The sequence below is a fragment of the Chlamydotis macqueenii genome, chromosome 1, assembly GCF_036417535.1.
Source record: "Chlamydotis macqueenii isolate bChlMac1 chromosome 1, bChlMac1.mat, whole genome shotgun sequence".
NCBI lineage: Eukaryota > Metazoa > Chordata > Aves > Otidiformes > Otididae > Chlamydotis > Chlamydotis macqueenii.
Genome location: NC_141556.1, coordinates 76,998,274 through 77,119,579, shown reverse-complemented (window position 1 = coordinate 77,119,579; position 121,306 = coordinate 76,998,274). Strand labels below are relative to the sequence as shown.

The following is a 121,306-nucleotide window of genomic DNA, read 5'->3' as shown; positions in this document are numbered from 1 at the left end:
TTGGCCTTGTTAAACCTCACACAGTTGGCCTCGGTCCAGATACCTCTGTAGAACCTTCCTGTCATCAAGCAGATCAACACTCTGCCCAACTTGGTGGTGTCTGCAAACTTCCTGAGGGAGCACTCAATCCCCTCATCCAGATCATTGATGAAGATATTAAACAGAACTGGCTCCAGTACTGAGCCCCGGGGAACAGCACTTGTGGCAGGCCATCAACTGCCTTTAACTCCATTCACCACAACTCTTTGGGCTCGGTCTTCCAGCCATGCAAGCAGTACGATGGCTCTTTATTAAACCAAATGTATGTTGATTTAAGTGCAGGAAATCAGACTTATATACTGCAACTGTACAAATGTTGTGAAAGGATGAGGGATAATGGTTTTAAGACAGAAGGAGGTAGATTAAGATTAGACATCAGGAAAAAAACTTTTTACAGTGAGGGTGGTGGAACACTGGAACAGGTTGCCTGGAGAGGTGGTAGATGCCCCATCCCTGGAAACATTCGAGGCCAGGTTGGATGAGGCTCTGAGCAACATGATCTGGTTGGAGATATCCCTGCTTCTCGCAGGGGGGGTGGACTAGATGACCTTTAAAGGGGACCTTTAAAGAGCAATCCGAAATATTTAAACAAGAGTCTAGCCCTGGCTTGCATTTTTCAGTTACCACCTCCATTTTGCCACCAAAGAGACAGCCTCAGCTGCTACCACAGGTGGCTGAAGTGAGATGCTAGGATGGCCCAGCCCTGTAAGCACAGCGGAACAATGCAGTTGCTGCAAATGCTGTTACGTGCTGCCCATAGAAGATCTCCAAAGTTACGCTTCTCTCCTTGATAGCTTTATAGCCCAAACAGCATGGTGCTGCTCTGCAGGCTTTCCCTCACATATTTATTAAAGGATCCAGTCAAACTGCATTATGAACATGTATTTTAACATGGATTTTGCCAAGCCTAGAATATTGGTAGAAAATAGCAAATGGATGCTTTTGCACATCACTCTGGTAAAACAAATTAGGTAAAAAAAAATCCCAGCAAGCCATTAAGGGAAAGGGTCATAAGAGAACTGGTTTCATTATGGTGGCTGCAAAATTGAATGCTATCTCTAAAAAGATGCTTGGTAAAACAAGATAGTAGGAATTGAGTCATTTAGGGCCTGAGAGATAAGACTGCCCAGATGAAATTAACTGAGAGAGAAAAGTTAATTAGTGTAGAGCAACCTAAGGACGACTTACTTTTAAATTAGGTTTCTGACAGCTGTTACACCTTGGGAAGTCCTGCTCATAAGTCTTCTGTAATCGTCTGTGTAAGCCACAACTTACACAAGTATTGCAGCAAAGCTGAGTTAGTGTATTTCCTACTTCCTTTGACCATTTACACATCAGTGATGTGTTCTGCCTGCCGCATCCTTGGTCTCTGTTTGGCCAAGGAACTCAGACATCAGAAGCCACTCTTTAAAATTTGGAAGCCTGTAAGACAAGGCCTGAAATTAAGAATTTGCAATAGCATAAGTTAATATCCTCTAAGGCCTCAGTCCTGTGTGTCCTACGCAGTCACAATATTAGAATTGCTGTACTGGGTAAGACTAGCTTGCGTACTATTCAGTCCCTTGCAGCACCCAAAAGCAGAAGCTCAGGGAGAAAAATAAAAACATAAACAGAACAAGCGTATACAGTTTCTTCCCTAAAACACTTGAACAGCCTGCAGCTCAGCCTTCCTAAATCAAAACTGAGGTCTTGGTACTTAGAAGCTGTCAACACATTCACTTCCTGTGAACTTCCCATTCACCCCTTTAATACATGCATCTCCCACCGTTCCGCAGCGAGGAGCCAAAGAATGCAGCTTTACTTTGCGTGAAGCACCACCTCCTGTTTCTCGCTCTAACCTACCACCTGCCAGCTTCCCCTAAAGCTCCCACTACACACAGAGCAAAGGAGACCAACTGATTCGTGTTCTTCACATCACTGTGTTCCTACTCCATGTTACTACTGCATTACCATCCTACACCCTCAACAGTCATCTCTTTCTGAAACTGAGGAAGCACAGCCTACATCTGAGTCGTCCTTCACAAGGAAACCACTCCATAGTACCTTTGTTCATCCTGATTGCCCTTTTCTGAATTCTCTCCAGCGCTATCACAGCCTTTTTGAAGTGCTGGGAACCAGACCTGCCCAGATTTAGAAAGGTGCACTGCAGAGTCTGCGGTGTTGTTCTCCATTCCTCTCCTAATTTCTAATGCTGTTTGCTCATTTGATCACTGCTGAGTGCCCAGCTGACACCTTAATGGAACTATCTATTATATCCCCAAGATTTCATTCCTAAATAGCAACACATCACTCAGAGCCCATCATTTATCTGTAGAGCTAGTACTGTTTTTTCCCCTATGTGTTTCACTTCACACTTATCGACATTTATTTCCCACAGGCATTTCAGAGCCTTAAAATTGTGGTTCCTTAGCATTTAGTAGACTCATTGCTTATTACTAATAATTAGTATTAGGACTGCAAGCAGTCCTTCATGTGGCAAGCTGCATTTCTGTGAGGCTTGGTCCTAGACGGCAGCCTTTCAAAGAATAACATACTGCAGAAACAAAATAAAATGGAACGTGACTTGGCTTGCACACCTTGGGGTTAGCTGTGTAATGAGAAATAGGAAGGGATGGAAGACCTGGTTCTTACACGCAAGCTTCCATGTTTGCTGCAACCAGCCCATCATTCAAATTTGTTATTCAGAGCTGTGACTGGCATGCTGTATTTTCCAGCCTCCATCCTCCTGCACACGTTTATTTATCAGTACTTGGAGAACAGATCACTGGAGGAGACAACTGCTTGAATACTGATTGTAGAGGTATTTCATGATGAAATTTTTAAATAAAATTGAGGTTTAATTATTGAGTATTCAAATGAAATGGCATAATTCAAATGAAATGGCACAACATCCTTCGTTCTCCGAAAACGTCATAGATGTACCAGCTTGTCTGTTTTAAAGTCAGAAGGTGTTTTATTTCTCCTGTGCCACCTGCTGAGGCAGCCAACAAGTTAATTTTTCTTAGGCAAGAGCCAGACTATTGCACAATGCTGCAATACCACAACTACGGATAAAACAACTCATTCTCCTGTTGGGTCAGATCAGCTCACTTTTCCTCCACGAGTCTTTGCACAGACTGGCTGCCAGGTATCCCTGATAGACGACAGAAAGCATTAATGAGCTACCAGCGGTCTCGGGCATACAAACTAGCTGTAGAATACATACAAGGCACTTACCGATGTGACCAACCTGTTTAAACTGTTTTATTTCCTGTCTGAAAAGACAAAAGCCCTGCCCCACATGACCTCAAACACATTTCCTTAGGAACAGATTCTGATTCTAGGAACCTCAAACAAATTACACAAAGGAGGGAACTAAAACCAAGTGAGAACGTTAATGCTGATAGTAATATTTCTGCCTTCAGAAAGCCAGAATTAAAAAATAAATAAGAAAAAAAAAAGAGAATCTGCATTGTGTGCCCAGTTTAAAACTTACTTTTACTTCCTTGTTTAGTACCAGACCTTTCAAGAGCCATTTTTGCTCACTAGCATCAGAAGAGATGTTGTCTTAGCAAGAATAATCCATATGGACACAGAAAGTCTCTTAGTTAAAAATAATTTTTAAAAGAGTCCCTTTGCCCAGACTTACTATTATCTCCTTTGGTAATTCTCCAGAAGCTCTTCCAAGATCTGCTCACAGCAGGTGCAATGAAATTTATGGGAAGAGGGGACTGACCCCCAGGCTCAGAGCGTCCTGTGCCGAAGCTGCAGCCTCCCATGCGGGGCAGCCTGAAGGACGCAGAGCACACAAGAGGGAAGTTGTGTCGCGCGGTACTGCCTACTTTTAAAAACGAAACCACAGTCGTATCCGGAACTTAATTGTCTACGTGCTTGGTCCTTGCTGGAGACTAAAATAAACAGAAATACAAATGCAGGAAACATTGCAATCCCACAACTCTTGAAAGACCAGAAAGTATCAGAAAGATACAATCTTTCTTCCATTGTACTGCATGGCATGGCTGTTTGCTAGTCTGCGTCTGGGGCGACTCACAACGCACTTGTTCTTTACATATAATAATAAAACAGCCAACGACAGACAAAATCATCATGCTACATTACACCTTTTACTGATGGCCCTTTGAGCATTTTATAAAGCAGATCAGCACTACTGACCTGGTAGAAGAAGAAAACTAGGCAGAAGGAGATGAACTCATTTGCCATTAGACAGGCTAGGTAGCCACACCGGGGCCCAAAATGCTCATCTGAGATAAGAGAAGTGCTGCTGCTCTTCCATCCCTTTTTCATCACTGATTAAAGAGGGAGAACTCTCTACAGCAATCACTTTCCCTGGACGCTTCCTTCAGGTACCAGTTACATTTGTTAACTCTTCTGGAAAGCAGAATGAGCTCTACAGCCCTGCACGAAATCCCCAGCCCCACTTATTAAGCTGGTCTGGCTTAATGCTGTTAAGGGGCTGGCATGCTGCTCCATGCTCGTGCAGATAGTTCAGCATGAGCTAAATGGGATACAGGAAAGTGGATGGAAAACAGATTTCCAGCTGCCATTAATTCTTAGTAGCTGAGAACCCAAATTCCTAATCAAAGGACAAACTTATTTTCTAACTATTTTCTAAGCAGGTAAAAAGCACAACACATCAAATTAGCAAAATACTAGAGTATGTTCTTACCTGTGCAGAAGTGCATGCCACAGCCTAGAAATATAGTAAATAAAAAAACAAAAGGAAGGTATCATTGGAGGTACTATTGGGCACACATTACAAATCCAGTTTCATATCAGCAGGCAGAAGGCGCAGGAAGAAATAAATGTTGGGAAACCCATCTCTAATTACCAGGTCTCTCCCTACTTCAACTGGCAACTCAAAGGACTTTTCTTGGAAACCTTCTTCACAATACAGTGCATCAGTGCTAAAAGAATAAGTCTGAAACACATGTGATGGACAAGTGTATTTTTTCCTCCAAAAACTGATGTTGCCACCAGTGCATGAAGTATCCAGTCTTCTACAGAACACATCAGTACATTCTGTATCAGACTTGCATTTGATTTCTTGCTTATCTTACCCCACAGTCTTTCTGTACATTCCCAAAGGACACCTCACTTACATACATGCACCCCCCTACACACCTGGCCCTCACATAAAAATAACCACTGAAGAACAATTCAAGGAATCAAGAGCATTCCCACCAATAACAAGTTCTGACAATGCATTTTTCTGATGGCCTTACGTTATTGGAGAGCCACTCTATGCTCTCTCCGTGACAGAGCAACGGGAAGCACACGGGCATTTTCAGTGTCACTCCAGACCTACTTGGGCTTCTGGCTTCTCACATTCTCTGTAGACATGTATGGGACTGGCTTCAGTATGCCAGGCTTCCCTCCTGTGCCGCTGTGGGAGAACTGGCCCCTAAGTCTTCTAATGGTATTAGAGAGTGTAATTCAGTTACTTTTCTCTTATGGAAGGAAAAAGGTTAGCAACTTGATCAGGTTCAGTAGATGAAAAAAAGGCACTTGATGAAACCTACAGAAGAGCACATTTGTGTCTGCCCATGCAATGTCATCATTTGTACCAGGACCAGAAACCTGAGATCTCTGCTTTGCTAGGTCTGCACAGATCATCACATGAACCTTTCTGAAGTTCTTCACACAGACTTGTCCATTTAGAAAAAAAAAAAAAAAGATGTAGAAAGCCAAGTGATCATTATTTATTTATTTGAATAAATAGTACAACTGTCACAAACCATGCATAACACTCTTGCTGTGATTTTTAGCACACATCTAGCATTGCATTGTAACTTGCTTACAGTACACAAGTCTTGTCACAAAGCTGAAAGTCTCCAGAATATGACAAGTCCAGAATTTTATTTGCAAGATTGTTTTTTAGTAGTTAGAAATCCAAAGTAAACACTGTTAAAAACAGTAGAAAAGACTCTTAAAAAATACATTAATACTGAAAGCACTGAGGTGTGGGGGAGAGGGGTAAGAAATCCTGTAAGGTTTAAATTGATTTTAAAAAATCTGCCACTGGTGGTTTTTCATCTTGAAAAACAGGATGCAGCTCAGGAGTATCTGGGCTTCTTCTGTGGTAATACAGCTCACTGGAATCGAGTATGTCAAGCAAATGCACCTAAAAGCTAAGTTGTACGGGCTGGAAAAGACAGACATTCATTAAGTACTTACAAATGTGGAAGCTTTAATGCTGCAGAGCATTTAGCATTCCAGATGAACTCAACAGGATTCAGATCTACCTCACGGGCACCCAGGGAACATATCTAAAACTCCAGTAATACAAAGAGTTCACAAATAACATTTTTAGCATTGACTTATCTTTTTGAGAGAGACAAAAGTAAGCATCATGCGTATGTAACAGAGAGGCATGACAAAAGCAGGTGTTTAGAGAAGCTTTACCTACATTGCTCTTCCTGGAAACTGGACTGATTGGGATGAAGCTCCAGTTCCGTTAAATCCAACCTGCTCCCAATCCAGTTAACAATAAACACAGTGTCTACATGAAGAGTAACCTGGCTAGACAGCAAGGAGCTAAGGAACAAAAAATGTATTTTCCCTGTGCGACATTTACCAACAGACTTATAACAAACCAGGGTATGACACCTGCCCCCGACCTGTTCAGGGCATCAAGCCTCCAGTCTTGATTGACAGGGATATTAATGTAAGGAATGTTAAAATGGACCCATGCCTCAGGTTGTAGAGGAGGGACTTAGGTTTCTGCAGAGTGACTAAAAACACAAAATCGAACAAAACAGAGACTCTTTCAAAATTTGGTGGTACGTTCACATCTGCTTATATGCAGTGAAGATGCCAGCTGTATAATCCCATCTCAGAAAGAGCTGTTCCCCCTCCCAAAGCCAAACTGCTCTTATCAATCTCCTCCTGTTATTTTCTGTTTGCTTTTGAGATTAATATTGCTTGAAATTTCAAAAACTAGATTCTCTGGAGGTCTTTCCCAGTAACTCAGAGAATACAAACAGCATTGGCACCTCCACATCACCTGAAGGGAGACAGGTGGAATGACAGCTCTTTAACAGACTTGCTTCCGACAAATAACACTGCATTAAACTAAAAATCTGAGAGACCTTTCAGTTCAATTACCTTCCAGCTTCATGATACCCCCATTTCACAGTATGAAAGTTAGACCAATTTCATTAACTTGCCAGGAGAGCCGATCCACCAGGCCTTAGTGCCTCTGCAAGTCTCCTCTGTAATAATTGCAGGCGCTGTGGTAGAGTCTAGTGACCCCATCTGAAATTCAAGTCCAATTGTTCTAGGCTCTGTATAAACAACAAGAGGTCAGCTCCCTCCTGAAGTACAGGCAAGCAATGATTCCCCAAAGAACCTTACAGAGTAGATGAGATCTGACTTTTTCATGGAAAGAAAGGGCAACTTCCTTCCATATTTGTTTTGGAGGTCTGAGGGGAAGTAATCCAAATAATTCAAATACTAGAACTCAGAATCCAAAAATATGAAACAAAGAAGCAGAAGCCCATTTCTCTCCCTTTGAGATTAAAAAATGTCTAAGGAGAGAAGGAGAAAATCTCAATTGTAAAATTATACCATTCAAATAGCACGTTTCCTCTTGAACTCAGAAGGGCAAATAATGTTTGGCGTAAGAAATCCATTGTTAGGGAAAGAAGAGGCACTGCTGCACCTAGCACATCACCAGCCAGGAACAGCTGTACAGATTAAACCTGTAAAGTACTATGAGGTAACTAGAGTCTACTGGATTAACCTAGCAATTCTTTCTTAAAATAGTTTCGCACTAAAATCCATAACAGCTCAAAAGATTACAGGACTAGGCCAGAGCCTACCAGAGGCTTCAAATGGCACAGGGCAACTCAGTGAAATTAGTTTGAAGCTTAAGTGATCACTGAAGAGCTTCACACTGGAGTGCTAACCATTGGCTTGCACTATGTATACCACATGTCTTGCACAGCCCAGTGCAATCCATAAGCCCAGGCCAGCTCTTATTTAAATTTTGCTCTTTAGGAAAGAAAACACGTAAAACTGTTTATAAAAGCCTGACCTCCAGAACTGTACAGCTGCCAACAGCTCCAACAAGAATGAATCTGACCCTTTAAAACTCAGCTACGTGAAATGGAGAGTCAGCCTTTAAAATGCCAAGTTCATTATTCCCTGTGTTCATTTCAGAAATGATCAGGGGCAAAATGCAGCCTCTGCCTATTTGACCAGCTCCAGACTGACGTGACTGAAGCTGTATGCTTAACGGATGACAGTGGCTCTAGCAAGCAAATTTCTCCTAGAAAGCAGATGAAATAAAAAATAGACAACAAAAGATTAGCTGGTGATCCCATTGCAAGACTTATTCCGTGTAAACACTGAATGGAAGTAACACTGAGTAGCATGAGGTTAACACAAAAACTGAAGCTTTTGACATTAGCTTCAGATAGTGGCTGTAATTCCCCTCAGCCCCACCCACCCAACAGAACATACAAGACCTTATCTAACAGCTTCTAAATAAATTCCAATGCTGATTTTCTATCGCTAACACTTAAGACTGGAAAATCATCAAACGCCAGTTGCAACCAAGGAGTACGCAAAAGAAAGTCTATTGTAGAATCAAAGAGTCTCCAGCCATGAGGAACATCTCATGTTTTCCCTGCACATTAAAGTAGTTAGTGGTATATTTCCTTTATCATCAAAAGAACATTTGTTGATCATAGCAAACAACAGACCCAACAGTATCTTCTGGTAGAAGTGTGAAATATCTACAAAGTGACCTAGAGAATACACATGCATTATTTTTAGTGGGATTGTCATACAAACAGCTACAGAGAGACCACATCAACTGTAGAAAGAATTCATGAAGTATAGCATAAGGCACAACGGGAGCGTGCAGAGGGTGTGTTTATTGTAATTTCGGCATAAAGAGGTTGGAAGAGTGAAGACCTCAGCAGCTTCCAGGATCATTCGACGTTCTTGTACTTTGTGAACAGGTTGTATAGAACCCTGAGGGTAGACTTCAGATCCAAGTTGACAACATCTGTGGAAGAAAAGGAGAAATCCTGAATTTGCTTTTTGTTCTCCCTCCTTTGTCCTCAAACGAACAAAAGTCCCCACATCTCTGAGCCAGTAGGATTAGCAACAAAAAACCCCCCAGAGTTCTGATCTCCCCAAGACAAGCTTTTTTTTCCACATGATGTGCTTCAAAAAACCTTCATAATAATACAGTCACAGCTAACTCCTCTGAGAAATGAAAGGCAATTCTCTTCTTCATCTAAAATCAGTTACAGAGAAAGTCTAATTCTGTCTGAGACCTGGGATAAAAGCTTTGGGAAATACTACTGATGACCTCACTGGTCACAGAAGCAGCAAATAAGCAGCCACACACATGATATAAGATACTGAACCTCACATATCCACAAGTCTGCAATGATATAGTCCACAAATAAACAACGCCTGAATTCTCTCAGCAGACTCAAAGCTTTCCATTATCTAATATCCCTTCTTACCATGCTAGGCCAGGGAACAGGTCTGGAACAGTCCTCAACAAAAAGTTTTCCTGCTAGCATGTCCCAAGTTATTACTAAAATGAAATGCTAGGAAATACCACAGACATGTAATCCCGGGACTATGGGGGGAGGCATAGCACAGAGAAGGCTGAAGAGGTGGAAAGAAAGGTTGGATTTAATATGTGAGAAAGAAGGAGGAGGAGGAAGCAAAAAATACACAGTAAACAATATATACGGAAGCAGAAGTAAGGAAGAACAGATAATTTAAAAATCATTCAAAGAACTAATAAGACAACAAACAGTTAACAGACTACGTACAATCAACGTGAGGTCCAGGGGAAACACCTACTGCCTGTTTTGAAGAATCACTGCCAGGACCTCTCCACCCTTCCCTCCCACCCCACACTGGATAACACTTTAACTCCCATACTTCATCTGATATTTTCAGTAACCTCTCAAACTTTTCTTTCTACCCTTTTTCCTGTATTATTTTACATATTTCATTTATGATTTTGTATCTTCTCCTGCCCCAAAGAAAGGAAGGATCCTTACTGTTGTGAAGTAATACACCCTGAAAAAAAGGAGATGTCTTACTTGGATAACTGAAATATGAAACACGTTTCTGATTTTTCCAGGTACCCTAGAAAGATGCTTACTACCACAGCATTCTCAGTAAGGTAAAAGCCAAGACCCAGTTCCCTCAGAGGTGGATTTAAAATGTAAATTTTGCCATTGGAAATAACACTTTGCAACAGTCATATATTTCTAAAGCTGGGAAATCAAGGCAAATATCTGGAGAAGAGACCAGCAGATTTGACCCACTAATGCTGCCAGTCGGTTTGGTTTGCTAAACAATTAAACAAAATAGTGCTGGCAGTATGAAAATGCCAACAAATCTGTCCCAGTCAGCTCTGTAGTGGTCAGAGACTTGTAGGGTGTATTTGCCCCATTCCTCCCAAATGGTTTTCTTTTCCCCGTGCCACCCATTTTCAGCTTCCCACTGAAAGCAGGACGAGTCTTCCCTGAGCCACCGTAACCTCTATCTCAGTTGACACGGCAAGAAGCAGTGTGATCAGGACATTAGTTCAGAGGGAGGAACTGTCTATGCGATAAACTAAGATCAAGGTGCCGATGGAGAGAAATAGAAATCTGAAGGGTAGAGTAGGAACATGGCTGGAAGCTAGAAGCACAGCTAGGAAACCAGGGCACGTCCCAAGGAGAGAGCAGCTGGGAGTAAGAGGCAGCGAAGTGCCAGAGCAAGAGCTAAGGGCACCAGAAAGAGCACAAGCAGGAGCTGGAAGGGAGCCCAGACCTGCAGGGCAGGTACCGTCCATCTGCCCTCATGGAGGCATTTAAGGCTGACTCCTACTAATCTCCAACAGTAATTTCAGCCAGGTACTTGCTGCTAATCACCCCTGATGATTACCCTAAGGAATGAGAGGTATGGGAGGCCTCATCACTAAAAGAAGGAATTGATCTAGCTCTTATTTGGCAGTGTAATGACACGTACATTTAAGGTCAGAAGAAGCTACTGTGGTCACATAGTCTGATCTCATGTACAACACAGTCCTTAGAGAATTTTACCTTGGTAATCCTGTACTGAGCTTACAAACAAATCTGTGGCTGAATTAAAATGTAAGTTTAACACTGCATGGTTTTCTTTTTCTTTTTTTCTTTTTACATCTTCCAGTGGTGGAAATTCTACCTCCATCCCTTGACAATTCAGACTGATGGTTAATTATCTTCACTGCTGCAGAAGTTATACTGTAATTCTAGTTTGACATTTTCCTAACTTCCAGACCTTGTTATGCCTTTGCTGCATTAAAGAGTACGGTAGTGTGAGATGCATCCTCCCTATCTGGTGATTACAGTGTTCCTTATTGATCAGTGTCTAACAGGCATTCCCAGGAATAAGCATATTCTTAGCCTCCTGTTTCTTATTTTAAGATGAAGCATGCACAGTCATAGCATTACCAATAACAACTAATAAAATGTTAACTGAGAGTGGCCATAAATCATCAAAATAGTTTAAAATATTCCATGAATTAAAAACTTTAACACTCCATAACAACCCCATTAGAGGCTAATGAATTAATCCACTACAACATACTTTTGCTGCAATAACTCAGCATCAAGTTCTGCTGCTGGCTCAATCTACTGAATTGGGCTGGAAGATCAGAGAAGAGGAGCTGTCCTGTATGCTCCTAGTTTTGTTTATCACCTGTACAAAGACACACTAAAATATTAAACAAGACCTCTTTCTTGCAAGCACATGCAGAAAGCATGGGCTATAAAAATTAAAATTGTGATGTTCTGCTCTAGACAATGTTTTAGATAAAAATCCTACAACTAATTCAAGAGGCATTTACTACCCAATTCACGGTAAAGGACATAGATTCACCCAACAGGTTTTCCAGTCTATTTAAGAATGAACAATAGATCAGTATGGCATTAACAGAGTATACCATACACAAAATATTTTGCAGACCATCAGAGTCTCTGACAAAATGAATTCTTCTTCTAAGAAACATGTATTACATGACTGTACTGACTGTCAAGATCCAACAGAGGATTCAATGAAACTAGAGTGACAAGCAAAGCCCAAGACATTACTGTCCTCTCCACAGGAGCAGCTTTACAAGAGTAACAGTCATTTTTACAGGCAATTCCAGCCACAAAGACACCATACGAGCACGCTCACTCCAACAGCTGTGAAATACTGATCCCAGGAATGGATACCCACAGGGAAGAGGAAGGAATATGCACAAGAGACCGTACATCCTACAGCAGCAAAAGGCAAATATGAGTGTTCTATGAGCTAATTTTGTTCTCTAACTTCTATTAATAATTAAATTTTCAATTAGTAAAACACTTAAACATATTCTGGTGCTTACAGAATCTACAAACCTTGTCTGGACCAAACAAAAGATCTGCTATAGTGTTCTACCACTCATGATAGTATAAGAATATAAGACAGACTTATGGGAAGATAATCTCCTCTGTTAGATCAATTGATAAAAACAAAACAAAACAAAGGACAAGCTTTCAACTAGAGAAGTCTTCTCGTAGGTTTTTAACATTTGCTCTCTCTTGAAACACGCCTATCTAGCTTACCTGCTCTCCTACCGCAATCTCTTTAACACTTCCACTCAAAAAACTGCCATTCCTGATTGTGCATTCTTACTTCTCCAGTTTCCTTGTCTTCCTCATATACCCACTGACTCGGTTCCAATACTCAGAATGCTCCTTTACTTTCCCAAGTTAGTGTCTTGTTTCAACAAATTCTTCAGAGGTATTTTTCATCCCCAAATTTAAAAGAACAGCACTGACAGGATACATATGCATTTAATATGGTCTTTTGCCTTTTTTCCTCCCTATAACCAACTCCACTATTTGGTCATCTATTTACTATCACCACTTTGTCTCATTTTAAGTCAGATTGAACATTTCTTGGGGGCTCCTCATTTTTCTTTGTTCTGCAGAAGCCTCTAACACATATATAGTTTGTAACACCAGGAATAAAAATTGCTCATTTATCACTCATAAAGTTTTAATTCCTCTTTTTATTCCTAGTGCAAGCAACAATGCAGACCTCATCATTAATTAATTTCAAGGATCAGAGACTTTAAAGGAAAACCTCAGTTTTTACACTTTTCCTTTCTGACTCCCAAGTCCACATATACCAAGAAGAGTTTGCTACTGGTTCTCCTAAAAAAAAAAAAAAACAAAAACAAAACCAAAAACCAAACAAAACCCTTTCACTGAAACCCTGTCACTGAAATCTGATCACAAGAGTCCAAATTAGGGGTAACTGTAAGAATTACGAGAATCAGACCATGAAAAGCTTCCTGCTTGGATTGTTATGGAGAATCCCAGTCGAATTTATAATATAGCACTGAACAGCTCCTGGATCATTCACTAAAGCTAGACTTGCACACCTCAGTGAATCTACTCCCAACAAGAAACACACGAAGGATATACCCCAGACACAGACAATGGATCCTTTGGAAAACTGTCAAGAGGCACATTTACAGCTCCACTTTGTGGTACTACTGCTACCATCTTTGAATGGAGTTGCACTTGAAATGCACTTGCCATTATGTCTTTACGTGCAGTCTAAAGCCACACGCCATACCTTCAGGGCGAGCTTTTGGTTTCTTCAGTCCTCCATCTTGCATCAGCTCAAAAGCAAAGGAAACATTGTGGACCTGAAAAGGGTAAAGTGTTTAGAATCTCAAAGTTATACAGGCATTAAAAACCTTTGATCAAATTTTTAAAATGCTTTATTGTCTTTATACTTGACACAGAGAATGATAATTCTATTTAAATCAATATTAAACATTTACATGTTTAAACATGAAAGAAAGTACAGTTGAGAGACTAAGAAAAGAAAGCTTGTGCCATTATAGGGCAAATATTCACTTTTTTGATACAAAGGAAGTAATTTAAGATATAAAAATTTCAAGTGTAAAACTGTGACTGGGTATCACGTGAACCAGGAACCCCCATTAAGCCCCGATCTCAGCCTCTATGGCAGAGGCCAGAGAACTCCCAGTAACAACTACAACAGAGCTGCAACAGAAATGACATAACTGAACAGAGATGAGAAAATACATATGGGTGTGTAAGAAAGAAGAAATAAGGATACTAAATGGAATTATTTTCAAACAACATTAGTTTTTTCTGCTTTATTATCAGCTGCATATCAAGCAACATCAACATCACATCATCAAGGAGCCAGGCTGCTTGTTGCATGACCCTGTGCTAATCCCTTCGTCTCCTGGTACTTCCACTTGCTCTACTTGAAAACAGAGATAAAATCAAAGCAAGTTTCTCTAATGAAGCAAATGCTTCAAAAAATGCTTCGTGGTGGCAGCTCCTAAACAGACTGTGCAGTGAACTTGCAAAACAAGCTAAACACAACCATACAGAAAGCGCTTCCTGAACAAGCCACCAAGGATCACACGTGAACACAAAAATCAGAGGAAAGAAAATGGGCAAAAAGGAAAAATGCAAGAAAGTGGGTGTTTTCTTTTAATCTCTCCTTTGAGGAACGAGCATCATGGTTTAAAGAGATCTGCATAGCAGCTTTCTCATCCACGCTTATTGAAATTTAAGCAAGGTAATTTGGATTATGAATTCTGTGCATTTTTGCTACTGCAAATGACAGTTCTGGAGATACATAGCAAGAGGGAGAGGTTTAATTAAAGCTACTCATCTTGAAAATCAGGGAGTTACGCATAGAAAGTTCCCCTACAATAAGGAAGATAGTCCCCTTTCACTGTCACTTACTGCTCAGGACTTTATTAATCTCTTTTTACCTGCTACAGTTCCTCCTCATTCATTGTGACAAAACCAATCACTTATTATAATGAAAATACTTTTTCCTTTCCCAAAAACACAGGCTCTACCACTCCTTCTTTGATATACAAATCCCCTTTCCTCAAGGCAGAGCCTCCACACAAAACCATAACATTACTTTAGGAATACTGGATAATCTGTATGTATTTAAACCGTTAACAACAAAATCATAACTGACCAGGTGTTGGCTACAACTCAGCATCCTGCACTTCCACAAGGGCAAAAATTCAAGATACTAGGACAAAAAGCAAGAGAAAGCTATAAAGAAGAGCTTGTATAAGACATAATAGATAACCACTTTCCCACTGGCCTATGAAGTTCCTGCGCAGTATGTAACATTCAAAATGAACTAATCCACATCCTATCCACAAACTTAACACCTAAAGAAGCCCCTCTTACCGTAGCCCGATTTCCTGCCTTCAGGGAGCCCCTTTAAGTTCCCAAACAGCAAGCAGTCACCTCCTGAGGAAGCCAACAAGTTCTATACAACCTATAGAACCAGCAGGCTCAGCATGTTAGCCTGGGTCTTCCTCCTGCAATGCTGATATGATCTACTCATGCAAAGCTGGGTTATTCTATCGATGATGAAGTTCCATCCCTCAGAGAGCATGTACGACCCATGAGGGGTGCCTACCAGCAACAATCTGCACTGAAGTCATTACGAAAAACCCACCATTTTAAACAGCCATGGCCTTACAAAGAGTTCACTCTTTTAGCTGCTGCCAGTGTTTCCACTCCTGACCTAGCCATCTCCTGCTCCAGCTCAGCCAATACAGTATTTGCACCCTCTCAACTGCAGAACCTGGCAGAATAAAAAGCAGGGAGCAGATGCATTACTCCAGCACAACCAGGCCCAGAATATCCTGACACCAGACACTGAATATACACAGATGTGTGTGCACGTCCAGAACAACTGCAGAAAGAGGCAAACCTTTGGGTATGACACTAAGTTATGACAATAAAGTGTATTAAGCTCTCATCACACTAGGAAGGACACAGGACAATGGAGCAAGTGTCAGGCTAAGAGCAAGATGCTTATTTCATCTCCTCCCATCGCTAATACCCCAATTATGAGTAAGACAATCTAGCATTGCAAAGAATCCACTCTTCTTCATCAAAGTTTGTTTTGTCTGAGACATTGTTAGGCAGCAAATTATTCACTCCATACAAAATAGAAAGGAATATCCAAAAAAGACAAGCTAGCACATTCTCTCAAAAGCTGATGTCAGCAATGCTGGCAATGATCCTGCCTGGAACTGGACACAGAACCAGATGTCTGTACTCACAAACTGACTTCAGACAGGCAATTTTTTGCATGCTCCCTCCCTGGCAGGATCAGGGCATGCCTCTTGGCTTTAGATCAGCTCCAAAACATGTTACCTATGAGCACTCAAGATACAGTTTCTAACCCCAGGTCAAGATCATGGCCCAGGTACTCATTTATATATCAAGTAATATTTATCCCCTTGGTTTGTAGGAACATTAAATAAACTACAGAGAAAGAACTAATGGGTATTAGGCAACTTATACTAAAGAGATGAGGGGGCAGTTTTTAGGGATGACATTCTGTGACCTTGGGAAGAAGCTCTATCTCCTTGTCAATCACAGTGTACAGGATACAGCTAAAGCAGAGCTCCCCATTTCTCACCTTTTGTCTTTCTTGCCTGTTTACATAGTACATATTAGACAAAGCCAGGCATCAGCTCTGCTGTCTAGCACAATTAGGCATCCCTGTGCACAAAAGCACTTCAGGCAGTACTACAATTTAATAAATCACTTTGATTATGCAAAGTAATATACAGTACAAAGCACTTATTACTGATTTATTCATTCTGGATATTCATGAGCTTTATGTGTCATTTGATGCTAGTAACAGAATACCTTTCTTCTTCAACTATGAGGAATTCACTCTTTCATTTCACAAGCAACTTTTAGTGTTATTAACTACCAAGTGTCAGAGCCAGGGTGTCTTTGCTACAGCTCCTGAAGAGAAGAACATACCAGGTTCTGATTTACTGTGCCCAAAAAGAACGGATACAATGACTGGAAAATATCGTGTGGTAACAAAGCAAAAAGAATACAACCTGGAGTTTCTACCCACCTTTTGATCAAAACTTTCAGGTGTTAAGTAGAAGTTGTGAAGTGGAACAAAATAGTCTTCAAGGAGACCCATGAGCAAAACCAAATAAACACCATCTGCAAACTAAATAGAAATACTGATGACATTCCTAGGTGAAAGCATGTTTTCAAATAAGCATTCCCAAACAAGCAGAACAAAGAATGCCTGGCCCAAATTATGTACTTTGATTTCTACCACTGTCTCTTGCTAGCACAGAAGTGTAAGATGCTTCAGGAGTCACAAACTGCTCTTTTCAGGCATAGCAACGAATTGACAGCAAGAGTAACAAGCGTTTAGGGCTTTTTTTCATCTGCTCTCTGGATTCACCTATATACCCTTGCAATCACCAGTGCAGTTGAGCAAGCTAAATTAGTCTTCTCTTTAGAGACTGTTGATATAGCTGCTTTCTTGTCAGTTCTCTAAAGAAAAGAAAAAACCACAGGATATAAGGCTTTCTCCCTGCATCTGATAGCATTATTTCCCCTACTCTCATTTCCTGAACAAAACAAGGAAGCCCATCAGCTATCGCTACAGCGTTAACCCATGCAAGATCATGTGCCAACAACTATTTAAATTACTTACATATAGTAAATAGCTCTAAGCAGAAGAAATTAAAAGCAATTCACCTGGGAGTTATCTACAATTTGTACTCCTTAGTTGTGCAGAGTATTTGGTCTGAATAGGCAGGGTCTGAAAACAAAATCTTCTTTATCTCCAGCCAGTTATCTATTTACTAGGCTACTGAATACTTTGGAGTGAGGTTAGAGTATGTATGTCTGTTCTTGCTTTTTTTCGAGTTCATTTTATTTGGTTGAGGAATCTTGCCAACTTCACTACAGTATTTAACAAAGCTTTTTCAATTTAAAATTAAAAAAACTTCCTGGGAAACATGTTTGCACATAATATACTCCCAGTCCTACTACTACAGCAGCTGGTGATTTAAACCACAACCTCTCTTAAGTCATGTGCGTTGGACATTCAAATCTCTGCCCTTGATCAGAACTTGAAATTAAGTCTCCTCTGTCACAGGTAAGAAGTTTAACTTCACAATTTTTTTTCCCAAGCCAAAATAGATTGTTTACAGTTTCAGTAAGTACTAAATAATATACTAAATACTTTCAGCAATACTATTCAGTATTCCTACCACATAGGATGACTACTTACTGGCTAAGTTGGGGTAATGTTATGTATTTCTAAGAGACTTCTCACTTGTGATCCTGACATGGCATATGTGACATCCTCTAACCTTTTCAAAAAATAAATTGTTGGGTACTTCCAAGGCATTAAGCAACAATTTCTTGTGACAGATCAGATCCAGTCACCCATTTATTTCAGCAAAGCTATAAAATAGCAGTGAACAACTGGTATTAAACTAAGCCAGGCTCAAACCAATTACCCACACTCCTGGTATAATTCTCTAGAAGCTGTGCTTATTTTTTTGCTGAGACAATAAGATAACCATCTCTCCACAGTTCAGTGAACTCTGGAAAGACTATCTGCTTCTGCTTAGGCAATCCCATGTCTGAAAACTGCTTAATTTTATCTGTAAAGTGATAACTACCCCACTGACACTGAAATTCACACTTAAGGTTTCCAAGTATATTTGTTACCCAGTTCTGTGCTAGAAACAGAGAACTCCTCATGGTGCTGGTGGTGGCTGACAGTCACCTCTGCTAGCTTTAAACAAACTAACCTGGACACCACTGACAGTCAAGCCGTCACAGTACAGGAGCTCCGAGCCATTAACCCACCCCGCTGAGAAGCAAGCACAGTGCATGTGCTTGCAAGATAGCAGGGTACAGAGGAGGATATGAAGGCCTTTGCTGCAACAGCAAAATTGTTTCCAGTCCCACTTTGATGTGATCAAAGCTAGCACTGATACCTCTATGATGAACTGCACACTGCAGTCTGCACTCCTCCTGAGAGCCCCAGGCAGCCAGCTATTAAGAGCTTACACCAGTTCATCATGAACCCTCACAGCTAGAAAAGACACAACCCACCATCCACCCATAACTATAGCAACTGCTTTGCAGCGCTCCACTTTGATCTGAGAGACAAGCTGCCTGAAATCCAGCTGTATTCTACAGTCATTAATATAGCCCTATTAAACATCCAAGAATTTCACCTTATAATACAAATCAACAGCACCATGAAGTACATGTAAACATGAGTAAAGGAAGCAAGCATCAGTGAATGTCATTGTTACTTAAAAGACAGAGCCATGATGCCATAAATTACCGTGGTCAAAGATAAACAGTGCCACAAAAAGGTTTTATGGAGCGAGGGCCTAGATTTGCAATTTACACAGTTAGATTACATACAAAAAAAACCAAAGTCTCCTACCTGGGTTTCTAACTCGGTTACTTCCAAATTCAGTTTATTCAAGTGTTTGTTCACAAAGGTGATCAGAGACTATAAAAGAAAACACCAGAAACAGTGACATTAGACACTACAGTCAGCGCCTGTTGAAAGGGTTAACAATCTTTTGAGGCTTTTAAAAAAAGCCTAATAAATATGCATGTGTGCTATTTGCTTTTGCATAAATAAGTTCATAAAACTGAAAACAACTCAGTCGTATAGTCATTTTTGTTGCACCATATGCCAGAAGTCACCAGATGGTGCTATTACATACAGCTTACTCGTTATTCTTCCTAGCACATAAAGCATACTTTAGTGTTGTGGGAAAAAGATGTGATGACATTGGTTCTTTTGTAGGTTCTTTGTGAAGATGACACAAGCAGTAGGTGCATTTACTGTCCACGTCAATCTCTTCAGGTTCTTGGAGAACATCCACTGCCTGGGAGCAAGGCATCAGCAGCTCTGAGCTGTGACTCCCAAGAGAAGATGCCAACAGTACACTGTTCCTCACACACCTCTGTTCCTGGAGTGATGTGTGCGTATCAATCAGCAAATTACAGTCAGCATGTAACCCAAGTCTGGCATTTCTATTCCCACAGGACGCAGACATGCATGATTCCGCTACTATGAGCCAAATACGTGCTCATGTATTAAAGCACAGAGATCTGCCAGCCAGCTTACAACACTTCCAAAAGGAAAACAAGAAAAGCCTTGGCCAAGGCTGACTGAAGCCAACGAATCCAGGTATTACCTGGCTTGGAAACAGTGATCTTTGGGGGATAAACACTCTTTTCACTATTTCAGAATCCTCTTCTGCTATTTTCTAGATCTTCCTGGGTATCTTTCCAAAAGCATAAGATAAAAAAAAGTAATTTAGAAAATGAAACTTTAATTTCATTTTTTACCTTTTTGACTACGCTGAGTTTGTCTGGTGCATGATCAAAAAGTGTGTCAAAGGCATCACGCTCTGGTTTTAGTGGGGGAAAAAAAAAAGAAAAATCAATATACCTCCAACAGCCAAGTATGGGAACCAGATTAAGTGCCCCAAGCTTAAAGGTCTTTATCAGAAAGCGACGTAACAGAGGCTCAAGCTAAAAGTTATCATTGCATTTTGGTGTTTAACTAAATGCCAGAGCAAACTCCCCTGGGATTTTTAGAGATAACTGAAAATAAACATATAATTCACTGATTTCTCTTTTCTGCCATTTATAATTGGTACACAAAATATGTAGGTGGAAGAAAAATTAAAAAGAAATGAATAATTTTGACTATGCCCCAATCCCAACTTAAGCAATGAGCTGAAACATCACTTGGTTTTGATGCAGTACAGCTACAGTGGCAGCTATGGTTGCATCCACCACTCCGTGTCAAAATCAGATATTCATATTATTACTTTAAAATTACTGGTAGTACCCCTGACTTCAGTAAAGTTTAAAACCAAACACAAGTAAAATCAGATTCAGCAGTGTATGAAGAGCAAAGCTTACACACAGTAAATTTATGTTTAGATTTAAATTATGTTTAGACCTTCAAAGCATCGTGTAACAATATCTAATTCAATCTAAAATCTACTATATCGGTGCAACATGTCACACTGTGCCAGCTCTGGGCTGACTGAAATTTTCCAAACACTGAGTTTTTTGGATGACAACTGTCATCATCAGGTAAAATAAGAAAAAAAATTAGAAATCTAACCAATTGCAGTTGCATTTAAAAAAAAAAAAAAAAGAAGTGTAAAAAATGCTGGAAAAGTGTGCAGGTTTTAAGGTGTTAAAATTTTCAACATAGTTTTTAACAGTTTTTCCAAGTTCAAATTATTTTTATTTACGGAACACGTATCATTTTCCTACTTTTCTGTTGTTAAATAAACAAAACATTACCCAAATTCTTTTAGAGAATTTGGGTAATAGAGAAGATATTTACTATTCAAATTCCAAATTCCTCGTATCTGAAGACACATTACTTAGCCCCTATAGCCCCTTGACATTACTTATTTTCCAAGTACCTTATTTATTATTAATATAGATACTCTGCTGGAGTGGAAATGGTAGTGTTCATATATTATAAGTAGGGAACAGAGAAAATAGATGACTTGTTCTTCACACAGCCCACATCTCTTTGGTGAGAAGTGGTGACTTAATGCCACTAACAAAACGAAATGCAAAAAGAGAAGCCTCTTGGCAGCAACACCAAAAAAAAAAGAAGTTTTTTAGAAGACCAGATCTACGGTTGGTAAGATCTAAATACTAAAATCTAGTGAACATGGAGGAGGTAAGATACTCCATGCAAAGGAATTAGAGAGGGCTGACTGGTCTCTGAAAGTAGACAGATAAACAGAGCTTTCTTAGATCTCATACCATACACCGTTGCTTCAGTAATTTTCATGTATTCATTTATATATAAATTAAATGGTCACATTATGAAGAAGGTGTAACTCTTATTGCTGGGAGTGGCAAAGATTTTTACTTGAAAGCCTTAACAACAGTACTAGGAAACACTGCCCTGTGTACTTAGTGCCTTAAGTACTTAACAACAGTACTAGGAAATATTGCCCTGTGCAGCATTTTTGCTATTCATTACTCACAAATAAAAACAAATCAACAGAGACCAGTCTAAAGAGCACAAGTGGTATACTGGTTGATCTGGTTCTACCCATTATGCTCCACATCTGTGTGGAGTAACAAAACCTGCCCCTGCAACACATTCCAACCTGGTGGAATTGCTCAATCCATTCTCTTGATCTGCTGAAGAAAAACAGACAAGATTTCTGTGCCTGACATAAATTTAAAAACATTTCAGAGACAACAACTTTTTTACTTACCAAATCTTCCCATCATCATCCTGCAAGTCAGAGCATTCAAAAATATTGGGTTAGTTCATGAATAATCACTTTGAAAAGACAAGACCATGGGCTTAACGGGCCTTTTCCTGCAAGATGCCGAGGGCTAACCACTCCTACCAAGTCAGGAGGCTGAGCATGTCACAGACCAGACCCAACGTGCTGCAGGAATGTCCCGAGCAGACCACCAGTGATGTCAGGGAGATACATTTGAAATTAATGGAAATGCGTAATTATGTTTTACACATAATTATGATTTCTTATGCATAATTATTTTTATGACGAAGAGTGAAGAACAAATGTATTTCGGTGTACAGTTTCCACAAATATAGTCAGCACATGCTACATCACACAGCTCAGGAGGAGCAAGGCTGTCTATCTCATTTTAACCTGTTTTCTCTGAAGACAGAAAACATACATCAAATCTAGATATTATGTAAATAAAACTGCCACATATGAATTATATACACAGCCAGTGACATCATCAGACATATGCAGATGTTTATCAGCTGAGAATCAGGCTCTGATTTGCACAGAGGAATTTGAAATTATTCAGTCAATGTTGGATTCTGCTGATCATTGCATTTTCTGTAGCTATACTCACATCTGGCTATGCAACACGTTAAACAGTAAGCCTTTTAGTATTGTGTAATATTAAATAACTCAATAGAACACATGCATAAACACATGTATATCTGTAAATATCTTTCTTGGTCAAAAATGTCTAAACTCCACTCCGCAGATTACATCTTACAAACCACATCTGAAGGAGAGGAGAAGCTAACTACATTGTTCAAGAGCACATGAGTGAGGGGGGGAATTCTGGCCCACAAACCTGAGGCAGAGCTCTCTCATCCTACAAAAAACACTATGAGATCTTTAATGTCCACACAGAGATGTTATGATCTCATTTTTGAGCGTTTTCATCTGAAAGATCTTCCCCACTGAGCTAGCCACATGGTACTTCATTTATCTTCAAAGTCATGGAAAGCTGAGCCAACTCTACAGGGAGCCAACACACTGATAAACTGAAGGAGGGCTCATGTAAGTCCCTCTTAGAAGAGCTGCCTTCAGGCCACGCAAAGGAAAATTTTGGCCTTTATCTGCAGCCAAAGTGCATGTCTAGCCTTCTCCTTATAAAAAGGACTGTAAAAACATAAAGCAAAATAATCCATTGCAAAAAACTGGGGAGTGAAGAGGTTTATTTATTTAATTTATTTTTGCTGAGCTCTAGTCCTGAGGTACTACTGAAAACAGAGATCATCTCTCCTTACAATTTCAACAGGGTATCACTTCAGTTTTGAGAGGTATTTCAAAGAACTGCCTTTTGTCAAACTAATTCTTCCCAAAAAATATTTACATTGGCCTTTCACTTGAGAAAGGCAACAGCACTGGGCAAAAATTAGTTATATACAGCTACATCCAGATGGCAGGGGGAATAAAAAAAAAAAAGGCCCACAAAGTTCACTTTCAATTAACTATTAGTTAAAAGCTACTGGAACAAAAGAATGTCAAGAAGACACTTCTCCTTTGTAACATATTTCCAGAGACAAAGGTATTTCTAAAAAAAGCACTACATTAAGGGATTTTGTTAATTTAGCAAGGAGTGGGGCTAAGGGGAAGATTAAGTCTCTCTTGTCTTTGTAAATGGTCCCACATTATGCACACAGAAACTCTCAGAAGCTGAAGTGTTTTGTACTTACTCTGTCGTAGTGGTCAGCTCCTCTGTAACATGAGTGGTCTGAAGGAGGCCTTCGCGTTTCTGGAAAGGAAGATGGAGTTAGAAACTGAGACGTCATTAGTAAAGGAGAAGCTCATTAGGGGCTCTGCACTATTCAGCATCTTTCAGAATCCCAGAGGAGAAAACTGGATAAAGTGCTCTCGCTAAGTTTTGCAGAGGTAGAGATGAAACAGCTGACACAGGAGGGCTCACTCCCAGAACAGTGGCATTTATCAGGCTGACAGCCAAATGGGTGTTTGGGAAATGTATATATATATATATTTCCAGCCAACAAACTTGCTAACAATTCCCCTCCTGAGACCAGAGTCAACATCGTGCCTGGAACACAAATTAGAGAGAGTTTGTCAGCCCCATCTTAAATTCCCCAAGGGCACTCGTTCATGTGGTGTCAACCAACAACTTGACACAATTGGCAGCATGGCTTTCCAGAGAGGTCTGGGGCTGAAATAACACGGACGGCTGCCTCCAGGCCAGGGCTCCAGTGTGCCGGTAAAGGTCTCCCAGCATGAAGGCGGCTCTCCTAGAGAAGACATGTTACTGAGGCCGCCAGCCACACGCTTGTCAGGAACACATCCACCAAGGAAACACAGGGAGCATGAAAACCTCAACTAGTGATTTCACAATGAACAGTATTTCCCTGTTGCTGGGTTTTCTCTCCTTGGGATAGTTTTCTGCATGCATAAGGAGTCTTCTACCCAACAGAGAGCTAGCATGTGACGAGACTCAGTTTCAGAGCAGCTTTATAACAGCTTCCTCAGCTCTGTTAAGACACAGCCCTCTGACAAAGGTGGGGCCAAATGTTTCTGTGCCTCTCCAGAGCTTTAGAGACATGGCACATGCCTCTCAGAGGCTGGAAGCGCTTTTACTCGACTCAAAAACTTTCTTAATATCTCTATGTGTCCCTTCCAAAACTATGGGATATAGCCTTATGCCTCAACGGATGAATTTCTTTCCTCCCTTCTCTACATTTAAAAGGCTGACACAAAGAGCTTAAATCTCAGCAGCCATCTAGGAACCATGTCTGTCAGAATGACTTATAGCACTGTTAAGAAAGCTGCCAGCTCAGGTACGCAGGCAAAACACCCTCCCAGGCACACGCTCCGTACACATATGCCATCTCAACCATTTTCACCAGCCAACCCCCAAACAAGAACTTATTAGGGAGAGTAGCTTTGAAGAGAAACACATCACATCCTTCCTCAGAAGCAATCTAAGAAATAAAAATTAAAAGCTAAAAACCAGCAAGAACTCCTGCCCTTCTACTCCCTAGCCAACGAATGAAGGCAGCATTGCTTTCTCAAGCCACCACCCAGAGAGCCTGGCTGAAAGGACGGTGGGAGCCGTGGTCTCGCATCGCTGCGCTGTTAAAGCTCCGTGCCTGAGCTAGGCCCTGTGCTGGATGCTGCCAGCTGGCCAAATCTTCACGGCCCCTCACTTCCCTATCATGCATACAGATCATCCTGCTCCCCCGAGGGAGCCACGGGAACAGCGCCAAGAGGTTTGGTGAAACAAGCCAGGATGACAGCATGGATGGAAAAATGAGGAAGCATCTGACAGGGCAATGTTTTTTTGCATATAAAACAATGTTGTCTTTATTCCATCCCATCATGTCTCTGCTTTATTAGCACAGGTTTCTTCCAGGCACCACGAATCCCGGGGAGAAGACACTATAAACTGTGAACAAAAACTCAGTGAGTGGTGACTAGTAAATAATGCCAAGTACCTGATAAGAAAGAGGAATGGATGCCAACACTGACTCCCCAATAGGTGGAAATGGCAGCATTTCTGTGTAGCCCCCTCCGAGGCAGCTGAGCGTGCTGCTTGCACAGCAAGTCTAGGTCCCTTGGCCTTGCAAGCCAAAAGCAAATGTCATTGTTTGATAAAACTTTCATTCCTCACACCACTGCCATCAGACACATTTACTCTTCATCCTGCCTTGTCTCTGACCTTTCAGTCTGCAACTCAGACTACAAGGGAATTACTGTAAAAATACCTCAGATCTCCCAGCCGCACCAAGGTGGGACATGCTGCAATTTTAAAGAGAAGGATGAGGAAAGCTAGATGCAAAAAATGGCAATTCCTGAGCCTTGTAAAAATAACCAACACAGTGAGCCTTAAGAACAATTTTTACATTTATTTCTGACAATGTTTTGATTTTCCTGAATTAGGATATTTCTTCATCATGCAAGTTTACGTTTCAAATATAGAGTCAGCTGGAAGAAAAGTCTCAGGATTTTCAGTTCTCACTGGAAGCACGCACTGAAACCACAAAGTTTCTCTCCTCCCTGCCCCCACTTAGAAGAGCTGGAACAACAGGCACACGTTGAGTGACACCAATATTAAAACATCTATCATCTTAGACTCTTAACTCAGCACTTGGAGTAGCTATCAACAGGATCTTAACTAGCAGACCCACCTAAACCCTTGCTCTGCTAGGATACTTCACGTATAACTTGGACATATACTGCCATGGTTACAATATTTTCTATTTCACATGAAAAAAAAAAACCACCAAAAAAACCAATTCTGGAGGTTGATTTCAAAAAGGTTTGAAAATAACTAGGTTTCAGGAACTCTGCTGTTGAGAGGGGCTCATGGTGCCCATTATAAAATAATATAAACAAGAGTGTTTTTCTGCTGAGTTAGTCTTATAGTTGTTCTAGGTAATACTGATAAATAGATAGACAGGTAAAGGTTCTTCCCGTCAAGGAAGGTAAAGCAGAAAGTCCTCTCCACTTGTGGGTTTCTGTTCTGGTTTTGTTTAGTGATGGGGGGGCCTACGGTGGTGGCTTCTGTAGGAAACTGCTAGAAGTTGCTCCCCTTTGTTCAGTGGACTCGGCCGGGCCTAGGGCGGATCTGCTGCTGGCCAAGGCCAAGCCAACTGGTAGCAGAATGTTCTGTGATAACACCCCTGCGATAACGTATTTAAGAAGGGGCAAAAAAAAAAAAGGAAGAACAAGGAAGAACATGTGAAGCAGCTGAGCGGGGGCAGAGAGGGGGAGGCGTGAGTCTTGTGAGCCTTGCAGGCCTCACCCTCTGGCCTCCCACCGGGCGACCGACTGGGCCTGACTCGGCCCAGCCTGGCTACAAGAAGTGGAGAGGAGATGAGATGTGAATAAGATGTGAAAAGATCCTGAGAGATGTCTGCCTGCCTGTTGTGAAGATTTTTTCTTCTGAGAGGAACAGCTGCAGACACTAAGGTCAGTTCAGAAGGAGGGGGAGGAGTAATGTGGCTCCTGGCCAAGATTCCCCTGCAGCCTGTGGTGATGACCATGGTGGAGCAGGTTGTCCCCCTGCAGCCCATGGAGGTCCATGGAGAAGCAGAGATCCACCTGCAGCCCATGAAGGACCCCACGCTGGGTCAGGCAGATGCCTGAAGGAGGCTGTGGCCCGTGGAGGGCCCGCTGGGGCAGCTATTCTGGAGGGACTGCACCCCGTGGAAGAGATGACCCACGCCAGAGCAGTTTCACGAAGGACTGTGGCCCATGGGAGGGACCCCACGAAGGAGCAGGGGAGGAATACGAGGAGTTCTTCCCCCAACGATGAAGCAGCGGCATGAAACAACACGTGATGAACTGACTGCGACCTCATTCCCTCTTCCCCCGTGTGCCGCTCTGGGGGGAGGGGGAAGGTAGTAGAGATAATGTTAAGCCTGGGAAGAGGGATGGGTGGGGGGGAGGTTATCTTGTTCCCTGTCTCATTCTCCTGCTAGTTTTAGAAATAAATGAATAGTTTTCCCCAAGTTGAGTCTGTTTTGCCCGTAACGGTAACTTTAAGGATTTCTCCCTGTCCTTATCTCAAACCTCGAGCGTTTTTCTTATATCATCTCCCCCTATTCTCTCGGAGGGTGGGGGGAGCGAGAGAGAGACTGTGTCGTCTGGTCCTGATCGGGGCTGAACTACGAGAGTTTCTGAGCAAACTATACAGTGCAGGATCAAAAAAAGGATAGTGTATTGTTTGACAGATACAGGTCCAGCTACTGATCTTTCTCAGACTCTAAATTAACTACCTTTAATTAAAAAAAAAAATACAGCACCTTAGGAAAGTCTCAGTCTGTCACCTCAAGATGTTAAAGGAAGGGAAGGATTTAAGAAAAGGGCAGAATCACCACCAGTCTGTGGCAATCTTGATACTTTCCATGTAGCACAATGCTGTCATATCTCATTTTATGGGGCAGGGCACTGAAACTAGAGAAGAAAAAGCCCACAACACTTACAGAGGCTAATAAGGTATTCTGCATTTCCCTGGGATGGGCTATGGAAATGCACACAACTTGGTAAGCAGTAACTTGCTGAACCAGTATGACTCTCTTATTTTCATAGCATAAGCACAGCCCTTCTGGGCAAGAAGCACCTCATGCATCTGCACAGTGTGAGGATGGCTCAACAAAGTTGATAATGATAATCCTAAGTGTCAAAGCCACCCATGAAAGTGAGACTTAACTAGTTTTGAAAATTTCAGTGTGGGTGCGTTCTTGCACAATACTCCCACAACATCTTGCACGGTTTTCTTGCTGCGGGGTCAATTCTGCAAAGCATACGAAGATGTCACTTAACAAACTGTTGATTAATCCCCTTAAATGTATATTCAAGAAAGAAGAGGCATTTAAACTAAAATCTCTCAGAGCAGACATATTAATTGTGATCTAGTTTGACAGAACCCTAATCATTATTTGGATCGGCAATAAGAGATAATTTAAAAATGAATTTATAATAATAATAATAATCCTCTTAATAATAGTTGTCTTACTTGGATTAGGAACAATATTAACCTCATTACCATTCTTCTGTTTGTCATTAGTATAATAAAGGCTAAGTAAAATCCATTTAAAGAGATCTGTTACTGAACCAGCACGTATTTTAGACTAATTATGGATACTGAACTACAAAAAATAAATTTAACAAACTATAAGGCAAAAGTTAATGTTCCAGAAGAAACATGCTTCAGTTTATACTGTGTCTTGCTTTCCACTTACATAAACAAAGCTGAAGAGTTGAAGCTTTTCCTAGCAGTGGGATAAGGGGGCTGAAACAAGCCTCCTCTTGCACACGGCCAGCTGAGGTGGGCTCACAGCCAGCAGTTACCATGACCACCTCCAGCACTTCAGGCTCTAGGTCCAAGAGCAAGAGCTTACAGCCTCTCGAGCTTAAATCAACTATAATTGTACAGTGCTCTGACACCTTCAGGCACTCCCTTAGGGACACAGGAGTTTCTCTTTCTTTCTTTCGGTAGTTTCTGTCAGCCTTTATCTCATCCTGTCTTCACCTCTGCCTTGTCTAGTCTCAAGACGCAGGGACTCTGGCGAACCAGATGCTCTCAGTAGGTGTCTACTCTATATCCCTCCAACAGGAAAAGATGTGAGAACATCTCCACAGCCTTCCCTCTGCTACAGAGGTGGAGAGTCTTGAAGCCTGAACTAAGGATAAGGAAAGGGAGGCTTTACCTCTTTATCTAAAGTTTTTTTCTGACTTATCAGTTACAGAAGACACTTCACTGTACTGGGCAGGAGATTTCTAGCATCAGGGTGTAGGAGGACTATTGACTACCCCATATTTACATTTTCCTCCTTTCCTTTCCAAGACACTCAAAAGAAATTTTAAAATAAATTAGTCTCCTATTTATGTTCACGTTACTTTATACCTAACTCACCATTCTTAAAATGAAAGAACTACAGCAGCCTGAAAGCAGTTCAAAATCACCTCTTAAAGACAATACCTACATTTATTGTCAACCAGGGAGTATCCATCAATTACTCATTTACATCACACCCTGAGCATTCAGGCAGGTAGCCTGGAAAATGCCATTATTTAAATGTAAAGCAAAATGAGGCTTGCCTAATCAACCACCATGCAATCGCATCTGGTAAGGCGATCCACATTTGCAAAAGAGAGTCAGAGACCACTTTATCTTCTTTATCCTTGAAAGGAAACCTACTACAGCCTGACAGCTGTAACAGTAAATGGCACGTACAGAAAGCATTTCCACAGCCTGCTGCCAGCAGCTGAGCCTGCCTTGCAACAACAGCGCTGAGCACCACAGCAAACAGCCAACGGCACAATCAGATACCAACTGGAACGGCTCTGCCTGGTGTTTCAACAGCTGTTGAGAAAAGCTGGGTTTGCATGCTACAGACCGTACTGCCACAGGAGCTTCAGCTGGGACAGAACACGAGATAAAAAGCAAGAGTACCTATGCTCTGAAAGCAGAGTCTTTGTAGAGTGAAAGGAAATGGTCAACACCAAGCAGAGAAAGGAATAACTAGAGCAATATCTAGGGCAGGAGGGAAGAAGTCAGGGTTCCTCAGGTCAGATCTCTTCTCCGTATCTGAAAAGCTAACAAAAACACAAGGCTGTGAAAGGAATGATGAAAGTGTATTAGCATGCCAAGGAAAACAACATGTCTAAGTCTGCATAATAAGTCATTGGGGAAAAACAACATCAGTAACAGGCTTCCCAGACTAGGGAGATTCCACGTGCTGTTTGTGTTTCAATGGCTTCCATACAAAAAATGCATGGCAAAAACCTTTTACTGAAGTCCCAGAAATCATGGGCACAATTCTCTCTTATACAAAATCCTATCATGTGTTTTCAGCTTGATATTGCAGTAGCAAATGGTAGACCCAAACATATTAAAGATACAATGTTCTCAGGATCACATTTAAGCACACCAAAAATGCATTCCCAGGACTGAGACTCACTAAACAACCGGGATAAGAATTTTCTAAATGACAAGGGATCGGGGGGCAATGGATGGGAGCAGCCCAGTACTACAAAATCAGAGTGATAAAGAACCATGGTTCTGATCAATTTCTCTTATGAGGTCACACTCACCCGTACTACTACCACTTGTACAGACACATGTTCAGGCAGTCGAATGGGTGCCCGGAAATGCATCGCTAAAGCTACCAGAAGGTGAAGAATGGAAATCAGATTCTTGCCATGAATTGCTGCAGGGAACAAGGAAAAGAAGGTAAATAAAAGAATACTGAGGCCTTATCTTAAACAAACAGCTCTAGGAAAAAGGTAGTGAAAAATGCGTTTGGTGAACACAATCTTTTTTCTTGTTATCCTTCCTCTTTTTCCTAAGTTAACAAGGCCTCCAATATAATTTTACAGGTAGCAAAGCCTAGATTCAACCCTCCCTTTAAGTTACATGCCTAACTCAGGAGTCCAAACACTCCAGCTCCCTCTCTGGTCAATGAAGACAGGCAGACTCAATCACTTGCCTTTCAATGTAGTGGAAAGTACTGGATAATTCTTTTAGCAGACTTCCAAAGTGCTAACACAAGCTTTCCTGGCTGTAAGAGATGAACTCCATCCACTGCCTAGGTGAAGGGACTTCTCAAATTCCATTCTCACTTTTCGGATTGTAACAGGCCATGCTTGAACAGAGAGCACTTTCTGCTCAGTCTGTCAGAAGCTACATCCTCCAGCAGGATGCAGGAACCTTTTACTCTCACTGTGACGGCCTGAAGGATTAGACCATCCTCTAGTACTTGAATGACTAATACATTTCTCCTATCCGTAGGGATTCAAATTCAAGAAGCAAACAAGAAAGTTTCTACTGAAAGCATATCCTTAAAGGGACAAAATACTTCAATTATCCCATAGCCATGCACATCTGTCCTTAAACAAAGACCACTGAAGAAGGTACCAGTTACAATCCATACACAGATGTGGTAACACTCTCTACATAAATAAATAAATAACTTTTAAAAACACACTGCATCACAGAGAATATGATCCACCTATTGATTATCATGCCCTCCCTTGCCTGTGAAGCTGAGACAGAAAGCACAACAGAGTCCTTACAGTCAACGTTCCACTTGATTGTCCAGCCATGGGGTCGGAGCAAATCATGGACAGCTTCCAGGACCGTCTGCAACTTTTGTTTCTGACCAATTTCAGATTGCGTCACTTCTGCCACGTTCAGTTTCCGGTCAGCCAATTTTTCTGTATTTGAAAAAAAAGAACAAGAAGAACAAGCAAAATCAGATTAAACAGGGGGCTGGGTGGGAATAATGAGCACAGAGCACTGGGCAGAGCTGGACTCTGCTAGAAATTTTCCAAGAGAATGATTTTCCTCAGAAAGCAAAATAGCTGAAAGCAAACCTTTCATCAAAGTGTGACAATCCCAATAAAGCCTGTGATGGAAAACTGGTAAGGTCTGGCAGAACATTCTCATCAATCAGGTGTCAAAATATATAATAACTTTCAGATAGGCACCACGCTAGTAATAATATTTATTGTACCTCCCGTTTTCTTTCACTGCTGAAAAGGACTTGGCAGAACACAGCCTTCACCACACAAGGAACCTGGCACAGGTCTAATGGACTTTTCTAACAAGAAGTTTAATTTAGGACAAAAAAAGGTAAATATTGTGTGAACATTTACTTCAGCTTCATAAGCTGTATTTCAGGTTAGGTGAAGGTATGAATTTAAGCTAAAGCAAACTTTGCCTCCTCAAACCATCAAGCATCATAGACTTCTATAACCCACAGACTTGTACTGGCTTAGTGGAACTAATTTAAAGAAAGAAGTAAGTTGGTATAATCTTGTCATGTTGTTATGATAGTGTCACATCATGGTTGATTACTTCAAGAAATGAATCAATTCAGGAAATTTTGTAAAATGCCATTAATAAAATTTGAATTCTGTTTCTGTGATATAATTATTTCTTGCCAAAGTCACAGATAAGTCGTTCTTCTCTTCGTCTGCATTGTGACCCTTGCCAAAGACACAGGAGCTGAATTTCTCTAAAAAGAAAAAGAAAGTGAGCTAAGGAAGGTGAGGTAGAGTCCTGCAGCCACCAGGGCAGTGGGAACAGCTGATCTCTTTTCTCCCTCCACCCTGGGGAAAAAAAATTATCAAACTCTGCTGCTGGGACTATGAGGTGAGAACTGGTTGGACATATTCCAGTTACTTATTATTATCATTACAGTCTCTAAAACAAAATAAACATACTTTACCAAAACTGTTTCCACAAAACGGGATGGGCTTCAACTCTAAAGATTCTTTCAGAAACATTTCAGAGTTGTCAAAACCTATTATTCCAATAATGGAAATATTTCTGCTCTCAAGTTTAAAAGTATGTTTCTTCTGGACATTTTACCTAGCTGAAGATATATATATTTATTTTTTAAAAAGTGACAGAAATACAAAAGTACCTTAATAACCCAAACAGAAGAGACTTGCAGGTTATCAACTCATAAATACTTTGAATATTTTGACTGTTTCTATCAATCTACTGACTATCAAAACATGCAAATATTATTTTAAATTATTTTAGATGTTTTTTAAAAATACATACTACAAGATTCATTTTTTGGCCACATGTTATGGCTCCTGTCTATTCTCAGCCCAGGTTAGCTGCCAGTCAGCAAGCAGAAATTTATTTCCTTTCACCATGACATCATGTGTACCGAGCAACTTTAGCCTCTCTGACTGGCACTACTTGTACCTTGATAAAATTAACCAAACAAGGAGCTCCACCTCAATCAGTCAGACAGCCATGTGCTCATCTCTTACTCCAAACTGCTTCAAAATAAGCCCACTGACAAGCTGTTGTCTCTCATGGTTTTTTTGTGTCTGTCTATCAAGACAGATCTTCTTGAAACATCTCTCACACACAAGGAATGACAACTACTCCTTGAAGTTTAATGACCCTACTTTGTTAGCATTTCCTGCAGGCATCAGAAAATAAGACTTGCACAACAGAGGGCTGACTTAATTCTGAGGCCTTGAGCATCAGGAGCACCACCACAAGCATGACATGCTTTGCCTCTTGCATCAACGAGACAGCATGAAGATGGATAGATTCTGTAATATAAGTCTTGCTGAAGAAACCAAGACACCACTGAAGAACAATACAAGACTGAGGCTGAGTTGTGACAGTCTCAGTTCAGGGGAGAAGCATTTGCTCCCCAGTCAGAGGCCCAACAGGAAGAAAATGAGGAAAAAACAGTCCCATTGAAGTCTCAGGCTGCACGATGTACATGCGTACCTCTCCTCCTGTAAGATAGGCTAAGTCAAATTGAGCTATACATGTATGCATGTATGTACAACTGAGCACTTTCTAAACGTCTGCAGGCCAGAGGGTGGAACCATGGCCTCCACAGGGAGCATAAGAAAGCAGTGATACACAAATAGCTGACAAATAGCTGCAGTAAAATGCACAACCACCAGCTCAGACAACAGTGTCTGTATGTTAAGAAGTACAATTGTATTCACACAAATACTCCCCAGCTAAAATTAACTCTACACCCCTGCTCTCCACCATGTCTGGAGGGTCCCAGCTGCAGTCTAACCAAGCAGTGTTAAAAGTATTCTTGTTTTGTTCCTCAAGTTATTTTTGAGGAGTTTTAATTGCACACAAAGTTAATTGTTGTCAACCAATTTTAAAAGCTTGTGAATGTTCACCAAAACACTGCAGATCCGTTATTTAAGGGTTATATGCAGAAAATTCAGTACACAGCATCCGCTAGCACCAGCAGAATTAGCACCACTAGGTCCTCTTGCCCCACTCTGACACATACATCCCACATCCCAGCCCACTCTTGAAAACATGTCATAAGTAAACTGAGAGCAGTCTGACTATCTGTCCCCAAGAAACAGTGTGGATTTACAATGGCCCTTGAAGCTTCCAGTATCTTTGCTAAAAGCACCCCCATAAATCATAGCATCATCCTAAGGTTATCTCCATTGTGCTTCCTGCATGAATACACACATTGCAAAGATGTAACGGGGTTGCAAAATCGCAATTGCTTAACTGAGGATATCCTTTCATGAATCATTCACATACGAGCACACATTATGAGTATGTGCCTACTGCTACGCATTCTCTTTTTCTCATTTGTTTCCCCTAAAAGTAATTATATCAGGACCTCAGAAAACCTCTCGGCCCAAAAGCTTTAAGAAGAAAACTATACAGACAAAATTTTGGACCACACGGCTTCTGCTTGGTCTCCCACTGTAAACATTAATCTCTTCACCTTTTTTTACCACATATTTCAGCTGTCTGGACTATACTTAGTCCATGAAACAGAAACCTAGGAATCATCTGGATTTCCTCAGACAGCCTGAGAAGAACAGATGGAGAGGTGACACTGTAGCTATCAGTGAAACAAACTGTATCCCTGCTGAGATGGTGGGTTATTGCACAGACCTGCTGCTGTTTGCAGCTTTGAAAGAGATTAACGTTGGGCCCCTTCAGTCTTTGGGGCCACCTTCTCCTGTGTGAACTCACCTAACAGCTTTTGCAGCACCTGCCCATCATAAAGGTCCTCTTCAAGCTGTTTGACAATGATTCTCTCCTCCACAAGCACATCATTAATCCAGTCAATTAGAACCTAGAAGTACAGAAAAAGGAGGCAAATGTCTAAAAACCACTGAAATATGATCCTTCCATTCAAGGCAGTAATCAGGAATATAAAACAGAACAAGAGTAACCATATTTATATATTCCCAAGTCACAGAGAAGTAACAGACAAGGATATGCTTTTGCTCTACTGTTTTTAATTCAGTTCTCACAGCATGACAATTTTAGTGCCCTCTGTTTTTCCTCATTAAAATGTCTCTTACTGCAGCAATTCTAAAGCAAGTAGTAACTATCAGCTCTGCAACAATAACCTTTGCTAGTACCTATGTTCTCCAGATCCCAAAACTCATCTCTTACCTGTTTTATGTGAACAGCATACCTGCCAACAGATGCCAATAGTCCCACCTTCCCACTATGATCTCTACCCTGCACAGATGTGAGCACTGTGCCAGAAGGAAGAGCTTCTGAGGGGAAAGAGTGAATGATTCTACTAACAGGAGCTAAACAGACCCACCAGCTAGATCCCCACCATTAGCAACAGGACAATACATTTTATCTTAAGGTATTGCAGAATATTGAAGTCCGGAATTAAAATTTTGGTCAACTAGGCCTGATAACCATTCTACAACATATATAATAGTCCCTATATGCTGACTACCATAACTTTCAAAATCATTCAATCATCTGCAAAACAGGAATGAACATGAAGAATCTTTAAAAAGAAAAGGAACTGAGTTAAGTTTTCCAGATGCCAAAGATAATAATTTCCAAACAGTTACAGGAAAAAGAGCCTTGACTGTTTGAAGTTGGCAGTAGTATTTTCCTCCAACTTATTATTTGGAAAATTAAATGACTTTCACAAAAATAATATAGTCCTGTGGGAAGAGATGTAAAGTTAAATCCTGTTAAATCTTTGCATCTATAAGGGGAGAAGAGTATTGCCAATGATAGACATGCAAAATCCAGTAACTGGAGTTACCTAAAGCAAGGTAAATTCTGCATTTTTTAATTTGCTTCATATAAAATTGTCGGTTCTTTTAATTCACTTTCTGATTAGATCCCATACTTCATATCCTCTCCTTGGCAGTCACGGTGCCTAAGAAATTTTTTTGTTTTTAATATTCAAGAGATTGTGAAACAAAAAGCAAGTAAACAAAACATAGACAAGCTTGCACTGGAAGCCACACACTTTGGCAATCCAAACACAAACATCTGAATATGTTAAGTAATTCAGCCTGGCTACTGAGGTTCATTGAATCTACCAACCTCAAGGAAGTTTTGCTAGGCTTTGTGTCCATGAAGAAGCCTGCAATCCAAACGTGAAATACTAATGCGTCATGTACCTCTAATCTGTATCTTCAGTACTTCCAAAGCACACTGAAAATATGCAGGGCTGAAACTCAGCTCTAAAAATAGTGCAAGCAGCAAACTTTAGCTGGGCGATATGGCAACCAGACACTTCATGGAAAGCAAGGATCAGCATCAATGCTCACATATGTAAATCACTTTTGCCCTATAAGCTGCCTGGAGGGATGAAACATCTCAATAATAAAAACTACTCCTCTAAGAGCTTTCTTTCAAAAAAAAGCTTTTCTGATAAGTTATTCACTAGTCAATATTAGTAACTTGTATAAAAATGGTCTTCTCTAGAGCAGGTAAAGGAAAGATGTTTGAAAACAGATGTGGACATGACGATATGCTCTGACCAGTATTACTGCCCCTCTGCTTCCCTGTGACCTTGCAGGAACCTTATCTATCACTTGGGCCATTCCCTCTATCAGATGGCCTCCACTGTGCGGTCACAGCTACTACCACTGTTTCAATACTTGCAGCCAAGTTCCATGCTTCTACACCCACCTAATGCCATTTGCTGGGCAGGAGGAGCATCATTTCTCCCTCTCCTTCCCCTGCCTCGTGCTGCCCTGCTGCAGCACCTTCGTGGTTTGCACTGCCAATGAACTGATAACTGCACTTCTCCTGCCTGAGCAGCCCAGGCTGCTGGCACACCCGCTACCCCTGGCACCTGGGGTCCTGGATTGAAAGGGGTATTGCAACACCGAAGGTACGGTCATCCTCCCACTTTTGTAGTGGTCATGGGAGAAATGATGGGAAGCTTGTCTCCTGACACATGTTCCAACACACCCTGGAAACCATCTTGCTCCTATGTCACACAGCCTGATATCTATGTCATATATGAGCAGGAAAAAAAACGTCAAGACAATTGCTCTTCACCCTCTAGCAGTTCTCAGGATGCCTCTTCAGCAGCCTCTGGATCAAGTAAACTCTCTCTGCCCATTCTTTCACCTCTAGATTTAAAGCTGGGATTTTTGTCAGCTACCATCAGACACAGGGCATCAAATATTTGGATTTCCATTGAGAACCCCAATCAAAATTAGCTCATCAAAGATTACAGCTAGCAAAAGTTAAACTCGAGAAGATGCAGCTTAAATAAAACAGTTAGAGTTCTGCTCTGGAGGTGGGGAACCATGACTGCATTTGGAGAGAAAACTCTAATCAGCTATTCTTGTCTCTCAATCCTTTTGAGGGGATAGAAGGACATTTATGGTAAAAGACTGGACAGAGACATTAGACAAGTTAGCAAAGGATTACCACAGTTGGAAGACAATGAGAAGAGGGATACCATCTTTGGTCTCAAAACTTTTCACCTCTGGTACAGAAAAGTGACTCCTAAATTACAAAATACTTTCTTGTCCCAGATCATCTAGAAAGAGATTTTTGAAGCCTGTCAATAAGGTGATTGCCCAATTCCAAAATGATACAAGTTGAACATGCATAGACATCAACAGAAAAACAAATGAAGAAATCAAAGTCATAGAAGATTTGAGTTGTCCATGAGATTTACAGAGCAGACTTTCAAAAATCACCTGAAGTTCAGCTTAGATTATCATTTGGTAATCAGATCCCATTACATTCCCTACAGGAAGAGGCCAGATTTTCAGAAGTCCCCAGAAGGGACATTGTTAAAGGAAGACTCAGGATGCTGAACTATTTGAAACCTGTAATTAACATTTTATTTGTCTTTCCTGTGCTGAATTATATTGAACTTAGAATCTAGAAAAGGAATTAAAGGAATTAAAAAGAAAAGTTTGGAAGTACCTTCTAGTATAGGAGCAAACATACATTCCCAGTGTGTAGGTACAGAGGAACCACGAAGCAGCTTTGGGTACAGGATGTTCAAAAAGGGAAACATCGTATGAGCTACTTAAACCTTTCAGACAAATTTTGCACTAAGAAACTTTTGGAAAAAAAAAAAGTACATAAAAAAGATACAAATTAAACAAGGTCTAGTCATAGTTATTTTATTATTTTATTAGTTAGGCACCTGAAAGAAAGAGAAATATGCAAAAAAAATGTTCTAAATTCTTTAGTACTCAGACTACAACTTCAGCTCTGCTTGAGAAAACAAATTTGCAACTTATATTTACAAAAAAAATCCAAGTTTTTTTTTTAACAGCCCTTGAAGACTGACAAGTGTTGTAATTAAAAAAAACAAACAAACAAACCCCCAAAATCTGCTGGTCCACCTCTTGATTTCCTGATTGTGTCTTAATTAGGAGCCTGAAAAATGTTTATGCACAGATTTTTTTTTTTTTTACCTTTTCTATGGGAAATAAAGCACCATATTGCTTATTGAAATGACTAACACACAGAAATACCTTCTGACTTTCTGCTCACAGAAAGTCAGCTCTCCAGTTCTTTGTAGTTGCTCCTTCATGTAAAGACAGAAGCAGAAAACATTCAATAACCTGAATGTCTAAAAATTTAAACAGCTTGATACAGGCACAGAGCAGTTGGTGTGAAGCAGACAGAAGGTGCAGCCATAGAGCTTTTCCTGTGCATGAAAATACACTTAACTTCGATCCGTCTGGTCTCACACTTCTCTACCCATTCCTTCATACAACCGCAGTTCAATATTGCCTTTTAAGTTAGGGCTGCATTTGCTGCATTTAATAATGGACGTAAGAGAAACACTGCAGGACTGAGGAAGTGCTTTACTGCAAAGCCTGCTCTCCCAGTGTCAGCCCTAACACCATGCCTTACACACAACGGCTGGTGAAGCCACCACAAGATCTCACAAGTAGCTCATGATTTTCCATGGAGCTGAGACTCATCTTCTTGTTCAGTACTTGGAGACTCACCAAACAGTATGCAGGTTCATAGAAGTTTGCTTGGTCACTTAAATTGTCATACCTTCATAAAAATACGCTTTTCTAGTCTTCTGCAGTATTTGGAATTAGCAGTGTGATTTTAAAACTTTAATACAATATCCCCATGTTCTCAAAACCACGTCTGCCCTTTCATGCATATCCACACTCATATAAAACAATCCACACTCATATAAAACATCTCTGAACCACATCAAATGCTCAGACACATGCGTTTGGAGTTGTAAAATTTTCAGCAGTGTTTTAAATTCTGACATGTCCATTTATTGTATCATTTTTAGGACAAATGCATATGTCTGGTTAAATGAGCCATGTTGCATTACTAAATACTGGGCTGAAAATTGAAATTTGCCATGAGGCAGACAGCTGAAACCAGAGTGCTAGAAATCTAGAAGGAAAAAATGAGACTTTCTGGCCAATTTGGTTTTTCAGTTCATGCAAGATGCGTTTTTACATCAAACTTCACCAGCTCGGTATTTTCGTTCTGCAGGCTGGCTGCTCCCATGGCAGTGAGGCACATTCAGAGTTAATCTGCAAGAGTTCAAGGGCATAAGGACCCCACAGTCACTACTATATAATGAACAAAATTAAAAACAAGACAAAACACATGAACACATCTGGCACAACAGGAAAACAGGAAGCCCAGTCACCAAAAACAGCAAAGAAAGAAAAGCCTGACTTCAATGCCCTTTTCCCCCCAACTTCTGGGAGAATTAGGAAGCAGAGATCAAAGGTATGAAAGCTTAACTGGCTTCAGGGTTAAGCATGGAAATTAATACTAAAAATTCATATTCAGGCCTGGAAACAATTGACTCAGCACAAAGCACTGGCAGCCTGCAAACAAAGAGAAGGCTTCTTGTTTTCAAAAGCAGACCACAGAGCATTCAGGAAGCACGGTTTCGTCTGGTCACACATGAAACCTTACCAAAAGGACAGTGGCTTCATTTTGGTTTCCTCTTCACCACAGTGACATTTTAAAAAGCCATAAAATTAGACATGGAAATGGTCAGAATTTCTAGGACAGTGAAGGATTTACTACAAATGAGAATGCTTACTCGTTTCAGGTAGTACGCAGAGCAGCAGTGTTTGGATCTGTAATAGGTTTAGATAAGGCTTCAAAGGCCAAAAGTTGTTGCAGTATCAGCTGATCTTACAGAAGTCTTTGCAGGGAGAGAAAGCATCACAAGACTGTGACTTGCTGTCTTTTGTCAAGGCAAGGCACTGTCAGATGGGACCCAGTTCTTGCAAGCTGCTGTTCTAAAATTTTGTACTCAATTACTGGAAGCTGCTCTTCTTACTTTTCCTACTGAAACACACGAGAAAACCCTAGGAAATGAGCCACCTATGTGAAAAGTTAAAATATCTTCTCAAAGTCTCTGACTCAATTCCTACAGCCTATTAACTCTAATTATGTTTAGGATGACAATCAGCCACGAAGCTTTTGAAACTTTTACCCTTCAGCCATACCTGAACCAGAAGGGAGAAAAAAAAAGATTCCTTCCACCTTTACACCCAAGACACAAAGAAACAGACATGAGCAACAAGGGAAGGACACATAGATCAGCCTTTCTTTTTTTTTTTTTTAAGTATTCAAATGAGAGCTAGAAGAACCCCCAAACAGTCTTTACAATTATTGACACGGAGCAACTCTGAGAACTTTAGATATTAACGGAAACTGTGTTTTAAACAGATTCACAATAACATACAGACTGGAAACCTGACTTTGAAGTATGCAAGAAGAAACAATATATCACAGGACACCTCTGTATCCAGTCACAAACCAGCTCAAACTTACAACTCCAATTCTCACTTTAAATTAGTTGTGCACTTGTCACTTGGCAAATACTTGACAATGAATAAAAGAAGCTGACACATTTCAGACACCAGAAATAAGAGTATTTTGTGAATAAATTATTTATACATATATACAAACAAAACGATTACTCATCTCTCTTTCCCTGACCTGACTTTTCAGCCTTGGGTCTGTTCAGCCATGTACCAAACTGCGTCTGATTACACGGGGCAAATGAAGCAAGGAAAAAAAGGCTGCTGGCCACAGAGGGAACTTATTTGAACACACCACTTCATACCAACAAACTGTGGCCAACTATTTTTAAAATACCATAAATGATGGTAATAAACAACACTTTGAGGCATAATTCTAAGTCCTGACGATTTTCATATGTGCAAGAAAATCTAAAGCATATATTCTAGCATCCCCAACTAAGCAGCCCTCAATAAGGGGATTCACTGTATATTTGCTTTCATAAGAATGAGGCATTTTGTTGGTTTTTTTTCCTCTTTTGGTCTCTCCGCGTTACCACAATGCTACACAATATGTCTCTCCAGAGTTACAACAGCTCTGTCAAAATCACTTCCAAATGCTCACACGAGATCGGAATGATCAATCCATGATGCATATAATCCCTATGGCATGAGGCTAGCAGAAATTAAAACAACATTTCGTGGAGACAAAGATGCTAAAGCAAAGTTGGCAACAGAGATCTCCGCTGCTTCCTTTCACCGAATTTCATTTACCCAACTGCATGTGAATGACAGAACAAAAACACTCAAAATCAATGATGGCAAACCATTGGCATGTCTGACTGGTGCTGAAAGAGATTTGGGCTGGCACCAATAAAACTAAGTCATACTGTCAAATTTCAAAAGGCATGAGGCTCTATTGCTGCTATTGACACATTCCTCTCTGAGGGGAAAAGAGAGAGAACCACTCTGAACTATAAAAGCCTCCATCTATTCAGCTCCTCACTCCTCGCTAGTCCGTGGAGATCTCTCATTTCAAGCTCTGTGGGGCAGGCAGTCTTTTTTGCTGGCTGCTGCTGTACAGCACTTAGCACTGATAATTCTCAGCCAGCACTGAGGCTCTCGGAAAATGTCACTAAGCACTGAAGAACAGAAAACAAGGAATAAATTGCTCATTTTCTTGCGTTATCCAAACTCTGTGGCATAAAATAGGTTTTGCCAACATAATTCAAACCTCTCCCTGCCTTACCGATTCACACCAACATAGTGTTAAATACCTCTCTAGCTGAATCTCTGTAAAAACTCTCAACTTCTGAGAGGTATGCAAATGATTAGCAATTACCCAAATTACATAATTTTCAAGTAGGCACTCTACAGGACACATCTCTCCTTTGAGGATGATCCCAAGGAAACAATCTCCAGTTACATCCTGTTCCCTGCACCAGCCGCTCCAGTTCAATGGGTAACACGTTACTACCTCTTCGTGCCAGTGTGCACCGGTGTAGTGAACCAGAGCCTGATTTGGCAATGTGCTCTATGCACCCAGATACACTCTCGAGTGCTGCTCTATCCCTGATTTTCATTCCTCTTGAATGTTTTCAGGTTTTTAAACTAGAATATATAACCTTGCTAGACTATGACATCCAGGGAAGACACTCTAACTCATATTAAATTCAACAGCAAAATTCCCAATATAAAAGGAATTTCAATCTCAGTATCAGGTCTCCTGCATCACAGAGTACATCTAGTTCCTTCAGTGCAACAACTCTGGTTCAGCTGAATTATTCATGACATATCGCTGCTCCACTAGCAAAGAAACCACAGTACATCTTGAAAGAGTGGTGCAAGACCACTGTACCTTTTGAAAGAATTAACGGATTTGGGTAATAACAAAGACAGAATGTGCAAATCCACTGGATTTAAAACCACAATGTATTCCAGGTGAATTAGAATAACAAAGAAATTCCAGCACAGATCCTTGCTAAACTTGGTTTGATGTGGTTTTGTAATCCTAAACATGTTACTGCAGTGTTAATAACAGACCACTGGGCTTGTTTTAAAGATGTACCAAGCAAGCAGTTTGCTGAGGCATTCTGTGAAGCGCATGTGTGCAGCCAGGGTACACAAGGTTTCCTGAAAGGAACGTGCCACAGGTCAACCCCCAATCTGGAGACAGTAGACACTATCCAAAGTTTTTAGACCTACTCAGCTAAAGCTGCATTGTTGTTTCTAACAAAATCATTTTTTAAAATAATTTTTAAATAATAAAGAGGAAGTATAGTGAGAAGTATAACATAAGAATAAATGGTTTTTGGAAAGAGATCACGGTTGTTCAGAATTGCCAGCCCTTCTCTCCCTGCTCAAGCTTTCACTGTTAACCTCAACAACTTATTGCACAGAAAAGGTTGTCCTAAACACTAATCTCTCAAGATCAAATCCTCCATTATGAGCACTGAGGCAGAAATCCACATCTCTCATCAGCAAGCTGGGAACACTATTATCAACACCTTCGGCAGGTGTCTCCAGTGACGATACAGACTCAGGGCAATCTGGCCTCCGCCGCAGCACACAGGAAAACCTCGGACTTTTCTTCTTTAAAAGAATACAATAGAATATAGGACAAGAAGAATTTCAATTCCAACTTTCCCTTAACACCAGAGGTCTCCTCGTTGTCCCCTACCATGCCACTGCTCATGTCAGTACTACTCTTCCCTCTCCTGAAATCTCACTAATGCTTTCCAAAGCTCCTTCCCTGTTTTCATAGACAGAAGGAACCTTTGTTTACATGCAGTGACTGCAGGTAGGCTGAAGCTAAACACCAATCCTCGTTGTGATAATCACAAGGATATAAACAGAACACAGAGCTTTACTCCCTAACTGCCACGAGCACTCTGACATTCTGCCTTTTCTTGTTTCTCTCACTCCTTTTAGCCTTACCTTGTTAATGACCTCAGTTTTCACAGATATACTTCAGTAACAAGTTGTATCCCTCAACTATATTCGTGGTAACCAGCTTGTAAATGACTCTGGCTCACTAGTTAAATTGAAGAAGGACAAAACAATGATTTCCTACCTTGATGAGTTCTTTGAACTTGGGGTCTTCTTTTGAGTTAGGATCAATCATAGTGCGTTCCTCATTCTCCTCTGTCCAAGTAAAACGGGAAACTTTAGTTAGATCCACTTCAAATGCACACTGAAATACCGCAACAATTCCTAATCATGAAGTGGCCTGTCAGATGATCAAGAAATGACAGTGCCTAGTCATCATCTTAGCAAGGGAATATCCAATGATCAAAGTGCTAGGCATTTTTAGAGACACAGAGAAAGGTAACACAGCCCTAACTTCTCTAAAATAAGATTGTTTTCACTAACCTTACCCAGCTCAGACCCTGGAGAATAAATCAGGAAAATCATTGTTCTCTACACTCTGTGGGGCATATTAATATTAACATATCAAAAAGTGCAGTCAACTACTTTTCTCCCTCTCCTCAATTTTGTATTTAATTTTGGACACCTGTCCAAAATTACACAGTCTTGAAGAGTATACAAAGCTTATGGCAGTACACTCAGTGCAACTGCTGACACTTGGGCTGTTTGTGCCTCCGCTCTCTGGTTCCCTGAAAGTTGGTCACGCATGTGGCTCTGAGTGCACGAACTCCTTAACCTCTGGTTACATGCAGAATGAAAATTACCCCAATTTACATCAGCTGTACTTGTGCATGGGGGAAGAACACAAAATAGATTTCTCAGGCGTACAGTCCTATGGGATAGGGAGATGCGAGAAACACTCTCCAATAGCCAGCAGAACAACCACAAGAGGCATAAATATAAAAAATAATTTTACAATGGATGACTTGGTACAGAAAATACAGAAATCTTGGTAGCAAAATCAACTTGAGCTCAGTAAGGCTAACAACCAAACAACCTTTGGCAGAATTATCTCCACAACAGCACATATGGAAACATGCATGTTGATATGTTACTGTAGATAAGACACCAGTATTCACAAAGCAGCTGGAGCAAGTCAAGTATTTTGAATTCTGGTGCTTGCTTTCAAGTAGCAGACCTCTCCTTGCACCCTTCATTTTAGCTCCTTTAGTAGCAAAGTGGTAGCTGTGATCTAGGTTAGATCTGTTCCTTTACGTGGGGAGCTAACCCAGACTGCTACACAACAAGAACACAAGGATGGTCGACAGTGTCACAGCTACGTGAGAAGATCCACATCTCTTCAGCTAAAATAATTATTTAGAGACCCCATGGATTTATCTTTAACTGAGTCTAGGCAGGCCACACAAAGTCCTGTTTTCCTACTGATTTCCCAATTCCTTCCAGCATGACAACAAAGGAGGGGTTTTTCGGTATGACCCCAGGTCAGGCCATTGCCACATTGCAGAGAGGAATCCCTTCCAACAATGACTAATTGACAGTGACTTCCTATTGCAGGGCTACACTTCACTGACATCAGATGGAAAACACAGCACTTGCACATCCTAGAGACAAGACAGACTAGACCATCTAACTGGGTTACTTTAGACTTCACCCAGACATTTGGATTCAGTATTTTCCAGGGCCTCTTATCTTTATAAAAAAAACCCCAACCCTGTTTTCTGAACATACTTGATAAATTTCCACAAACCCAGAAAAAACACATGAATTCCTTTGCTGCTTTTTTCCCTCTATTCCTTTACTTCCTCATTACTCCCTGGGATGAGTCAGGCAGTCTAGTCGTACGGAAGTGACACCCACTACACACCCAAATTATTGCTAACTGAAACCCTGAACAGGATTTGGCGCATAATGGTATACAATTCACCACAGAACTTTGCTTAAGGTTCACCAGTGGTCATGTCTTTGCATGACAGGCCTCCAGGAGTGTTCCTGCATCTTCTGAAGTCATACACACCTTTAGTGGTACCCAGAATAAATCATTGGAGACACTCCTGATCCATACATATACACAGAGCAATCAACACTTTGCTCACATCTCAGAAGAACAGCACTTTGCATTTCCTACTACTCTTCTAATCAGAAAATCTAAATAACTAACACTTTTTTGTTTTAATTTCATGTTTTATTATTTGACTCCATGACAGCTTGCTTCAGCTAATTCCATAGATTAAGAGACATATGGCCAGGAAAGAAAAGAAAGTGTTTTATTCCAACTAGTTTTAAACACTTTTTGATACTAAATTATGCTGTTGCTCTTCTAAGGACTCGGGGAGGGCGGGAAATGGAGAGAACAGGAATTTGAGTATTTACTTTCTTTCTATAAAGTAGAAATTGTTTTATATACTTCTATCCTAATCACATTTAATTACTATCTTCAGCAGCCTAAATGCTCTCTGTTCATGTCATTTGCAAAGTGGCAGCAGTAACCCACGGAGGAACGTGGCATCCACCAGTTACTAACAGTGTAGTATGCACATTGAGACGAGGCAGTCCAAGGGTTCCATGACACACACTTCTGCTACAGACTTCCTGTAGCTGGTTCTTTTGCACTTCAGTTCCCCATCTATATATACAGAGAGAGAAGATACTACTTCCTTACCAAAGAAGCATGTCTAGGAAGACAAATAAAGACTGAGATCCACTTGGTCAGTTGGTTATTGGAACTGAAGTAACTCTTAAGCAGACAAAATCCACAGTATTTTCCATCTAATTATTTGCAAATCTCAACTTTCTATTTGCTGTCAGGGTGACCACAGAAGAACTCAAGCTCTCTGCCAATTCATTGAACAAGTCAATTTTCCCATAAACTACCTAGTTTAACTGTATCTGCATAGCTGGCACTGCCCTCAAGGTCTGTAGCTTGGATACTTTACCCAACAGTGTGTCCTCTGGATGTATGTCCACAGCACTTGGGTTCATCGGTGCATTGATAGCATTTTTACCTTCTTCTTGGAGGTCACTCACTGAAGAGACAAAACAGAAAGAAAGACTGTAATAAATGCAAAGTCTGCAGATACCTAGGGATTGAAGTGGGTATTCATAATAAGAGAAAACATCTGGTAGATCAATTTCAAAATCGGCCCACAGTTTATGGAATTAAGAACTGCAGTCACAGTGGAAAATAAAATCAAAGTAACATCTTTTTATAGGTTCTTATTAAACTGAGTGACCACACTACTGGCTGAAAATATTTTGCAAGAAACTCAATTCTGTGGTAAGAGCAATCCCAGAGTGCTTGTTTCTCCAGAAGGAAGGGGTGTGAGCTTTGTCTGCAGGATGTCCCAGACCAAGGGCAGACAGCAAACTAAAAACAAACTCCTTTTCTGATAGCACAGCCACCACTCATCACCACCTTTTCCAGCTGCATAACACCAGGAACTGCAACTTGCTACTAGCCTTATTAAATGCCTCAGAGAATCTCAGGGAGACCTACCAAATGAAAATGTATTTAATTCTAGCATTGCCACTGGCCAAAAATAGATGTAGCACCATCTGGTGAACACAAATCTGGAATTTTTGATTTCAAGCTCTTATCCCAAACCTACAGCTCTCATTTGGGAAAGTCAGTAAAGTACCTTTCATCAATAAAATGGATACTAAAATACTTTCCTACGTCCTGCCACATGGGAGGAACTAAACTTGAGAAAAAGTACTGAATAATTGTTTAGCATCTTCATAGAGCTTTACAGTAAGAAAAGCACTAGCAATGCTATAAAAATTTTACACTCTCCAACGTACATCTCCCCCTAAACTCAGATAATGATTATTTATTATAAGCCAAGCTATTGAAGCACATGCATTTGAAACAGGGGATACAAAGATCCTGTAATAACCCCATCTATTCTGTGACAGTTCTGTGTTAGCGTAGGCTAAGATCATTTGTGGTATTGCAGTCTCCTTGGGAGAGGTCCAAGTCCCATACTCTTTTAGGGGGAAAGCAAGGATTTCCAAATAAATAAGGTCTGCAAGACAAACTTTCCTGGGGAGAGAAAAGGAGGAATAGTTAACTAATAGTCACAGTATCCGAACAAGCACTTCCTTCAAGAATAGTTCCTATTCCACTTTCCAGTTAGAAAATCAAATCACAGGCTACTCATTTGCATGTAGTCTGCAAGGGTTACAAAATTCTGTATTAGTACTTGCTTTTTCCCTGCTCGACAGAAGGGGAAAACAGAGATACTACTGCCCCAGAGGAGGAGAGGGAAGAAGAACACACTACAATCCCCACTCCTTCTCTCATGGATACTTGAAACAGGTGCTTAAAACAAGCTATCACATTTCTTAATTGCAGTTCCAAGATGTTAGCTTATTCCGGTTCACAGCGTGATATTAAGCATGACTAAAATCCTCAATTATGAAATTCTGTTCTTACGTTCTGCAAGCAACAAACACCAGTCTCCTGTTTTGAGACCTTATGGCTTACGAACCATGTCAGAGCAGCTGCTTAGAGCTAACATGGCACAAAGCCTGGGGGAAGGGGGCTGCCAGCAGTATGCATGGCTTGCTTTCTGTGTTGGGTACCTTCTGCAAAGGGAAGCAGAGAAAACAGCATTCTTGACTGCAAACAGAATATAATGCCTGCAAGCTGAGACTTAACCTCCTGAATAAATGTCGTTATTAAATAAGCTCTTAATTATCCTTTTTTGTGCTCATTCTCATTTTCTTGAAAAACACTCCAAACAAAAGTTGGGGAGCTAAGAGGCCTCACGCAACACACCAAAGCACCTCCACCAGCACGCCTTACACCCCACTAGAGCCTTCTCACCCGAGCAGCTCCTACATTGTGATGCCGATAGGAACACAGCCACCAGGAGGCACGAGAAAAAACATGTGGAAACTGGACTTACCAGTAAGATTTTTAAAAACCCTGCTAGGACTATAAATGCCCAAATTCCACTTAAATCAGACTCCTTTTGGAAGTACCAGCCCTGTTTCTAGATGTAACTCTCTTCATTATCATAGCATTGCTGTCATTCTGGGAATGCCAAGCGTTCAATAAGGTCAGGGCATCGCTGTTCCTAACGCTCTGCAAATGCAGAAGAGAGCTGAAAAGTGCCTCTGGGCAGTGAATACATGGTACTATCTTCAGTGTATGCTACATAAACAAAATGCTGCGTACCTTTCAAGGCAGAGTATTTTTAAATATTAATAGTTAATATTAGTTAAACTAGTTTTATTCCTCAAAGTTCTATTAAGATGATACATTTGCCCTTTTTTAACATAAAAATTATCTCCACTCTTCCTAACAAAAATACCTTGTTTCTGAGCAATTTACTAAACCAAAAGAAAACATTAATATGAATGTGAGTTTTAAGCCTCCATCCCTCATGACATGACGAGCCACATAAAACCCTTACGCTTGCTGGTAGATCCAGAGTGGCTGGGCTGGATCCCAGAGGACCAAAACATCTTCTACCGCTACCGGCAAAGCACGGCTCTGCCTGCGGAAAGCCTCCCAAAGCCTGCTGCCCAGAGAGAGCCCTGCTTAAGGAGAGCCTGTACACCAGTCCTACGCAGACAGCTTAGGAAGAGATTCTTGCTACAAACATAATGTTTCCTACCTCCTTTTTTGCGTCTCTTACACAGGAGCCCTGCCATCCCGGCCCCGGCAGCGCAAACGGGTCGCAGAGGAACCGCATGGGCCGTCTGAATGCTGAAGGAGCGGCAGCAACTGGATAAGGGCCTGCCACCTCGGGACTGCCAAACCTACGTTAATTCGGGCAGGGTGACACAGGAGGAGGTACTAAGATAGCCTCCCAGCTGCTAGGTGGGGGCGGGAGGCAGGACACAGCACTTGGCCATGGACTCTCAGCCAGGAATCCCTCTCTATCCTCGCTGCTCCTGCAGAGACCCAAGCGTGTCCCTCGGCCTGCTGCCGGCTGCCTAAGAGCAGGCCTCTCAAAATGGCACCTTTTCTGCAAGGAGCATCTCTGTCCTTTGGCCAAAGCATGGTCAGGTTCCCCACCGCGACAGCTTGCCCCACAAACACACAGGTTCACAGAGCAACAGCCAGCATGCAGAGGAGCAATTGCGCTCAGGAACATAAATTTGCCAGGCTATTCCCATCACCTGCTGTATTCCAGAACCCTTTCATGCTGTGCCTGAACAAATGCTGAGGACTTTTTCCTTGCTCGACGCCCCCAGTATTCACTTATCACTGTTGAGCAAAGAAACAGAAGCAGGAAAAGGAAACTGAGCCACAACGCTTGGAAAAAACAGAGAACCCGCAGACAAGCAAGTGGAGACAGTTAAAATAATAGTCAGGGTGAAGGAATAGGCACATTGCTGATAAGCGTTTTAATGCAAACTTAAAACAAAGAACAGCTTTCAGCCCATGCTTTCATAAACCCAAAGGTACTGTAAAAGATTATGGATGTGACTCAATTATCAAATGCCAGCCTCCCCGATTTTGTGACAGCAACAGTGGCTTTGCTGTAAGATTTAACCAGATCCCCAAATGGAATGAGCCAGCCAGGCATGAGGGCATTTTACTGGTAGAGCAGAGCCAGGCTTGCACAACAGGTTGTAGTCACAGTAGGTCCCACATGAGGCATTACTGCTCCTTGCTTGCTCTCCACCTGCCCATTCACAGGTCTCCTTCTTTTCCCTTTCCCTTCCCCACAGGAAACATCTTCCCCTGTTGTGTTGGCATAGTTCTTTGCTCTCTAAACAAGATCTGTGCACAATCTCTGTCTCCAAAGCCTGATCATTTCATTTCATAGGTCAGTGAGACAAAACCTGCAGCAAGGGAAGACAGGAAGGAGTAGGAAATGTAGGACAGACTGGAGTAGCATCACCAGTCCAGGTTGGTCCCAGGTAGAACCTTTCCTGCATGGGTTGCCCTGGGCCATCTGTTTGCTCCTGCTGGCACACCATCCCATGCCAGGGCAGAGGTCCCCCTCACATGTGCCAGCAGAACTCGTACGAGCAGCCCCAGTATCCAGGGAACACTCTTCTGCCAATGAACGGAGTTTGCCCCCACCATGACCCACAACACAGACTCTGCTGAATGGTTACAGCCTTAACGTAAAACTTGCTGATGGTCTAAATGACTCAGCTGTGAACTTACACAGGACAAGTCAGGTGTAACTACAGGCACAGACAGATGATGCCTTGGAAAGGTATCTGGCAGAACTAGCCACAATTTCTCCCAGATGTCTGCTATAGCCCTCCTCCCTTCTGGCTAGACATCTCCTCTTTGAGCTGACTCTCAATTAACAGGCAGCACTAGACCTCCGAACCACTTCAGTACCCCACCAGCCAGCACTAGCAAAATCCAAATGTAACAAGGGATGGGCAAGTGGTCAAGGCAGTCAGCAAAAACCCTGAGTATTTCCCTACACTAGAAATTTAAATTCACGAGTAAAAGGTCACTTCTCTACCGGTCCCCAGGAAAGCAGCGAGGGTTCCTGGCAGCCCTCTGATGTTCTCCTGGCAGTATCAGCAGCCAACATAATTTAGTCACATTGGAAGCTGTGCTGGCCTTTCAAACAAATTAATACAATGAGCGGATCGCATACACACATGCTGTAAGCCAGGTCAGCTGTGCCGGTGCATGGGATTACACGCAAACTGCACAGAACAGGAGCAATTAGTTGCAGAAAGTTGGAAGCTCCCCAGGGCTGTCAAGGACTTCTCAAAAGTGAGGAAATGGCCTTTAAAGTCAGTAGGAGCACTATAAAAAGAAGAATAGTCCCTGCTTTCTCCTTTTCATAAGAAAGCAAGCTGATGTCAGCAATTTGATCCTTTCTGCCTTCACTCTTAATAATTTCAGTGTAATTTTAAAAGACATCAACAACAGCACAGCTCACCTTTTAAGTCTTTACCATTCACTGCTTTGTAATTAAAAAATTGACCACAAGCCTCTGCCTCTTACAAAAACAGATGGTAAATGCTACTTAATTTTAGCTCTAGTTATTTCTGACTGCAACACTGAATCCCACCCCACAGAAAGCAGCAGCTGTCGTGACGCTAGTCACGGGTTTCTGGATACGGTACTTTCCTTCGCGTTCAACCAGTGCCAAGCTGGCTCTGCAGCGCTGCCTGACCACAACTTTTACATGAGGTACTTTCATCTCGTGATTACACCCTAACTTTGGAAGCTATTAGACTGCTTGGTTACTCTTGGCTCCATTACAGATTACTTGTTCGAGTAATTTTGTCATCCTCTTCGGTCGGAGCAGCACACAGACGGGAAACATGCAATGACCATGTAACTCGAACTCTGCAAGAAGCTCTCTTCCTGCCCCCAATATCTTACTGCTTCCCAAGTTTCCTTGCTTTTCCCAGAGACAAAACCATGACCAGCTGTACTTTCCAGTGACTCACCTGCCTGCAACTCACATCCTAAGAGTTAAGATAATCATGTGTAAAATAGAAAGTCCATCTTCAAGACCATTTCTACCCCATTGAGACCAGGAACATGACCCTCGTTCACTCACATCTCAGGTGAGACCTGGCCACAAGACAAATCCCCCTGATGATGTAGCCAACCCTTGCATAAAAGATCAAGTAGCTGCTGGAGCAACCACTTCCCACGGGAGGTGTCAGACCAGAAGACAACAGGTGGGTAAAGACTCTGCAGCATCTCTCTCAACCTGTTTCTCTGTTTGCGTATCACAGACCAACTCACGCAGCCATGCACATGCAGAATTTCCACCTGACGCCTAAAATTCTTTCAGGAAAAGTTGTCTTCAAAACTGTGAGCCTGCTAGGAACACTAAAAAAAAAAAGTTTTAAAAAAGCTGGTATTTTCCAAGAAAAACTGTTGTACTGAAAAATTTCAAAACGAGCCCCAAACATAATGCATGCTGATACACTATTTGTCTCTTCTCTAGAGGCAAATCACACACACTACTCACCAGTCTACTACTGCGTTACTTATCACTTAACATTTACAAAAGGCTCTGAGATCTTTTGATAGAGACCACAGGAGAAAGACAAAGCCTCCATTAATTATAATAGAGAACTAATAAACCCAGGCAGATCAAAGGCAAAGACTCGATCAAATTCGCATAAAGGCACTGTATCAAGGGACTGCATTCAAAGCAGAACTGTGGTAATAAAGGAAATTATTTATATGCCTCAGCAGGCAGACGAGGCACTCAAAATGGCAAGGCTCTGTCACTTAAAGAAATGGAAAGACCTAAAAAAGGCTGTAATAATGCTTTTAGGTTAGCTGCAAAGAGCAGGCCATGTTGCTTATATGAATGTGTTAAACTTACACATGATGAGTGGTCTATTCCATGACTGCTAGAACCAACATCTTGCCTTTATTTTTGCCAGGGGCAAAATATGTATCTAGCATGGTAGCAGCACATTTGATACTTGAGTCAGTTGGAAATATTTATGAGAAGTTGGGGCTTTGTTTCGTTTGTGACGGCAAAATACTGCTTTCAGATTTTCAGCCATGAAAATTCTAATCTTTCTATCGAGTTGTTTGGGGAGGGGTTGGTGAAAAAATAATTTGTATTTTTTGGTGGGTGACACCTGTGTTGAGATAGCCAGTACTAATACGGCTACAGCTGTCCTGGCCAAGCCCTGCACATGTACCAGCCCTCCTGAAAAGAGCAAGGGTGCGCTGAGGCAGAACGGGAACCGGCAAAGACGCAGCAGCTTGGGAGAGAGGAGCACTGAACAGGCCGCAGCGGCTGCAAGTGGCTTTCAACATCACCAGCACTGGCAAGTGAACACCAAATCAAACAAAATGAGACTCTGTAATTACTAAGCAGACAGATCTTTAGCCACTTATGTGGCACACTTTAACTCAGCAGGAAAGCTGAATCCTGCAAAAAGCAAGCTGCTGTGCCCTGAACCAGTTTTCTGCTCCAGCTGCCTGCAGGGCCCTGCAAATGCAGTGCTGGTGCTGCTGAGGAGAAGGGATGCTCCTGTCCTCACCCAGCCACTGCCACGCTGGGCAGCCTTACCTTAGTCTGCCAGTCGTGGACAACACAACAGCCAGCAATCAAGACCAACCACCCCTGCTGTTACACTGCTGCCATAACTGAACAGATAGACAACCCCTCCAGTGTTAATCTGGCTCTGATAACAACTGACAGAGCTGGAGGTGACCTGGGCATAAACAGACAGTGGTAAAAGCCAACATGAGCCCGCAGTACCAACACAGAGCCATCGTATGTAACATTCAGGTCTTCTTTCTAGCAGTCATACCGATCCCATTCAAGCCTCACAGCTACCAAAGCACCAAGCCAGAATTCATCTCAGCATTTGGCTCCTCGACTGTCTTAGTCCCTTCCTGTTCAGCTCATGCAACAAGTCTAACATCCACTTAGAAAATACTTAAATAGGAATCCTTCAAAATATGGTCTGTAAGGCAGAAGAGCAAGATGCAGACTTTGACAGAAGCTGACAAGGGAGCTAGAGATCTAAAACTAAAAGTCAAACTTGGGATTCATCATTTTGCTCTAACTCCCTGTTTCTCTTTTCTCTAATTATTGCCTTAAGTTATGTAGCTGTTCTTATCAGGCAGGCATCCATGCTGTCAGCAAAGGGGCACTCCAGACTTCGCCTCCATCCTAGCTGCCACTCACCACTTCCCTTTCGCTGGCACTAGTGGCTGCAGAAACCACATTACGGCACAGGGTAGGGATACAGCGTGCCTGAAAACCAACCAGATAAGAAAGGCAAAAAGGAAAAGGAAAAAATATAAAGATAATTTTCACTGTGTAGACACACGAACACTAATGTTGGCCAAAAAAAAAAAACAAAACCAAAACAAAAAAATACCTCAGCAGAAGTAAGAGTGTGGACAAGAATGGTGTTTTAAAATATTCACAGAATTACACCTACAAAAGCAAGGTTTTCAAGTATGGAAAAAGCCACCTGGTAGGATACTGAGCTGACACACTGACCTTGTCAGCTCTGCTTCAGTCTTCCTGCATTGACCTTACAGCAGCAAACCCACAGCTTTGAAAATGGCACTTTTTTTTTAATCACATTTTCTCACGCCTGAGAGGCATAAGTATATTTTTAAGCAGCTCCCGTCAAACAGTTCTGACATTCTGTCCTCCCTGCCTGAAATGGAACAACACTCCCCTTCACACAGATGAGCAAGGAGAGCTCAACGAGCTGCATTCGTTACTGGTAATGTGCTGTGGTATCCTCAGGACACACGCTGGCTGTTACAGCTCAGTGTCACTTAGACCCTGTGTGCATTTTGAGGTCTGGAACCAGCACCTGGCTGGGAGCAGGACCCCACAACTTCCCATGAAGCAATGGCAGAGGATTATGTTCTCCCAAGCACACTGCATGAGTACCAGGACAACTTCCACCTGAAAGAAGAATGTGGAGTTAAATCTGTCTGATGAGAACAGAGGGAAAGAAAAAAGTCTGATAAGAAGAGGAAAGGACTGAAGGAGACTTCTGGCCTGGATCCACCCCCAGCAGAAAACCTGCAAGGCATTTTAAATTTACTGCCATCAATTCTCTATGAAATACTATATTCTACTATATAGTGCTTAGCACTCTCCAAGGCTTCTGTGTACTCCTATAACCAAAGATGATGGGCACAAGCAGGTAGGGAACAGCACATTCACAGCCGAGGAACTCAGGCTGAGATCCTCAACGAAGCAGGTTGATTCCTGCAAGATGTCAAGCACCAACAAGACTCCTTTAACCAAAAGCAACTCCAGAAACCAGAATCAACTCACTACTGAAGTCATCCATGTTTGACGAGTCCAGACAAAGCAAATCACCAAGGGAGAGATAGCAGAAGCTGTCAGCAACAGAGGTAATAGAATAACTCTGGAATAGGGATGCCTAGTCCATTATCAATTCTCGTCTTGTGCACTCTGAAGAAATCTGGGAGAAAACAGCACCTGAGTTTACTGCCTTCCACAAGCTCTATCTCTGATCCCACATACAAATTTAACTGTGCAAACTTTATCAAGCAGAACACTCAGCATCAAAAAAGTCACTACTGTGGCTCAAGTATACGTTTTACAACTCATCTGGTTTCCATCCTTCCACCAACATCTTTCCTTCTTCTCATGGTTTGACACTTCATTTGCAGGTACTTGAATGAAACCCCCTTAGTTAACTGCCCAAGTAGTTTATCCGCTTCAGCTCACTGCTTTCCCCATAAAGGCATAAAAAGGTTAACAACCACCACCAAAAGCATCCTGCTGTGGAAAAATGAAAACATTTGATGTTGCTTCTTCTTCTGAACATGTAAAGTACAGAGTAACAGACTCACTTCTGAAGGCAGTGATGGCAGGTGAGCACAAGAAGTAACAGAAAGGCACGGTCTTCTCCAGCTGATAGTACAGGGCTCAACAAACTTCACGCAAATAGAAAGAAGGCTACAGTTATGACTTGCAATTCAAAAAAGAGCAACTTTTTGCTGGTGCAACATGATTCTACAGGAAGAATAAGCCGAGATATGTGATCCTGCAAACCACAAAAAGTGCACATGCCTAATTGCTGGAGTTGCTCAAATGTCACCCAGAAAGACAAGGAAAACCCTGAAAACCACTCACATAGAGTAGTTATATTCGCAAGACGCACATTGAGGGTTTGCTAGTAAATACTAGTTTTCAGTTCAACACAGCATGGGACCAATGGAGGGACAGGCAGCGGTCCAGACTAAAAGCTTTAACTTAAACACCAAACACAGTTTTCAGAGTGCGATATACTGAGGTTGCTTGTGCTCAGCTCCACCCTTCCTGTGTCCTACCTGTATCCACAGCTGTAAAGCAGTGAATTGAAAATGAACTGAAATATCTCACTACACAAGCAGATGCGGCAAAATACAAAGAAGTTTTCTCAATGGTTTCCAGACAAGTCATATGTGAAAAAATATTTAACTTGTTGCTTTGAGCACCACAGGAGCCTGCCAAGACAAGCACTTCAGTGATAAGCACTACAGACCTCACAGTAAAAGAAAGTCTGGAACTCAGAGGCCATGGTCAGATAAAAGCCAGCTCATGACGGGAAGGTATAGTGAAGAAAGCTGCTGCCTTTAAAGCATTCAGATGTTTAACGCTCCCAGGTTTAAGTAAGAAATAGACACCACCATGTCCTACCAGAGCTGCTGAAGACCATGTAGAAAGAGCGGAGCCCAGGCCTCTGACTGCCATTCCAGTCCGGCCTCTCAAACACAGCCCTCAAGGGATAACAAAACGCAATCATGAAATAATAGCCAACTCAAGCCAACTCAAAACAAGTCCAAAGCGCAAGAAAATGTCGCATTTCACCAAGCATCAAAAAGACCTGCGGCTGTCATTATTTGTTCACTTAGTCAGCACACTAAAATTTTACACTATTTGCAGTTCTAGCTTTCTGCGGTCTCTTTTAAAGCCTTTGCACTGATAATACTAGGTCCAATGAGCTAGACAAGGTGGTGTTTCAGTGGGGCTAGGTATCTCAAAGGCTTTCAAGCTCAGCTACCAGTTAGTCCCAAAACAGCTTTCTAACTACACAGCCTTTCTGACTCTTTCTCACTAAAGAAGCAGCCAGAGTGGCAGCCCAGCGGAATCTGTGCTTTCCTCCTCACTAAAAGGTTAGAAGGGTAAAAAAGACCAGAAAAAAAAAAAAAATTGTACTCTTACCAGTACCTCAGTGCAAAATCAGTAAAAGGACCCTGATGAGAAGCACAGTTCCACTGCCCACCCTTGCATTCACATACTCATAAATCTCTAATCCACAGACTTCATGCTGTTCAAGAAATGTCCTTACTCCAGCCTCTGAAGGGTCTAAGCTGTCAGGGAGCTGCATAAGAGCACTAGATAATTCAGGGTGGAAAGGACCTCAGGAGGTCTCTAGCTGAACCTCCTCCTCAAAGCAGGGTCAGCTCTGAGATCAGACCAGGTTGCTCAGAGCTTTATCTGTCATGTCTCAAAATCTCCAAGAACAGGGGCTCCAAAAACTCTCTAGGCATCCATGTCCCACTCCTTCATAGTCCCCAGCAGGACAAAAATTTCTCCCTTTGTCCACACTCAACCTCATTCCTTTCAGGTTACACCTGTTGTCTCTCTTCTCTGCCAAGCACAGCGGTGAAGAACCTGGCTCCATCCTCTCAATAATCTCCTCATAGGAATCAGCAGACTGCCCATTAAAAATCTCACTGAAGCAGTCTTTTCCATAGGCTGAACAAGCCCAGCTGCCTCAGCTCTCCTCACAGAGAGAGGCGGCCCACTGCCAAAAGCGCCCCAGTTTAGCTGTGTCTTCCCTGTACTGAGGAGCCCAAAAGTGGACACCGCATGCCAGCTGGGACCTAAGGAGTGCCGCGTAGAGGGGGATAATCACTTTGCTCAATCTACTGGCTGTGCTTCTGTTAATACAGCCCAGGATGTTGTTGGTTTTCTTCATAGCAATGGCACATTGCTGGCCCGTGGTCAGCTCGCTGCCCATCAGGGCCAAAGCTGCCCCCAGGCCAGCAACCTCCAGCCCACACCATTGCCGGGGGCTCTTCTTTCCCGAGTGCAGGACTTTTCACTTGTTCTTGTGGATTCAGAAGGCACATTTCTCCTGCCTGTCTGCATCTCCCTGAACAGCAGCTCTGCCCTCAAGCATATCAGCTGGTCACTCAGTTTGGTGCACCCCATCACCTCCTCTGGGTCACTGATGAAGGTGTTAAACAGGACACGTCTCAGGACAGACCCTGAGACAAACAGATCACACGACATAGGAGCAGTGCCACAGGCAGCCATGAGGATCTTTTCCCCGCTTTCCTTGCACAGGGATTAGTTACTCTGTTTTCACTCTTGCAGTATAATAGATGTGAAATCTTTCACACTCCCAGAACGGCTCCACAGAATCATCTGGCCAGCTACGCTGCGACAGACCAGATTACTCAGCCTCCTTGGAACAACAGTGCCCATCTCCTGGGCATTCAGTACAAAAGTGGAATTCCGGCTCAGATAAAGTAATTGTGTTTGCATTCTGGAGACACCTCTTGCCAACCACTGGATCAACAGCACATTTGTTTGGTAAACGAAAGAATCCAGCGAGGATGCCCTCTACCAAAATACTGGGTGGTACGGCACCTGCACATAATGCCATTCATGGGAAGAAAAGTCACTCACAAAATTACCATTTGTTTGACAGGTTTATCCACAGAAAAGAAAATCCACTTTTCCCATCGGTTAAAGACTTGATGGAGAAAGGCTTTTTACCAGGTGCTGAACTAGCTTAGAATCATAGAATCATAGAACGGTTAGGGTTGGAAGGGACCTTCAAAGGCCATCTAGTCCAACCCCCCTGCAAGGAGCAGGGACATCCCTGACTAGATCCTCCAAACTGGCCTTGAACGTTTCCAGGGGTGGAGCTTGGCCAGTTGGTACCTGTGATCTGTTTGTTAACATGTAAATGACAAGAATTAAGGGCTTGGAAACATACAGTTGGAAAGACAGTAGAAAACAAACACCTGAAATGTCAGAGTGATGGTTTGGTCAAGCATAGCTTCCTAGCCTTCAGAAACAGCCATCACAGTTTAGGTTTTTAAACTAAATGATACAAGGCTAAATGATACTGAGGATCCAAGGTGATGATTTAAAGTATAGCTCCTCACTGTGTTAATGCAGCTACAGCTGCAGTGCTGCACTAAAAGTGGGCATTTTCAAGACAGCAGTCTAATTAAGCACATCATAAGTGGTCAAGAGGGAAACCATTAGTCTGAATCTGTGCAAGCAGTCAAAGGAAAAAATCACAAGCACCCAGTTGTCCCAGACACATCGTGGAAACCAATACACACCTTCTTCCTTCAACCACACAGCAGAGAGCAGATACTAAGGCCAGTCCCTCTTCCCTTCCCATCACCATCTGTCTCTCTCCTGAGGAGGGACCCTCAAAAAACCCAGCTTCACAGAATCAAAGAAATGTTGCTTGGAAGGACCTGCCCATGTCCAGCCTGAAGTTAGACTACTGCCACACTAGATGAGGTCAGTCATGACTGCTTCTCCCATTCCACATGCAAAAAAACCCCCGATCAGTTTGTGTGGCAGACAGCATCAGATCTGCCTCACAGGCAGCAGATCTGGTTTGTTTCTGGCACAACAGGACCATTAGGAGCATGACATCCTGCACCCAATTAAAATCCAGTTTCCCAATGATAGGGCTCCATTAAACATGCTTATTTAATTACTTAATGAGAGAGTCAAGATCCTTGTCAGATCAAATTCAGTACAGAGCCAAGATGTATCTATAGTGTTAGCATCCTTAGAGCCTGCCTAATTTTCCAATGGAACCAATTCACGGTAACAATACTGGGAGCCATACAGAGGGAAGAAGGCAAACAGTAATCCCAAGGGACAATTTTATAATTCTGTTCCTGAGAAGGAATATCAAGCAGCAAATGCAAGCCTGGATGCCCTGGTACTTTTTCCCATTCTACCATTTCTGAAGAAAATCCTGTCAATTTTGCAAAGCCTTTAAATCCATCTGCTGGACTAGGCAAGCCAGAGAGCAAACAACACTATTCTATTTTAAAACGACAGACGTGTCTGCATCTGTTTAATAACACATCCATACATCTGTGAAACAGACCTAGTGGAAAGACACTTTCTGAGGATTACGCATTTTTCTATTTAAAGGCAGTAAAAAAGACTCTATACAGACAGAATAGCTCTCCTCCTCACCCAGCTCTCAGAGTCTCCTTCCTTACTCCAAATAAATTGTGTATGCAACCATCTCAGCTAATTAAAAATTAGCAATAAGGCCATATGGCAGCTAAAATGGAAAATACACTATTTCTCTTTTTTCAGTGGATTTCATTATGGTTCAACTACGCAATGGAAGAAGTACTAAAGAATAATTCCAGGAGCCAGAACAGCTTGCTTGTTTTATAACCAAAATGCAGCAGACATTGAAAAGAGATTTTATAAGAGTTTATATCTGACCACCAGACAGGTCTCGAGGATTATAAAGAAGCTTTTTTTAACTTGGAGAAACAATCAATGAGAGGCAAAACTGAATTCCCAAAGATGCTGTTACTCATCACTAGCAAAGCCAAAACCAGAGTCCCGTCCCATGGCCTTCCCTCTCAGACTAAGGGCTCTGGAGAGAGGTCTGTAGCAGGCACATGGAAAGAAATCTTACGTACAAGAGTTATAATTAGAAGCTTTGTTGTGCAGCTATATGCTCCTCCACGAGGAAGTGACAGTGATTTAAGGGCCTGAAGAGTACAGAGCCACTGCTCTCAGCCAGTACATGCTGCCAGGTGTGCATGTTCTCTTCACATCTGGTTTTCAGAGCAATACTTAACCAGATTCAAATTACAAAACCCTGAAACCCCATGTGTTAGCCATAATACTTTTCCAGCTAAACTAGACATGCACAACAGAAGTCACGAATTTCAGGTTGCAGCTTTCTACTTGGCAAACAAAAGAGTCCAAATTAGGAAATCTATACCTGAACAGGCTGAATGGGCTTCACCCTGGAGAGATCACTTGGCCACTGACCTATTAGCTGTGCAACACAGAGGTTTCTGTTCCCACTTCCCCTCCGTGCTCAGCCCACCCTCAAAGATAAACGGGGGTCACTGTCACTCATGTGAGAGTGGTTTAGATCCCCCGCATGCAGTCCCTCCTGTGATGGTGAGGATGGCATGCCCCACCACCGAGCAGCCTGTCCTACAGCAGAGATTCCAGGATCCAGCGCTCCTCCTGAGGGCAGCCTGGAAGAGCCCCCTGAAAAGTGGAGCTCTCCCACTGCTTACCCTGCCTTCCATTTCCCTCCTCCTCACCACAATACATCATGCCTACCTCCATCGCCTACCCCTCACAGCCCAGAGCAAGAAGTGCTGATGCAGCTTACGACAACCCGATGCAGCTTACGACGACGACTGGAGGCAGGTACACTGCAGTTGCCAGAACTGCACGTGAAGCAAGGGTTGGTCCTTGCCACACAGACCCCAGGGGAAACCTGCTGCAGACACGCACACTTCGCAAGTTAGAGTAAACAACTCTGACAACTGCATCACTTCATTTTGCTGTGCCCTGAGGAGAAAAACTAAGCTTTGTCAGTGACGATGTGCATATATAACGCATTTCACAGAGCAAGCAGAGAACATACGAGGGAGTGGATAAACAACTACCAAAGTCACCATGCAGAAGAGCTCAGTTGAGAGGGCTGGACAGAGTAAGGCACATGGATGCCATGACAGCTGACCATAGAATCGTAGAATCATGGAATTTTTAAGGTTAGAAAATATCTCTAAGATCATCAAGTCCAACCATCAACCCAACACCACCATGTCCACTAAACTATATCCTGAAGTGGCACGTCTACACGTTTTTTGAACACCTCCAGGGATGGTGACTCCACCACTCCCTTAGGCAGCTTTTCCAGAACAGAGCCCGTGCCATCAGTCATGTCCAAACACTGGCACAGGTTGGATTTTTCTTTGGAGCCACCTGGTTGACTTTGAAGTAGTTGGCTTCTGCACAAAATACCCAGATACTCTTAGTTCAGTGATCCTGGAGGTTTGCTGAAGTCATGATTGCTGTAATGAGCAGAGGTCAGCACAAGGAGAAGCCTTTGGGAAACAAGGCTTCCCTTCCCTCCTTCTTGTTGGCCTCCAGGTCTCCCGAAATGACTGTGAGCAGTTTGAGGGCTGGCCCTCGGCCTGCTACTGCAGTGAAGACCTTGCCCCACCGGCATAAGAACGTGAAGAGACTGAAAACGCTGAAAAGGGAACAAGATTCCAGGGTTAAGAAGGCACGCATAGAGCCTCCTGCATTACCAGCAGTGGCAAGGGTGACAAGAACCACAAACAGATGAGGCAGAAAACTCCTCCTCCCTATGATACATGTCAGTGTCTCTGTACGGCCGTATGTCCCCATCAAGACATCATGTCCCAGGAACCCTGAAACAGACAACTTCTCAGGTGTGCATCTGCAGGCCAAGATTTCCAGCAGTGCTCAAGAGTTTATACCCTCGATTCCCTTTGAAAACTAACAGCAATTTGGGATCCAAATCCCTCATGAACTCAGTACTTTCACAGCTACAAACTTGCACCTCCTCAGCTGTGTCCATGACGCTTGTATACCTAAAGTATGCATGATAAATCTCCTTCACAGCTGAACAGCAAATCTGTAACTGCTGAAACACCAATTCCTGCAACTAGCTGACTCGGCCTTGCGCTGATCTTGCCGCAGACCGCATAACCCTGGATCCCTTAACAAGAAGTTGTTCTGACATGCTTTCGCAATGGAAAGAGCTTGCCAGCTAATCTCCCAAATCTCCTAACATCAAAGTATGATCCAAAGCTCAAAGCAGTGCATCGGAAAACACCACCAGCTTCATCTTATTTCGGATCAGCTGGCCTGTAACAGTTCTTGAAGTACCTAAAAAGACATTTAGCACTGTTACGTTCTGGACTCCTGTATTGCAAATCAGTAGGATGCATTTATATTAATAAAGAGATCTAGACATCACAAGTCTTAAAAACACAAGCACTTAAGTCAATAATTAATGCTTTTACGAGAATGCCTTGCAGAACACAGCCTGATCTTCATGCCTAGATCCACCAGCGGGACCAAGAATACCCCCGTCACAGCGTCCAGCAGAGACCATCTGCACAGACTGCACATGAAGCAGTGAGCTTGCAGCTCCCCTCATTCACCTCAGGTCCACATGCAGCTCTCCATACATCAAAGCCTCACAGGGCTCACCCACACGCTCCTCGAAACAGAAACAGCTGGATGCCAGCTTCTAGAAGTCTCTCTCAAGACGTCAGCATTAATAAATCCTTTAGAAGAAACGAAAACAGGTATAACTGAACAATTGCTTTTAAGTAAGGGTAGCCTTTAAGGAGAAAAGGAGTCCCTTTCTAAATCCTTGCATTAGTATTTTTAAGAAATTCAAAATCTGGTTTGGGAAAATTAGAAGTGTTGATAACCACCTGGCTAAGGTTTTACGATGAAACATAACAGTGTTCTTACAGTGAATCTTATTTTAATGATTACAACTCTGAAAATAACACAACTTTGAAATGTCTACTTTTCTTAAATAAAAGCAAGTCGCTTTCTTCAGTCCACTAGTGAAGAGCTACAGAGCTATTTCACATATCTTGCTGTACCCTGTCTGGAATAAAACTTTCAGCTGTAATTCAAAACTCTATTGTCTCACCAAGAGACTGTGCCTGGGCAAACCATTCCAGCCTAGCTGCAGCTACAGGAGAAAAACATGGGGTTTATGACACTATTAAAAGGATTATTCCTGTGCATGTAGAGTTCATTTTGGTTGAGATACTGACACAAACTACATCCACAGTACAGCTTCTGCCAGAACAGGACACAGTGTCAGAACCCCAACTGGCACTGCTCTAGCAAGACTGAATCCAGATCTGGTCAGAGGTACATCTGAGCCCTACAGGAGAAACTCAGCAATTAGGCTACACAGGTTCCATCCGGAAATTTATGTTTCGCTCTGCTTAAATTAGTAGTAGAAAGGATAATAAATTGAACCTGAATTTGCATATGTCTGTGTAGTCCTTCTATGCATAGAACATATCTGGAACGGTATGTAGCTTCAATATAAGTATAATCAAATCCCTCTCTTAAAAAGCAAGTAATTCTGCTCAACCAGCACACATTTAATCTCCTGTTTGGATAATTCAGCAGCAATAGCCCATTACAACGCACAAACATGCCTCCCCAGCCAAGTATCCTCTCAGGCTGCAGCAAACGTATTTTTGTGAATCAGGACCACAGAATTAGACCCTACATACTTTCTATTTGTCTCTCCATCTCACTAAGAATTTACTGTTACATACCACAAGCATGAAAAGTAAGTTAAGATGGGGCTAAGCTCCAACATCAGTTTATTGAAAGGAAGAGCCTTAAAAATACATCGAGTATCAGGTCAGGAGACAGTAAGAAGCAACCAGTGGAAGCTTATCTCAGATTGCACCTCAAGGATCTGCAGAAGGCAGACAGACTTGCTCACGAAGTTTCCTGTTGGGTGAGACATACCACAAGACTAGCCAGCACCCTACAAGTTACCCAGCAGTTCACCTTTAGCCAGAAATGCAGCCATGCCTCAGGACAAAAGCTAGAGTGCAGGCACCACCTCGGCAGCACACCTCCATCCTGAGCTTTCTAGGCACCAGGTGATGCCCAAGTCCCAGTTCTTCCACAGCACAGACGTCAGAGCAATTACTCCACCAGCATCAGTTCATAAAGTAGGACACGCGGGCACAGCCAGCATGAAACCCAATCTGCAACGGCCAGGAATGGTTGTGACCAGGACAAATCCTGGGCATGAATAATATCACCAACATGAGTGACATGTGCAAGGCGAATGAAGATTCGGTGAAGGATGCCTTATAGCTTTGTATCTTTTTAGGATCTATTGAACAGGCATCTTTCAGCATCATTTTAAAGCTAAACATATTTGTTAGAAGCCCCAGGCAGCCACTAGGCAGTGGCTAAAGCAAAGGTGCAGCACACAGAGACACAGAAGTTCAAATTTTTGCAGTCTGTTTCCACAGATACACCTCTGGAGACTGCATAACAGATAGCATGAAAAAGAGATTTTAACTATTTTCAGTTTACCATATTCAAACAAGAGATGAGATCAATTTCCTAAGCAAGTCCAGTCCTCCTATCCTGTTGCATTCAAGGGGACACCTTACAGACTTGAGATGTGCTCACCAACACAAAGGCAATGAAGTAGATCTGGTTTTGAACCTCTTTTCCCTCCAGTGAGCAATTACCTGCACAAGCAGCCAAATCAGTTTCAAAGGAATGATAAAGAAACCGTTTCCTCCAATTTAATTCTGCTGTTGAGCTTATTTCCCCATGTTCTTCCCTCCAGAAAGCCAAAGTGGAATGGGCGGTATAAGCAGTCCCACCTGAACAATTTGGAGATGGGTTTTAGCAGGTACAGAGCTGTGGGAAATGGGCAGATTATGGAGCGCCTTTGGCTAAGGACCAGGGCACCAGAGAGGACTCAGGAGACTGTCACTGGTTTGCCAGATGACCCTAAACAAATCACTTTACTTCCCCAACCTGCAGCTTTTCTCCCTGCAAAACAGAGGCAACAACTGCCACCTTTCTCTGGGAGAAAAACCTTGCCCCCTAGCAAAATAGGTGCCTACCAAGCTATTTACCAAACTGGTGTGCCCACAGGCAAATGCAACAGCGAACTTTTCAGGGCCACACTGTCTCATGGCTACGCTGAGCCACAGACCTCAAGAACAATACTTTAACCTCCTCTGACATATTATTCAGCTGCTGTTGCAATAATTCTGCTCTCTGTAGCACTGTCATCTCTCGCCTTCTCGTCCCCCTCTCCTATTCATCAGGCACAATAAATTGTTCTTTTCTGGAGCAGTTTCTTCACCCCCATGCCCACCCTCAATCGTGTCACTGGGAAACAACACTACACAATTCAGTTTGTCGTATTTCTCTCTCTGACTCCTCCATATAGGCTATACACAAGCACACAGAGACATGATAATAGAAGGTTTATTTAGCCAAACACCTGCTGCCCAGATCTTTCATACAGTGTGTTATGAGGAAAAGAAAACAAAACTTTGCAAGGAGGCAAGGAGCCTACTTGCAGCAAAACCCCTCCTCTACTTCAACACAAAGACATCACTGCGACCGACAGGAAAGGGGAGATTTTTTTTAAGTTCCTTTTACAGATGGAGATGAAACACAGCATGATCTGAAATGGTATGTTTTACAGGGTCTGAAAAGAAGCTAAGGGATCATCTAGCTTACAGACTGTACCCTGCTATGGTTTCCCAATAGTTTCCCAAGGTATTTACAGCAGATTTTGGAGCCCCTGAACAAGTGTGGCACATCCTGAAAGCCCAAGATACACCAGCACAGAATCATGTCACAGAAACATCAGGCTAACTTGAGATTTTTGCAGATTTCCACATAGCCTAAAGGGGTGAGGGAGGAAAGAAGCGTAAACCAAGGGGTCACACGAGCACTGGAACAAACACATCCCACTTTTCTAAGGATGTGTGTCATGACTGATTGTAACATTTAAGAACGCACATCTCCATGCAGTGCTCTTCCCACAGACGTGTCCTTTCTCCGGCTGTTTCCCTCCTACCTGGGCTTCCTACTAGCATGTAAGAGTTGGGCTCATTTGTAGGTTTTCCTGCTTCGGGACTCCCCTAAGTTCATCTGTATTCATTGGTGACCCATTTTGACACAATCTGCAGTCATTTAATGATCCTTAAGACCAGTAGTTTTCTCTCAGGGGCATTTTTAGCCAAACTATGAGTTAAAAATATTCCTGGGAAGGAAGAGGAAGGGAGGAGCCAAACAGACAGTGAGATCACCCACCCCTTACTTCCATAGGAAACCAGGGTAAAAACAGCTTCCCCACCACCAAAGGTGTCTGCTGTTTCTATTAAGCCGCGGCTGTCTAGTAAGTCATAAAAATTCAGAGACATAAAGTGTAATAGTGTAAAGCAGAGGTTTGAGGTAGAAATTCAAAAGCTTCCTCAAACAGCTAAGCAATCTATAGAATTTGACCTGAAACACTGATGAATTTGACCTGAGGTCCTACCGCTACCTCACCTACGGGCGCTCACTTATGAAGCGCTATGTCACACCACACTGCTAAAGCAAGAGCAGCAGCACAGCTGTTTACACGCTACGGCAAATGCTTCGAATGCTGCCACAGTGACTGTCACCAGCGTACCTAGGAACCCCATTTATCCTCCTGTCATAAAGCAATGGTATGAGCTTACGCCGGGCGCCCTGATAAGCCTAACGAACACTCCTCTCCCAATATAACCTCTCTAAAAATAAATTGCAGCATGTTATAAGGTAGTTAGCAAAAATAAATAAATAAATAAATTTAGTTGCTTATGGGTTGGTAGCCACACATTATGGTTATTTATTACATAGCTGCCACCCATGATTAAAAAAAGACCGTGTACGTAACCGAGGAAAACTTTTTCAGTGTCATTGTAAGGATCTCCGAGTTGCGCAGCTCAAAAGTTGTGCACAAAAATGAACAGGATTACTGTAACTGGATTACAGCTCTTGCTCAGGCCAGGTTAAAGGTCGCTATATGAATACAGCTGATGTGGTGACAGCAGGCCTGTATTGACGCTACGACACACAACACAGGCAGCGAAAGCAATAAGTACATATCAAGAGCTCTCTGGCTTGCTTGCTTTTCATGCTGCTAGCGGGAGGGAAGGCAAGAATAATTTTCAGTTGTGGCAAATGAGCGGCCAGCATTTCCATTTGCTATTGTGGAGAGTGGTTGGTGGAGAGGGCAATATCCACTCTGTGAAGATCACCCTGACCTCTGCTGGTCCCCTCGGGGAAAAGCAGCAGAAATCGCCCGGAGGGAGGGAGGGAGGGAAGGAAACCTCGAGGGCAGAGTGGTTCCCGAGCACATAGGAAAAGTTGACCGCATGGCTCCCACATGCCAACTCAATCAACTCAACCAAGGAATGCCACTCAGATGAGCTTCCAACTCACTTCTGCTTCAGACTCACAAAGATTTTGTTTCTAGACCTGAAATTTGCTCCGGCAGCTGCTCAGCTCCTACCACAATCTGTGGTGCAGACCCCATCCACCACCTTGTCATTGCTCAGCCCACCCCTCCAGCTTCACAGCCGTGGTCTGGACAGCCCGCATTTGAGAGCTATCCCACTAGGCAAAGAAGTCCAAAATGTGCCTTCCTCAGGCCTTAAAACCTCCAACAGAAGAAAATGTAAAAGGGCGATAAGCTGTTTCCCCTTATAACGAAGGGTCTCAGGCGCCTGCAGCCCCACAACATGTCACACCCAACACGTGGTGGCTCCCAGGTCTTGCAGACTGAAAGGAATACTCAAACTAAAAGCTGCGTGACATGTTCCAGTTCCCTCCTCATCGCACTGACAGAAGCGTGACCGTCACGCTTTACATTCCCACAGCAGTGGTTCCCCACTAAGTACCAAGGGCAGTAACCAAAACGGGCCCTTCCATCGCCAAGAGGAATTGTGGCCACAAGAGTAGGGGAAATTACGGGCAAACTCAGCAAAACGAGTAGGTGGCCCCAGCCAAAAGCCGTTGTGGCAGTCTGTAACCTCAAAAAGATTGCCTTGCAATGCCAAAATTTCTCATTTAAGAAGGGATGCTGCTAACTTGTTTCAGTTTAGAAGTCACCTTTGAATGAAATACACTCTTTCAGGGCATGTGGTCAGTGTCCCCTGCTGGAAGTGAGTTTTCTCCACCATCTTCCTTCAGAAGCAGATGAGATCATCAGGAAGGCACAGCTGCTTCTACTGCTTTTCAGTAGAGTCACATCAGAGAAACTTGATTAAGATAATAAAGGAAATACCAGTAATCTACACCAAAATAGCAAGGAGAAGGAAAAGGAAGCAATTTCCTTGAGCCAGGTGTTGAGGCCAAATATCTTATTTTTAAATATTAAAAAGCTGCCTTCTAAATCTTGTTGGAAATTAATAGACTCAATATAGATAAATCATGTGCTTGCTCAACTGTCAGCTGAAAGGAGGCTGGAACTCGCATTACCTCCCCGTTCTACACCCATCAGACACTAGAACAAAACCAAGGCCCATTTTAACCATCTAGAAAGTCAAAATTGCATTAAACCTTGAGGCAAGGTCACCCAGATTTCCTGCTAGGAGACAGCAACAGTCTGGGGATAATGCACAGGAGTTGTTTCTCTGCAGAATTTTAGTCACTCAGGGAAGCAGAAGAGGATAGAGTACACCGTCCTCGGAGGAGACAACTCTCTAGGGAAAGGTACACTTTGTGTACAAAGGGCTGGACCAACTTTATCAAGTCTAGTGGCAAGACGCTGTCTCCCTATCTACAAAAGAAAAAAAAAAAGAGCCGCGTTGCTTGAGAGTAAACAGTGCTATCTCCACGCAGCCTCTGGTTTAAGCAGATGGCTGTGAGAACGCCTGGCACGCGTGCCCACAACACGAGGCGGCCATGCCAGGGGTGCGGCTGAGCCACCTCGACGCGGGTGCCAGTCCACTGGGCTCGGGCTGAGGGACCTTCTCCAGGCTCCTGCACCCAAGGCAGGGGAGGCCAATGCCTCCCTGCCCGGCTGGCGCCTGCGGTGACACCTCGAATGAAGACACTTGGTACATCCCCGTGTAAGTGTAGCCACGCAAAATCCTGGTGCTCGAGGGCCAGGTGTTTTGGCAGGGTGTATGTGGTTATGAAAAGCACTCTGAGCGAAGTACCTATGCCAACGGATGAAGCGGGCCTGGAATGAAACACGAGTGGATTTCATTGCTCCCTCGCAGCTTCCTCAGCTCTCAGACTAGAAGAAATGATGCCCACAGCCTCCTTGGTCACCAGAAGTTTTATTTTACAGCAGAAAGCAGCTTCGGAGGGGGTTCCCCTTCCCAGCAGCGGGCGGACGTAGGACAAGGGGACCCGGGCAGCGCCGGTGCGAGCGGCCAAGCCCGCAGCCGCCCCTCAGGCCACCGGCCGAGCCCAGCCCGCCAAGGGCCGCCCCGCACCGGCGTGCGGCGGGAACCGCCGGGCGCTCCCAGGCGCTGGGACCTCCCGGCAGCCCCCCGCAACCGCCCGCCCGCGGCGCTGGGGGCCCCGCAGGACGCACAGGCGCCCTCCCGCCGCGCCGCGCCGCCGCCGCCCCCCCGGCCCGGCCCGGGGCTGAGGCAGGCGAGGCCCCCTGCCCCACCGGGGCTGCCGCCGCTCCGGGGGTGGGGGCAGAAAGCGGGCACACCGACCGGCCAGCGGTCCCCTCCGCGGGGATGGGGAACAAAGCGGGTTTCTGCCCGCAGCCTCCCGCCCGCCCCCACCGGCGGGACGGGACGGGGGAGCTGCTGCGAGTCACGCCGGCCGGGTGCGCTCGCCTTCCTCCCCTCCGCGCCGGCCAAACTCACCCTCCTTGGCTTTCTTCTTCCTCGCCAGGGTCCCGCCTAGCTTGCCCAGGAACGACTCGTCTTTCTTCATCCTGTGGGGCCGCAGCGTCGGGGATCGGACGGGCGCGGCGGACATCGGCTTTGCCGGGGAGGGGGCGGATGGAGGGCTGCGTGACCGGGGGAGCCTGCCCGAGCCCTACCCCGCACAAAGCCCTGCAGCGGGTGAATCACCCGGCCAGCCGCGACCGAGGGGGGCGGGGGGGGGGGGAGGTAGGCGAGCCGGCGGCGGGGGGCGGGCTGGGAGCCGCTGCCGGCGGCCACAGCGCCCTGCCACGGCCTGGAAGTCCGCGGGAGGCGGGGGCGGGCCGAGGGGAGCCGCTGGAGGTTCAGCTCAGTGCGGTTCCCCTTTGGGCTGTGCTGCCGTGGCCGAGAAAAGGGGGGGCCGGAGGCGGTGACAGGCGGGCAGGGGGCTGCGGCACCACGGGCCTCGAAACCAGGCACCAGCGTGAGTCAGACCCACGAGGGTGGAGAAAAAGTGAGTTAAAAACACCACAGAAAAGTAAAGCTCCGAGTCCCAGCCGGACCAGAGGACAAAACTGAGGGCAAACTCTTAGCCTGTGCCACTTGTCAGGGCTCTGCTTAGCAGTTTCTCGCGGGCTGCCTTCAGATTTGCCTCCTAATTTTGCAGCTGAGCACCACTTCTGTCAGACTAGCCTGCCTTCTCCTCCTGGCACGTTGCCTGTTCGGTTTGGCATCTCCCCTGCGGTAAGGTTGAGGAGAAGGGGGCCGAAGGCTCCAGCTTTGCCAAGCTCAGCGCGCTGAGGCCCACAGGCACCTCCAAGAGGGAAGCCACCTCCTCCCAGGCCTCCGAGCGCTGCCACCCCCGAAAGCGTAGTGTACAGACACAAAACTGCCAACGCCGGAAGGTTGGTTTTGATCCCACAGAGAGAATTTCTTATTACTTATCATTTTACGGCACCCGGGAGCGTGATAAGGGCTTTGTGGGACACACATTAAAAACAGATCCTGGAGAGTTTATAGTGTTAGGCTCTGATCCTGCAAAGTCTTATGCACATACTTAACTTTAAGCCCCTGAAGTGGTCCCGTTGATTTTAATGAGACTGCTGGGTACCTAAAGTAATGCACAACCTTTGGCCGCACTCCTGCAAGCAGCTCCCTGTCAGCAGCCCTTGCCCCATCAAAGAACCGCATTCAAATCAACGCGACTTGGCACAGGATCCACACACCCAGCGTACAGAACAGATTTTCATGCTTGACCTGACACAGAAGTAACACCGCACAACACATCCAGAGCATAAAATAGCAGAGATACTTTTCCAGGTGTGTAACTTCACAAGAGATTTAACCCAAACTAATCTCCTCTGTCATGAAGTCTCTTGTCCCTCATCTCCAGCTGCCTGTTGCTTTTCAACAACCACTTGGACAACTAATCAAAAACCCCCCCAACAAACCAAAACCAAAATCACCCTGCGCAGCTTTCCGGTCTGACTGAGCATGAAGTCACTCAAGTGCAAGCACGAACAGAAGGGAAGTGGAGGGAACACATGACTGGGGCTGGGAAGACTTTTCTGAACTACCTACAATCTGAAGATGATCATGAATTTGCAGCTGGATATATGATAGAATGATGACTTATTTCTAGTAGACATTAATTATTTGGAGATCCAACTCTAAATACAAACAAGAGTGAACACTAACTTTTTGTTAAGTTTGTTTTTTTGGTTTTTTTTAAGGATGATGCTTTCACATCACACATTTTTAATCCACCTTTGCAATTATAAAGACAGTACCAAAGAACAGGAGGGATACTGCTGCTGACGGTGGCAGAACAGTAGATACAAGAAGTGAAACTTCTCGTATCTTGAGCTTTTTAAGACGAGCAGGAACGGGCAGTGCAGTCCACCAGCCGAGGCACAGCAGGGAGCTTTTAACCAAGAGCCTGTGACTCTTTAATCAAGAGCCTGCGGTCATGGGCCTAAGGTACCCGCTGCACCCGGCAACTATCCCACCGTGAATACTGAGAAGATGATACTGCTGAAAACAGGACAGAGCCGCTCTAAATTGCAGGGAAAGAAAAGCTGCACAACACACAGCATTTAATGAAAATGCCTTTTCATTAAGTGAGACTGAAAGGATTTAATGAAAATGCCTTTTCATTAAGTGAGACAGAAGCAGTGGAGGTTTCTTCAGAATACAAACCCAAAATAGGAGGGTGTTTGAACTGGAATGTGGCTTCTTGTCCAAAGAGGAGCACAAAACAGAATGTAGTTTGATTTTTGCCTGAAAATGTTTTTAAGAAAAGAGACTGGAGTGTTTTGCATTTCTGGGTAACTGCTGTTAACAGAATGCGGAACAGTTTCTAAATATAGAGATGCTGTCAATTTACTTACATTACATTAAAAAACTGTATGTTTTTTACTAAAATCTGTAAATTTTTGTATAAAAATATTTTAGTTTTCCCTGTTGAAAGTAATATTTAGCACAAGAGCTAATGAAAGATTCAAGAAAACAATGCTTGCTCTCCTGTATCTCTACCTGGTTTCCTTTCTGCATTGGAACCGTAGGTTTGTCTTACAGGCTCCATTGCTGTTGCGGTTTGCAAATCAGCAGGAGAGTGGCAAAGAGACAAATACTATTTAAAAGCATAGAACTGAAGGGAAGTCACAGGCTTGGAGCTACTTACAATATTGTCTTCTAATAGATTCGATTTCAAGTTTATAACGTCCCTCTGCTCAAGCCACTTACCTCTCCAGCACAGCGAGGTAAAAAGTAGCTTGCAGCACCCCTGTGCGTCACTGGCAAAGCAACCAGGAACTAGGAGTGCTGTTTCTACGTGTCAGAAGTCCTGCATTGCAAGAAGCATGGACCAGGGGTTCCTCATCAGATTAAGGAGCAGTATTTCCATCCATAATTTCCTCCAGCCTCATACTACCGCTAAGTTATGTGTTACCACATAATTTAAATATCTCACAAAAGAATATGTACTGTTTATTTTAACATAATGGTCACTCTCAGGGGCTGTGCAAGCTGCTTTAGCTGCTCCTGCAAGCCATGTTTCTTGGGGTCTGCTCCGCCAGCCAGGCTGCCAAGTGGTGAATCCTGCCCTGCTGAGCTTCTCCATTCAGGAGCCCTGGAAACACTGAGCTTAAAAATGGATTGGTGACAAACAAACATCTCAGGAAATACTGGACAAAGCCTCTCTGAAGAAAAAGTATGATTTCTCTAGAAACAAGCAAGGCAAAACCAGAAGTGCAACTGCACTATGCTTGAGAACCTCAGGGAACACAGCAAGTCCCATTGTAAATTAGGGCAGTCACTCACCTCTGGCCCAAACCTGAGTGCAATATATAGAATCACTCTACTTGATCATGGAATCCATCCTGGAAACAATTATAATGCTTCACTATTTTGCTTGTGTAAAAAGCAGTGAGAATTATTATAAAGAACATACAAACGAGGCATACCCTGACACCGTTGCATTCACCAGTGCGTTCTGCAGATTTTCCAGCTTCCAGAAGGTCTAGCCTCTGGGCCAGACCAGACCAGTGGTGCCCACCTCTTCTTACTGGGGTACTGTAGACTACAACAAAGGCTCCAGGCACCTGAGGAAATTACTTTCGCTGACCAAACCACTCATTCAGCTCATGTACTGTCTTGGAGGGAGGCAAAACCATTTAATAATTATGATGACCCGTATGCAGCCCTAGTATGTAAGCAGCACTGCCCGGAACGGAAAGAAGCGCTTTGTCAAGTTTAGGAGCTGCACAAAAGCAGAAGATGATGCCACACATCTTTAAAGGCTCACGTGATAAATTGGTGCCCAAATAATATGCCCTATATTTGCAGTCTTATTTTTAAGTGTAATTTCTTGCTTTAAGCTCTCATCAATAAGGTATCCTGAAACTAACACAAAATCTGTTTTCTCATTCCTTCACAAAGTTTCTTTCTCCTGATTTCAGAAATCAATTTCACTAAGTGGAATTCCTGCTCAAGACATTGGTTATTACCTTAACGTCTCTTCCTGTTCCCTTGGCAAGTCCCAAACCTGCCAATGGCTTTCACTTCTGATCTGGTTTTATTGCAGGATACGAGGACACATCCTGTGATCAATGTTGCATGAAGCATACGGATGGGATTTGATAAGGGTCTGTCTGCGTTAAATGTTTAATGCATAGCTGATGCAAGTTGCAGTGACCACACAGTCTCACTCTGCATCGTCCCAGCTCCACGTTCCCCTGTACCGAGCACTGTGATAATCTTCTCACATGCTCACTTCATCCCTTACCAGCTCAGATTTTGGTTAAAAGTTACTGCTGCACCAAGACACCTGTGTTACAGAAATGTTTGCCTTAGCTCTGCCTTTAAAAAGTTGTGAACTTTATGCTATACTGATTTTGGAATGTGCAATAAACCTAAAACTTAAAATGGAGCCATTTGTTCTTAATTAGACAGCCCACTGCCCCAGCTTTAGTCAAATACTCTCCTCCCTGAAAATACTTGATCTTTAAAGCTCACAGCAAGATAAGCCAGTCTTGTGTTTGCCCGTAAAGGCAATGATGATGATTATTTTTTATTGATAGTGCTTCTTTGGAAGAACAAATAAGTTCTGCTTCCTGAAACAACAGGGTGTTGCCCATAGCAAAGGCTTTTAGACAGTAAGTGAGAAGTTATTGAGGCTGGGATCAATACCAGTTAGAAATCTGCATCTCACTTAAATGGTTTTGAGGTTTCGGACTATACCTAATGCACGTTTTATGTTGATTTCCCGTGCAAGAGAGTTCTTCCCTGTGCTCTTGCTCGTGGAAAAAGTGGATCAGCATACCAAAAATTTTAGCTGTTCTACTTTGTTCAAATACCCACACTTCAACTATTGACACATTTTTCTAGTTAATATTTCAACCCTTGGAGCTGCTAATGAGATGTACACCCTGTTCGCCACCCAGATTCACATACAGTATGAATGTGCATCTCTCACACAGTTCTGCATCTACGTATCCAAAACCACAGCTGCCACGCTCCTTCAGTACTGGGTTTGCCAGTCAAGTGTGTTGCAGTGTTTAACAACAGTAGTGCCAGTACTGCAAGAGCTGAAAAGTTACATCATTTCTTAAATAATTTAATTCAAATACAGCTCCTCCAGCTTTTTGGAGGAACACTCTCAAAATCTTCAGAGTGGAACTTGCGACCTACGAGACCTGTGGGTACAATACAAGCCCTGGTGGCAAAATCAACTCCCACACAGCAAACGCGCCCAAAGACCAGGTACACATCACGTCCCCAGAGAACAACAGTCCCTGCAGTTCTTTCTAGGTTGTAAGCTAACAAAAATTAGTTCTCATATCTGAATGTTTTTATGAAATTGTAATCAGTAAATCTGTGAGTACAAACTTCAAACAAGAAGACATACAAATTGGTTCACAAGCTATACCGGCGTCCCAAACAGTGTGTGAAACGTCACTGATTCAAGTACAGCACTCAAAATGTAACCACTGAGAAGCAAGTATCTTTCAATAATTGAAATAAAACCAGAGAGATCCATTCACCTCTGACTTTGATGCCCTGTGTTTTTATAAAGAAGTGCTTTAATTTGTAGCATAAGTAGAAGTATGTCAGCCTATTGCAAAGTAAAAGGAGGCCGGGTTGTTTGAGACAAGAAGAGAGTCTATGGCAAAAGAAAGTAAAATTATACTTCAAGAAAACCAAAACAAAACCTGGACTCATTCTGAGTCACATCATGGTGGTTCAAACAAACAGTGCTCTTCTAAATAGGAAATGAAGAGCTTATATCAGTACTTCTCATCAAGTGTGTGTTAGTCTTTAATAACTGAACTGGCTGGTGGCCATTAAAAGTGACACAGCTGCTGCTGCACGAGTTGAATGGCCTTCAGTTTGAAGTGCGTATTCTGTCTAAAGACAAGTATGAAGGCGGCCAGCTGCGTCATTTGTTCAAACCTTCCATATTGAAAGAGATACTAGCACTCTACGTCTCTGAAAATTCTCTCTGGTACCCTACCTTATATCAGGGATGAGATTCCTGCAAGTGTATATTCATTTTGAAATCTGTCAGAGCATAAACATGTCTTTTCAGAAACAGAGAATGACACTGGAAAGACTAAGCCTAGTTTGAAATCTGTTTTTAATTTCAGCCCCGAACTCAACATATTTAGTTGAACATTTAAAAGCCTGAATTCACATTTGCTCATTTTAACATTGCTTGTCTTCTTTTTTTTTTATAGAGGTTTTCCATTTCCTCTACCATAGCCTTATAGCATTTTATACTGTATTCAAAATTTTAGACTACACGAGATTACTGTAAGTAGATGTATCAGAAAACAATGCTGACATTGAATATACAGTCATACGGTCTCTCGTAGATCTTCATGTATCGAAACAAAGCAAAACAACTTGCTTTTTAAACTAGAAAAATCATTACATACAGTCTTGTTCTATTATAATAATACTTTTACTGATTTTTCTAAGATGAAGATACCTTATAGACACATGACAGTTACAGTTAATTTTTCTTCTTGGTCTGCCAAATGAGTGAAAATGTGTTTTGGCGGGGGGGGGGAGGTTTGGTTTTGGTGTTTTGTTTTGTTTTAATAATGTTACTTATTTAATACTGAGGCAGAAACATACCACTTAACTGATGCTACTGATTTGCTTCAGAATAATTTTTATTATGTATTCTATTTAACTGAAAAACCTTTAAATTAAAAGACCATTTATTTCATGCAGACAATAGCTGCACCAGCTGCAGACGGGTTGCATTTTTTGCTTAACAATGGAAGAAAGTCAGATACTCCAACTTACACAGAATACGTCCAGCTCAAACTCTCATCCCAATTAAGTTAAAATCATCCAAGAGCACTTCAGTTGCTAACAGCGATTTAGCTCTGCTGTCATAAAACATACATTCAATTACACTATTTTAAAAACCTTTCCAATGTAGAGAAGCTGTGTAAAAATCCTCCGGAAAACGATCGCTACCATTGTGGCTGCCAGGCTCCAGCCCTTTTAAAGGCAAGACAAGAATGGTAGAACAAACCTACAATCCTATACACTCAAATTCTGGAATTTTAGGATGGTTTTCTTATGTTATCCTGTACAAAGTTCAGGATAATCTCCCAGACATCTGACCAACTCCTTAATATTCCCATGAAGGAAAAGGGTTGTTTTTTTTTTTTCTTCCTGTAACATCACAGTGTAAATTTTTAATTTTTCATCTGAGTAATTATTCATGCAGTCCAGAGAAGGGAGGGCCAGCTTGACCCCCACTCATCTTTCCGTGGGCCTGTACACTTTATCACATATGGCAGAAGAAGATTCTGTATGCTTCCCTCAAAGATCATGACATGGACAGCAATTTCTACACAGATGGTTGACAAAACCAACAGGTATTTTGGAAGGACAGCAAGTATCAAACATTAGTTGCTACATCTCTGCAGAGATTTCCGTTGGCAGGAAGTACAGACCTGTATTAAAAAAAGGCACAGAGCAACAGCAAACGTACTGGGGTGAAGCACGTTTCTGTATGACAGAGGTCAGTGTCATGTTTTCATTTTAAAGCTTGTATTTTTAAATCAAATAGTTATGCTCTTAACAATATGACAGCAAGCCTATCCCCTACATTTTAACAACCTTCTAATTTCCTCTTCCATCTTCCCCTAAAGCCCCATAGCAGCTCACTCGCAAACAGTACCTCATACCACCAGATGTCCCAAATATAAAGAGATTTTTCAATGTTTTTATGTAGGTGGAACAGCTCCAAGAAATCACTTGCTGTCTTACAACTGGTGATACAAGTATTAGCCCTGCTTCTGATACATTATTGCCACCTCCCCACTGGCTCAGAGGTGCCCCCAATCCATCAAGACACTACAGCCCTTGTCCCCAAAAGCCCTCCTCTCTCCCCCAGGCCTCCTTTAGTCCCTAGAAAGGATTGTAAGCAGTAAAGTAACCACACAGCTGAAGAAACTCTGTGCTTCAGATGGTATTTGCAGCATCAGCACTGTCCACATAAAATTAAAGAGTCTAGAAGTGTGTGGGTGGTTGTTTCAGGTGTACCTGATGTACCATTTGGAGGCATTTATCACCACCTTACTGTCCCTAACAGTAAGATATAGAGCAGTAAGATATAACAGTAAGAAAGAAATAAATATATAGCTCTTGCTATAAAAGCAAGAGCGTCTTGACTACTCAACAGGTAAAGTGATAGCCAAAACTATCAATTTAAGCAAGTATCATGCTTTTGAAACACAGTTATGACTGCCGGCCAGCCTTACGCCTTTCATCCTTTCACAGATACACTCTGGCCAGAAATGCAATCGGGCAAGAGGAGAGTTGCTTCTGATCTGTCCAGAGCTGTTCTACCACCGAATCTACTTAGCACTACAGCAGCTTCTAGTGGGACCCCGATTTCTCTCTCTTCCATCCTAATTATTAGAATCTCTGCAACAAATTTTAAATCGGAATGTATTAATGATATCAGTATTCTATAAAAGTAATGGCATAATCCAGATGTTGTTCCAGAGGAATACAGGAATACTTCATATACCGTGATAGCTTTTGTGCACTTGTTACACACCGTAAGAAAATGACTTTCAGTGCCGTACAATACAGGCAGGGAAACAGCAACCCACGTAAAGGCTCATGTAACGTAATTTTTCTGCGTTCTTACTGGACAATTCTATGGTGTGCAGTATAGTGTGGTCTGTCAGCAGATGTCCTTGAAAGGCCTCTTCAGCCTTCACAGCTTCCCCCATTCATCCCTTGTATCTCATATAGATGACAGTTTTCTGAAAACTTAATTGTGGACTAGCTCCTTCTTAGTGCACAGACTGAGGCTATTTCTGTAGGCCTGCCCAACTCTGAAAGACTACTATGCCCCCTAAAATGGCCACCTGATACTTGCTTAGGGCTCTATCATGTAATACTAAAGTAATACACTTGAGCAGCCTTTAGTAACAAATAATGCCTGCAAAAAAAGTTCTTAAGGTAACAGAATATATCTAATTTTATCAAAAGGATCAAAATAGACTTTGAACTCCTAGGAGAAAATCCTAACAGTATTCTGGTATATAAACATTCCCATTAAAAATATTTTTGTATGTCAAAATGTAGAGAGTGCTGGAAAAAAAACTAATAACATTTGTTGACATTCTTAAGAATTTTTGTCAACAAAAAATCATCAGAAATGCTTTGTTAAATATGTATTTGCTACAGTAGCTGTTAGAGACACACAATGAAAAAGGTTTTTTATATTAAATTTTGGTATGTGAAATAGACCTGACTTCTATCATTCAGTTTTCTGTTTTGAACATCTGTGAGTCTGTTGCTGCAACTTTATAAGAAGGGAAGGATGTTCAGTCAAGCACAGCTCTGCAAAACTAGGCAGACCAGGTTCCAGCCTCCGTATTTTAGGAAATGAGTTATCAACATAAACAGATTTAGTTACTGTATTACTGCAACAGCAATACACACCAATGCTAAAGCCATGTATAAAACTGTAGTCTCTTTAAAGAGAGTGGAATCTCAGTGCTAACTTGACTGGGAACAAGATCTCATGGCAGTCCTGACAGCATTTGTCAAGGTCAAGTAGCTTGCCAGTACGTCCAAACCTGTCTTTAGCTGAGTAGAAGAAATCAGGAGTACAATAGCTTCTGTATTTCTGTTCTACTCTCCCAGAATCTTCTGTGTATTATGATTTTAGATTTGCCGACACTTAAGAAAAAAACCCGTAAATTTAGAAGCAAGGGAAGTGGATTCTAGGTTCATGTTCTCTTAGAGTGACAACTCGGGACCGATACATAAAGACAGAGATGTAACTGTCTTCAAAGACTGAATTATTTGGACTAAACTAGTAAACTGCTGCAACCTTATAAAAACTGGAATATATGCCAAGTGATAAAGCAGGACGTCACTTTTATGTGAAATTAGCATCTAAAAAAGTCAGTAGAGTAGCACACCTCTCACACAAAAGCAAACAGGGTAGTATCACGTGACCACATCTAGACATCCCTTTTTGCAACTGTTACAAAAAGATGTGTTTGCAAGACCCAAATCAATGGCTTTGCTGAGAGCAGTAAAACACTCAAAACCGCCTCAGAGTTGAAAACCCTGAACCTTTCAAAGTTATTCTTGAATTCTACACAGCTGACTTGAATTTTTACAGTATGCAATTGAGACTGTAGGAAACATTTAAATATAAATTATTTTACAATAGCAAAATATATCCAAATCAGCACATTTTGGTTCACTTATGACCATTATTTGTAATAAATAACTTCTGATGCATAACAGAATATTTTCAGGGTCATTTGCTCACAGAAGTTGATGATGGAAAAAAAAACTGTTCCCCCTTAATTTCCACTCCAGCCATACTCACACTTGGTGAGACTTGTGGTTCGAAGAGTGAAGGCTGTGCAGGCCAATGACAACTATAATCACGTAAACAGTATCCAAGAGCCAATTTCTGACACAACTCTAATCTTTTAAGTAACAACTAATAACTAAAAGCTGTAAGTTAAAATAGCTAGAATCCTACAAACACTCTCCCATCTTTGACAAGAATCAGAGGTACAATGAACCTTTAGAGCGTAATTCTTTAATGTAGTTTCTCATGGAGTCTGAGGGGTAAATCACTCAGATGTGTATCTGTATTTCAAGAGAAAAGTTAGACCGTATCGAGCTGTATTATAGTCTTGATTTCAATTTCAGAGCACAATTTAATATACTGATGTAAAATGTTTCTGTACTATAGAAATCTGATTCCTGCTCCAAACTGAACACCATCACATATCCTGAAAAGAAACAAATAATAAACAATGTAAGTGATACATAAGGTACTGATGAAATGAAAATAAATTCTCCCTATGCCCAGATTCCCCAGGTTTTAAATCTTTGGAAAGTTACAATTCAAATTTTAGCTGACAAAGGCTTTTTAAAATAAATGCTTTGCCAATCTGTCATCCATATGGAGTATTTACATTTGCAAAATAAAGCCCATAATTTTCAAATTGCTATTGTTCATTCACATGAATGTCACGTAGAAACATAATCCAACTCCTGTACAAAATACTGAGTATCTCACACAGTATTCATAGAGCAGGCCCCCTGAAGCTTTTCTATTGTATACTATGTTTGCTTGATGTAGGACAATTGGTTGCTAACAAACTAATTTGTTCTCCCTTTATCTATAGCTAAACTTGTTTTCATTTTTCAACCAAATACATTAAACTCAGTATTTATCCAATCATTTGTTTCTGGAAAGCTTAGGAAAAATCCCACAAGCTGTTTGAGTGATCATTTCCCCTAAAGAAATAAAACCTGCCACACAGCTATTCATACATTTCAACAGTTGATCTCAAGTTCAATGAACTTTGAAACTTGAGAAACAAAGTCTTAAAACAAGTAGTACTGTGAAACCAACATGAATATAGCGAGCTGAAAGAAGAGCATCAAGTGCTGAAAAATCTCTACACTGGAACAGAATAAACAAAACTAAAAGGCAGCAATTCTCTCTAACAAAACCAGATAGAAGTGGAATAATCATTAAAACCAGTTACTACTAAAGAAATTGGTGTAAAAAACAAACCTGTCACCAGACTGTACTCCCATGGGGAAACAGTAGTTAAGTTCTAATCTAGCAATGTTTCCAAGTCGGAGCACTATTCCGGCACCGTAAGACCATCGCATATACTCTGCCAGCTTCTGCAGATGAGCTCTAGGACCATCACCTGAAAGCAAAAGAGTAGGAGAACGAGAATCAAAGTAGACTGACAAAGTGATCAAAGGCTAACTGAATTTTCAGAGCTCGAAGAAGACTACTTAGGAGCATCTCCTGCAGATTCAAAATTTATTTACTACCCACAACTCCCATAAATGCCAAGTACCTTGGACTCAAACTACTAGGATTTTAGTTGGATTGCTAGTTTATCTTCATTTCCCACCACAGGGTATCTACTTGCATGAATCTGGAAATGAGTACTAAAGACTGAAAATATATATGCACCAAAACATATGCAGTAAACAAACTGCTTCTGAGCAAACACACACAGGAGAGCTCTTTTTTTGCTTTTACTTACATATATATAAGCAGGTTTTGTTATACACAATTCTATTGGGTCTTACCATAGTTAAGGTTGCAGAGGTTTCCAGCATTAAGGAAGAAATGTGTTCGAAAAAGGTCTCCAAACCCTCCCCGGCCTGGCCGGAAAGGGAGAGGGGTATATAGATGCAAGCCTCCAGCCCAGTAGGCTTCTCCTCCCAAGTAATCACCTATTTAGGTAAAATGTTGGAATAAACATTTACTGTGGAATATATTAAAAGAAACAGTTGTTAAAGGTACAAGAACAGACCCCTAAGTTGTTTTACACTGCACTTCTACCCTTTAGAACTCTTGCCATTTGCTTCTAGCTCTCTCCAACCTCACTGCTGTCAAGTAAAAAAATTAGCACTTACACAATTCTTTAATCCTTCCAAGTGAAGTGTCCTTTTTCTTCATTCCCTCACCAGAACAGCCTGAGGCATGCACCTACTAGTGGTTCATTAGAGACTACCTCCTGAACACCTCTGATTCAATTGATACAATTGAACAATTAGCTTTAAAATATACTGAATGATGACTCCACTGCAAGTCAGCAGCAGAGTAAGGAACAGAACTGAGGAAGATCTTGGCTCTCTGAACACCGTTGTTGATCAGATTACCTCTCCCCTAAGCTACCTGAACATATGCTGTATCAAACAGAGACTTAATGTGACTGTTGCTAAAACCATCTTTTGGGAACTTTTTCAGCTTGAAGGTTTCTTACCAATTAAAGTGACACACTGGAAGTATGTATGAACTCACATTTGGTTTACAAAATTAGCTTATGGCTTAACTAAGAACTACCAGGCTTTATTCCTTTCTGAACTAATATATAACGACAGATTAAGTGCAATTGTTTTTAAGCTATACAGTTCTGTCCGAATACCGGACAGCAATATTTACAGTATTGTCAGAGAAGTGGGATTTACGAGTTTCAGACCTTCACTCTGGGGTCCAATGCTGTACATACTGAAACCACGCACGCTTGTTGGTCCACCAAGGTAAAACCTAGTGAACACAATAAAATTTAAGTTAATGCCTGACTTGAAAGGACATATTTTGAAACATCTAGCCATACTTCTAACATAGCTTTTCAGAGTTAGTTTTGTGACAAGTTTAGTAAACTGTATTTAAAGAAATACAAGAAATTATATCTAAATCATGATGCATTTGGCAAAAAAAAATTAAAAATAAATGGAAGTATTAAAAATAAAAATCAGTTTTCCATCACTTATAAAGATCAAAACAGAAGGATCCCCAGCACTGGAGAAGAATCAGAATACTGTCTGATTCTTTCTGTTGTAATAATTTTGATAGAAATACTGTAGTTAAGATCTGTCACATGCGAAGTTGACACTTAGTGTTTATTGTAAATAAATTTAAATCTAAATGGTTTCTGGTAGCGATCTTTAAACACAGGTGTTAAGAGGGCAAAATTGTCTAAAAAGCCAAGATAGTTACAATATGGCTTTACTTCTAAAAATACATAATGTTACCTATGCCTGATACACAATTTTGCAGATGGTAAATACCGTTTTGCAACCAGAAATATTGGCAGGCAGAGCAACTACATAGCAAATTATAAATCTATACTACCCCAATACAAAAATCAGAAACAGAAAGCATGGCTTGAGTACTAACATGCAATTAAAGGTAACTAGAAACATTCTACTCTCCTCAGAATCAATCTACTACTGCTATTGTCTTCTACTATAGAGTTTTCCTTATATATTACTTGGGTTGACTGGAAAAAAAAAAAAAAGGAAATATTTAAAATACTTGCCTATCAGCTATACTGGATGGCTTGTCTCCAATAGGTACTAGCATTCCACCCCAAAGTGATGCTGAAAAAACCTTTGGAGAGAAAAAAATAAGTTAGTTATTAATATGTATTACTCAATTTCCCTAAAAACAGTATTAATAAAATGTCATTGGTCAGTAACAGGCACAGGTCCCACTAGTCTGACAAAGTTACAGAAGATCACAGTGTATGCATGGAAATTCACACCATCAAGAACAGTATTTTCAGGAAACTCTTGATCGTTGCTGCCCTCTTTCTTTTATGCAGTGCAACATCTTGAAAAAGTCAATACAGCACATTTGAACCAAGTACTCCTTTCACAATAGCTACAGGCAACATTCATCCAGCTCCTATTTTCTTATGAATTTTCCTGTCTTGAAATAAGACAAAACCGCTGACATAAATTACTCCTGGCAATTTTAAAACCACAGGAGGCTAAGTCCAGCAAATAGCTACCCAAAATGTGCAATAATTACCTATTTGTAAATTAGCCTTATAATTAAATTCAATCACCTTCTGCAACTCGCTATACTGATATCAAATACACATACAGCATTACTGCTTATCTCTACAGCAATTCTTGGGAGCCAAATCACCATAATAAAAACATTTAATAATTTGTTTTCTGCCTGCTTGCTAAGTAGAAGCACTACTGCCAGATGGTGAGATCTATTGTCAATACCTAGGCTAAAGGTCTTGGATAATGTCTCTAATTTTACAGCACACTTCTGCTACCTTCTGCCCTGAGAGTCCCCAGATGCCCCCTCTGCCATTATCAGATGTGAACTCATCCGGCGGTACGTGTGTATCTGGTTACACAACACATAGCATATGCAAAAGCCACTTGGATGCAAGTCTACGCTCATGAACTACAGGTGAAAAAATTATAGACGCCACGTGATTAGGTACGCTTCACTTTCATTCACAATGTAGGCACATTAGCAGTCATGGGAAAGAGCAAAGTCCTCTTTGCGTAGCCATTAAGTCATTAAATTACTTCACAGGAGAATATGCTGTCTTTCTCAGCTGAAGATCAGCAAATAAATGTAAGATGATGAGAAGTGCACTCATCAGGTAATGTATTTTCTTCTACCACACAGAAGGTGCAAATATAATGATGTAATAAGAAAGGTGTATAGCAAATAGCCTTAAAATGCCTTTCTGTGTTGACCTCACTGGTCTAACCCAAGAACTTCATTGCACTGAGTCGCCTCACAAGCATGAAACAGCAGACTGACAGATCCTCACAGCATCAGTTGCTTAGTATCTGCACTACAAAAGTAGCTTGGAGTTTTTCAGTTGTACTGCTGGCATAATGCTAATTTTCTTCCATTCTCCTGTAATTTCTTCATTATTCTAATACTTCTTAAAAAGCTATCAAGAGGCAGAGATCTTCCCAATGCTTTTTTTTTGTTTGGTTTGTTGGTTTTTTTTTGTTTTGTTTTTTTCTTTTTATTTTAGTTTTTTGGGATGCAAATTATTGTAACCTCTGACATAAATCTTCATCATGGAAGTTGCTGTTTAATTCCCCATTCAGCTATGAGACAAGAACTTACTGCACCATCTCCATGTGATAAAGAACTTCTTTCTAAATACAGATAAGAAATATTTCTAGGACATACTGAAAATCTTATTTTACTAAGCAGAAAAATACTCTTTCCACCTAATACTAGTTCTATGCTATTAAAGCTGATGGAAACTTAAGATCTCTATGTTCTTATAAAAAGCTAAAATTCATTAAACATGAACTTGGAGTGGAGTGATCCAGTGTCATTTCCTCTGAAGGAAACCTAGTTGGCAGCCTGGGGCCTCATCTAAACTTCTCATGGTACCATGTGTCTTTCTTATTGCAATTTAAATTATTAATTGTGCATAAAAATGTTGTTGTGCAAGCTTAGCATTGTAATGAAATAAATCTTTCCATTGTTTCCCAACATTTTTACATAGAAGTAGTAATTATATGTTACGATACCAAAATTAGTAGTCATATATTCATAATTTACAATGACAAAATAAAACTAAACCAAGATGAGTCAGAATATTCATAATCAGGTGAAAGAGACAGAACAAAGGCTGTAATAAGTTTTTGAAAAATCCCTCTTCAAGACCACAAAGAACAGACATGCCCAATATTAATTCTGAAAAGAAAACAGTTCATATGGTTAACTGTCAAACAAGTTGTGCTTTCCAAAATGCCCACTTCTGAAGTGACTGCACACAGTGGGAATGTCAGGTTAAAAATATCTACACCATCCATTTTTCACATCCATTATCTTTTGCTAATTAACGGTGAAAAATCATCATAAGAATCATCATAGAAATTCATCGTAAGATACAGATTCAATAACCTAATTTGCTAACTCAGATAAATTACAAGAATATCTTTAAAAAAATTACCGAATCCCAGATAAGTTGCTTATTCAACTGAAATTCAAAATCCTCTTTTAGAAAGCTCACATCTCCACCTGTGTAGCCAGCCAACTCCTGCAAAGACATAAGTTTATGAAAGTTTTAAGAGATATTACATGTTTCTTCCCTCTAAAAGTCCACCATGTCTGCATCAGCACACACACAGTTTTCTATACAAGAAATACAAGCACACTGGGATGGAGAGACAACTGAATTTTGGACCAATGGAAAACCACGCATGACCCTCAGAAAAATGAACTGCATTTTTCTGCTAAAAAGATTAAACCAAGGTATTGCTTTCTAAGCCATTTTGTAAAAGATGGCAACATAGAACAAAACTCAGCACCCAAAATCACAACTCTTACTGTATTTACCTAGACCTGAAAAGATTTCATATGTATTAAAGCAGGGCTGAAGAACCAGACAGTTGCATTACACCAATGTGAGTTTAAAATAACAAGTGAAGTGACTGAATCAGTGTTAAGAGGCAGCATCTACCAAATGATAGGTTAACTAAACCCTGAATTATAACCACCTTTCTCACTCAGAAACAGAATAGTTCACTGCTGCTTACAGGAACAGTAGCACTTCTAGTTCCAATGGCATTTCAAAGCATTCTGCTTTTAAAGCATTGCAGAAGTTAATGCTTCTGAAGTATTAACCCATACAGCAGAAATGCCAGCTTTTCTAAAAGCTCTGAAAGTAACAAAAGTGAAAAACATTTTCTGTGGCAAAATGACAGATGTGCATGCCTTTGAGAGTTATTTTTACTTAGTCTTTCATTTTTAATGGTAAGACTTACAAACTTTGTAAGTAGGAACAGGACCACAGTCTGGTAGTCTTGCATTACAGTGTTAGAAAACAAGGACAAATACCTACCGTAAAGCGTAGAGGAAATACTGTCAGGGATAATGTATCTCAGCTAATAAATAATTTAACGCTAACGGCAAGATAAAATGGCTGTGCTGTGTGACCAGTGGTATACAAATGAAAATTTGCCACCATAAAAACGGTTTCATGATTTTAAAAGGCACATACTGTAAAGATGAAAAGTAAATACTGGTTTTCACTGTATCCTAGCCAATTTACGATTAATTTCCAACTTTGGACATTTTTAACATGAACACTAATTAGATAAATGAAGACTTACTCAAACACACTTACATATAAAATCCAATAATAGCATCGCTGATTTAATACTACCTGATTAATTTTCAGCAAAGCACCTCGTCTTGGCAAGATTGAGGAGTTCCGGGAATCAATTACCATGGCATGCTGAAAAGAATTTAAAAAATATATATTTTTAGGTTCTCACATCTGTTGGAATACCACAGAGTGACACTACTATTTTCCTTCAAAAACTGTGAAAACAGTGGAAGACAACCACAGCTCCAGCTAAGGCTAGATAGATTTGAGGACAACATACGTACAGACTAACTTAGTTTTGAATTTAGAGGCCACATGAAATGCATACATTTTTATCTTTTGGCCATGGTACACAGCAGAAATACAGCAGCAACAATGCCCTCGTGTAAATCACCGGTTCTGTGACAGTAACCTGCAAATAGTTGATCTCCTACAATTTGTAAGCTAGAAGTTAAAGATCACAAGTGACCAAAAAGTGCTATAACGAAGGAATATTTAGAAAGGGCACAACAACTGTAGGATAAGGAAATGTACCGATCCTGACTTCTACAAAACAAAACAATTCTGCAAAAAGAGATGACAGGTGAGACTGAGGTAGGCCCTGCAGAAAGAACAAGCCAGCCTGTGCAACAGTCAACTACAAAAATACGTTTTCTTTTTGGCCTTTCTGAATGGCTCCATGCGAATGATCAAACACAGCAAAAGATGTTTGAAGTAAAGCACACTACCTACTAGGACAGAAAGCTCCATTGGTATAATTCATAAGTATTAGGTGACTCAAAACAATGTGTTTTTTAAAATTATCAAGATAAAGTCTTACAGAGAGAGAAGATTTGAGAGAGTGTCCACTTTCTTCTCGAACAGAAAAGGATGCCGTTCTAGCAAGGCAGCCAAGCTCTCTCCACACACCCTCCCACTTCAGTGTGTGATTGGTCTTCCAGATTGGAAACTACAAATAAAGAATCGAGTAAGATATGAAAAAAATGTTGCCACAGAATTAAAATAAACTGAAAAGTCTTTCTCTCTGAAGTTTTTTTATACAGGAGTCTAAGCTTTTTCTTTACAAACTTCCTGGATCAGAGAGAAACCCTTTTTCATTTCAGAGTAATGTCAACCCTGCTCCAGCCAAGAGAGTTTCTCCAAGTAGGGGCACACTACTTAATCCATCCGAAACAAAAATTATCTTGAATTGGTCTGATACAGTGAGCTAGGCAACCAGCTGCCTCTCTGAAATGATACTTTAAACATTAAAAATGTGAAGAAAAACACATTGGTATTTTTATATGGCCAAAATAAGACTGAATTCTAACAAAAAGACTGAGGTGTATTACCGCTGTCATTTTAAAATTGTTGACCTCTTTCAAATAATGACGACTTAGCTCTGTGCACAAGTGTTTCAACCATTAAAAAAGTAAACCAAATATCTGCAAAAGCCAGCTGTGACCCGAATTAAATGTAAATGAAGCACGTGTTTGACAAACGCTTATTCTACACTTACATTGAATTCTGTTGATATTCCTCTATCAGTTTCACGAAGAGAGCTCCAAGGGAACTGTCCAGTTACTTTATACAGGTTGACTGAAAAACTGAAACACAACATTACTGGTAGGTTTGAAAGTGAAACTATTTAAGCAGGTGGAGTTTTAAATTATCACAAAAACGTAAGAAACCAGCTCTGCTACATTATTAACAGACCCTCAGCAAAGGAATAAATGTAATTATTACTCAATGAAAGATCTTATTAATTGTTTTATATTCCTTCACTAAAAAAAGAAGGGCACAAGAATGCATCCCCTACTTTCTTTCGAAGTTTCCAGGTTGTGGTTTGAAGAATGACAGGCCATACGAAGTTTCCTTTGTTCCATAGGAGAACTGGAAGGTTACCTTTTCTGCACGTCCAAAGAGATTTGGGAACTTGAGCCCAAGTACCTATGGAAAATAAGAAAAACTGACAGCATTTAATATATTTTGCTGTTGTGCATCTTAATCATATGCTGAAGACAAGCATATCTACCATGAGAATGAGAAATTAAGGCATTAAAAATAATTGTAACTGAATGCATTTTCCTTTTCAGTTAGGTTTCTTTTTGCACGAGCGGCAAAAGCCATCACAATGGCACAAGTTGCAGTTCATCATCCAATTTTTATTGCTGTCTAGTACTGGACTTATTGGACAGCTGAATAAGCAACTGACTTAATCTGCATTCTCATCGTATCATCAGTACTGCTATTATTTCAAGCACAATCTCCCAGCTAGTCTCAAAGCCCAGGAGAGTAATTCTTTGGGATAATAAGCAGCTGCTCTGCAACTGCAGACTTTCCAGCTGATTATCAGGAAAACTACCTGTCAGGTACAGTTCATCGGAACCATACAAATAAGCCCATGGAAAACTATCAATATAGAGTCACTTCCTTGTGGGTTTTTTTTTTTTTTTTAATTAACAAGATGCTTTTGCAATCAGTCCCAATGGCAGTACAACATACCATGACAATTCTCCAGAAACTAGTTAAACACTTTTGCCTGTTTTGACATAAATTCCTTGTATCTCTTTAGCAGCTCTTGGCCCTTTGGCAGCAAGGATGGAGCAGGTTTCCTCCAAGCACATGCATCACCAGGATTGTTCTACTGTTGTGTGTTCTCTTTTAAAAGAATGTAAAAAAGCTACCAAATCCTGATTGCCTTTGTCTAACAGCTACTGGAAGCAAATCAGTCACCTGAACTTTGTGATGATAGCTACTATGCAATTATCCAATGAAGCAGAAACCACTAATCCAAAGGGCTATTAGTATGAAATATTAGATCTTTGGACTTCTGATTAATTTAAGGGATTAGAATAAATATCAAATCTATTTAACTCTTAAGGAAACACATCTCTGCTGCCAATACCAGTATATACCAGTCATGCTTTTATACCATTCCAATGTTTTACTTCTCCATAACAAATTAAAAACAAATAGAGGGGGAAGCAGAGTACAAAAAGAAAACCACAGTAGCTTTCAGACTGTTTTCAAATGCACTAGAACCAACAGGGAGGATTCCCCACTGGTTTCATCCAGTCCAGGACACCCTGGACATTGCTCTCGGCAGTGGAGCTGCATAAGCAGCTCTCAACTCACTGAGTTCCTATTCTCCCGGCACTTGCGAAACACCATCACCTGAGTCATCCAGGGTCTTATCCAGGTTAAAAATACCCCTAAGACAACAAGGATGAGTCCCTTGATCTGGCTTATCTACCAGCCCCAGGCACAGCTGCACTGTGCACATGAGAAGGCAGAATGGGTGCAGGAATGAGCACCTGAAAGCATGATCTACTTACACCAGCACTTCTGTTAAAAAGACATTAACAAAATAACAGTATGGCTGTTGCTTTTTCTGTTGATTTGGAAATATTTTTCATACAATATTTTAATCTGATGCATCCTTAATTGAAACAAGTTACACAGTTTGTATGGTTCTGGAAAACCTTGCATTTTGCAGCCCAGAATAACTGGTACTGAGTTAAAATAGTGAAAACCAAGAATAATTTCTAAGTCAAACATAAAGCATTTCAACTGAGAAGAAAAGCACTTTAAATAGATCCCACAGAAACTAAATGTCAAACTCCTTACTAATCTCTTCAGTAGATAAAGCATCTCAAATATCATCAAGAAGTAATTTAAGTCATTTTAAGAAATAAACAATTAACGTTCTGAGGTGGAAGCTACAACATTCTGTCTTAGCTCAAAATAGGCTTTTGTTGAATGAAAGCCTGACTAATACAAAGACTCTTTACAGACAAAGGTCTGGCAAAGCCTTAGTAAATCTGGATCAAGAAAATAATTTGGCTTAGATCAAATCCTCGCTTATTTAATCACCAAATTCCTTGCTAGGTTTGAAACATGAAAGTAGGAGAAATATCAAAAGGAATTAATAATTATTTGAAATAATTCATACCATACTGCCTTCATTGTTGCCAACCATAGTATTATAGCTTCCAGTTAGTCTTCTCAACTCTGTTACCTCAAAGGTTACATCTAAACCATTTGGAAGGGCATCATCTCCTACATAAACAAACAAACGTTATCTCTAAAGAGCTATTTTAAAAATGCAGACAGAAGATTACTTGAATTATTTGAAGACTGGTTGAATTAAAAGATAATATAAGTCTACATTACAGAGAAAAATGGTTTGAGAAAAAGATGTCTTTTGGATATGAGTGCAGAATTTGGTTCAATCATAGTATGACTGGCTTTAGTCATCAACATTTTAGTTTAATTATGAAATGGTAACATTTGTTTGTTACCTACTCACTAAAATCAAAGATGTACACAAATTCTTACATTAGAATAGACAGAAATTAAGGTGAGGATTTAAGAGGCAATACATACCTTGACAGGTATCAATCAGAACCTCCACCTGTCTAAAGATTCCTAGACGAAGCAACTTTTCACGAGCTTCATGTGATTTTCTCATCACCTACAGGATGAGATAAGTAGCTCAGGCTTCCAGGTTACCATAACTAGGATAATATAGTTAAAATGCAGCTAAGTCATACAATATTCACAGATTTTGTATACAAAGGCACATACATGTGCCTTCAAAACAGATCGCAACCACTTTACCACTTGAATCTGTAAAGAAATAAATTAAACCCAGAGCACCCGGCTCAATTCCTACCTTCCATTAGATTGCATCCTAACTGTTATAATACTTGAACCCGTTATTCAAATAGGCTACAGTACTTAAAACTTACGCACCTATATTCAGAGCCCATGCTTTTCACAAAAAAACCAAACACCCTAATGTGTTTAAATTTAGACCAATTTACAGGTCTAATTGCCAGCCACACTCCAGAAGGAATCGCCACCTAAAAGTGCAAGGACAAAGAGCCTAACTCACACTTTGATCCACTGTCATGACTGGCACCAGTTATTGGTGCTGAGATCCAATAATTTATCTCAAGCAAATTAACTGAAAGTGTCACCTTCAGTTGCAATTCTCAAATGGGAAGAGTGAAGCTGAAAAAACATCCGAGAATACCGTTTGCCATCTCGCAACATCTTTGAGCTGAATACATCAGAAAATACAGTATCTGCCAGTATTTCATATTTAAGTTTGGCTTCCATATCACATGATCAGAATCATCACAACACTTGACAAAGTTGCCCCATGTCTGAAGGGAGTAGCCCAAAGCAGGAGAAAAAAAAAAAAAAAAGAGAGAAAATCGTAACCTGAATTTTTAAACAGCAGGTCCGATATTCACTACAGTACTCACATCAATGAGATTTTTTGCCTTGAAAACATCAGCGATTTCGTACATGATAATGTCATCTTTGGTCCTCCCAAGTCCATCGAAGTGCACATGCTGAACCACCACCTAAACAGTACAGATGTTTAAACACAAATACTGAATTTGCATCTAATAATGAGTATCAAAATCACCAATGCAGAAAAAAATAGTGTCGTCCAAGTGAAAAACCCTGAAGATTCCAAGGCTAATTACTGCTAAACTACACTATGAGATATCAATGCTATCTACAATCCTGGAAAATTGTTCCCTTAACATAAAAATTAAAGAAAAAGGAAGTCTAATAACGCTTGTAGCAGAAGGGACAGTAACCGACTGTAGCTGGTGGGATTTTAGTTGTTAGCGTTGTATGGACAAGTAAGTCCCTGCAGAAATCATGCTCAGGTGAATCATACAGACATGTAAGACAAAACTTGTAGTTCGTTGTAGTTAGCTATTTCTTGTACCAGCTACACATAAGCAAAGAGTTAAAAGAAAAAACAAACAAACCTACAAGCCATACATATTTAAACTCTATTAAAATTATTACCACCACTGGAGCATTGTAGTTCAAAATGCATATTAAGATCACTAGCATTTTGACGTTTTATATAATCTTAAAAGCATTCATCTTGTTACACAATCACCTGAAAGAATTTTATCTTCAAATTCACAACACACTCCAGGTTAGCTGGTACAAATGGACTACAGGGATTGCACTTCCCTTATTTTTCCAACATTTTCAGTATACTATAATTTTAGGGGTAAGTGTCAAAAATAATCTACAAAAGCTTTATGTATTTGTATATAATAAAAGAGCAGAATAAGTGCAACCTAGTATTACTGCAAACTTCTTAAAAAATCCCCATCAGAATATATACATAACGAATTAAGTAAAAAACAAATGTTATTACCAAGCTTCTAGAGGGGATGACTCTGAATAGCAAAAGGGAAAGGAATATTTTAATAAAAGCTAAGGTAACACATGATGTCTCACCCCTCTAGCATGGCTAAATATATCCTAGGCCAAGACAGACATGCACTTGCTTACATGTGAAATATTGAAGAAAAAAAAAGTTACCATCCTCTACTGACGTTAGTATTTCTCTTAGTAATATAATTCACGTGGTGGCACTTTACCCTAACCTAGCTAATACTGCACTCTAGCAGATTCATTAAGGACAGTTGCCTGGTTTGCTCCTGAGCAGCGCTGCAGAAGCAGTAAACTCTTATGAGAGTTTCCCTCTCTCTTATGAGGGAGAGGGAAAAGTAGTATCAGGAAACAGATCTGTTAGCTCAAAGCTGAATTTTAATAACAACTCCTGTGGTAGGGAAATAAAGCACAGGAACTAGACAACATCAGATTAATTTCACAGTACTAAGTTTAATTCTTTCACACGTCAAACCATAGTTTAGAAAGTTCCCTTAGGAAAAACAAGCAAGCAAGGGTGCCAAGACATTTACCTTGAAAAAAGACCCAGGATGTTGTTCAGGTACTTACATCTTTGTTTTCAAGAATTTCCTGCTTGGCCTCAGGTTCAACTTCCACCAGTTCAGCTTCCTCTCCCAAGGCACCAAAGTCTGGCCCACCCGCTGGAAGAGGCTCCAAACTCTGAAAGCATCATAGAAAACTGCATTTAATACGGTAGGTGGATTTGTGGTTTATGCCTTTTGCAAAGGAAAAAAAAAACCTCTGGTTCTTGACATTGTGCTCATCAGATACTCAGGGGAAAAAAAAGCAAAAGAGAACAAAAATGAGGGGAATTTACCAGCACACTTGTAACCTACCTGTTTGCTGAAATTTTAAAGGAAATCTGAATAGCTTCCATGTTGAATGATTTCTCAAAACCACTCTGCACTCTTTCAAAAATAGCCTTATTTTCAAGGCATGTTTCCGGTGTTAACGATGAATTCTACCTTCTTAGGGCGTCACTACTTAGTTTGGGTTTTTGGGAGGGAGAGGAGTATAAATGTTGAACGATGAAGGGAAAAGGAAAAAAAAAAAAACCTGTTTTCAGGATGTTACTCTGCTATGCGTATAGTTAGATGCTTTTATATTTTGATATTTATTTTTAAAATATCCTTCCAAGTAACACTCAAGAACCTCAGGCCCTATCCATCAGAGGTGAACACTTTAATCAAAATGGTTTCCAGCACAGCATGGCTTTCTTTACGATACCTGAAAGAGTCCTAAAATAAGACATATCAGAAAATAACCGATTCAAGCAACAGTGAATATTGGGTTACCTGCAAAAGCAGAGGTCAGGATTGGGTAACTCAGTAAATACACTTTTAGTCTTAAGTCACTAATACAGTACTTGCTGCGTTATTTAAGGACAGCTGTTTTGCTGGAATCATAAATCGCTGCTACGTATCAGAATCAAGTTAAATGAACACTGAATCCTCTCTCACTCCCAGTAACTTTCAGGTGAAGATGAAACACTCTGCATCCACACAATACTGTATATCAGTTTGTACCACAGATGGATATAAAACCAAGAATATGAGGAAAAAAATGAAACAAATTCAATTAGTCATGGTAGTTAGATACTCTTGAGCCTTAACAGCCCCTTGCAGCAATATATTTCTCAGTCTAATTAAACACTACGTAAAAGCCTGCTGGTTTTCAACAGGCTCACAGGAAAGAGGTATCCTACCTGGGCCCTTGAGGAAACATCCAAACCATTCTTAGCTCCCAAACAGGTCGGTCACTCATTAACCATACCTGAATTACCTCAGTCACAGTTTTAAATACCCCTATGCAGGCTCCCCACGGTTGCTTTAAGAGGATAAGCAACCAAATTCACAAGGTATTTCACTAAATGGACTTAACATTTGCTCTGTGATTCCTCTGCTTTACAGTCAACAGCACCACTGACCTTTTCTACATCACACTGATATAAGCCTGACTTTCTCATAACCTGTCTCGCACGGCTCTTACACTTTTCCATAAAGGAGGCTGCTCAAGAGTAGACTGCTTATCAAGAACATCCTGAGCGATGCTTCTCTAATGAAGCCTTGAGGCATGGAGAGTTCATTGCCCTCCTACAGTATTTCAGAGCCTACATATCCTTCTTCTTTGAAGCTCTTTAATGACGGTTAAGACGCACTTTTTCCTGTTGCCATTACAATCACTACTTCTTGTCCTACCACTACAAATACTCAAATCTCCACGTTCCTTCTTTAAGCAATGGTACACGGATTTTGAGTTTTATATGGTTGTTCACAACCTTCACCACCACCAGGGAGGAAGGGAAGACCTGGAAAGGGAAAGAGGAATGGGGAGAGAAACGGGAAGAAGAAAGGAAAGGAAATTGCCTCCGAGTACCGGCACCGCGACAACCGAGCCAGGCCGGGCCGGGCCGGGCCCCTTCCCTTCCCCCGCCTGCCGCTAGCCAGGTACCGCGCACGCCCCCGGCAGGACAGCGGTTACCGGCCCGGCTGCCCCCGGCCACGGAGCCTCAGGGCGCGGCCGCCTGAGCCTGCGCGGAGCCCTCGAGCCGAGGCGGGGAAGGGCGGCCCGATCCAGATCCCGGTCCCTGTCCCAGCCCCGGTGAGCCGCGCTGTACCCGTGGAGGAGCGCGGCCAGCGCTCGCCGCCGCCCCGGGCCTGGCCCGAAGGTCGCCGAGGGGAGAACGGCCGTGCTCTCCCCTCGGCGACCTTCGGGCCAGGCCCGGGGCGGCGGCGAGCGCCGGCCGCGGCGCTTACCCGTGCGTGCACGGTGCCCATGGCGGCGCGGGGCGGCGGCCGGGGGCAGCGGGGCCGCGCGGGCTTGAGGGAGCCGCTGGCGCTCAAGGCCGCAGCATGGGGGCGGCCATGCCAGTCAGCCCCACCCCGGCTCCCATTGGCCGGAGGAGCGGGAAGAGGCGGGGCGAGGCATGCGCTCCCCGGATGCGGCCTCCTGGGAATCGCGCATGCGCAACCAAGAGCAAGGGTGGAGGGGTTTTGAGGGCAGAAGTTACTGCCTAAAAAAAAAAAAAAAAAATTTTTTTTTTTGTTGTTTTTTTTTTTTTTTTTTTGACGTGTATCCCCTTACAGCAGCACGCTAAAGCCTGGACGCTGCTGTCTGTTGCAGATGAGCAATTCCAAATGCCTCCCATCAAGGTCTGGCAGGCAACAAGAAATGAATTAATGTCACAGCACCTACAGCTGGCATTAAATTTTAGTGTTCTAAATTACTCAAACTTGTTATTTAGCAGCGGTACCTCTACTGTGCTAAATTAGTGAGTTTTAACTGAGAAAGGAGACAATGTGTTTTTTTTTTCTCCAGACGTAGGTAACAACGTTCCCTGGTTTTGAATTGTTTCTGTTTAAACACAAATAACACAAAGTTATTTGTAAACTAGTGGATTGCAAAGCAAGTAAGTTTTAAAGTATGGTGACTTTCAGGTCCAGCTGGAGCATGAACAAGACTCTCTCAAACTTCAGAATCACTACAAAAAAAAAAAAAAAAAAAAAAAAAGACACCTCGCAACCATTAAACCTTTTAATTTTTCAATGAAATTAGCACAGTCTGATTTAACTTACACCAGGTGAATTACACTTGACAAAGCTTTGAAAACATAACAGACATTGTCTTTTTATTTTAGAAAAAGGAGACAAAACTGGAGCTGTGAACAACAGAAGTGGTTAAGGTAGATTTAGACTAGTTAATAGAACTACTCCAGAGCACAGAAAGAAAGCAGAACTTGGCATTCCTGCTTTCGTTATAAAACATACTGGTGAAACTAACATTTTGCAGAACATTATAAAATTAAATTATAGAAAGTTTAAAGTTATAAATAAAGACAATATAAAACACATCTTGTATCTTTTAATTGGAGTTAGAGTAACATTCCCAACTTTTCTTGGAAATTTGAAGATCTACACACAGAAGAAATGAACAAAAGAGCTGAAGTACAATAGCACCAGTCTTCTGTCATATGGAAACTGATAACTTGACACTTTCTCCCCTGTCCTCCACCATTCTAAAATCAATTTCAATGCTATGAAATTTAGCACTTCAAGCTCAGGGAAATCACAACTGAGAAACTGCTTAAAGGCTCGTCCAATTCAGAAGTGCTACATTTTGCTATTGACAGGCTTCTGGATACCAAAGTTCACACTCCAAAGTTCCTTCTGAGCATCACAATCTAATCTGCGCTTCTCCTTGTACAAGATACTCTCAGTAAGCACCTACAGTCTCTTCCCTGGGCTGCACCCAAGTTGCACGAATGAGAAGTCTTCAAACATCACACGCTTGACCCCAAACACATGCAGAAAATCAACTTTAAAGCCATCGTTTCCTTCTACTTTAAAAAAAAAAATAGTTGTACAAGACATGACAACAAAACATCAAAATAGTAGTTAATCTTAATAATTATTTACTTCTGATTTACTCATACACTAATGTGTTGCCTTTACTAAAATTATGCAGAACCTTTGTAGTGGAAAGTGTTTCAAAACACTCATCACTCAATACAGATGTTATTTGGCTAACCATCAACCCATTATCTGAGACCTTTGCACAGCTCCCTGGATATTGATACTTCCACCTAAGTCTTAATGTTTGCACCTTCTAACAATTGGTCTTTGAAAACTTCCTTTGGGTTTCATACCTCACGGAGAAAGGAGGGACCCCTTTTTTCTTCCCTCCTTTAACAAGAGGGATGTGAAATAAGGGATGAAAAATCTCTCAAGTTGGACAGGAAAAAATTATTGAGAACAGCTAGGCAGCAATTAAGAGAAAAGACCTAAACATCATTCACCACTTGCTATATGTTGATTTTTGTTAACATCTTCTGTAAAGTTTAACACCTTCAAATTACTCAGTTACAAATTACTAATCATAGTAACTGCTTTACCTACTTTTCAATACTTAGTCAAGTATTAAGCCCTTAAATAAAAAAAATAAAAAAAAAAAAAAAGTCCTCTGACATCACTGAAACTGTACCTGTTTACACTTCAGGGGAACGTCTTTTTCTTACGTCTTTTTCCCTTGAAGGATTTGAAAAGGGAAAGAGCCACAGAGGAGAGGTAATATGAATACGTACAACCACCTAGAATACTACTACTCTTACAGTATCTTGTGCAGACAACTTTTCCATAAACACAACAGTATGTTTAAACATAAGGCAAACGGACACTGGAGGCCATTAAAAAGCTCATTCGTGTGTTTCCCTTTATGAAGTAAAAGTCCAATTTCATTTAAGTGCTATAAAAGTCATCCTAACATAATGTTAAGAACTGTATTTTTAAAAAGCTGTTACCAATGCTTGTTTGTCTAACGATCTGCTTACAGAATTTACATTTTTATGCTGAAAGTAGATTTTTAAAAAACTTATTTCCAGAGAGACACTGTTTACTACACCTGATTGAGCTGGTGCTTTGACAGAATTGTAGTCTGTTACTTAGTATAGCAGCCACTGTTTTTACAATCCTTAAAACAGCAGAATTCCCAAGGCAGACTTGTCAGGAAGCTGTAAACAAATAAATCTTCCAAGATTTATTGGCAATAAACGAAGTGATCTTTAGTCCTTTAGGATTAAAAATTTCTCTGCCAAATTGGAATTTTGGAAATTGTGGTATCTACTTCCAAATTAATACTCTGGAGCAGTTTGAAAACTTGTCTCTGAGGAAGAGTCAAAATCTATTTCCAACCCAGACTCATCAGAATTTGGGAGAAAGTTAGGATAGGAGTTTAAGTCTGACTGCTCCTGCATGTTAGCAGAAGCATTTTTCACAGCTGAGTGCATGAAGCATGATGATTCCCAGAGCCAGGTTTCGAGGTCCGCAGAAGAGTGAGGCATTTTAAGGTGGCAGTAAGAAGAATGAAATTCCATAGTAGATGGGACAGTTTGACATTTTCTTAGTGATGCGCAATTGTCTTTCCTGTTTGAAAATAAAAAAAAAAAGAAAAAAAAGAAAAAGATCATTAGTGTTTCAAGGACATTTCTATTACTCTTCAGATGTGTGACAGGGAATCTTCACGTAAGAACAACACTAGAGGAAAACAGTTAATTCTAAATGCACTGGGTTCCAATACGGGACAACAGGAAAACTGTATCTAAAAGAAGGGCCCTCTGCCATTATGAGTTGTCCTCAGAAGAAGGTATAAAAGAGTTAACCCTAAAAATCACATTGTTCTGATGAGCTCAGAAGGATAGACCCAATTTGTACATCACCTCTTAAATAGTCCTGATCTCCCCAGAGCTATCCATTTGGAGTATTGGTCAATTTACCAACCACAGCACTAACTGAACATTAACAAGAATAGTCTCAACATTTACAAGTCAAGTAGCAAATATAGTCGCTCAGCTTCCCAAATGCTATCTCTGCATTTCACTTTAGAACCAGCTAATTATCCCTAACCTGAACAGCTAGAACAGAATTTTCCTACATTCTAAAACAGCACCTAAATCACCAGGTTAGTCTTTCCCAATTTGAGAAACCGGAAACTGAAGTTGTCACCAAGAATACCTAGTTTTTTCTTTCAAGTTCTTTCTCCTCTCTTGCAGTGCTTTTGGGAAAAAAAAAAAAACCCAAACAACCCACAACACCCGCTCTCACACACCAAAAAACCCAACTCACCATACACACACTCCAATATACCAGTTATAAATATATAAATATCAGTTTCTATATCTGACGTTCAGGTGCACTAGAAGATACCATCCACCTGGTTAAGTTTCCTAAAAGATTTTCAAACTGTAAACAGTGCAAATTTTTATGAGATTTAAGTTTGATTTCAGAACAGAAGCCAAATCTGATGACATAAGGGTAAGGAGTGTGAAAAAAGGTGGTGGGGATTACTTTCTGCAAAAGCAGCAGTAAATTTTTGGTGGATATCAAGACAAGTACACACCCACAGCCACCTGGAATCGTACAATGCAGGGTTCAACACACAGATTCTTGGGACCTAGCTACCTGAAAAGGGAATCCACTTAAAGGAAGGCTTCAGAAAACTTAGAAGTTTGACAGTATGTACAGTTCAGTGGGAGCTGATCACCTTGAAGTTATCATGAAAAGATACAGCAAAAGCCACATGACCACCATATTCTGTTTTATGGCCAAGAGCTTACTCTTTCCACAAGAAGAGAAATAATGTTTCTGGTTAATCATCACTCAATGACCAAATAACCCCTCTGGGAAGTTAGACCTGAGACAGTCTTGTGATACTGTGCCTTCCAAGTGCCCATTTCAGATGAAGAGTCTCATGACTGGTAAGGCTGGAATATGAGCAACATCAAGAAGCTGCTAAGTAACGCTAAAAGCGGGAAGATTGTGACACTTAAATTTATTGTGGAAAGAAGTCAGAAATATCATTAAGAAAAGAAAGAAAAAAGGACACTGGATTACACGTGGTATCAAACAACTGGAGAGATGACAGTAGGATGACAGTAGATATATACCGAGAACTACATTTCTACTCAGAGAGATGGCCTCAAATGCCATCTAGCGTTCTACAAGAAAAGGCTTTAACTGATTTCAGAAAGGGAGAAGAGATGCTATTTGCATACAGGAATTAAATGGTTCTGAATTCCAGGTAAAACTGAATTTTGCGAAAAAGAAAGTATCTCTACAACCTAATATTAAAGCTACCATTTAATACTTCCAAACCAGGAAGGAAAGCCAAGCTTCAGCCTCATCAAGTCTTCCATTAAGCCAGAACCTTTAACAGTGAGTTTGACTACCCTGTACTTCTATGGGACAGAGCAGATGAATCAGACCTTTCATGATGCCAATACAGAACCTGGCAAAGCTTCTTATGAGGAAGTCTGATCAAGCAGTTCTTCTCAGACATATCAAACCTGCATTTCTGATGGGTCAGTGTACAGGACTGCCAGTGCAAGCAGGAGCATCTTTGATCTTCCTCTTCATCCAACTTTACTACTAATAACAGGAAGACAAAAGCTCAAGACGAATAAAAGGGTATTTTTCACTTTAATTTTAAAATGTGCTGTATATAGAACATGGCAATGGTTTAATTGAAGTTACTGCTGCAGTTAGGAGTCTCCAGTGCTACATATATTTCTTGGAAGCTTTTGTGAAGCGTTTAAGAATTCTGTTCACTCCAAATTGCTTTTTGGGCTAATTTCTTTCCCCCTTCTTCTACCTCCTACCCAGTAACTCCAGGAGTTGAGATAATCATCAGAAACATTACAGTAAAATAGTAAAAAGTCTGGATTTATGCTTTTTCACACCAAATCTTAGGAGACTTCATATTTATAAGCATTTAGACCTCAGAGAGAGTCTGTTTCTCTACTTATAGCACTACTCTGACATGGTGGTGCAACACACTGTTCCAGCAACAAGCCAATTTTTTAGTAGGAAAATCTAATATGAACATTGGTCCTACTCCCTTTGTGAATGTCTGCAGAGCTCCTTGGGCAAATAGCACGCTCCTTGGCAAAAAGTTAAACAGTAATGGTATTCTCAGATTCATACTGACGTGAATTGTCACCAGTCCCCTCCATACACATAGTGCTACAAAGTTTAACATAAGTAAAAGTCTGAAAGGCTAAATCTCACACCAGTTTGGTAAGTGAGACATAACGAACCCAGTTACAATTAGCTTAGAGTAGAGGTTTTCTTCCATGGAAATAGAGGTTCCTAAAAATTTTCCTTATTTTAATTCTTTCCAACCATCTTACAAGACTGTCCTTCATATTCATCTACTACTTAACTCTTACAACCTTTCCTGTCCAGACTCATAAGAATCTAGTCTTTCTTCCAATGTTTTCCAGCTCCTACCTGGTACATCTGATTTAGCACATCTTGAGCAACCTTTTCCTCCTCTCTTCTTCCTAATTGCTCCAGTTACTGTGGAGCAGAGAATAAACAAGGTCTCTGTTCTCAGTCCAATGCCTGGTCCATAACCCGACCCTCTCCCCAAAAAGTGTAAGCCTACCAACAGGCAACATCTCTTCATCTACCATATGTAGCAGTCACCAATCAGTTATAAAGAAGAAGCATCAGAAGATATACTAAAGAAACAATGCTAAGGATTGGAAGCAGCGAAAACTGTTTCATGTTACCTTTGAGAAAATTAAAATCCTGTTTTAAGGGAGAAACTTATTAGTACTTGAAGCTCTGACAAAAGAGAGAATTTCTTTAAAAGTATCATTTGCATGCAGCAGCACTCCACTTTACCTGGATGTACAGAACAGCTTGCTTTTAGCCTGGGAATAAACTGTACCAGCAATCCGACAAAGCTGTTCTTGCATCCATCGAACATCAGCAGGCATGTCAGGAAACCAGTTTACTAGCCTACAATCAAAAACCAAATACACTTGTTTTGTAAGCAGTAGATCCAGTCTGCATGATATTCTTACATACCATGTCCAACATCCAACAAAATAACACAGCTTGCATCCTCCCCAAGTTAACTCCTCCACCAAAGTCTCCAGGTGTTCCCAGCCTCTCTAAATTTCCACCTAGTTCACTCATCAGTTTTCTACAAGTTAAGAAAAATGGCAGCACAGACCACTGCATCTCTGATGCTCAGCTGAGCAGCTGATCAGTATGTGCATTCCACACCTTGTCACCAACATTTAGGAAGCCTGCAAAAAATTCCTGTCTCCGAGACCTATTTCTGAGTGGTGGTAACTTTCTGTTCACTTTAAAGTGAAGTGGGAGAGGAAGGATGAGCAAAAGAAAAGCACAATGGAAGAACAAATAGAAGGCAGAAACAGGACAATGTCACAAAGGCTTTTTTTTTTTCCCTTATGATGCTCTTAACAGAAGCCAGTTACACTGGAGGGAGACAAGGGCGGAAAGCCCACATTAAAATTCTGTTGAAACTTGCTTCCTCCCCATCCACCAAAAAATGGCACAGAAGTGCCACATTAAGTGGCATGGAAATAAAATATTTTTCTGGACTTCTACATAGTTCCATTTACAGAACATTTGATTTTTCAAGTATTTGGTAAATATACTAATGACGTCTCCTGTTCAAGGACTGGAATTCTCTTAAGCAAGCACAAGGCTTAGGGTTCACGGTGCATTCATTTAGCATAATGTATCCTAAATTAGGCCCTGTTTCAAGAGCACAACTTTCAGTCAACGTAAACAAATCTATTAAGAAAATTTATATGGTGATTAAACACTTGATTTCACTCCTGACTTCAGAAAGAAACTAAAGCACAAGAACTATCTGGATAGAGTTCAAAAACCATTGCAGAATACAGGAATAGTAATAAAGAATGTGCTCCTGGAAAACACAATTAAGGGTGCTTCTTTCAAGCAATTAAGAGACAGCTACTACTAAAAAGAGTAAATGGTTTAGAAGTGGTCTTGGTATGTTTATTTATCTAGCCTTAAACTATAGAGGCTTTAGGAGGATGCATTTTGTAGGTAGAAATAATGGTCCTTGGACAGTTACCACTTCAATTCTAGAGTACTAGAACGCCTACAACACTGAACAAGCTCTCAATGAGTAAACTTCCAAAAGTGTAATAATTGTAAAGTTGTTTGTTAAAAGTTCTTTACCGTAAAGCAACAGAGTAAGCGGACTCTACTGGTAGCGTATATGGTAGCATCAGATAGGATATCACCCGCATTGGGAAGAGTTTAGAGAACTGAGCGTAGAATCCATTCTGTTCTTTACAAGCTTCCTGTAGTGCTTAAGAATAATTATTTTTGAAAAAGATGTTAGATATGGAAAACAGTGTAAATTATTTGCTCAAAGTTTGGTATATTATCGAGTGTTACTGAATAAGGCTCATATAGAAAATGGATTCATCTCAAGGCACTCTTACCATAAGCTCTGTTATTTCAAAGTATGTGAAACAGACTGATACCACAGAGATAAAAGGCATTACCCAGAACTTCTAAGCAATAAGCCTAAGAATTAATTTCAAATAAGAGGATGTAAAGTTCACCTCTCCAAAAAATACGTATTTTTAGTTAGAGACTCTATAACTCTTAAGGAGTTTGTTTAAATTCTAGAGTTCCTTATATTCCAGTTGTTACATATAGTTGTAAGAAACATCACACTTCAGATTTTGTTCTCCTAGGTCACTGGGATCACAAATTTCAGATCTGGAAAATACCCATCAGCATCCACAAGAAAACCTACGTAGAAGTTATAGATTAAAGAAATACCAGGAATGGTTTTGGTCTATTAACAGCTTTTTAATAAGACAGGAAAGCCAGAGAATTAGAAGTCTACAGAAGTCTGTTTTAAAAATAAGATGGGGATAACCAGTGTTTGGATTTAAGGTTCAACACTGGTGTGAAATATATAGTTACAAAAATATCATGGACACACAAAGCTTATCCAAAATCAAATGAGAATTCAATTCACAATTGCAGTGTTAAAGGTAGCTCCTTCCTCCTGCTTCAATCTTATTTCTGTAGCTAAACCAAAATGTACACGTTCACATTTAATAAGTACTTAACTTTTTTTGGGTTGAGACAGTCTCTTTATTTTACAGGCAGTTATTATGATGAAATAGAAAGCACCTTACGCAAATTCTAGGAGTAAGCAGGGGAAAAAATAAATCAAAGTTTGCCACTCAGTGTTACAGGAAACAGTCCCAAGAACGTACCTTTACGAAGTCTGGGAGGTAGACTTTCAAATATGCTCTTCTCCAAAGGCCATGAGTTTTGCTTGAGCTCATCATCAAGTACTTCCATTTTCAAAGTTTCTACTCTGTTATCTTCCCTCAATTTGTTTTTCTTCATATGGTCAACATGTTGTGCAGCCTCATGAGGATTTCTTTTTGTGAAGGACAAGTGGATATAAATTGAGTCACTCAGAATACCTGAAAAGAGTCAAGAGTCAAAGGCCTATCCTGAGCGAACATTACCTATCCAGCATCAAGTACACTTGCTCTTATAATCCCACAAATGTTTAATCACACTAATGAATACCCTTTTGGAGGTATAGGTCTTACTTTAAAAGAGGTTCTGAAGAAAGGGAAAAAGTGAACAATTAACTGAAACTGCACTGGAAACATAGTCATTTACAAAAGTTGTTTTCCAGTAAGAAAGCAAATGATTTAAAGGAGAGGAGAAAAACTGGCTCAACATTTATTTGAAAGAAAAGACCTAAAACATATCAGACATTTGGGAAATTTGGCATGGGAAGTATCACAAGGGTACTTTGAGGCACTGCTTCAACAGGGTGGAGAAGGAAGGCGAGTAGGGTTCAACACTGTTTTAAGATATATCCAAAGTACAGATCTAAATCAACATCAGTTGCCTTGCAAAACCAGTGCCAATTAAGAAATAGCACTGATAATTACCTTAGAAACAAACACTAGGTAATGAGCAAAAAGTGAAAGATACAAGAAGGCTATTTATACTCAGTTTCCAGAAAATTGTCATGAAGTTATTTATATACAAAAGACTACCAAATTTTAGTAGGAGCCATACCTACATACAACAGAATCTGCATTCTACTTACAATAACTCCTAAAAGATAGATTTCAAAATAATATAAAGTGAATTTAGCAGAAGTTATCTTAAGAGTTACAGATGAGGGGGGAAAAATTAACTCCTACAGCTGAATTAACTTAACAAGAAAGGAGATGCATAATGAATGAGTTTGGAAAGGTTGTGATTATCCTAATTAAGCATGAAGCAAGACAAACCTGTGACAGAATAAGAACAAAGGTGACAGGCTCAGTACTGTGAAAAAGGAGTACGATAGTGCAATACACAGAGGATGTGGAGGACAGACAGCAAGAAAGAGCTGCAAGGAATCTCAGATATCAGTGTCAGATGGAAACACGCACACAGGAAACTTGTGGGTGCAGTACAGCAACAGAACCCATCTTAGCACAGACAACCACAAATTATATGCTCTCTGTGCTTTTAGTCACCTGGTAAAAGGTACAAAGCAGGACTCTCTCATTAAATATTTAATAATAATACCAGAAACATCAAACTCTTAGGCAGAATCGTGATGTTCTTTAACAGTGAAGAAAATTGTTCCAAGAAAACTTGAATACTTAATGTTTAGTTATAACAGAGTGTAAGCAATGAGCAAATCAAGCTATGACTGCCTTAAAATACTGCAGCTGGTACCATCTGTAATGGTGCAAACACATTTCAGTTTCCGTTCCTCTAATCTGATTCAGTACCAACTTCCTTCTGCATCCAAAGACCAGTCACATTTAACACATGGTTAACTTCATGCTAATATCAAGTTACTGTCTTTAACTTGTTTGTCTCAAAGTGTGTAGAGCAAGAACACTTATTAATTTAAAATACCTTACAAGAATTCTAGAGTAGATCAGAGCAACTCTCAGTTCTTCTTCCTAAACTTATCTGGCTCTCAACAACTGCTACATTACAAGTTGTTGTCTTCTAAAGTCTTTCATGACACAGACTAAGGGTTTGTCTGTGACTGAGTTTATATTGTTGTTAGCCAGCTCTCAGTTCTGGACTGTAAGACTTTACCTAGAAAGTCACTTAGATGATAGCAGAGAGGAGGCGATAAGATGATACAGGTTTCACTGAAGTGGGAAACAACAGCCTATTCGTATCCTTCACAATTAACATAAAAGAAACTAATAATATTATTTCCCTAAAATTGGAATTCTTTGGTAATTTCCCTTAACAATACCTTAACATTCACTTCACACAAGTTTGACAGAAACCCAAAAGTCCAGTTTCTGTGTGGCAGCACAACTTACCTCAGGTGAATAGTTACTACAACTATGTGATTTCTACGAGAACAAAACTTACCACGATCCCTTCAAAAACCTCACAGATCTAGCCCCTTCTTAGCTACACAAAACCCCCACATCCTTTTTTTTTTAGCTCAGGTGAAGACCACATCATCAAGAAGTATATCACAAACACAGTCATCACAAGTGTAACATACCATTCTCTTTCAAGAATTTAAGAGCATCTGAATATCCTTGCTCACAGATCTCTCCTAGTACCTGCAAGCATAGGGTAAATAAGTCACAAACAAAAGGAGATCAAGAGTTTGCAGAATGAAAAGCCACTTCCATCCACCCTCCATTCTTGTAAGAAACACATTAACAATTGCTATAATTGAACAGATTCAGGTTAATATGCCTACTGCGATGATGCAGACATGATCATTGCATACATGTGCTTATTTTTCAGCTATTACAGATGCACTAATTGTTCTCCTAGAAGGACAGTATTCTAACAGTTTGCAAGAATTTCCTCCCATTCTGTTTCTTCTGACCAGCCTTTCAGCAGATTCAAGAAACAATGAAATCAAGTAGCTTGGAGTATGCCAATTCCCCTCCTTCCCTCCCAGTGCCTCCCACTTCCCAAAACTAGGAAAAGTCATCTGTGCAATTCTCAAGCTCAATCTCAGACTTAGTCTTCCAAGACTAAGTTGCAACTTAGTTGCAACACCAGCTGACCTACACAGTAGTCCTAGACAGAAAAAAATTTAAAAGTCTAGGTCTACATAAGTAGAATTTAACATTTTTCTTCAAGTGGTCAAAAAGCCCTCAATTAAAAAAAAATATGTATCTATAGCAGTCAGGAACATTACTTCTCCTTTGTAGCATACCCCAAGCCAATTGGTAAAGTCTGTTTTCATATTTTCAGCTTACACAATGGTAATTCAAGAACATTTCCCTCATCCGACCTGCAATTAAGTGCTTAGCAGAGTTTAAAGGCAACTTGCCTGTATGATGTATTAATTGAGAACTTTACAAAATCATGGAGCTTTAGAACTTCTGCTAAGTTCTGAAGCACCTGGCTAGCAAGTAAATATGAAAAGGACTACAAACTGATAGTTATTAATTTACCAATGTTGATTTTATGACAGAATCCTGTGCTAATTCCCAAATACTGAAAGCCAATAGCAGGACATGCATTTTCAGTCCAAGACTAAAAATAAGGACAATGAAGACAAACCATGAAAAAAATAGAAACCAGAAGAGAGATGTCACCAGAAAAGTTCATATGACTAGATGAAATGCCAAGATTATTGCAGCTTTCTGCAAAAGCAAGGCTTTTATATGGGAAAATGTTTTAGTAACTACATAGAGGCAGTGAGTTACCTTAGGTTCTGGTGGAAAGAGTGCTTGTGTTAAACGATAAAGATTCCCCAAACTAAGCTGAATGCTGGTGTTGGTCACATTCATTTCATGGAAGTTGGCAGAGTTCCCCTTTGGACAGATATCGCACTCTCCAGCAAAAGGCGAAACTGTGATGGTATCCTTAGATTCATAGTGAGGTAAGTTGTCACTGATTCCTCCATCCACATAGCGCTACAAAAATTCATAGAAATAAGAAGTTTCAAAGGCTGGAAATGTCTAACTAGCAGATTTCCCATGCAAGAATTAAATAGCATTTAAGACTGTAACAGAACAGTCTCTGCCCATGCTCCCAGGCTAAATGGTTTTGGTTTGGTTTTTTTTTTTTGGTAGCATGCTTTGTCCTGTAACGCCAGTTAAAAAAAAACATTCCTACTTATAGTTCCATAGATAGCCTAAGAGTATTCTATTTGGGATTCTTCTGTATGTTTAAGAAAAAGCAAGTCCATCCTAAAGATCATAATCCTACACAACACGTAGAGAACAAGTGGCACAGCTGTCTCTTCCTCCTCAAAGGAGAGCACCAAAGAGCTACCAGGGTACTTCTTTAGAAAGAATACAAGTTAAGGAATAGCTCTACACTTCAAAGCTAAAGCTCCCTGATACTAAACCATTCAGTTAGACTAAGAGTAACTTAAAATTACTCTTAGCAATTAGAATTTGATATAAAAGCATCAAAAATTTTGGACATAAAGAAACCTCAACTAAAAATGGATAATGCTTCAGAAACCTTGCCAACAGTCATAGATTATCTGTTCTGCTTTGAGTGGAAGTTTAGAAGCTTTTGTCTCCTTCACATTCAGTTGCCATTTCTGTACTTTTAGTGCATTATCACCTCACATATTTTAACATCCAAGAACTGAAGAGCTCTATATTGGGGTAACTAATCTATACTGCAGAAAGTGGCCAAAGACAACTCCTCCGCTTGCTCACAATAGCCTTTTTTTTCAGTGGGACCAACTGTAGCTATTTTGTTTTGACAGCCACAGAAGACCACTCCACATTACCAGCTTTGCTGGTATAGCGGCTGCATTTTGCTGCTTCCTCACTAGGCAACAGACATAACCTGTAGGTCCTTGTAAAATGTAAAGGTAACAGACCAGGTGTTTTCAGCAGGAGCAACCTGGATTACCAATTTCATCTGCCTTGATACTCACTCCCTGACCATTCTGAGAAACAGATTAGGAATTAGGAAGAGGACAGCTCAGAGCAATTTATCCAACATACTCTTCTAGATTAGCCCATTTCTGCCTGTCAGCTTTAGTGCAATCACTAAGGTACTCGTGCAATCACTAAGGTACTCATGCAATCACTGAATCCTTTGTGGAAGTATCAAGTACAACACAACAGGTTTGGCAAAGGAGGAGCCATGGCACGCAGCCTTCTCATGATATTAAAAGGTGGAAGTACACATCTGAATCACTGTTCTATAGTGGTAAATGGTTTTAATTATTTGGAGTTTCTGCCTATCTGTTCCCCTTAGTATTTTTTTAATCTCAAACCATTGCTGTGTTTGAAAGGGGTAAAAAAAAAAAAAAAAAAACAAAAAACCAAACAACAACAACAAAAAAAACCAACAACAAAAAACAACCCATCACATCCAAAAGCTTCAGAACTGGCAGGTACATGTACCTATTGAAAGTCATCCTTAAGTCTTTGTTTTAAAGCATATGTGCATGCAGCACCAAGCCAGTAAACAGCAAGATGCTACTAAGTTTACACACCGACCTCCTACTGTGTTTAAGTCCTACAGGATTCATGCCAAGCACGTGCAACTCAAGTTACATCAGAAATGCTTCCTAAGCATTAAAATCATATCAAAATAATTGCAAAGACCGAAAGGATACAATGATTCCTTCCTTCCCCTTTCCTCAAAATAGGACCATCCCTTGTACACTTTTGTACTCTTGAACTAAGCCTTTAAAATAACATTGCTGAATGATGACAAGAACTGAATAACCAGCTTAGCCTGGATCCACCTAAACCTTGGATTCAGTCCAACATCCTGTTTTCATAACACCTTTAATCTGGAAGAGTTTAAGGAGACATACAAGGTTTAGAAGTACAGATAAAGAAAAATCCCTATACTGTTCTAATCAATTTCGCTTAAATTTCAACATGAAGAAGAAAATACATTTCATGTCTCTCCTTGACCTTTTAGCACTTCCAGACTGCCTTGAGAACAGTCTGTAATCAACCACTGTTAAAGACGTTTTGAGTTTTGTTTTGGTTTGTTTTGTTTGTTTGTTTGGTTTTTTTCTCAATATTCTTCCCCTGCTCCTTGTGTAAGGAGCCCCAAAGTTGGAAGGAAAGCAAATGCAGGTTAATACAAAAATAATACAAAAAGCCATGAATGTCACTGCCTTGATTTGAAGTGCATGTCTACTTCCAGACCTGTTAATCAAAATACCTACAATAAACTATACTAATTTTCTGCAGTTGTTGTCCCTTTAATGGGGGATTTTAGAAAACCCAGTACAGCCATGAAGTATTAAGAGGTTTTGTAATCAACAGTGCCTGTGAAGTAATAGAACAGACTAATATACTGACACTTTACCTTTAAAAAGCAACCTTTGTTACACTGAATACATATGACAGAAGACACTAAAAAGCTTTAATTATATCTAACTGAACATGGAGCTTTAATCCAGTTTTAAAGCAGATCTACCTGCAGCAAGAACATCAAGATACACAATAAATTACATTACAATATTTATTTTTTTAAAAAACAAACAAGTGTAAGTGACCCTTCCTATGAATTTGTGCAGGTGAATGAGCATCACTTTCTTCACTAAATATTTATCCTTAAGTTAGATACTTGCTAGCTTAGAATATCCTCTTAATTACTGCATCAGCAAGCAAGAAAGTTAAGAGAGCAAGCGTGCATGCGCGTACAGGGTGAAGAAGAAATATACATAATAGATCTTCCACACATTGAGCATTTCCTTGCTTTTTCAAAAAGTTGTAACATACAGCTATGGTACTAGAAGCTACAATGAAAGTATTTAATTTACAGTAGGACAACAAAAAAAAACCTCATATATATTGTCTCTCAATATTTTCAGAATAGCTATAACTATTTTAGATCTTAACAACAGAGACTTACCACACCTCTAAATGATGGTGGAATTAGGCCACAATAAATAGGGACAAATGAGCTGCATATTAAAGCCTGCAGGAAAATGAGACCACAAAAGTTAAATGGCAAATGTTCCATTATTGAAATTATAATCTATGTTTATCTCTTTAGACGTTAGCAAAAACAACCAGGCAAGCAGCCAACAAAACCCCAGCAAGAACATTTGAATAAAAAGGGGGACGGGGGGGTGGGGAGGGTATTATCAAGCATTATTTTAAACAGGATGACGGTATTCCACATTTGTTTTTCAGAACGTAACCACACTCCATCTAAAAAATATAAAAATGGTAAGACTCACTTAAAGACCATTTCCAGAAATACTAATTAGCAAGGAAAAGTTTATGATCATTCACTCAAGCTATACATTTTCTGAGTAACCAAAGTAACTAACTGGGGACACAAATACCAACATTCTGAGATAATATTAAACTAGCTTTGTAATTGCTATTAAGAATTTTTAAAAGCTATTTTTGACTATTTCTTGATCACTGCTTTTAAAAGAATTACCTTAAAAAATTCCTATTCACGAAGGACATAGTTTCATTAGATACACTCCATTTTAAAGGCATTTATCCTTTTTAAGATTGATCACTCACACTTACTCACTGAAACAGTTAACAGATACATTGACTGGGAAACTAGTAAGTGAACTTAGTGTAATGAAGCTTGAATTAATCTTTAAAATACTGTCAAAGTCATAATATCTTAAAACATTTAAAACGGAAATCCAATGGATGATGTTAAATGCATGTAAGATAACAGAAACTTTTAAAAGTTGCCAAATATAAACATACCTGGACAACTTCTTCTTTAGAGTTAAAATTGGATATCAATGCATTTTTACCATCTGATACTCTGGTTAAGGAAATACACAGTCTGCCCGATGACAACTGGTGAGTGTTTTCTGGAAGATTTCTCATCAGTCCATCTCTTATTATCTTTATCACATTAAAGGAAGGATGAAGAGGACCCAGATTTCGCTTTCTAGCTTCTTTGGCTAATGCCAGAACATCTGCACAAGCCTGAGCTGAAAATAAAATTTATTTAATTTAAGAACAGAAGATATGTCAAAAAACAAACAAAAAAAACTTTCAGTAATAAAGCATGTCTAAAGCTCCAACTTTTCTCTCTGACTGGTGGCATGAAAATTCAATAGCTTTTTAACAGATAAAATAACTAGCCACTAGTGTTTAACAGAGTTTAGGAATTTTCGGAGTGGGAAAAAAAAATAATAAAATCACTTTAGATTTTTAAATACTCCTGGTGAAGACTCATCCACTAAGTTACTTATATGTTATTTATATGTAGACTGTAGGTGTAAAGTACCCATATAAGATGCTTCTATTAAGAATGAATCGTTCTAGAAACACATTATTTAACAAAAAACAAAGATGAGTGACTTTCCATAAGCACGTATGCATGGACATATTCCACATGCAACACTGACAAAAACCTGCAGTGTATGATGCACAGATTTAAGATCCACAGTATGTCTGCTTAAGAAGCAGAGGACCTGGGTTCATCACAGCTAGTAACATCTGTTGCACTTTAACCAAACTTAAGGTTTCACAGCACCATTTATCTTCATTTATATATATAAACACAACAAAGTGAATATTAAATGTCAAATGCAAAGAACATGAGGGAAATTTTTTAAAACAGAGGGTAAGGAATGTGGAGGAGATCTGTAACATCTCTCACACAGATCTCCACCTAAATAGGTACATTTTTAACAATATGTAACAGACATACAATATTTTTTCTCTAATAAAATCAGCATCTGGGAACTAGATCAAACCACTACAGAAGACACAATTGTTCCCAAAGAACTCTAAAATAACTCTAACAACCACACACCTAGTCATAGTAAGAACAGCGGCTCATCCACCTGCAATGTTTTGTTTGAATTTTTGAAGTCATATTGCTCCAGGGCACACTTTGAGGAAATTGCCTGATAAGCTTGTCAACTTGGCTGGGGAAAAGGGGTGGGGGGCGAAGGTCAAAGTAACAGGTTATTAACCTGTGATATGCCACAAGGTCACCTAAAAATACTTTCAGAACGTACATGTTTTAACTCACATAGACTCTTTCTAGAATAGATAGGATTCAACTTCTCAAGTTAAATGTGAGCACTGCACTGGAAACAACTCTGCTTAAGCCTTTGAGTTCAGATTAATTTCCAAAAATGTTATCTACAAAGTTATTTTTCCCCTCAAATAGCAACACCTAGACCTTTCTCATTCTTAACACAGTAAACCAAGAGTCTATGTTCAAAAGAGTATCTCTCAAAAGATCTGAGGTGTCAGAGACTTCATTTTTGCCCCTACTTTTTTTTTTTATTCCACCCTTGCAGAGTGAAGTCTTGGGCCATGAATCCACTGATTGGCCTGATCCCACCTCCAACCTCAGAAAATGGCAAACAATTTGGAGACAGCTCACTGCTCACAGTCAAATATATGCTCATGTTAGTAAAACACATTTTACATGCAATTAAAAAAAATTACACAAGTCACATTCCAGCAAGTGAGGAAGTTATTTCCAAAAGCAGTCATGTAGACAGTTTCAGCAGTTCTATTTTTTATACACTTAGATATAAATCACCACCTCCCTTTCTTTTTCATAAACTAATTTACAATCATAGAATAGTTTGGGTTGGAAGGGACCTTCAAAAGTCATCTAGTCCAGCCCACCTGCAAGGAGCAGGGACATCTCCAACCAGATCAGGTTGCCCAGAGCCCGGTCTAACCTGGCCTTGAACGTTTCCAGGGATGGGGCATCCACCACCTCACTGGGCAACCTGTTCCAATGTTCACCACCCTCAGTGTAAAAAATTCAGCAATGTTCAATCTTCTAAACTTTCTAAAGAGAGAAATCGGGCACGTTGGAGGAGTCCAAGATACTGAACTACCAGAAGTGTTAGGAACAGCAGTCTTAACACGAGTTGATTTCCTTCTGCAAAATAAGTACATTTTTGAAAACTTATGCACCAAGCAAGTAAATTGCTTGTTCTAAAAAACAGACCAAGATGCACTAGGTGCATGGACACATGAGCAGACAAATACATATGCTTTCATGTATCTGCTGGGTCTTGACCCTGTTTTTCTAGGTAGCATCCTGTGAAATTGAAGCTCAGGCTATTACTTAAGTTCGAAGCATGGTAACATCTTCACTCATTTGCACTGCAGGCTTGTTTCTGCAGCAAAAAAAAAAAAAAAAAAAGTAAACCAGTGCCCTCTACTAACCTTGTGTTGTGATTATTTACCTCTCACTGTAAAAAAAAAAGTCAGGAAAGTATCAGCCCACTTTACATACCCCATTAAAGGGCTGCAAAACAGATGACCTCTAACAGTTTAGATTTGAACTCCTCTCATTTCAACTTCCTTTCAGAAAATAACTACCCATCAAAATCAAATTTGATTTCACAGTTTACCCATCTTTTCCACGCATAGGAATTTCTACATTTGAGCTCGTCTATAAGGGAAAAAAATAAGAAAAAAAAATCAAGTTTACATATTTTGTTTATTGTATCCTATTTTAAATATGCGAAGGGCTCCTAAGCAGAAAAAATAATGTAGCATCTACCCAAGAGTAATATTAAAACACTGAAAATTTAAAAAGCCGTTCATTATTAATTCAACAGACTTCAAAGTATTCCAACTTATTTTCTTTCTCCCTTCCTTCCTCAACCGGATTAAAGCACAGTTACCTCCCAGGCAAGTGTATTCCAAAACGGAATCTTCTCCTTCCATGACAACAGAAAGGACAGAGGGCAAGACCACAAGTCAAACTGATATTTTAGGCAGACATTGCTACCCCCGTTTTATTTTTTGAAATGCAAAGCAGCTAAAGAAATTAATGTTCCTATTAAATGTGAACTGTTTCTAGTTATATTTCCGTATTCCTATTTTTAATGGTTAAATAACTATTAATTCATTTCCCACAGAGTAATATCTGACATCATATTTACAGCCCCCACCAAACCTGTTCTCTTTAGTGCCCCCCTAGAATAGATGACCACATCACCACCAAAATACCAATCTCCAAGACATCCATGGGGAAGGTCTAACAATAGGAATGCACCTTAACAGTTCCAATTTGGAGCAGCCTGGAATGCACATCATCCTCAGAACAGTCACCTCTAGAATTCTCCCTCTGCCTTCCCCCAAATTCAATGAAGGAAACTTCTTCCTCAGTTTGGAAGAGTACTTTTTATTTTTTTTTTTATTCAATGGCTAATGTTTGCATTTATTCAACCTTGAAATTCTACAGACTCTCAGTTTGCCTATCCAACAGGTAACATGAAGCACAAAGAAAACCCTCTATTTAAAACATCCAACTACAAACCTGTAAGACATGAAATATGCATGTCAATTTTAGTCAAAAACCCTGTGCACATATATACATACACACTTGTAGTTTTATGTCCACTGACAAGTGCAATAATTCAGCACTGGGTCCAGTCAAGTCTCAAACACCTCCAAGGATGGAGATCTTTCAGCCTCTCTGAGTACCTGATCCACTATTTTACCACTCTCACGGTAATTTTCTCTTCCTTATATCTAATTAGAATTTGCCATGCTCCAGCTTGTGTCTGCTGCCTGTCACCCTTCCACTACCCACCTCTGAGAAGAGTCTGGCTCTGTCTTCGCACTAGTGAAATGCAACTGTGACAACACGTGGGACTTACAACCACAACTGCAGAAATAACAAATACTATGTACTAAGTATACCAACGTAACGGAGGTATACAATATGAACTAATGAAATACATCAAATTATTATACCACATAGTGTTTCTTTAGAGCTTGTTTACAGTCCTCTGCTGTCACATAAAACAGACAAAAAATTAGCAGCTAAAAAGATACAGAATTAATATGGAAATAGCTTCTTAGTTTGATGAATTTACAGTGATTCGCAGGTTTTAGAATGCAGTTGGTTTCAAATTGCCTTCTCTTAAAAAGGCCTGCAGAAGAAATACACTTGCCCATGAAATATAGTATCTTGGGCACTGACCACACACATACTAGCTATTTTATTAGCTAGAGAAAAGCAAAAATCCCAGTTGGCATATGAGAAGGGAAAGACAAGGCAATAATTTGAAGTCTGCAAGTCTCAATTATTAAAATACAAAAAATTTTTAAAGCTGCTAATAACACATACTTTCAGGTAAACAATATACTTTTTTTTTTTTGTGCTGAAGGGCACTTCAAATATTTAAAGCAGCTTCCTTCTTAAACCAATTTAAACTGTGTTAGAACTTAAAATTGGATATATTCCAAAACAGCTGTTGTGGATAAATATTTCTTTTACAAGCTGATATTAGGCTCATAATAACTCAAGTGTGTTATATTAGGACATCACAACAAAGCTCAATTAAAAAGTTTAAGTAGCGTAAGTTTACTGATAAAGCTTTGAAGAAATTAAGCATATGTGGTAGAGATCAGTGGCTAAGCAGCAGGGACAAGCACTTCACAGCACTATGCTCTTGCACGTACAGAGAACTTCTGTTCGTTTTAGTCAGTGAATTGTTCCCTCAGAAGTTTATAAGGAAACCTCAAACCCTCTCCAAACTCAAAATAAGCACTCATCGTTTTCCTCCTCTACTTATAAATAAGATGAAATGTGAACTTACAAAATCTTCTAATTCAAAACCTGTTGATGGTACTGTTAACAGAAACAACCAGCGTTGAGTCATGAACTAGAAAAGCTTTTTATTCAGTGGATCTCTTTGGTTTAAAAGGAAAACCATTTACAGATTTCCAGGCATTTCGTTTTTAACTGCATTCTAGACACTATCCTGAACACCCTGATATTCTACTTTTATCAAGCTGCTTTAACGTGCAGCACGTCTAATTTACTACATAAATGTATATTTGGGTTCTCATGAGCCCTAAATACGTGAAAGGGCAAGGGATCCTTTTCGTACTGTTAGACAGTAAACGCTTATTTCACAAGAGAGACTACATTTAGCTGTAAGCTAACATCTTTTCATCGGAAAAAAAAAATCCAGTATAAATCAAAACGGGATTAACTCTATTACTGAAATTACAATTAAAATCAGTTATTTTAATCAGTCCACTGCTTCTAATCATACACCTAAGTGACCCCTGCAATACACACTGTGCACAGCTTAAAGAGGAAAAGCGTGTTAAAGCTACTCTAAGCCCTGACCTTAACTCTCTTAGCTGTACCCCAAGAGAGGAGAAGCTTTAGAGGAAGCAAGTTAAAGCTAACTGGAGCTACACGTGAGAAGGTAACTACAGAAGAGAGGCGTTTATTGTTTCCCAAGAGAGCCTCGGCATCCTGTTTCCAACGGCGGGCAGGGTCAGCTGGCTTTGCTCTGACGGGCGGCAGGACCCAGCCACCTCCCGCTCTCCCAACGGTTCCCCGTTCCTCTGCTCCGCACGAAGGTGGGCGCCGTCGTCACCGAGCCGGTATCTGCAGCTCCCAGGCCCCCCCAGGGACCCCTCAGACGGACACCGGTCTCTGTGCCTGCACCCGGGGAAGCAAACTCCGGCCGTTTCACTAGGCAGGTGTTGAAATCGGACCCGTAAGAGGATTTCCTGAGCCCGGGAGGTTGTTAAATACCCGCCCACGGCGAAGACAGGTTAACTGTCGCGTCCCCCACCCTCAAGGAGACACACAGTTTTTGTGTATTTCACTGGGAGCTAATACGTGCACAGGACAAGACGTAAAGGAATAGGAAAAAAAAAAAAAAAAAAAAGACAACTCAGCACCCACAGGACCGTATCACCCGCTCGGATTTAATTCTATAAAGGAGGGCACGCTCCTCTTCGGGGACGGAAAAGGAGAAAAAGAGAGAAAACAGCCAGACCCGCAGGGAAGGGCAGCCCAGCCGACCCCGCCAGCCCGCAGAGGAGCCGGCCCGGAGCCGTCTTCCACCGCCGCCGCCACGGCTGGCGGGGTCGGCCCGGTTCCCCACGCCACATCTGCCCCTTCCCGCAGGCCCGCTTCGGCTCGGCCCCACCCGCGATGGCTCGCCTCGCTTCGGTCCCCACCGCCCGCCACCCTTCTCCCCTTAAGCCCCCCGGACCCCCCAACCCCCGCTGCCGGGCGCAGCCGCTGACCCAGAGAGCCGCCTCCCACCAGGACGGCGCCGGCGAGGGCCCCCGCGGAGGCGCCGTAGATGTGCCGGGCGTCGCGGATGACGTGGGGGGCGCGCTCCTGCAGGCAGGTGGCGGCGCCGATGTGGTAGACGCCTAGGAAGCCGCAGCCGGCGAACGAGACGCTCCAGCCCCGCTCGCGGTCCAGCATCGTCACCAACGGGCGGCGAAGCACACCTCCCGCCGCAGCAGCCGCTGCCCAGCGACTGCGGCGCCGGCGGCGGGAGCCGCCCCGCGGCTTAGATGGCAGCCGCGCCCAGCGCCGCCGGCCCGCGCAGCAGCCAATCCCGCGCTTCCGCTCGCCTCGCCCGGCGTGGCCCAAGGCGCCTCAGCCAACCCAAGGGCAGATGCAAACGAAGCTCCGCCTCTTATCGCTCCACCCCCTCCCCGCCCATCGGCGGGAGGGCGGGCGCGCGCCGGGGGGCCTAGCCTCTGCGTGACCGGGTCCTCGCGTGGCACAGCCACGGCTCCCTCAGCCCCCGCGAGTGGGGCGGGCTCCCCGGCTCCGGCTGCTCCCGAGCACCCCACCCACGGCCGTACGGCGCGAAACGGGGCCTGGGCTGGGTTCGGCGAGGCTTGAGAGTTTGCAGGTTAGGAAGGCAGGCAGCGCTGGGATCCGCCGCAGCAGCCGGAGGTGCGGGCTCAGCCCTCACCCCGGTCGTCCGCGGCTCAAAGGAATACATCGCGCTAGCGCGTACAGTCAGTCGTATTTCATGACCTGCTGTAAGAGCAAGCACCGTTTAATAATCCTGTCATTAAGGGAAGAAAATTCAAGATGACAACACCAGGCTTATAATAGGAAGATTATAGAATAATCTGTTTTTTCCTCCTCAGACCGTTAACTTACACAATTCTGCATTCACGTTCTGCCGACAAGCACAGCAGCCAAACGTCATTTGAATTGTAAAACGGTGTCATCGAGCAGAGCTTCAGTAGTACCCACCTGACTGATCCATCAAAACCAGGCGTCAGGTACTGAGGGACATTCGGAGGTCTCATAATGGCATCTTTAAGGCTTTGAAGACCTCCAGAACACCTGTAGCACACTGACAGAGCAATTGGCACCAACTGATTAATGTGATCACTTGCAATCGTCTTTACAGGACTGCTTAATGCAGTGCTGCGTCACAACGTCTAACTTAGCAAAGAGATGGATCTCGCACGATGCTGTGCTAATAAACTGTTTGCAGCTACTTAATAAGCTTGTACGAAGAACGTGCTGTGTCTGTGTCAACCGGCCCTGACTCGTCTGCGCCAGTGTAGCAATACCATTGTGCTTTCGGCTCTGCTGACTGTCTTCACTAGTAGTTCAGGTATTTCTTTGGAGCACTGCATTGCAGGCCAGA

General features: G+C 41.3%; 3 protein-coding genes across 7 annotated transcripts; all 3 read right to left on the bottom strand.

Moving 5' to 3' along the window:
• Window positions 1–5,728: 5,728 nt before the first annotated feature.
• Window positions 5,729–71,171, bottom strand: PARVB (parvin beta). Of its 4 annotated transcripts, XM_086757587.1 has the most exons (14): window positions 70,968–71,171; window positions 47,029–47,118; window positions 44,280–44,350; window positions 35,184–35,286; window positions 31,751–31,891; window positions 30,770–30,885; window positions 23,902–23,960; window positions 22,181–22,200; window positions 20,265–20,326; window positions 19,345–19,413; window positions 16,984–17,085; window positions 13,657–13,729; window positions 8,959–9,052; window positions 5,729–6,181 (listed from the first exon to the last, which is right to left on the bottom strand). In XM_086757587.1, the coding sequence occupies exons 1-13, from the start codon at window positions 71,080–71,082 to the stop codon at window positions 8,976–8,978; spliced, it is 1,098 nt and encodes a 365-aa protein (XP_086613713.1). In that variant the 5' UTR covers window positions 71,083–71,171; the 3' UTR covers window positions 5,729–6,181; window positions 8,959–8,975. The 4 variants fall into 4 exon arrangements, with proteins under 4 accessions (XP_086613713.1, XP_086613703.1, XP_086613731.1 ...); XM_086757577.1 differs by having other exon boundaries at window positions 5,729–9,052; XM_086757605.1 differs by lacking the exon at window positions 70,968–71,171 and adding an exon at window positions 56,370–56,387 and having other exon boundaries at window positions 5,729–9,052.
• A 10,380-nt stretch (window positions 71,172–81,551) lies between these two features.
• On the bottom strand, window positions 81,552–97,516 carry SAMM50 (SAMM50 sorting and assembly machinery component). Of its 2 annotated transcripts, XM_086757565.1 has the most exons (16): window positions 97,387–97,506; window positions 95,467–95,610; window positions 95,180–95,290; window positions 93,667–93,768; window positions 92,780–92,867; window positions 92,346–92,452; window positions 90,210–90,340; window positions 89,910–89,997; window positions 89,232–89,360; window positions 88,469–88,540; window positions 87,254–87,340; window positions 84,839–84,909; window positions 83,996–84,063; window positions 83,100–83,246; window positions 82,564–82,705; window positions 81,552–81,769 (listed from the first exon to the last, which is right to left on the bottom strand). In XM_086757565.1, the coding sequence occupies exons 4-16, from the start codon at window positions 93,709–93,711 to the stop codon at window positions 81,724–81,726; spliced, it is 1,221 nt and encodes a 406-aa protein (XP_086613691.1). In that variant the 5' UTR covers window positions 93,712–93,768; window positions 95,180–95,290; window positions 95,467–95,610; window positions 97,387–97,506; the 3' UTR covers window positions 81,552–81,723. The 2 variants fall into 2 exon arrangements, with proteins under 2 accessions (XP_086613691.1, XP_086613684.1); XM_086757558.1 differs by lacking the exon at window positions 95,467–95,610 and having other exon boundaries at window positions 97,387–97,516.
• A 634-nt stretch (window positions 97,517–98,150) lies between these two features.
• LOC104486759 (1-acylglycerol-3-phosphate O-acyltransferase Pnpla3-like) lies at window positions 98,151–120,130 on the bottom strand. Its single transcript, XM_086757550.1, has 9 exons — window positions 119,925–120,130; window positions 113,631–113,863; window positions 112,804–112,869; window positions 109,662–109,871; window positions 108,494–108,554; window positions 106,209–106,424; window positions 105,148–105,280; window positions 103,810–103,926; window positions 98,151–100,548 (listed from the first exon to the last, which is right to left on the bottom strand). The coding sequence occupies exons 1-9, from the start codon at window positions 120,109–120,111 to the stop codon at window positions 100,257–100,259; spliced, it is 1,515 nt and encodes a 504-aa protein (XP_086613676.1). The 5' UTR covers window positions 120,112–120,130; the 3' UTR covers window positions 98,151–100,256.
• Window positions 120,131–121,306: the final 1,176 nt, after the last annotated feature.

Excerpts from the sequence above, each read along its gene's own strand:
- SAMM50 (XM_086757558.1), bottom strand. The coding sequence starts at position 97,407 with ATGGGCACCGTGCACGCACGG. Across the intron at positions 89,998-90,209 it reads CCTGGAAACTTCGAAAGAAA|TTTTTCAGTCAACCTGTATA; the intron begins GTAGGGGATGCA and ends GTTGTGTTTCAG. Across the intron at positions 87,341-88,468 it reads CTTTGCTGAAAATTAATCAG|GAGTTGGCTGGCTACACAGG; the intron begins GTAGTATTAAAT and ends ATGTCTTTGCAG.
- LOC104486759 (XM_086757550.1), bottom strand. The coding sequence starts at position 120,111 with ATGCTGGACCGCGAGCGGGGCTGGAGCGTCTCGTTCGCCGGCTGCGGC. Across the intron at positions 109,872-112,803 it reads CACCATCATTTAGAGGTGTG|CGCTATGTGGATGGAGGAAT; the intron begins GTAAGTCTCTGT and ends GAATTTTTGTAG. Across the intron at positions 103,927-105,147 it reads GCTTACTCTGTTGCTTTACG|GCTAGTAAACTGGTTTCCTG; the intron begins GTAAAGAACTTT and ends TTTTGATTGTAG.
- PARVB (XM_086757577.1), bottom strand. The coding sequence starts at position 71,082 with ATGTCCGCCGCGCCCGTCCGATCCCCGACGCTGCGGCCCCACAGGATG. Across the intron at positions 44,351-47,028 it reads TCCAGAGGACACACTGTTGG|AGGAGAATGAGGAACGCACT; the intron begins GTAAAGTATCCA and ends TTACTTGGACAG. Across the intron at positions 22,201-23,901 it reads GAGCTGACCACTACGACAGA|GATGATGATGGGAAGATTTG; the intron begins GTAAGTACAAAA and ends TCTGACTTGCAG.